The sequence below is a fragment of the Asterias amurensis genome, chromosome 2 (assembly GCF_032118995.1).
Source record: "Asterias amurensis chromosome 2, ASM3211899v1".
NCBI classification, from domain to species: domain Eukaryota; kingdom Metazoa; phylum Echinodermata; class Asteroidea; order Forcipulatida; family Asteriidae; genus Asterias; species Asterias amurensis.
The window spans coordinates 5,936,482-6,080,660 of record NC_092649.1 but is presented as its reverse complement, the minus strand read 5'-3'; the positions used below and the strand labels follow the sequence as shown (position 1 = coordinate 6,080,660).

Sequence of the window (144,179 nt, the reverse complement as noted above, 5' to 3'; positions counted from 1 at the left end):
AACGCGAAATAGATTCATGGTCCGTTGAATATAAAGTGGGTGGTTGTGGCGACAATAAAATGGTATCCTTTTGATAACCATCAGTGCATGGAGACAGTTGGTGCGTTCGTTTAGCTTCCCTGGGTCGACCCCGGTCTGCCCCGGTACGTTCGAATAGCTTTGACGGGGTTCACCTGGGTCAGCCCCCAGTGCCCTGCTTGTGGAATGGGTCACTTGGGGGTGACCTGAGGTACATGCCGTCACCGCTAGAGGGCGAGTTTGGTCGTTCGATTAGCTCTTGTCAGTGGCTCACCCGAGTGAGGACCGCGGGGTAGACCCAGGGAAGCTAAACGAACTAACCCAGAATAATGTAACTTCAACGGCTGATGGTTGCACTTTGGTATTGTCACTATTTAACTCGGATCCATTGTGTGCTGTCTGCTACCATCCAGACATAAATTTTCTCGTGAATATTTCATTTGTATAAAGACTATTATAAGTTATCACATGAGCACGAGTGGAATACGAAAAAATATAGCGCTTCTGCGTCCCATATCCAACGAGGCCGAAGCTTAGAAATAGAATATTATACAAAAATTTAGTGGCTCAGAGTGGAGTGGGAGGAATATTATCGCAAGGTAAAATTTGGACTGTTCCATTTCACGAGGTGAAGCCGAGTGAAATGGAACAGTCCAAATTTTACCGAGCGGTAATATTCCTTCCATTCCACGTATTAAAGCCACTCAATATTTGTTTTATATAACTGACATATAAATCCCTGTCATGAGATGTATTTTAAAAGTATAACATTATGAAAAATCATATAGCGCCGCGTAGCAGCAACAATGCACAAATTTAATAGCAATCGGATCACAACCTTTTGCACAGGTGCTCCTATGTTTTTAGCAGCGGCGCGGCGGCGCTGTACTGCTCAAAAACATTGGGAACAAGGATGACCCTAACTGTTGAATGGAAATGCTATTCCCCGTGGGCAAATAGGTCTTTTTGATCGCCGGTGCGGATGGGAGTAATAGTGAATGTCACGTGAAGTAAGTTCCACCAATCAAATGACAAGGATCTGTATGTCAGTTTCATAATTCCTCCATAATTCTGCGAAATAGTTGTCAAACTTTGGAAAAAGCTTCGCCTTAGTTACACGTCTGTCATTCCGTTTGCAGCGATTTCTGTTTTACCGAGAGGTTTTATACCAAACAGACTGTCACGGCTTGAGTGAAGTTGATCGTGACAAGATTTTTTCTAAATGAATGAACATTGTTGTTCATTTCCTTTTTAATTGTAAAAAATCGTGTCAAGAACTGTTGAAGAAATTGAACTGCGTGAAAAGGGCCTTCATAAAAAGGTCCAGCTAAGGAGGTTGAAGGGCGTATAGTGCCCCGGTTTTATAAGTCCGTCATTCTTTCCTATCAATTGCAGCAAGTTAAGATTTTACGGAATGTTTTGTATCAAGCAGCCTTTCAAGGATTGACCGAAGTTGACAATCTAACATTGAACGATTTGTATTTTCATTTTATCGTGTAAATCGTGGCAAACACATTTCAGTAAATTGAACTGCTTTTAAAAAGGCCATTAAAAATTCAACGCATTATAGAAGGCAGAGAGAAGGGCGCATTTAAGTGTGATCTCCGAAGAACCCTGGTTCGTCAACCTTGTTCGCCAACTGTAATGTAATTTAAGAATTTAATTTAATAATTCATTCTTAATATTACTGCCTGACACTTTTAGTTATAGCCTTGTTAACTTCGAAAGCGTACAAGTTGACATCGAGAGCGAACAAGTTTTCTCCAGAATCTATCTGGACTTTCTGGGGCGATGGTTGTTGTAAAGAACTTGTAATGAACTGGGGCTGCAATTAAAGTGTTGACGGTAAAAACAGTTGGAATTGCACGTACCCAAGTCAACTCGTACCCGAGTCAACTCGTACCTGAGTCAACTCGTACCCGAGTCAACTCGTACCCAAGTCAACTCGTATCCAAGACAACTCGTACCCAAGTCAACGCGGGGCTAAAACACCGAGCGTACGGATCAGTATCCAGGGGCCAATTTCATAGAGCTGCTTAAGCAAAAAATGTGCTTAAGCACGAAAATAGCTTGCTTATTTTTTATATGTTACTGGCAAAAATTTCATGCCATATACATTGCTTGTGACTGGTACTCAACTGTTGCTTACTTAGTATAACAATTGAGTGGAGTCTTGGCCGGTAACCTGATTTTACTGAGCAAGGATTTTTTTGCTTAAGCAAAATTTTGTGCTTAGCAGCTCTATGAAATTGGGCCCTGGGCAGCAGTAGAGGACAAGAACAGCTATGGACAGGATCTTAATGGAAGGTGACATTGGCTCAGAGAACAGGCTAAGGAGATGTGACAAGAGATGACTTGGAGAGCAACGCAAATGACCCATTGTGCGAGTGTACATGACATAACAAAGACCATCCTAAGTCAGTACATGTATAATAGGCACTCCCGTATCACTTGTTAAAGGAACACGTTGCCTTGGATCGGTAGAGTTGGTCTTTGAAAAGCGTTTGTTATAAAATGCCTTTGTGTAAAAAGATGCTGTAAAAGTAGAATACAATGACCCACACAAACATGCCTGGAAATTGCAAGGTTTTCCTTTTACCTCGTCGACTAAACAGTCGACCATTTATGGGAGTCAAATTTTTGACTCCCATAAATGGCCGATCGTGTTAGTTCGCACAGTAAAAGGAAAACCACGCAATTTCGAGGCAAACTTGTGTGGATCATTGTGTTCTACTTTTAACACATCTTTCCAACCATATACATTTAATAACAAACGGTTACAAACGCTTTTTTATAGACCAACTCGTCCGATCCAAGGCAACGTGTTCCTTTAATAATTAATTCTCGGTCATCATAGCAGGTGTCACTAAAAAGAGTTTGTGTATTGAAATTCACTCCCCTCCCCGATCTCAGTGGACAAATAATATCCGTACATAAATAGTTGTGTAAATGTAGGTAGTTATGTTAGGTTAAGGAGAATGGACGATGAAGTGTAGATTCGTGAATAGAATGTACGAGCCGAAGGCGAGTACATTGTATTCACGAATCTACACTTTTGAGTCTATTCTCTGACTTAAACTATTCCCCCCATCGGTTAAGTAACAGTGTCAATGAATTGAATTTCTCAATAGTAAGAACACGTAGTTCGTCATGTACAAATATTTTACAAAATACATAGGTTATCGAGTACAACGTCAGTTTGTTCAGCTAACAATAAATTGTCTTACTAAAGTTATTTTTTTCTCAACTGGAAAGTGTTTTTGTAAATTGAAGAACTTGTTTTTCAGCTATGTTTTGATGCATTTCATGCCATTTTTTTCAGTTTGGAAAGATAGTAATTTGCAAGTTGAACTATTTACTAATCTTTGTAATGAATCTACACTCAACTGTAGATGAAGTGTAGATTCGTGAATGAAGTAGATTCGTAAAAATAATCTACATTTTCAACAATAGAGTGACGTCACAGAAATAGTTTAAAGTATAATCATCCTCCAAATTGCCCAATGGTACGGTAATCACCAAAAGCCGCACAAATTTCACAATAAAAAAATGTCAGAATTAACTGCCCAAGTGTAAACCACCGATGATCCGAATTAGACTCACTCTATGTTCTCCACAGGCATTCCGCAACAGAGGGAGGTAAAATGAGATATCAAAGACAATCATTGAGGCAGCCGTCACTTTCGGTAAACAGTATTGTCCAAAGGCCCACACTTCGTGTACCACAACTTATAAAAAATAACAAACCTGTGAAAATAGGCTCAATCGGTCATCAGAGTCGGGAGATAACGGGAAACCCACCCTTGTTTCCGCGCGTTTCGCCGTGTTATGGCATGACTTTGTGTGTTTACTATAAATCCGTAATTCTCGATGTCTCGATAACTTTTTTAATGTTTTCTCAAAAAGTAAAGCATTTCATAAAACAAAATTTCAAGAGAAGTCTTTTACCATTACCTTCTGTAAACCCTGTAATTTATTTGTAAATCTGTGATTTTTATTTTTTTTTCTGTTCCGAAAGTGTATAATGGCTTTTAAGGCAGTGGACACTATTGGTAATTGTCAAAGACTATAGCCTTCACATTTGGCGTATCTCAGCATGTGCATAAAATAACAAACCTGTAAAAATTTGAGCTCAATCCGTCATCGAAGTTGCGAGATAACACTGAAAGAAAAAAACCCTTGCAACACGAAGTTGTGTGCGTTTGGATGGTTGATTTCGAGACCTCAAGTTCTAAACTTGAGGTCTCGAAATCAAATTCGTGGATTATTACTTCTTTCTCAAAAACTATGGCACTGCAGAGGGAGCCGTTTCTCACAATGTTTTATACGATCAACCTCTCCCCATTACTTGTCACCAAGAAAGGTTTTATGCCAATAATTATTTTGAGTAACTACCAATAGTGTCCACTGCCTTTAATAAGATCGTGGATATTGGAGACACTTCGGATCGACTCTCAGGCTATATGGTGAGACACGGCAGCATAATAAAGCTGTTGTTCAGTACGCTCCAAACTTGAACATTGCGCAATCAGCATTAACTTTTGGGAAGTCCCAAGTTCTTTCTCGGCGCTCACTAACATTCTTGCTCTATGATTGAACTGCGCAACTCGAAGTGATGACGTCAGACTAAACATTATGTGAAAGCTGTGCAGCCGTATCTCTAAGGCAATTCAATTTATTAAAACTACACTGTGATCGACAACGGAAATTAGATCAGATCTTTGATGAACAACGAAGGTCGAGGCACAACTTCAAAGAGCATAAGCATAAAATGTCGCTAAGCACAAAAAACGATGCTTACCAGAATAAGGTTACCAGAATGAGCTAAAATACCATTTTCATTAACAGAATGTAACTGGTATTCTGTTAAGTTGTGCGGAGCAGAAATTTCGTCAGCTCTATGCATTAACGAAATTGTTCTCTGACCCAGTATTTGAAATCTTAGTTAAGTATTAACACAGCTACAGACAAGCGATGCATCGTCGATCTTTAAACAAAAGACACACAAAGAAAAGATTCACAGAAACAGTTTTGTTTTCTACTAAAGCTGAGTATATTCTTGCAATGTTAAACATCCAACAAGCTTCATACAAAAAAAAAGAACCTAGGCCATTGTACGTACACATCAAGACTTTATAATTATACGCTATGGCTTTTTAATAAAGAAAGGTGACTTGTCAACCAACCCGTTATACAACATATTCCGGTGGCTAGGTACTCTTCACAAGCCACGGCCAAAATTCATGAAGTCGCTAAGCCAGACATGCAACTTTCTAATTGCACAAAAGGGGATAAAATAGCTACCGATCACACTTTTGTGTAGTGTTTGTCAGGTTTCTATGGCACTGTTTTGAAAAGAAAAAAAAGAGAGGAAATCAGCTGATCAGATGACAAGTTGCATCTTTGGGGCTTTTGGCAAACCTCGCATGTTGTAAGCTGCGACTCCAGGCTCCATCCATTTGATGTACAAGAACCGAGCAAAAAGCACACTGCTCCAAAATTCACGACGGAGCCCAAGTCGGAGCCCAAGCAAGAGACGGGTCCCAATACACTCCAAGGACACTCCAGTTGCATTCCTGATTCCTGTAAAGCACAGCAATCTCCTTAACAGCTTCATGACATTTGGCACATTGTGAAAATAACAGTCAACGGCTTGAACAGGAGACAACATTTGAATTGCATCTGGAAACCAAGCGACTATCGACATGGCTTTGGCTTAAACACCTTCAACCATCAAGCTACAATGACTGACAATGCCCAAGCAGAAGCCAAAACCATAGCCAACTGGTTTCATCACGGCCTCCACATGAGTTTGCTTATAAATAGACTGGTACCTCTTTCACTGTTTTTAAAAGCATGCATGAGATTGAGTGTTAAGACAAGAACACAAGCTGAGCTTAAAATGGTACTTAGGTCGTGTCAAAATCAGCGACTACAGCTATGGCTACGATTTCCACGTCATTGCAAGCGTTTAAGTGGGTACGTTCGTTTACATTCCCCGGGTCGACCCCGGTGTGTGGCGTTTTTTTCCCCAGGACGAACGTGTGCAGATAATTACCCACGTTTGTCCTGGAAAAAAAACCCCGCCACACACCAGGGTCGACCCAGGGAAGCTAAGACGTCCTTGGCAACAAACTTAGCAACAGACGTGACGTAGCTGTAGCTGCAAATTCGGATACGGCCCGAGTCATATCAGCAGTGCACTAGCCAAGAAATTAAAAACCTGGTAACCGACCGAACGTCTTGTTCAACCCCGACTCCATTTCGAAAACACAAACCCTTCTTATGCAATCGCCATTGCTTCTTTCTCTTCAGCTGCATAGTACAAGCTACGAAACAACAGTTAACATGTGTACACAAAGTAACTGGTTTGCAGTGGTTTCCACAGCTCAGCTGCCTTGTGGTTTTTTAAGGTATTTTTTTTTAAGCGACGCTTGTAACAACTAAACATCAACCCCCTTTAATCCGAATAGAACCTCCCGTTTACAAACATGTGAATACATTGAACGTGTGCCGCCTTATTGGTCCTATCTCTAAGCCATATATTAGAGTTCTTGCAAAAATACAAAACCGACAATTGACACATTTTTTAAAAAGAAATATTACATGCTTCCGTTCAACTTCCAAGCCCTGCCCAGATGGCACCATGAAGTGACACAATAAACCAACAACTAGGTTTGCTGCAGGACACTTCGTGCACATTACGGCAACCATGTAACAAGAGACAAACAAGCGCAATCTCAACCAAATCTGATTTTGGTTTGTTGTTCTCAGCAAAAACTGTTTTGAGTTTTAATGGCAAATGCAAATATTATCGACACATAGGTTTGGTGTATTTGTTATGGCCTTTCAATATCGGACTCCGATCCTCTCACTTTTGTTTTGTACAACCCCCCTTTTTTGTTTTAATTCACACGCCAAATAACAGAACTTGGAAATGTTGACATTTCTTTTTGCACCATCAGTAAACTGTTCATTTAAAACATAAAACAGTGGCACATGCAACCCTTAGCCTTTCATTATGGACTTTTCTTTATAAAACGATTGTGCACAGCTGTTTCCCTACATTTTCCTAGTAAAGAAACATAAACATAATGACCTGATCCATGACAGGACAAGTTTAGGGTTGGTTGGAAATTCTTCAAGTTAAATATCTTAAATTTGAAAACAAGAAATGTCTGACGTTTCCAAATTCTGCCATATCCTCCAATACCACAGGCATTGCATGCCCAACATATCCTCCTCTACTTTACATTCAGTTCACTTTCTTAAAATTCTTGAGTGGTTCAACTGTATACAGAATTAAAAATCTTACAACACTAAATACTACTTCTTGTTGTCATGCATCTCAATATCTTGCACATACATTATTATTAAGCAGACGAACAAAGTTTCAAATGCTGGAGATGCCATACTAAACCTAACAAAGCTGCCATTATATTAACTGTGGAGTAAGTAAATTACATAAAAGCAAAGCTTTTCGAAAAGTCACATTTTTAGTTTCACTTATTAAAACGAGCATCGTTTGAAATCAATCACACTCAGTGATGCCCAACTTGACAACATGAGAAAATGCAAGGCGCCTCCCCGGGGGCAATCATTATTTCCGTCAAGACGACCCTTCACGTATACAATCGTTCACTGAAAGAACTTGACAGTAAAGTATGGGTTAGGCATTTCCTTTTAGACTTACAAAAGCAAATCACTGGGTATTTGTTAGATTCTGCGACGACAATAATGTTTTTGTTTGATATGAAATGACTTTAATGAGAAACTGGGATCAATGGATGATATCTTCCATCAACGATGAGATACTTTGAAACGCTAGGTGGCAGCAGACTTACCAGATAAATTGACATTGCTTACGTGTTTCTGAGCATGCGCACAATGGATTTACCTGGTAAGTCTGCGGCCACCTATCGTTCAAAAAGTTCTCGAATGATTTCCACATAGATTTATTTTGGTATACATCTGCTACTTAGTAGGTGGTTCAAAGGGAAACTAATCAAATGATCAGAATTTCCTAATAATACTCTCAATTTAAATGTGATATGCAAAGTGAAATAAAAACTGAATTCAAAGAGCCCAATTTCTCAAATACACCTCCCAAAACATACCCCTTTCACGTTACTGATGGACTGAACCATTATCTTCAGGAGGTAAGTTATATCACTGTGTTTCTGGGAGAGGGATGATTTAATTATAATAGTAAAAACAAAAACAACCATCACATGAATGAAGCATGCAAAGCTAAAATTAGCAATGTACACAATCTATTACTGTTTGACATCCGCAGATGTCATAAAAAAAAATAATAATAATAATTAAACCAAAAAAAATAAAGGTTTCACAAAAACTTAAATGGTGGCTTAAAACAGTTATGACATTTACAAAATAATGAGCAAGCTGCACACAGTGCAGTCTGGTTGACTTAATTCCTCTCCTATTAAATAGATACAAGCAAATTATTAATATGCAAATGAACATTTACAAAAACAGTTTATATTTTGATTAATGCCGTAGTTTTTTTTCGTAGGAAGGATGGTTGTTGTGATTTAGTTTGAATTTTTGGAGGTTTTAACAGAATGGACACACCCTTACAAAGAGTTAAGTGCAGCATTTTCTGATCAGTCAACAATATAAATATTGATTAAACAAAGTCAATCTCGTTTATTACAAATCTAGCAACCTCTCTACAAAGCCAAAACTGGAATGTTACAATTGCCAAGGGTGTCGTCACAAATAGAGAACCAACATAAACATCACGGTGTTAAAAACAACACACAATTGTAATTACATTCGCAGAACTTTGTGTTATTTTAACACTCAATGGGGTAAATGTTTAATCTTTTTTGGCATCTATAATGTGATAAAGCCCATGATGTAAACTTAACACTCTAGCTTTTGTAGTGAGTGAAATAAACTTCTGCTGAAAAACCAGATTTTCACAAACCAGAATCGAGTTGACCAAGTCAAAGATCGGAAAGTGTACAGCTTTTGAAGGATTTGGTTCATTGAAATAATGGAAGATTGATAGATGACACGGATGTAGATGACATTGGTAATGATCGGGAATAACAAAATTCAACAGATTTATTTGATATGAACACTTTAACTTTTTAAAAACAGGATTCCAGTACAAAATTCCATCTGAAACACTGTAAAACCGGCAGCCGATTTTACGAAATGTAGGATTAGTTCTATCTCGAGTTAGGACGAGTAAGTAGTCCCGTAGTCCTAACTTAGGACTAATCTTAGGGTTTGCATGTTACAGTGCAGGGCTGGGACTCGTCCAAAGTCCTAAGATTAGTCTTAAGTTAGGAAGAGTTTTATGAAATCGACAGCAGGGCGTTATGCATTCATCCATACAGATACAAACATGGGCTGGTGTATGCTACCCTTTCCCTCTCAAATTTACTGTGCGCAAATTCCGATGACATTTGGTGCTGCCTGTGTACTGTGCACATTCGAAACCACATTATAGGGTATATTTTGTCTTGTAACATCAAATAATAACAAAGTATTATTAAACATAACGGGTTTAAGGACAAACTATTTTTTTGCATCCTAGCTATAAGGGAAACAATATCAATGTTTTTAAGAGTATCTTTAGAGAAAAACAAATGCTTAAAACTTACATTGGGCACGAATTTCACGATTTTTTTGTAACGTTGTGGTTATCTACTTTTTAGTATTTTTCTTTTTTAAATATGCCTACAACTATTTTCTTTTTAATTATTATACTTTACATAACTAAAGGACTGCAAAACGTGCTCTTAAGATGAGCAAAATGGAGCTATCGCTAGTTGATAATATTATTGTCCTACAAGCAAAATGTATGAAACCTAAAATGAAACAATTAACAACATTTAAACGAATAATCAAACATTTCTGATGATGATGTGCTAAACTGAAGAAACAAGTGTTCATAGTGAGGTGGCCACGGCCAAAGTGGTTTAAATTTATGGTTCTCCATTTCACAACCCAGGACTTGAGGTACCCCTAAATAAATTCCGGACCATGAAGACATTTCGAACAAAATTAGAACGCGTCCCAGTTGCAACTATAAAGCATGATAATTGCTAAACATTTAAAAAAAATTCCCATAAAACATATCAATAATTCACTCTGTGAAACAGTGTATATTTCACTAATTGACTGCTAGTTAAAGGTTTAAGGATATAGTCAAATAAAAAAACAAATAATAACAAAGAGTTTGGATATTTCACATTTGAAGGGATAGTCACATAATGGAGGTAAACAAAATACAAATAAAAATTATACCCAATAAAAATAATAATTATCTGGTGAATTCACCCTCTTTTAACTCAAAGGAAAATGAACTTTTAGACATTAACACCAAAAGCACTTTATGAAATCCTTCGCAATTCAAAGACTTTAAAGTTTACAAGAAGGCTTTAAGTGGATAATAATAAGCATGCATTCTAAACTATGGGGAACTTGGTCAAATAAAACCACTTTAATAAGTAAAAACTACTTTGTTGTTTCTCTTTCCAAAGAACACAGTTGCTAAAAATCCAACAACCAGGTTTTACAAAGGACAGAAAATATATAAGCAAAATACAGCTTGCTAGGGGAAAATAGCTACTCTGGGGGGGGGGGTAGTACTCGATTACCATTATTTGTGTCCTGAATAAATCTAAATGAAACAATTTTAAAAAGAAAAAAAGAAAAAAAAAGAGCTATTGGAGTGATACAGGGTTCTTCAAGGGACAATCTTGGTGCCTATTAGTCAAGTACATTGCATGCAATACTTCAATAACCCATAATCTATTAATGATGAATCATTTTAACACATCTTGATCTACATATCATTACTTATCACAACTTCAACTATCAGGTTTTTATTTTTCATATTTTGTTTTTCCCTCATTTTCTTTTTTAAATAGGATATTTTTGACTTGCAAACGGTGGCATCTCCCTGAAGATTCACTATGTTTTCTAGTTTTAAACATGCAATAATATGCAAATTGAACACATGAATTATTCAGTGTGTTGGGGGACAAAGTTACAATGGCTGTTTACAACAAAATGGGGGGGGGGCACTACAATTATTTGAGCAACGCATATAGCTATGCGTAGCTATGCGTTACATGAATTAAGTTTGGCATCACCAAACACAGTATGTTCAAATAAGCCAATGTACACTAATGGAATGAAATGTAGCAGCGTCTCAATCATCACAATAAATTGTTAAAAAACAGCGATTTTCACGCAAATAAATATTAAGCTTATAATTACAGCCGTGAGTAGACAAGCAATTAGTACAGCAATATCATGTGACACGGTGATCCAAATTTTAAATAATGCGCTCTGGCGACAAGTTAGATATTAATGCATAACATCCAGAATATTGAGTGAAGAGATGCGCCACAAATACACAATTTACAGACAAATATTAAACCAAGTGTCACAGTAAAAGTGTACTGCTCTACTGATTAAAACATTTCCCAAATTCAGAAAGCTGTAGATGTTCGCTTAGCAGAGAAAAATCTTGCTTACAAGTATCAGGTTACCAGCTAAACAAGCTGTGTGATATGCACCAAAGTGCAGTTGGTTCCCTGGTGGTACATAACAAAGAATTTTTTTAAGCTCCGTTTCCCTGCTGTGACAGCTCTGTGCGCCAAGTCTAGTTAAATAGAGCTGTTTGGTGGGAAAGAGTTCTCATCAAATTCATTTCATCATTGAAACAAAACAGACCAATCATTATACACTAACAGATGTTTGGCTGGTAACCTATTTCTACTTAGCGTAACTTTTGCTGTTAACCAGTTCAGTGAAACTGGTCCCAATCACACGTTTGCCAGGTTCATACGTGGAAGTAGTACAACAAATTCAAAATTGATCCAGTGAAATTTCATTTCAACATGAATAAGTTTCTCCCCGACTTCCAGACGTCACATTTTAGCATTGAGCACCAAGTTTGAACCAACAGTGTACAGTGACATTGTTCCAGACACGAGAAACGTAGTGAGTCCCGATTACAACCACAACAATCAGACGTCAATTTTGTTTCTTTTTCCTTTCTGCATTATTATAGTTGCATAAATAGAACAACACAAGTAAAAAGTGACACCACAAAAAAAAAACCAGTCACTTTCTAACCTGTTGTCTGGTGTCAATAACAAAACAAGTCAAGTCACATCTACCGTACCGGTTAAACATTTTTAAAAGCGATTTCAGAGTCGGTCGTCATGAGTTCAAATAAATATCAAAAACACCACTAGCAGTTTTGCCTCAACCATCTGATGGGGTAGTATTTTGCATAGATGCAGCACAATAACCAAACTTCAACTTTGGGTAAAATGTTTCCATTAAACTAATAATGCTTCTAGAATCCTATTTACTGCTTGAGCACGGAAGATATCTAAGCATGCAAATGACCTTGCTTACCAGAAAAAAGGGTTACCAGTTAAAATAACATGTGATGTGTAGTGCTTTTAACTGGCTCCATGCTTAATTCTTTAGTGAGTAATATCTTCTGCTTAAACCTTACTATGAAATCAGACACTGGGTTCACTATAGGCGTCTTAAGATTTCCAAAACCTTCACCCAGAAAGTTTTGATTATTTGGGAAATAAAGGTAACCTTGTTTGGAGTTTGAGAAATTGAAGGTCACAATTTCAGATTCCCCCCCCCCCAACAGAAACAGCCACTTTTCACAATCGGCTGAATATTTCACTACACAAAAGGCGAAACAAAATTGACAAGCTACTATTTTAGTTTTGAATAAAATATGGGCCTTTTCTACTCTTAACAGTTTTTTTTTTCTTGCATTTGTCACTATTTGGTCTGCATTGTTGTAACTGCTGTGTGTATCAAACTAACACAGCAGTCTCAACTTGGAAGAATATACCTGAATGTTCCGTTTAAAAATTCGGCTCAAGGCAATATTTGTTCGGTTCGATTAATGGTACAAGGGGGGCTTATGAAATTGGGGAGTGTTAATACAAAAACTGTACTGTGCTGCATAGAATATCAACCATCAAAAGATGACATCTCAGGGAAAACAAGTTCTCACCAAGATTTATGTTCAAAGGCACTGAAACACAATGTGCATAATGTTATTTAAGTGGCCTTGCTATTGGCGCCTGCATATTAGTGTTGTGTGTTTGTTTACGTCGTCGGTGCTTCCCGAATCGTAGTTACATGTCCGATACGTTCGCAAACATAAGAGGGCTCCATTTATGGCGACCATGCACAGGGAAATGAAACAAATAAAAATCAGACGGGAACAAAGAAAATTTGCAATATCTTTGTGTAAATCGGTCCCAACCAAGAAAAATGTAAGTGATGAAGACATTTCTCTTAAAAAATTAATATTTGTAAAATTTACAGCCATTGCGTGATCTTAAAAGAACTTGCTGTGTCCAAAATATATTGACAATATTGAGAGTTCCTAGGCTGTAGCAGCGGGTCTATTTTTAAACAACAGCTTTACAAAGCTTCGTAAATTCCCGCATCTTGAAACTGAGCTTAGCTTTAAACTCAGATACAGTTTAGTCAGAAAATCAGCAACGCAGCACAACAGAAAGATCCAAACATGCGTCTGGTCATGGTCGCCATAACGTATCCCCGTTATGATTTAAAAACGTCTATGAGTACTATACGGTCAAATGGGTTCATAAAAGACATTAATGGCGCATCAGATTGTATGGCACTTTCGGAAGGCAGTTTTAAAGTGGAAAGAACGGATTTACTCCGTCAAGTGTACACAGCCTACACTGCTATGATGCTTACTAGTGTATGACATTCAGGTGCTCTCCGTATCTCAGATGTTGTTCCAAAATTACCAAGTTTAAGCGTAACTGACTCTTAAAGGCACTGGACACTAACTGTTCTTTGAAAATTACCAAAGCTGTCCAGAACCTTTCATTGTTTATCTTGGGTTGTTTCATTTTTTTCTTCTCATAACTTGAAAGTAAACAGCTACCGCTACGGCTAGACCGCCTGATTGACGACTATGGACACGGCTGATGAAGCCAACAGCAGTAGCCGCAGCAAAAAGCAGCTCATTTTTGACATAGCTCAAAAAGGAACCCACAGTCATGTTACATTTTGTGACACACAGTGAAGTCTACCTCAGCAATGTTTAAACACAACTCTCATGCTTGGTGAAAACAGTCCAAAGTTAACTTACGGAGGATAAGCAAATGTAACTATGGACTCAAGCACAGAAATCAATCCTTCTTCCGAAAGATGCATAGGTGTCCAAAACAAAAAAGAGAAGGGAATTTTGAAAAAACGTTCTATCTTCCATTAATGTTAAAGGTCACAGAGGTCGCAACCCCTTGACAGAAAGCTGATGTGTGATGGATGGATATAAAGCCACTCGAAGTATTACAAACTACCTCAATTAATGCTCCTATTACAACACGCCCACCTCAAAGTTCAGACAAAAGATCTAAAGTGAGGGGAAACGATTGGTACAAAAATTGCAGTCCCTTAAACCACTCAAGAATTTTGTGCAGTTCTAACCAACAAACTTGTCCTCTCCTTTTCTTATTTCATAAGAAATCATTGCTTTTCCGTTCTTCATTTTTATTTTTTTGTTTTTTTATTATCTTCTTTTTCAAAGTTTTTTTTTTTTTATAAATTCGCCAACATCCATTCAGCACACATCAATCCAAAAAATATCAACTCTCATCCTATGTTTTAACAACCATCCATACAAAAAAAAAAAAGGAAAAAAACTGAGTCCTACGGAAGGTCTAAGGGACCTTTGGCTCGCTGTCTGAGTGCAACCCACTGTGGTCGACTCCTCCGTTATACGGGGGTCCTACATGGGTACCGGGAAGGTCGTAACCACCCTCATGGTAACTGGAGACAACATCATCGGAGGTTTCTTGAAAGTCTGTCTGACTAGGGTTGTAGTCTGTACTCGGTGACAGAGTCTCCTTGGCGTCGCTGAACGCACCAGCCACGTCTTCTTCTGAGCTGCTAGTGTCGCTGACCGAGTCAGACGTGATGAGTTTGCCCCGCCCTTGGGTGGAGTAATCCTCAACGCCAGCTCCACCATCTTCAAGATCACCGCCCCCACCAGGTGATGGGTCATCCGACCCTTCAATGGTCTGGCCTCGGCCTCTTCCCTTGCCGGGTACTATGCTGCCACCATCACCATTATTCCTTTGGGTTTTGCGAGGCTTGGGCTTGTTTTGGCGCCTGTAGGCAAGGCTAGGGTCTCCAAATTGGGGAGGTTGCTGGAAAAAGAAGTCAAGAAGAAACTTTAGTGTGCATAGCAGGCAACTTATACTTGCATGTAAATAGCCAGGCATGACATTTTAGCCCTTAAAAAAAGAAAAAAAGAGGACAATAGATTGAATACTAAGCTTGGGCGATATCGACTTATTTGATTCACGTAATAGTATGTGCAATTTTTTGTTTTATCTTATTTCATGTATTTGTTACTGGCACTAGCCAGTTTGCCCTTTTAATGTATAAAAACAGATTGTAATTCTTAATGTTTTTTTTGTAATTTTTAAACATTTCGATTTTTTATGAATCTCTGTATTTTAAACTCAATTCAGCTTGTAGCTGCGATGTTTGAATGTGTTTTAATAAACCAATAATAAGAATATCGCCGACAACATATCGCGATATTCGATATAATCGTGATTAATTAAATTTGACATCATCAGTCTTCAAACTCCCAGTGTAGAAGAGACAGTCATAGCATAAGAGAGGTGTTCTAATGACCTATTCTTCTGGTTTTACTCCAAACCTATGGGGTGCAAGATGTCTCAGCTAGGAAATACATAGCGATATTGCGATACTTAATCGATATCGCGATGATATTTCGATTAAAACCAAATTGATCTGATATCGAAATCGTTTCCAAATTAGTATATTCGATAATATCGTGATATCACCCTTGTACTCAATGAGTACAAGAGGTGACCTGCATGCTCATAATGGTATAGTAATTAAAGCCATTATACACTTTCGGAACAGAAAATAAAATAAAAGTTCACAGATTAACAAATAATTACAGAAGGTAATGGTTAAAGACTTTTCTTGAAATATTTTGATTTTATTATTTTTTTATTTATTAAATATACAGGTCTGTGAGCGGGTCATAAAAAATCCGCTTTAAAGCGGAGATTTCACAGGCCTGTATATATATCCCAGGGGATAATGGTTTATTCACAACATTTCACAAAAACGTACACCAGATCGTCAAAACAAACATACAGTATTAGTGAAAGCAAGACACAGCGAATTTAAAGAGAATTAACCCTTAGAACATTAATCCTGGAAAAGAACAGAATAGTGATCCCATTTATGATAGAAACTGGCCAACTTATTGTTACAGATGAAACAAAAAATTCCCTTTAAGCCTTTTTAAAGGCTGTTTAAAATATACAAAAAATTCAGATTCTTCTGAAGACAAAATGGAAATTGAATGGGATGAAAAAACTAAAATGATCGCGTCGTAACAAAAATCTTGATTTGAGGACTTACCCTGACATCTTGAACTCCCCACATTTGCTGCTGAGGGCCAGGAGGGAAGTAGCCGCTCATGGCGCCGTTGCCATAGTGACCGCGTCCCATTCCTCCTCGATGATTTGGTCGCCCGCCTCTCACTGCGGTGCTAGAGCCCGAGTACATTCTACAGTAGGGAACCAGACCAAAATTTAGTTAGCACAAGAATAAATTAATTCAGATAATGATGATAGGAAAGAGGAAGACGAGGTTTGTTTTTAATTGTTTCAAACAAAGGTTGGAGGAACACCTCAATGAATGAATATTCGTTGAAAAAACTTGACCAGGGGCCCGAGTTTCATAACGCTGCTTTCAGCACAAAACAGTAGCTCAGCATATTAAGCAAAGAATAACAAAATTATGCTTAGGTTAATAGAGTTTGAAAAATAAACTCAATGCCTACAGCACCATAGCTCCTATAAAAATTTGTTCCATAGAGTGAAACGGTTTGCTTACCCTCGTCCCCTGGATCCGTCACTGCCGGCCCATTCACCCACAACAACCCCAGCCACCTCCAGTCGCCCACCAGGTCCTCCTGTAGGAGGGCGCTTGCCTACAAGGACAATGGAAAAAACAGGGACAACAAGGCGTTAAATTGTTTAAGTCTAAGAATATCAAGAAGGCAATGGCTTCCACAGGCTTTTATTTTTATTAAATTGAAAAAAAAAAAAAAAAAAAAAAAAAAAATGATCATAAAGAGTAGGTCAACATTTAATATTTTAAACAACGTAATGATTTATCTTCCACTAAAACATAGCCCATGTGCAGGCTGGAAACAATTATTTTCTTGTACTAAACATAGTATTAGTTATTAAATAATGAATATAGGCCTACATGTATAAAGTAACAGATAAACTACAAAACCGATTTTCATTCATACAAACTAATTTTTAAGACTCTTAAGTTGAATGCAATAATTTTTTATAATTATATTTACATGCCTACAAAAGTCTTGTCTACTTATATTTATCAATTTGAATGTTGATAATACACAGTTTAATACAAAGCCCCTTATCCCAACCGATGGCGTCTCAAAGCGCTCATTAGTGCTTTAGCGATATCGCCTTCATACACAAAATTATTTCATAATTTGTTTAAAATTTCTCAAGGAAAAACAAAATGCACATAAGAATATGAAATTGAACACAAAAAATGGAAGGTTGAAATCATAAAAAAATAAAAAATACCAACAATGCGCATTTAAAGTTTGGCCTATCTGTCATAAATAGCACACCAACTGTGGTTGGTTCTGCATGACATTGTGAAAGCAACATCCTGTAAATAAAACATCAAAATGAATCAAGGTTCTCCCATGAACAAGCTCACGTATCGGGTCGATATGCGCAAAAGACTGGCCGATTACATATCACAAAATAAAACCATTCAAAATGCTTCTACATGTAGTAAAGCCTTTTTAAAAAAAACAATCATGAACATCAAGTAAAAACACTTTCAGGACCTCAGTTCAAATCAGGGTACTCCTGCCAAATTTGCAAAATCTGGGTCCAGAATACACCCCACCCCCTCCTCCCAACTAGTTTTGAATAATCCTGGGGGGAACCTGGAGATGTAAAAAGGTGAGAGCATACAAGTGGCTGCCAGATCCTACCAGAAACACAGAGGCAACCCTTGCCACTAGTAAAGATCAGGTTGGCTCAGTGGTTTCTTTCTCTGCCTTTCACCTCTGTGGATCCTGGTTCCAATCCTTACTCGGACCAGAGCCTTGCATGTGGATTGGGTTTTCAGGCCCTACCTGAATGTTCAGGTTTTCCCCATTTGGGGTTTTCCTTCCACATCTCAAACTGAGCATTTCTTCTCGTTTCCGATGCATCCTTTTATTGGTGCTACATGTGCTGTTGGATGTGTAGTAAATAGTTACTGGGACCTATGCCCAGAACTCCTATTTGGTCCACAAGACCATTCCGCCACGACACATCTTGGAATCACAAACCACTACTTACCAGCCATCCCTCGGCCTCGCCCCATCTGCGGAGGCATTTGAGGTACCGATGCCCCAGCCGGCCTGAAGTTGTAGTAACACTCCTGGTGCGGGAACTGATTGGGGTACCCCATAGGGGGCATGACCGGCCGGGCAAAGTCGATATGAACCCCCTCTTGGATGCATTGCCTCATACGCTCTACTTTACCAACTTGGTCCATCTGGGGAGGGCAGAGAAGGGGTCAGGGGTTAAGTGAAATAGACAGAAAAAGAACAATTTTATTTGCATACTTAACTTGCCTTTTTCAAGATGTCTGTTTTCTTTCTTGTTTTTCTTTTCTTAACTGTGCCTTAAACACTCAGCAGGGTAGATATGTGCACATTGCAGGTCTGTATTATTATTATTATTATTATTATTATTATTATTATTATTATTATTATTATTATTATTATTATTATTATTATTATTATTATTATTATTATTATTATTATTATTATTATTATTATTATTATTATTATTATTATTGTTATTGTTATTATTATTATTATTATTATTATTATTCAACTCAATTCAACTTCAATGTTCCTACCATGGAGGAAATTTACTATGCATACATGCAATACTTGAAATAATTAATTATACACAATCAAAAGTAAACTACTGGAAATAAATTAGATTAATTAATAAACAAACACACACTATAAACCACAATGGAATCATACTGAAACCAACTGAACAACATCTTATTATTACTAATATTCTTAGTATTGCTTACTTTTCCATCACAGAGATCTCTGAGGTTGCTGCCGGTCATGGCCCGGTGGAGCTTGTACTGGAAGAGTTTCCCATCAAAGTACAACCACGGACAGCAAAGCTCCCAGGGGATGGGGGCGCCAGAAGCGTCGTTGGCTAGCAACGCCGCCTCTACACCACGCATGAAGATTGCTGCCAGCTGCACACCACGTGCTGTGATACTCGGCACCTGGTCGGACATTGGGAGACAAATAATTATTGCAGAATCATTGACAGCATCATGGTTAAAAAAAAAAGATTCACAAATTCCCGGAACAGTTGATCCATCTTCGTTGGTTGTGAAAAGATCATGTTGCCTATTTTCTACGCTTAATAGCAAAGGAGTATGAGAAGTGTTTAAACAAACATGCAATCTCACGCTTGGTGCATATTTACCTGTAACACAGTCAGTACATGTCCATAATTCATTTACAATCGTTTAGTTTCTAAGTGCCCGCATAGCCATTGAGTGCGCACGAGTTTCGACAGACCCAAAGAAAATGCAACGACATCCAGGAAGATTATCGATGACGTTATTCAGAGGGAAAGATTTGCCAAAGGATCACTTCAAAATCTCTTCAAAGATAATCAACCACTTGTAAGAATCATTTTGTGGTGTCATGTCCGACCGAGTGCAATGGACAAAAAGCTCTGGGGTGGATTTCACAAAGGTAGTCCTAACTTAGGACTAGTCCTAGGCAATGCTAAGAGATAGGACCTGTCCTAAGTTAGGATGAGTTACTGGTCCTAACTTAGGACTGGTCCTATCTCTTAGCATTGCTTAGGACTAGTCCTAAGTTAGGACTACCTTTGTGAAATCGACCCCTGGTCATCAAGGTGTGACCCAGGAGAACGACCTGGGCCCAGTTTCAGAAAGCTGTTTAGCACAAAATTTTGCTTGGCATGAAATTTCTTCCTTGATAGAAACAGGATTACCAACCAAATTTCCATTTGTTGCATATTGCTTGTTACAGGTATTCAGGTGTTGTTTGCTTATCCTGAAAATCATGCGCAAATTTGGTTGGTAATCCTGTTTTTATTAAGGCAAACATTTCATGCTAAGCAGCTCTATGAAACTTGGCCCTGGTGGTTTGGAACATCCTGGTTTTAAAATATTCATACTTGATGTTACAGTCATATTTAAGCGTATTCCAGGTGAGCAATTTGAACAGCTGGAAACCATATGGAAAGGTTTGCGGTAACACCATGTAATGACTATCTCTAATGACTTAGGGTGGTTCTGAAAAAGAATCGTTGGTTTCAACTCGACGTTTCGACCATACTCTGATGCTGCATGCTGCTTCAGTACTGTGAAGGCGGATTAGCTTTCCGCCTTCATGCGGCATAGACATCAGAGTCAAGCTTTCTCCAGAAGATTATCAGAGCAAAATGATCGAAACGACCAGTTGAAACCAATGGTTCTTTTCAGAACCACTCCAACTCATTTAGAGCTTATCATTACATGGTGTTATGGCAAACCTCTCCATATCGTATTGCCACCATGCAAAGTTTCAAATCCTGCTATAGCTGGAAACCGCTTTCACCAAGGGACTGTCTGAAGGGAGTTGAGACTTACCCTGAGCTCCTGAAGCATCTGGGGTTGGTTCAAGCCTGGCGAGACGCTCTGAGCCAACAGTGCATCTAGTTCATGTCGCCTCAGGATTGGAGGACTGAAGTGTAGCATGTACCTGCAAGCCAATCATCAATGGTGAACAAAATCAATTGGGAAGAAAGGGCTGGATACAGGCATTGAGGTTGCCTCAGTGAATTCTCATAGTAATACTAACAATAACTATGGGTATATGGGTCAAAACCAAAAATTAATATTCTTTATCCCCGATGCAAAATTTATCGTTGCGGTATCCGCTGCCAAAACATAGGATTGTAACTGCCTCTAGCTACCGGGCAACCTCGGTAGTCTAGTTGGTAAATCACTACTCTAGAATTGCAAGGGTCGTGGGTTCGAATCCCACCCGAGTAACATGCCTGTGATATTTTTTCACAGGACTCAGGAAAGTACCGAGTATACAGTGCTAACACACATCGGTGTATATGGGTAAAAACCAAAATTAATATTCTTTATCCCGATGCAAAATTTAACATCTCTTATAACAATAACTAGTAAAGTGCTTGTTTAATTGTTAGTTTGGTCTTTGCACTTGTTTACCCTTTTCGTTTAGATCTTTAAAGGGAAGGTACACGTTTGGTAGTTACTCAACACAAAATTTTACTTAAAAACTGACTTGGTAACACACATTGGAGAGCTGTTGATAGTATAAAACATTGTGGAAAACACCTCCCTCTGAAGTAACGTAGTTTTTCAGAAAGAGGTAATTTATCACTAAAATAATAAAAGACTTCTAGCTAGAAGTCTTTATTCCTATCTGAAAGCACACAAATTCGTCCAACAAGGGTGTTTTTACTTTTAGCATTTTCTCGCAACTTCGATGACCGATTGAGCCCAAATTTTCACAGGCTTGTTATTTTATGCTTATGATGCGATACACCAAGTGAGAAGACTGCTGTTAGACAACTCCCAAACGTGTACCTTCCCTTCAACTGTTAATATGCATTGTTTTATTATTATATTTCATTGTTATTATTTCACGAATACTTTGTATAAGGCATCCCAGCCAGCACGCTTTTGCTTTTAATGGGTCATGCCTCCATACAGTTTCAGTCTCTGTAAAACCAACTTGTTTATTTTGATGTACTTTTGGGTACAAATGTTGATTGATTGATCCTCAGAAACGTACCTGAGCACACAGCAAAGAATGATAGCGTGTCTTGGAACGTATGTGGTCTTCAACATGGCGGGTGAGTCGCTGTACATACAGGACAAGAACGCACGCAGCCTCATCGTCTTGTCCTCGGGCTCACGCCCAAGCCACAGTCGCTGCACCGGGGGCACCAACCACTCCATGGGTGTGGCTTCAACAAGATCTGGTTTAGGGAGGGTGGATTCTCGTCGGTTCAGCCACTCCTTGATCACTACTTTGGGGACATCTGCACCACCTGGATAAAATTGTCGCATCATTCGTTTACTTATTGTTTGTTTCTTCTCGATATAATTTTCCGATTCTTATTAAGTATCCTGACATTTTTCCTAAAAAAATTGGAAGCACAAATAATCATGAAGCCTGTCCCATATCCACAAGCTCAAGAATCCTCCAAAAAGACTCTCACATCACAATCTACAATTGCTTAAAATTGCAGATAACATGTTCATTATGTTCCTTTCTCTCAGATGATAGAAGGTGATGATTATTATAACAAAATATTTCTGGTAATAAAACCAAGGATGCCTTAGTGAACTTCATTACTGTAGCTCACAAGCTGAGGGATACTGGTTAAACAAGGGTGCTTGCTATGTGAATCGGAAACCCCGGGGTTAACCCCTACTCTTCCACTTTAAGGGTTCTGGGTTCTTTTACATTCACTACCAACCCCGGTACGGGGGACCTACAGCAGCTTAACGACAAAGAACAAAGCAAATATGGTAAAGTATCTTGCTCAAGGATTCAGGTGGCACAACCGAGGACTCAAACCCACACAATGCTGATCAGAAACACCAAAGGAGTCCTGTGGCCACAACTGATGGTCCATGAACCCCTATTGTTCTTGGCATCCTACTTGCCATGATCTTTAACTTGAGGGGTTTGTGGTGATGGTAGTGGTGGTGGTAGTGGTTGGGGGGGGGGGGGGGGTAGGTTTTCTTACCATTAGCCTCCTTGAGGTGTTGGCAACTGAAGAGGATACCATAGACCTTCTGCCGGATTGGACGAAACAGGTGAGTAGAGAGCGGGAACTCACCACTCATCTCATCCTCAAGGGTTACACCTATCTTCATCTCTCCCTATCAATCAAGTATATAAATCAATCAAGTAAGCTAAAACGTCTCAGGAACACCATAAGAATAGTTGTGCAAGTTCACTGACAAAACACGTGTTTTAATAATAAGAAAAGGAATATTGAACTGAGAATGTTGGTTGAATTGTGTGATTTGACTAAAAGTAGACAATAAAAGTTGACTTAATCTTCCCAAACCAAATGATGCGATATCCCAAAGCTACATGACAATTAGGTAACCATGATTTATATGGTACGCAAGGGACAAGACGAAGGCGAGTGTCTTACCCATCTGAGAATTTGGCACACTGTGGCATCTGCTCGCCGTCTCATGACGGTGCTTGGCTATCCTCAACACCTCGGGGGCGACAAACGGAAGGGGCGGAGCCTCCACCAGCAGGCAAGGGGGCACAGGCTGCTCCATGAGGGACGGGATGGAGGAACGAGATGTATGCGTCGTGGAGGAGGTTTCTGACTGGCCGTCTGGTGGGTGCTTGCTGCTGGAGGGAGGCAGTGGCGTCTCCTGGCAAAGAAAATCATTCCACGGATTTGGATTTGGCAAGAAGTTTCTACGGGTCTATTTTGATGAGAAGTTCTGCTAACTTCATAAATTACTGCTACTTTGTTCATAATTCTACCATGTCACTCTTATATTGACACTCTTATATATGCTACAGTAAATTCCACACAATTTATTGTCTTACAAACATAACCAACACAAAAGACTCACATACCTGGGAAGTTTTGCTTGATGACTGAGCCCTGCTGCAAGGGGAAAACAAATACAAATTCAGATTCACTTTATATACAAAAAAGGTCACTGGTTGAATAATTTCCTCTATATATATTGCTTTGTTTTTTAGATGTGGGAGAAAAACACTGACAAATGTTCTAGGGAAAACACACGCAGTCAGATAGGGACTGAAAACCCATTCCACATAGTGCCCCTGGTGTGATTCTAATTGGGGTCCTAAAGGTGGGGGAATGGAGGCAATGGGATTGCCAAATAAGCCTGAGCAACTAGTGCGACTAGTGCCAAAGTCGCAAATACTGATTGCTTAGTCGAGCCGCGACTACTGTTTTTCAACTACTCAGTTAATTGTGCCACCATGACTACTACAAACATAGTCATGACTACACTATTGTGAACCAATAGAGTCGCTGACGAGTATTCACGACAACATATTTACTTTCCAAACACAATCAGACATCAGCAACACAATCCTTCCATCCTTTCAGCGTGAATACTACTAGATTGCGCTTGCGGCAAACAATATGCCGCAATGCATCTTGGGAATTTAAAACCGACTGGTATTGAAGTGGCGACTGTTTGAGGTGCCACTAGTCAAGTAGTTAATTTCACTAGCCGCCCACGCCCAACAACTTTGCTGCCCCCCAACTTTCAAGACAATGACAAAGCCCAGACGGCTGGTGGTACCTTTGCTGGGTTTCTCCTCTTGGGTCTCCCCTTCGCTCAGACTGTCCTCGATCGTCTCTAAGGTCATGTCCGCCATCCTCTTCTCAAGATCTTCCTCCATCTGGGAATGGATGTCATCGGTCAACTCCTGAAAAGAACAAACAAACAACAACGAGTTTACAATGACTCATTTTGCAGAGATTCAGTAATGATATCTGACGGGTGTGACAATCCTCAAAAATTTCCTCCGCTACTTGGGTTCTCCGTAATTTAGAACCAGGAAACACGAAGATGTTACCACTTGGGAGGTTTACAGTGCAGGGCACCACCAATGGCAAGAAAAACGCTAGTTCAAAAAGCAAAGGGGTTGAAAATAATTAAGGATAAGTAATCATATTAATTTGATTTTTTTTCAAGTTGATTTTTTATAACCTGAACAATAGCAAGTTTTTTTATGACAACATACATTGTGAACCCCCCCCCCCATACATTCCTTTCCCCTTCAGCTTCCCTCCAGCTAAGCCAGCTTGCCTGTGGTTTTGCTGTACATGTAGTGCCTTTTGCAGTGTCCAACACCAGCTCATTGTTTTGGCCTCAAAATGCCCCCTCAGCCAGTTAGCAGAGTAAAAATGTTGTGTTCCTTCATGAGTGTGGTTCAAGGTCCGCAGTGGAAAACAACATATTCTAAAGAGACTGATTTAATCTTACCTTTTCTAAGTCAGACTGAGCCTGTTGCTCGGGTGCCTGAACAACAATCTGTGGAGTGGAGGAATCCTTTAGAAGGGGTGGTGGGGGGGGGATGAGAGATAAAAGACAAGTTGTGATTATGATGGAATTATGGAATATAGACACATAATACTAAGTGAACAACAAATTTGTATAGCAGATAAAATGAACCAAAGGAAATGAGATAACCGTGCAAAACACTTAAGGTAAACACATAATTCTCTGCTCTGGTAAGCGCTGATGATTTTCTTATGTTTAAGCAGAGTACTCAAGTGGGCCCGGACAACTTATAGGGAAAGTATAGAGAGATGTCTCCCTGCAATTGAATTGGTTAACAGTCAGCGTCCACCAGGATTGTAACTAGACCAATTTTAGTAGTGGGCAATAAATCCAATTTTGTTTTAGGTCCACCAAGGGTAAGAGACCAACAAAAAAAGTGTATTGCACGGGTTAGTGGGAATTATTTCTTTTAAATTCCTTTTCATCTTCAGCGCCTCAAATTAGTTTTCTAGATAGATGGCGCTTTATAAATGCTTATTATTATTACAATTATTCATGTTGAATTATGGGGCCATAATTGCTACTAAGGCATGCTTCAGGCATGATGCCAGGTTTCGAAACTGTTCATTTCATGGGGCCATGCAATATATAGTTGACGAGTAACTCATCCTAACTTAGGATGGGTTCAATGCATCCTAATGTCTATGGATACGGAACTTAACATGTTCTAATTCCTAAGATTAATCCTAAGTCAGGAAGAGTTTGGTGAAATCGACGGCTGGGCAGGCCTGCACAGCAGCAGCACCGACCACCTTGGCTACACCGCTGGTGTCTAGCAATGCAACTGGAAGAAGACATCTCTGTATATGGACACACTGGTTGGAAAGCCGCAGCACTCACCTGTGTAGTTTGTGTGTTAGTCTGGTTCTTGTGGGACACATTGTTGTGTTGACTTTGTGACGAGTAGTGACTGAACTTGGGAACTAGACCAAACAAAAGACAAAAAAACACTGTTAAATTTAAGTTATGCTTTAAGTATAAAACTTCAAATCTTTCTCTTCAATACATATACATGTATACAGTATTTCCATTGGACTTCGTATTCCGCGGCCACGCTGAAAGGGACCGTTGGACCTTTTAGCAGCCATGTTAAGCCATGTTAAGTTACTGTGGCTGTTGAAGTCTTCTGTGACTTCTTTCGGCCTGTTAGCTTTACATCTCGGTCGCGGTAAGTTGACAGGGATGTTAGTTTACCATGCATCCCCATTGGATTTACTTCTGTCATTCTAGAGAAAAGTCGGGTACTTAAAACAAAAATCCAATGGGAACTTGGCTTCTGACTCCTAGTTAATGAATATTCAACACTGACCTTTGCCCCAAGACTTGGCCCAGGCTTCCCTGGTCCCATACCAGTAGTACTCCACACACGCCTTGAAGCGTCTGATCTTCTCCTCGGTGCGCGAGGTGGAGCTCTTGAAGACGTCTTTTGCGACGGCGTCAAGGTTGCGGGTATCAGGGAGGTTGCGGACGTACTCGCTGACGGTGTTGATGATCACGTCCAGGGGAGGCAGGATCAACTGCTGTGCCCTCAGCTACGGACGGAGGAGAAACAACAACAATCTCATGAAAAAGCAATCTTTGAATTTATTGAGAACTCACAGGTCAAACTGACATCAACCCTTAAGAATGGAGCAAAGATATGCTTCAGTAGCAAACAACAGCTATGCAAACATTGTTCTACATTTTGTAGATTTAATCATACATGTACATCAACTATCTGTTCCCCATTGGACTCCCCCCCCAAGATATCCCATCTCCCATAAACAAAGACAAAAAAAAGTTTTTTTCCTAACCGGTTTCATGAGATTTATATTCCAAATGGACACTTTGGAACACTAGTTGGCAGCAGACTGACCAGGTACAGTGTAAAACTTAATTGTTTACGCAGTTCTGATCATGCGCACAAACATGTTGGAGGAATCATATTTGTTCCCTTCACTTGTTAGAAAATGGTAGGAATATTCTATTGAGTGAAAATGTACATCAATCTAAAAATTTCACAATTTTCCAAAGAGCAAATAAAGAACTAAATACCAGACTAAAATAGGAAGAATATCATAGTTGGTGATTGTAGGCACAGATTTTTGCGCTAAGTAGAGCCATGAACTTGAGTGCTAATTTCCATTATAACACCCCTTGCAAGTATTCTGCCTGCTCATTGGTTAAGAGCGCGTCACATGACATGTCTTAGTTTTGCTAGACGACGGCCGTGTGATAGTGCGTCGGTTTACCATGCGCTAGTCCGAAGACTAGCACACGGCGTGCAGTACCCAGACATCCGTTGCGTGTACGAGGATGATAAATTAATAGTATTAAAAGTGTTTGCAATCTGTATTCGCGTCGTCCGTGGATTGTAGCATTCAGGTCTGTAACTTAATAATAATAGTACAGTATTTATAAATGTTTGGGGTGTTATAAAACAAATATTGACTGCTTTTACTCGTGCAATGGTTAAAAACTATGACTCCCTTGGTGATCCCCGTAGCGTTCTATTTTCCCTCGGATTCGCCTCGGGAAAATAGAACGCTCCGGGGATCACCTCGGGAGTCATAGGTTTGACCATAGCACTCGAAGCAGTCAATATTTGTATACTAGTATGCAAGTCAGCAGTTCAGGGACTAGAACACTTACTCTGAGTCCGTTGAGTGGATGGTCCGGACCGAGCAGAGACCAGTGAAACAGGGCTAGGTCCTCCTCCGTCAGTATGTGGTTACCTAAAGAAAAAAAACCAATGAGGATGAAGAATATAGTTACATGTACAATGTAGTTCAGTAATAGGTGAATGACTTCAACCACAATTCAGGGATAGGCGAGTGAGACACTTGAATGTCCCAGGTAAAATTATTCTTTCCTTTACGCAAAATGAAAAGTAAGGACAGTAGTAGCTCTATGTATGATGCTCTTGTTCGACTTATTTGGGCTACCTTAATTTATCATAAACAGGTTTCCCTGGCCGGGAGAGGGCAAGGCCATTTTCATTTGGTAAAGGGATCTTCAATTTGAAAATCTTAAAGTCTTATGGGAAGAGGAAAGGGGCACATAGGCCAGGACCAGGGACAACAGGGACAACAGGGACAACACCGCCTAATGACCAATGAGTGTTCGAAATGACAAATAATCTGGCTCCATTTTGTGAGTTTTTTTGTGAAGAACACACAATAACGGCACACGGGGAACAAGACCGAAAGATAATTGTCTTTCTCTCCCCCTCTGGAGGGACTTTCTTACCAAGGAGAGCAGCCAAAATGACAAATCTCTCAGGATGCAGATTGAGCAACTTGGCGACCTCATTAAGGTTGTACTGAACCGACAGGAGCTCTCCTTTCTTTGTCAGTTTCATCAGGTGGGAGGAAAACATCAGGGGCGGGTCAAAGATGGCAAACTCCGGCGTCCGCGCCAGGACGCCATGGCAACCGTACTGGCGCAGGTAGGTGATGAGTTCGCGTGGGTGGTCTCTCGAACTGCTGAGGGTCGTTATGCCGCATTGTCGCATCGCCAGGCGGATGCATGTATCTGGAAATTTTGTTTACAGACAAAAAAGACACAGTAAAGGTCAACTGAGTAGTGAGTGGAATGCAGACTAGTGAGAAGAGTGCAGAATATTGAGTCATTATAATACATCAAAAGTAGGTATCACATTTGAACAAAAGATAAGTCTTGATTCCAGGCGTTCTGTTCCTCATTATCGTCCAATTATTGACTGTAGAGGTCAACTAATACCACCTTGAACCAAAATACTGGGTAACATTACTTAATTGGAAACTGTGTCCTAAGTGTGTAAATATTATAAACGATAGACCAATGAACATTTCTCAAAATAATATTACAAATTTAAAACTCTTCTATGAAAGGAACACGTTGCCTTGGATCGGACAAGTTGGTCAATAAAAAGCGTTTAATAACCATTTTTTACAAAATGCATGGTTGGAAAGATGTTTTAAAAGTAGAATACAATGATCCACACATATTTGCCTCGAAATTGTGTGGTTTTCCTTTTACATTGCAAACTAACACTGTCGGCCATTTAAGGGAGTCAAAAAAATGAGTCCCATAAATGACCGACCGTATATGTAACAAATGCTTTGCAAAGACCAACTCGACCGATCCAAGGCAACGTGTTTCTTTAAGCTAAATACAACAAAAAGATATCTCATTTTTAAATGAATGTCATTTGTACACTGCACATATTCAATTGACCTACATGATGTAATTCAATTAATTTTATTCTCTATTATACAAAGGAAGAGAAACCTAGCATCCCTTATTCTATAACACGGAGTGAGAAAAGCCAAGCAATTCATGTACCTGGGCACAGTTGACAATACAAACGATTGCGCGACTTCAGTTTACCATCACAATAGGACCATTCTTGTCGGCAACAAAGACCCTTCTTGCGGACCATATAAGGAATGGTATCGACAAAGAGGGGCACCATACATGTAGATGGGAGAACATTATGTGGTGGCTGGGGTCATGTTCTCTTAATGAGTTAAGCAGGAACTCTGCAACTTCACATTCAAAGAATCAAATAGTGGATGTAATGAGCCCTTCGGGCCCTGCAGGACACTTCTTTTCAATGTTCAAGTCATTGTAGGCCTACCAATTATCATCTGAAGACACTTCATTCTGAAGATACACTACCCCCACCCCCACCACCAACTCGGACTCCACTGTCCACCCAAGCAAAAACACATGTTCATGTTTGTTGACCAGGGCACAGACACTGGCTAAGCACAGATGAGTATTGCTTAGCAGAAACATTACTTTAAGTTTGCATTGTTATGGCTGGTGTCCGACTCAATTTTTGCTAAGCAAAGAAATCTGTTAAAGCAGTCTTTCTGCTTTAAAACAGCTTTTTGACATTGGGCCCAGGATATCATCACAGATGAGTCTCTTTGTTCTCCCATTGTTTTTTAATTTTTTTTTTAAAACAATACTCCATGGTTTTGTGCAAGAAGGCGATACTTTTAGGTTAGAAAGTCAACACACAAAAGCTTGTAACACCTGCAACCGTTGACCTCCTATTGTCCCTCTTTTGTTTAAACCCTAACATTTTTGCAACAGCTCTCATTGGTTTTGTACACATTTTCCCACTGAGGACCGTTCCCGAAACCGGGGCCTCTCTGTCCTCTTTTGTTATAGGTCCCGGTTTGGATATGTATACCTACTAAAGCTCACACATGACACTATGATGTTACAGTGTGCGGACACACCTGCAATCGGGACCCCTTATCGCCCCTTTTGTTTGTCCAGTAAACTTTTTGGCAACAGCCCCCATTGGGTTTTTGCACTGCAAACCTTCAACCAATGGGACACCCTATTGTCCCTTTGACACGCCTATTGTCCCTTGTTTGAATGTGTATACACAAACTCAGTATTATGTTTTTTTTTATGTGGACCTACTATTAACCATCTCCCCCCCCCCCTCCCACCACTGCCCTAATTTTTTTCTTTTTCTTGGCCAAATGAGAAAGAGCGCTTCGGGATAATTTCATGACAAAGAAGTTGCCTGCTTAGATCTAAAGGTCTTTTGGGGTTTTTGTTTCAATGAAATTTTTGTTTATTTCCCCTTCTGTGGAAACTCAAATTTTAGTGCAAATTCTAATCATTTTCACATAGTGGTAACATGTATAATACCACTAGTTACCCGATTTAGTTTTTTTCGAGAAAGACAAGTATGTTTTTCAAGTATTTCTTGCTAGTCAAATGAGGATATCCGGGACTAATATTCTCGTAACCAGGTAAAATCTTTGTGGTGTTGAACAGTATTGAAACAATCCCATGAATTTGTTTCCTCAGAAACTAGAGTTTAAATTTACGGAAACCTGGGCCAAAAACAAGGCACTTCCTGCCAAAAGCTTTCAAATGACCCCAACAAATGTCAGGCCTGGAATTACCTGTAGGCCACGGCCTACATGTACATACCAAATCCATTGTCCCTGGTCTTGGCCTTGGTGCCCCATAAAAAGTTCCCCAGAGCCTTTAAGATTTTCCAATGGAAGTGCCATTTGCAAAATTATAAATGGCCTTGCCCTTTCAAAGATGAAATTCCAGGCCTGTAATTCAATTGTTTCGTCCAAAGTATTGGTCAACAAATAGGATATTTACAGTGTAATAGATCATTGTTGGTGTTTCCGATCACTATTTCTGAGAACTGGTTGATTCTCTCACGGTGGTGTTTGATCTACACTGTAACAGCCAGCGTAGTAAGGCACAGTTTTAAAAAATGTTTAATGACAGTTACACTGGAACCTGTGAACCTATCTTAAAATCTGGCGAGTTGGTCTGCATGTATGAAAAGTGTACGTTATAAAATGCTTGTTTTTAGAAAGATGTTTGAAAAAAGACACTGGACACTATTGGTAATTGTCAAAGACCAGTCTTCTCACTTGGTATATCTCAACAGACTGACATGTAGTACAGAACATGTACAGTATGCATAAAAACAAACCTATGAAAATTTGAGCTCAATTGGTCGTTGAAAGTTGCGAAAGAACAACGGAAGAAAAAATTCCCTTATTGCACAAGTTGTGTGCTTTCAGATGATTGATTTCGAGACTTCAAAATCAAATTCAAATGTTTTAGTGAGAAAATACTTCTTTCTCAGAAACTACGTTACTTCAGAGGGAGCCGTTTCTCACAATGTTTTGTACTGTATCAACAGCTCTCCATTACTCAAAACCAAGTAAGGTTTTATGCTAATTATAATTACTTTGGGTAATTACCAATAGTGTCCAGTGCCTTTAAAATTAGAATACAAGGATCCATACAAATACACCTCGAAATAGCAGGGTTTCCTTCATCTTGCAAACTAACTTGGTAGGCCATTTTGTGGAGTAAAAAATTTGACTCCACAAATTGGCGTGCAGTGATAGTTCACAATGTACAGTAAAAGGAAAACGTGCAACTTTGCGGCATGTTTAAGTGGTTAATTGTATTCTACTTTTTAATAATCTACATGTATAACCATAATTGCATTTAATAACAAACAGTTCTAAATGCTTTTCATAGACCAACTCGCCCAATCCAAGGCAACGTGTCCCTTTAAGTGAGGTGCTTACTGTTTGTTTATCTAGAAAATGAACTTCACCACTTGATTTGAACCACAGATTTGTCAGCCTTAACACAAAGATTCATGTTGTACCAACCTCAATCAATACTAAAAGTATAACTCACTTTTTGATGTTTTAACAAGAAGGGCCTAAATGGAATCTTGAATGTGCCCTCAGGCCCTTGGTGGGATTGCCTTTCATCTGGAATAGACTGGTAGCATTTATTATGGCTACGTACTCCATAACAAGCAACATCACACACAGAAACTCCCCAGAACAGTATGACCCAAATTCTTTGGGCTTAAAGTATGTACTAGTCCTGTAATCAGAAACTTGGTGACCTTTCAAAGGGAACAAAATAAAATAAAAATATGACAAAATAGGTACAACTTTAAAAGATCGCATAGCGTAATGTTCACTTTGGTCTCTAAAAAAAAAAGGAGGTCTAAACCAGAAAAACCAAACTGAATGACTTGTGAACAAAATTATTTTGATATTAAAGTACGCATTCATGATACACAAATTAAACGATGGGTTTTTGCTTATTTTGGCGCCTAACTCTTCCACACGTTTTTTTTTGTCTTGTTGTTTGGTATTGGTAGTCTCCTCATCTGAATCCACTATCCTTGTAGGTATGCTATTGTAGCTCACCCCATTGCTCCATGCCCCAACCTATTTGGGGTTCCTTGAGAAATATTGATTGGTTCTGTAATCCCTTTATGATGGATGCCTACCCCCCCCCCCACCCCACACAGCCTTCAAAGCTACCACACTGCATGACCTACATATTATGTAATCAATAAGGGACAGTTAAATGCAAATGATCAGGATAGAGGCAACTCCATTCTTCAATTCATGATGGGGGGGGGGGGGGGGGTTGCTCAAAAGATCTGGGATGGTAGAAGCATGGTAGAAGGGGGGGGGGTACATGTATGTGGTAGAAGGGGGATTGTGGTTGACATGGGATTTGACAAGTTAATTATAAGTAGCCAGTGAGAAAGTGGTATTAACCAAGTATAGTTGACTGCTATCATAACAAAGATTGGTCTGTATTATATTGGGGAAACTATTCTGACTTTTGTGACTTCTTTCTTTATGAATCTATGAAATTTTGTTTTCAAATAATGACTTGTCGCTGAGCGGTTCTTTTGGAGTTTGAAATTCAAACCCTGCCTCTGTTAACTTTTGCATCACAATGGACTAACATGCATCAATATATGGTGCACAAAGACCCATCAGAAGTGTACAGCACCACTACACATCTAAGGCCTCTCTTTTTTCTTGACTTCTTTGTGTCTTTTCACTCTCTGCATTCAAGACTGCAGCTGTCATTTGGTCTAGCACCTGGCCCCACCAAGGGGACCCCATTGTTATTTAAATAAGACCGGGCTTCAAATCTTATAATAATAATAATCGTTAGGCAACAACAGTCCCTGACTACATACATGTGTGTGTTGGTAAACCTAGCCTCATGCTGTCAATACACACACAATTTATACACAGTATACATGTAGGCCACCACACAAAGGACAATGCATAGCGTCCAGAAGAGCGCGCGTGGAAGCTGAGGGGTTACTTGGCAGAGTGCCAAGGTCAATAAAAAAACGTACATGGTGCGGTATGAGTAATTCTTGCTGGGTCTAATTTGCTATTGAGGGAGACAGGACTGAGAGAGGTTGAGGAGCGAGTGTAGAATGGGAGTTGGTTTCTGAGAGACGAGGCTGAGGCTTGTGGTATCGTGTGCCTTTCGGATTTCCTTTGTGAGTCTAAATATAAACACTGGACTGACTGGAGCTGGGTATATCAAGGGCAGCACGTTAACCATCACTCTTACACTGTTTAAAAGTATGAATGACAAGGCACTGGTGTTATTAGTGAGCTGCATGTCCAGGGTTTGGTGTGATTTCATTAAAATAAAATAAAAATCATTTATATTGGAATATAATCTTATCTTTGGTCTAGAAAAGAAACTGCCTGAATATACAGGACGTTATATTTCAGGTGTTTACAGATTTTCTGAAATGTTTCAAAAAGACATCCTGTAGGTTTGGTAAAGACAGGGGTCTCATTTTTGACCTTGATAGTGATTTTGCTTTTATTTTTATTTTAAAGGACAATCTGAAGTCGCAGGGAAATCAATAAAAAAAAACTCTAAAAATATGGACAAAAGTAACACATTCCAGCCTGCATTGGGTCCTGGTTTTGTGCAGAATTTAAAATAATAACAATTATAATAAGTACAAGTTCTTCTATAGCAAACAAAGCATATCAGTGTGCTGTACGGTTACACACCTATATTCCGACACACCTATATTTCGACACCCCTATGTTCCGACACCCCTATGTTCCGACAACTGAACCTACAATGTATATTCCGACACCCCTATGTTCCGACAACTCAGCCTTTATTCCGACATCCCTATGTTCCGACACCCCTATATTCCGACACCCCTATATTCCGACACCCCTATATTCCGACACCCCTATGTTCCGACACCCCTATATTCCGACACCCCTATATTCCGACACCCCTATATTCCGACACCCCTATGTTCCGACACCTCTATATTTCGACACCCCTATGTTCCAACACCGACAAGTTATATTCGCACATTATTACTCTGTTGACCAATAACAGAAACACAACTTGTATTACATGTTTCCCGGCGAATTTCGGCCGGTAATAAGTTTGAACATTCATAAGTTGAATTTTTTTAATTTTTTTGTTTTAAAGTGATTGAATCAAATTAATATAATTGAATCACACATGAATTTGGTGCTTTTGTTTTGTGGTTATAAACATGAGTTATGGCTCCCCGAGTAAGCTCACAAGAAAATGATCGGTACTGTACAATTTTTTTTTTTTAAGATGCGTGTCCGTGACACGAGCCTTCAATTTATAAAAATTACAACTCTTCCCTGCGTTTATTGCGCCGATGTGTAATTTCTTTCATTTGCCCCCCCCCCCCCAAATAATAATAAAAGTAATAATAATATGTTAATAATAACAAATAATCAAGTCCTACCCCCCCCCCCCCCCATTTACTCAGTCCTTCTTACTAAACCAAAGTTGCAGAATAACACTTTTCATATAAATTATACTCGCACCGTTTTCTTGAAAAATTGCTAACACAAAATGTTGGTGCAGGTTGTCGGAACATAGGGGTGTCGGAACATAGGGGTTTCTTGGTTGTTGGAATATAGGGGTGTCGGAACATAGGGGTGTCCGAATATAGGGATGTCGGAACATAGGGGTGTCGGATTATAGGTTGAGTTGTCGGAACATAGGGGTGTCGGAATATAGGGGTGTCGGAATATAGGGGTTTCTTGGTTGTTGGAATATAGGGGTGTTGGAACATAGGGGTGTCCGAATATAGGGATGTAATATAGGGATGTCGGATTATAGGTTGAGTTGTCGGAACATAGGGGTGTTGATGAACATAGGGATGTCGGAATATAGAGCAGTCACCGCGCTGTACAAAGCAAAATTTAAAACTAAAAAGAGACGAAATGTATTAAAAATTATAACAATGAGAAGCAAGTACAGAAAACAAGAAAATTAGATTATAAAATTATGTGCAAAGTACAAATGTTGATCAATCGTGACAGTGCTAAAAAGTTCAAACTTTAAATAAAACCAAACAATTTTGGGGTTTTTAAGCTTGATAAATTTTATGTCAGGAAAATTCTCCTGCACAGGGTCAAGGATTTAGTGAGACTTGAAACACTTAAAACTGACAAAAATTCCTCAAAACTATAGATAGCTCTTCCACTGTTGAAGCGTGAACCATTTGGTGTACGTAGGAACCATCGAAGAAGTCACACAGAGTAAATTTCTATTCATAAATACTGGGACAGTTTTCTCTACTCCTATTGGTGGAGAGCGCGTCACGTGGGGGTGTTTAAATGGTTGATAATGACCAGCTGGACTCTGTTTATAACCGTTGGTCTTAGTGCAAGACGTTTCTTGTTGCTGGGCAATGCGGGCGCTCTCGGTGAGTTTGGCCGTGCTTTGTGTGAAAGGAAAACGAGAACGTCTTGCACCAAGACTATTTGCGCACGGAAACTGTCGAACTAGGCGTCTCATCAGTCATAACAGTGCAACACACAGACAGACAGAGCTCAAGCACTTGGAAATGGATAAGTTTTACACAGTTTCTTACTTTATCACGCCTTTTAACCAAAAAGGCATTTATGAATGGGAATAAAAGAGTAGTGCCTCTTTCTGAAACGGCCATTTAAAACCTTGCAGGGCTGTTTTAAACGGCCATTAGAAGAACGGTTCGAGTTGGTCTTTGAAAAGCATATGAAACCGTTTATTATAGAATGCATGAATAGAAAGATATTCTAAAAGTAGAATATAATGATCCACACAAGTATCACTCGAAATTGCGTGGTTTTCCTTTTACCTTGTTGACAAACACGGTCGGTACCATTGGCGGACCGTGTTAGTTTGCAAATTAAAAGGAAAACCACGCAATTTCAAAGGCAAATGTGTGTGGATCACTGTATTCTACTTTTTAAAACATCTTTCTAACCATATGATATGGGACGCAGACGCGCTAAATTTGTTCGTATTCCACGAGCGCCCGTATTAATAACAAATTTAGTTTAAATGGCAATGGACACTATGGTAATTATTCAAAATAATTATTAGCATAAAACCTTTTTTGGTGATGAGTAATGATGAGGGGAGAGGTTGATGGTATAAACATTGTGAGAAACGGCTCCCTCTGAAGTGCCATAGTTTTCGAGAAAGAAGTAATTTTTCCACGAATTTGATTTTGAGACCTCAGATTTAGAACTTGAGGCCTCAAAATCAACCATCTAAATGCACACAACTTCGTGTGACAAGGGTGTGTTTTTCTTGTTATTATCTCGCAAGTTCGATGACCGCTGAGCTCAAATTTTCACAGGTTTGTTATGTTATGCATTTGTTGAGATACACCAACTGTGAAGGCTAGTCTAGCTTTGACAATTACCAATAGTGTCCACTGCCTTTAAATTTTAGAACAATATTTCCAGACGAACAGCATGCACAGGCAACAAGTATAAAATGTAACTTTTGCACTTTCCGTATACGGAGCGTGACGCATTGACACTCACAATACGCAGTGTGCAATAAAAACACTGGAAGTAGTATAGGTTTTTATACCACCCTCCAGTTCGAGCATCTGATTGGTGGATTAGCGCGTACTGGAAGATGAAGGAAACTAATAGGCCCTACCTCAGCGTCAGTTACCTGTTCCATTTGCGGAATCCATACCGGACAAGCCACATAGTAAATCAACACACAAATTCAGTGTTGCAAAGCACATAATAAACGTTGTTCAAAAATCTCCCCCACCGCCCCCTCCCCCATTCCACTTCAGTCAGTCAGTCAGTCAGAAAGGCCCTTTAAAAGACAAATCCGTTACAGTAATAAAAGAGTTCAACGACCAAAAATAGCAAACTAGAATCAGCCGGAAGTAAACAAGAGAGGGGCAAAGGGTATTTATGATGACAGTGACAGGTGCAAGCTGTGACTTCACAATAATAGTAGATAAACACAGGTTCCCTAATGATGAAGATGATTGTGTGTGTGTTTCATACGTGTAAAAGAACAATTTCTGGCGGTTTGCATCTCATTCCAAAATATCAAAATTAAAGCGTTCTCCCTTAAAGACACTGGACACTATTGGAAATTGTCAAAGACTAGTCTTCTCATTTAGTGTAATACATGTATGCATAAAATAACAAACCTGTGAAAACTTGAGCTCAATTGGTCGTCGAAGTTGCGAGATAAAAATGAAAGAAAAAACACCCTTGTCACAACGAAGTTGTGTGCGTTTAGATGGTTGATTTTGAGACCTCAAATTCACAAAATCTGAGGTCTTGAGATCAAATTCCTGGAAAATTACTTCTTTCTCAAAACTATGGCACTTCAGAGGGAGCTGTTTCTCACAATGTTTTAGACCATCAACCTCTCCCCATTACTCGTCACCAAGTAAGGTTTTATGCTAATAATTATTTTGAGTAATTACCAATAGTGTCCACTGCCTTTAACAGGGTCCGATGGCCAAGGGCACCAGAACCCAGACCACTAACCACCACCCCCCTTCCCCCAATCCATACAAGAAGACAGAACCAAGAAAAGTTGTTTTTCTTTGATGAAAAAATAAATAACAATATGAACATTCTCATTAGTTTCATTGATGAAATGAAACATTGTTCCAATGGTTGTCATCAGCTTAATTATTATTTTCTTTAACTGTGTATCCTTAACATGTGGAAATATTTTAACTCTGTTTGTAATTTGATAATCTCACTCCAAAATTGGCAACAATAACGCAATTGTTACAAATTATTATGTTGTGTAATGCAACCATGATGACAATATTGACTCTCTGACAAGTAAAACAATATAAATCAACGCACAAACACAGTGAGCAATTGTTCAATTTCCGTACAATTACCCTCCTACTGACTCCTTTGTACACCAACGCATACTACCCCATAGCAAATCATTAAAGACTAGGTATGAGCAAACACAGCTTCCCAAAATGGACACCGCATAAGAATCTAAACCTCTAAATAACCGTTTATATCTTCCACCAAATCTGTAACAGTCCCTCATCTTCATGCTATCTCTGATGACCAATCGGGTTAACAACTAACGATGTTTGGATCCTCCAATTACAACCATCAAACATGCATTAATTCACATCCTGATAAAGTGTGCAACACGACTGGGCCGTAGCCCTTTCGCACTTGGCTTCCAGCACTACGATGGCCGCCCATGCAGCAGCAGCAGCACCACCATTGGGTCCGATCCTGCCAGTGACTCATATCATACAGATCATCATCCAATCTTTCTTCACCATCTTCCCTCCCAACGGGCCATCACCGTTAGCGGGACTGAACACTCTCAATACTACCTAAAATAGCCATCCCTACTGAGATATGATTCACTCACTGCAGTCATCCACACTCCCAAACTCTCTCTCCCTCTCTCTGTGTTTCGAGCCGAGAAGTGACTCATAGAAAGGGAGGATGTGCTGTCAAGATATCCAGGAGAGGGTACCCTCCTCTTTATTTATCTCCCTGGACTCATTCAGCCTCCGGGACTAATACCCCAACTCTTTTAGCTAGAATACTGTGTTGGTAAATCTAGGGCAACAACTTTGCCCTTAAATCTAGAGCAACAACTTTGCCCTTGAAATTCCTTCACATAAGGGAAGTCTTTCAAGGAGACTTAAAAAAAAGGATGCAAGTTTAGGACTGGAATTATCCATTTTCTGTGGTGGCTCAACCATTTTGAAAAATGCACTTAAATAAAAGATCTTGTACAGCCCATCAGAATATTTTGAAGGTGCACCAAGACCAAGACCAGAGTTGTCAGATATTGCAACCTCAGTGTTAATTTCACGTCTGCCACTTAATCAATCATACAGCTATTTCACCTTCTTCTCCAGCTCAAAATAATCCAATGTACGAAAGTCGCGAGTAAAATGATATTGCACCAAGACATCACACAGCTTTGAGCAAAATCTACTTCAAGGTCATTAACCCATCTTCAAAGAGCACTGACTGATGTTGAGGTCAAAGGTTAAATGTTGTTTGATCTCTCTGAACCCAGCCAAGGTGAGTGGGACCACATATAATACTTGTAACACAGACTCACTTCTTGTATTCATTTCTTGTTAAATATACTGGGAAACTTTTCTGTCAAACACAAACACTGAAAGTGTCCACAATTTCATCTTGTTTGCTTAAGACTGAAGGATTCTTTAAGATACACAAAAGATGTCAACATTTTCCGAAAAGTAAAACAATCCCAGAGTGAGTTTAGGCCTGAAAACAGACAGACCTCTTCACAAACTTATCACAGATAAGCAAATTTTCAAGCCGATATGCAAACAAAATGTCCTAAACCAAACAAAGAAAAAAAAAACACAGACCCACTTCAAAAAATAATGCTAAAAGAAATCGGTCGTGTGTCAATACATACAGCAAGACCAGACGATGAATACTAGGCCTACCAAGCCTCAGAAATGATTTTGTGGCTTTAAACCTACGAATAGTTTCTGAAATAAGTAATAAAAGAACAAGAGTACAACATTGATAATAAAGAAGTATACTGTACACAGTTATAAAAGGCTGGCAACACTGGGAGACTCTATGAAGACATTCCTGGTAGTTTTCACCACAAGGTTGGGGGGGGGGGGGGGGTGGGGGGGATAAGTCAACTTATCTCTAAGGTCAGACTTGAAGGTTATTAAGGAACTATTTGTTTGATTTATTAAAAAATACTTATTGCTATAAAATTAAGACATCTGGGAATTAATCTGATAATCAACTCATCCACTTAGTTTTCTTTTTGCGTAGCTTTAATTTAAACATCAGTTGACGTGCATGGCTGAAATAATACCGAGGCCACAAAGGCCAATTGCTTCTTTTGCCCCTTGTCTTGAACTTTGTGCCATTTAAAATATTTCCCAATTGAAGATTTTTCGTTTGAAGTACACAACTTTGCAAATTAAAACTGATCCTGCTCTCTCTAATTTGACATTCCAGGCCAAACAACAATGTATCCACTGAGCTTTCGTAATTTACTTGTATGTGTTTTTCTAACAAGTAAACTTTTTTTCAAAAGTGTACTTTGACCTAATTTCAGTGTCCTGGGGCCAATTTCATAGAGCTGTTAAGCACAAAAGTTTGCTTAGCATGGAATTTTCAGCTTGATAAAAACAGGATTTTCAACCAAATTTCCATGTGATTTTCAGGACAAGCAAACAACAGCCGAATACCTGTAACAAGCAATTGTGCAACAAATGAAAACCTGGTTGAAAATCCTGTTTTATCAAGGAAGAAATTTCATGCTAAAGCAAATTTTTGTGCTAAGTAGCTAAAGGGCCCTGGCGCTAGGACCTGAGGCACATTTACAATGTAATATTGTTCAAAGCTACTCCTTAAAACTCGAACAGTGCTTGCAATGTTCGAGTATTAAGCATGAGAGGGGATGAGCACACAGTGTAAACTGGACCAGCTAAATCTTGATTTACGGGACCGCAACCAAAGCCTGTTTACCGTGAAAGACAGGTACCCACTATATAATACAGGGGACCAGTTTAAGAACCACGTCACAATCACACGTCCCTTATGAGGTTTCACTTCTTGACAAAAGGAAACCGCCCAAGAAAATTCACAATGCCAACTCTTTTAGTTGAGGGAGGGGGGTACACCCACCATGAATAATTTCTGTTTAGGTACGCTTTTATCGATCATCGACTGAAAGCTTGTTAATATTGCCCGGAAGCCTTTTTTATAACGGCACGACTATTGTAGTGAGGCTTTTTTCATTTATAGATGAGCTTTTGTTGTGAGATTATAAACCAAGTTTGCAATGGAGGGGGGTGGAACATATTCATGAAAAATGTACGAGCATTCTTGGCATTATTCAACCTTTGAGTGTTTGTTATCTTTCAACGGTTTTTAGTTGAGTTGAATGATTATTGTAAGTAAAATGTGTTTGACTCTATTTAAAAACTTTGAACTTTTATTCTGAAACCTACTCACGGGCTTTAAAGTTATTCCCTATATTTACTGTTCTTTCGTGTAGTTGTACTGTATTCATCTTTTATTTCACAACCAGTTCTGTCGAAGCTAACTCACACTTTACACTTGTTAGTTTTTGGTCTGTCTGAGCATTACAATTCACATTATTGCTTTTCTGGCTATGGTCTCGAATTTTCAATTATCCTTCCATTGCACATTTTGATGGTTATGATGTTTTTTTTTCTGACGCAATGGAAACAAAAATGTTCTGAAATGAAACTAAATGCCTAGCAATCATTCCATGAATTCCAAGGCTGCAATGTCAAGAAGACCATGGACTATTTCTTAAACCTTTATCACGTTGTCACGTTCCCTGTTTCCAATAACAGTCATTGAACATGGCACCAGACTATTGTCCAGCCTCAGTTTGGTTACAATCCGATGGAATGGTGTAAAAATCAAGATGACCACACCGTGATAAAGGTCTCTTGGTGGCAGCAGACTTACCAGGTAAAATCCCATTGTTCTCTGTCATGTGCGCTACTGCTTCGGAACTGCGTAAACAATGGGAGTTTACCTGGTAAGTCTGCTGCCACCTAGCGTCCCAAAGTCTCCCATCGTCTTAGCCTTGGTCTCCCCATGAAGTTTCCTATGTTAATAGGATTTTCGAATGGAAACTTGTGCCCTTTGCAAAATTATACCAGCCTCGACCCGCACCCATCGTTTTGAAGTTTTTTTTTTTTTTTTTGTATATTATTATTATTTATCATTATTAATTTATTTTTATATTGTTATTTTTTTTGGTGGGGGGGGGGGGGTCGATGTAAAACAAAACCTGATAAAAAAATGCAGTAACTTAAGCTTTTAGACCACCGAGCATTGTGCGGCTTCAATATCAGAGTATTCCTACAGAACCAAGATCCCCACAGCAGGGTGCCAGAGTTAGAGGCAATTCCTTTCTCTGACAATGCATCCAAGGTTTCGTACTGCATGCTGTACACTGTAACGTGCCACCAACATTAGCTTTCACTTTCGGAACAAGTTTTTCCTTCCTTTATAATCTCAAATAATAAAAGCTCAGAAAAATCGTTGCTCTAGAACTACAAATCTAGTTAAAAAACATGTTCGCTAGCATTTAGTGCCAATTTTTAACTGCCATCAAAAAGTTTTTTTCAATTTATGTCTCTAGACACTGTGTTAAGCTCGGTTCATACTTCCTGCGAGAGAGAATGCGATCAATGAATGTTGACATCACTAATTTTCGCAATCAACAAGCCGGAGATAAGAGGTTATGCTGAACTCCCGAGAAACATTTGTAACGTATGGAAAACAGAGCTGTGACGTCAAATTTGCTTTCGCACCAAATATTTGTAGGAAGTTAGTATTCTCCAGACTTTAGTGTATTTCTTTGTCATAATTAGTATACTGTGAATGAATTGTGAATGGATCTGTTAAAAACAGGAGAGAAATTACATTTGCCCTACAATGGATTTTAAAGCTTGCTTTTTATGTAGCTTGGTTTTCCCCTCTTCGTAGCTGGTGACTAGCGTCTTTGTTCTGTCTTGTTTTCCTTCTGACTCTAAACGCCTTGTATCCTTGGCAATATGGCGCTTTATAAATACAGTTATTATCATTCTTGGTATTCAAAGAAAATGTGGGGTGAAGCTGCCAGCAAACGTTTTGTCTTACAAATGTCAAAGTGTGTGACCAAAATGCTTCAGGACAATCCAATTTTGTATTTGCTTATTTCTTTTGCACCGAATGAAAGAGGTTATTAAGTTAAGACAAGAGATGATGAGGTTTAAAGGAACACGTTGCCTTGGATCGGTCGAGTTGGTCTTTGAAAAGCGTTTGTAACCGTTTGTTATAAAATGCACATGGGTAGAAAGATGTTGTAAAAGTAGAATACAATGATCCACACAAACATGCCTCAAAATTGCGTGGTTTTCCTTTTACCTCGTCGACTAACACGTCGGCCATTTATGGGGGTCAAAATTTTGACTCCCATAAATGGCCGACCATGTTAGTTCGCACAGTAGAAGGAAAACCACGCAATTTCGAGGCAAACTTGTGTGGATCATTGTATTCTACTTTTAAAACATCTTTCCAACCATATGCATTTTATAAAAAACGGTTACAAACGCTTTTGTTTTGACCAACTCGTCCGATTCAAGGCAACGTGTTCCTTTAAGGCAAGTTATGGAGAACAATATTGAAAATCAGTTACATATTTTCCCCTCAAAAATTTAATATCTAATCTTAAACGTCTAAAAAGCCAAATCATACTTAAAAGTCCAAACAGCTGAATACCTTTTTTAGAAGAATAAATTTGAACATGCATTTTTTCCCAAATGTAATGAAACAAAAATTGTTTCTTGAGATGAAACAATGTTTTACAATAATATTTATAAAACATATAAAATTATAAACAATAAAAATTACATTTACATTTCCAACAATGACATTTCTCATAATGAATTGGTTTCAGGTAATTTAACACCTCCTTACAGTTTAAGGATAAATGAGATTTGTATAATAAGGTCAGACCACTCGGGAATTATTTCACCCCAGTCCCTTCAGACAAAACCCAACACAACTGTCAAAAACCACAGGCCATGGTTTCCACGAGGCGATTGCGGTCAGCCAATTTAGGAAGCGCCAAATTGCTCTCTCCAAAACCGCAAGAATTCCTGCACACCGCTCTGCTAAATTCGCGGCAACTGGTTACCTGAGTTCTATTTGCACCTAATCAAGGTTTGTTTATAAACAAGGAAAGTCAATATCTGTTGTTTTTCCCGCGAGTTTTGATCGGACATGATTGTTGTCGAGTATGAAAACAAAACGAAAAAGGAGCAGCAGAAAACACGTGCACACTGGACGTAGCGATCAACATTACACAGTGACTGCTGGGTAGTGTTATGGAAAAAGGCACATACACACACAGCAAACAAAAGCAACGTACAAGTAAATGGCCGAAGCACAAAGCATGTGCGTAGCTTTGCTTCATGTGTGCACTATACACACACACCATACCACAAATCAAAACAAAGCAAGGGACGCGTAGTAAACCGCGGCATTTTCACGTCCCTAGTCTCTCGAAACATGTTCGTAATGACGCTAATAACAGCCTCTAAAATGTACTAAAACCTATAAGGTACTCACCGATAGCTACTGGAGGCGTGAACCATGCTTTAGGTGGAGGTGTTCCTTTATTATGGATGTGAGACAGAACTTGGTAGGCTGTATTCCGGGCTTGGTTTTGTGACTTAATCCAATCTTGTATGCGTCCTTTTTCTAAACTCCCGCAAAAATACACGATTAATTTGATGTTGTTGCTTCGGCATGCACGGGCGAGATTGTCCACAAAGTGAAACATGTTATTCCATTCTCCACCGCATACCCAGTCCGTGAAACTACCGCCATAAAGACGGTGAAGACAGCTTTCTGCATCCACCAGGAGAAACAGGGGGTTTTGACCCACCAGGGCCCGACCGCGTCGGCCGGGGCCAGCGCTCTGTTGCAGACGCTTTCTCGCAAGTTGTCCGAGATCGACTCTTTCGCATGCCTGCGGGCAAATCCGCTCAATATACTCCAAAAATCCCGTAAAACCCATCGTCCCGGGTCATGAGAAAGCAATCGTGGATCAAGAAGACATGGGAGAGGAAAAATTCCCTTCCAAAAATGACAGTTGTGCAAAATAATTGCACTATCAAATCCGAGGAATGTTTGGGTCTTTCAGATCCCCGCCATGTGCTCTGAACCTCTAACAAAAGCACCAGTACGCATGCCTACATCCATTAAACACAGTATTATGGGTAGCGTCGCTTTAGTGGGCTCTTTTATAGCCCAAGTGGGAGTGCTATAGCGCAAAATTTTGCTTTTCTCGGCCATTTTTGGGCTATCTACCGTGAATTTTGACGCAGTTTTTTTGAATCATTTTTAGTGTGCTTGCCATCGATGTCAAAGCATAGCCACTACTTCCACAATGCATTTCTAGGTTCTCTGTTTTGTTGGTGCATTAGCTCATCGTTGCTTGTAGTATGTGCAGGTTGTTTTGACTGCAATATTCACATGAGTCAGAGTTTGTCACGAGTATGACATTCTTAGTTATGTTTGTTTTCCCCCCTTCGATATTGTGTGTGTGTGATGGCTAAAGAACAAAATTTAGGAGGTCTGTACGTAATTTTATATTGACCAATAGATATACAAACATGAGCGAGTCAACTTCAGAGTGTAGGATGGCCGCGGCGGTGGGGGTCCTACGAAAAAATGGAAGCTTAGGTCGGGCGGGGCTTCGATATGTGGGGGTGCATGGAGGAAAATCACCCCACCCCCCCCTCCATGGCTGGGACAGGGATCTTAAAAGTGTTGTAGACAAAGAAAAAACGTTGAAACAAAAAGGAATTACTTATGCAGTGAGAGCCCAAATATAGTTAGTGATACATAATTTAATCCTGTGTTTTGGGGCAAAGTTTTTTTGCAGACTTTTTTTTTTTTGGGGGGGGGGTGGGGGAGGAGGTTGCTTTTGATATATAAATGTTTAATATTTAATTCTTGTTCTTGTTCTCATATCTTGGGGGAATAGGGGGCAAGGGTCTCGACTGCGATCTGAGGAGAGCAGGGCTACTCAAAAAGTCGCCACCACTAGAACTTTTATTCCCAAAATATTGTTTGTAAGGCGGGGGGGGGGGCAGATCCTAATAAAAACATGTCAATTTTACAAACTGCGTTTTGAGTTTCGTTTTTCTATTCGGGTTTATTTTGAATGTATTTGTTTTCTTTTTACATGCTACAGCTGCTGCACAATCGCCATCGAGATCATTAACCCGTCCAATCTGACTGAAGGGCGCCACCGTACGTCTTTGGCGCAGTTAGTTTTTACGCTAATGTAGCCGGTGGCTGACTTTTTGGGGGATGGGGATTTGGGAGCCGTTGTTCTACCATCGCTATCTTCAGACCGTGTAAGTACAAAAGTGCAATTGGGATGGTGGATTTAATTGCCCCCCCCCCCCCAAAAAAAAAACCCAGTTCTTTTCAAGGAAAGCCAATTAATAAAATCATTAATTTATTTGGTAAAACTGGGCTTGTGAGTGAAACGTGGGTCAGATGCACTGTAAAGTTATCTTTTTGCTCAGAAAATTTCCTAGAATTATTGATAAAAAAAGGCAGTAGACGGGTAGTTACTCAACATAATTATTAGCATTAAACCTTACTTGGTAATGAGTAATGGGGAGAGGTGGACAGTATAAAACATTGTGAGGAACGGCTCCCTCTGAATTAACGTAGTTTTTGTGAAATAAGTAATTTTCCACGAATTTGATTTCGAGACATTAGAATTAGATTTGGAGGTCTCGAAATCAAGCACACACCTTCGAGTGAAAATGATGTTTTTGTTTTCTTTCATTATTATATCTCGCAACTTCGACGACCAATTGAGCTCAAATTTTCACAGTTGTTTTTGTTTATGCATATTAATTTTTTTATGTTGAGATACACCAAGTGAGAAGACTGGTCTTTGACATGAACAACAAATAAAATTATTTATACTACTAAACTTTTTCTGGGTTGAATGCTGATTGTCGCTTGGGGAAGTTTCCGATCGTAGCATAGGTCAGAACTCAGAATTCAGAATTGCATAAAGTCACCATCGTTTCTGTGTACATTACCGAAGACAAATGATTGTATAATGACAACTTTTAAGTTTTATTAAAATAAACTATAACAAACTGAACAAATACATTTAAATTGTAATATTTATTGTACACATTACATATTTTCTATAGTCCATCAGTTGGCAATTATTTCACATTAATTATAACATAAATAGCTTAATCATAATTTGTAAGGTAAAGATTACAGGAATGAAAACAGTTACTGAACGCTCGCTGTTTAACAATACAGGTCCCTAAAAGATGTGTTTCTGCCGTCACCATCAACATTACACTAATTTGAAGACCCATACTTAAAGCCATTGGACACTTTCGGTAAACAGTGTTATATAAGTCCCACACTTCGTGTATCACAACTTATATATAAAACAACAAACCTGTGAAAATTTAGGCTCAATCGGTTATCGGAGTCGGGAGAAAATATAAACGGGAAAACCCACTCTTGTTTCTGCGCGTTTCGCCGTGTCATGACATGGGGGATTGTGTTTAAAATAAATCCGCAATTCTCGCTAACGAGAATTTATATGGCTTTACCGTTTTCTCAAAAAGTAAAGCATTTCATGGACTAATATTTCAAGAGAAGTCTTTCACCATTACCTTCTGTAAACCCTGTAAATTGTTTGTAAATCTGTGAACTTTTTTTTCTGTACCGAAAGGGTCCAATGGCTTTAATTTATTTCGATTGCCATATAATAACCGAAACTTTCAACAAAATCCATGACAAAACATTATTTTGTTCCCCCACTGAAACACTTATAGTTGTTTTCACAGGTTGTCAATATAAAAACTATAACAGATGATGAAAAAAAAAACCCACTAATCATTTTAGAATTTCTTCATTGACGTCAATTACACAATCTTTTACATCTTAAAGTCCAATTCAATGAGATATTTTGTAGAGTAACAAGACGTTAAATAAAAACAATTATTTGTTGATGTCTGAGTACGTACCAGAGCTTGGGTCTGGTGAACTAGCTATATACCTTTCTTTTGTTACATTGTTATAAAAAATAACAATCGTTTCTTGATTAATTTGCACTTTGGGCTTTCCATATTATTGTTTCCAATCTGGGTTGGCAAAAACTCGGGCTGTGACGTTGCAAACGAAAGGTTTAAGACCTTTATCATGCTGTCTCCATCTTGGTTATGTTCCTCGTAAGTCATTTTTGAAAATAGGAACCAGACTATTTAATTTTTCGGATTAGTAATAAGGCCGTGTCCGAAACGACGACTTCGGCTACAGCTACGTCTAGATCAGCGCGTCTAACCAGTGTTGAAGAATAGGCAGACGCGCGCGATCTAGCCGTAGCTGTAGCCGAAGTCGCCGTTTCGGACACGGCCTTACATTGATATTAATGGGAGAAATATAAAAGATGATGGCCACACCGTGATGAAGGTCCCTAGACCACTCGGCCACGACACGATTATTTAGTTATTTCAGAGTGTTTGAATTTCAGAATTTTAATTTAAAGACAATGGACACTATTGGTAATTGTCAAAGACTAGCCTCCACAGTTGATGTATCTCAACATACGCATAAAGTAACAAACCTGTGAAAATTTGAGCTCAATTGGTCATCGAACTTGCGAGATAATAATGAAAGAAAAAACACCCTTGTCACACGAAGTTGTGTGCGTTTAGATGGTTGATTTCGAGACCTCAAGTTCTAAGTCTGAGGTTTCGAAATCAAATTTGTGGAAAATTACTTCTTTCTCGAAAGCTATGGCACTTCAGAGGGAGCTGTTTCTCACAATGTTTTATACTACCAACAGCTCTCCCCATTACTCGTCTCCAAGAAAGGTTTTATCTAATAATTATTTTGAGTAATTACCAATAGTATCCACTGCATTTAAAAATAATTTTAAAAGCAATATCAAGTTATCATATTGTTTGTATACCAAACTGTTGTGATTGTTTTTGATGTCGTCTTGTTATTGAATTATTGTACGAAATATAAATATTGTTCATGTTTTGTGTTCTAATAAAAAAAAACTAAAACAATCATGTTTTTTTTTATTAACTAACCATCCTCACTCGGTTACGTCTTTTCCAGTTGCCATAGCAAAAACAAGAAAGAGAAAAAATGCCTGACCTACGATTTTTAAAATGATTTGTTTTCTTCAGAATTTTAATTAATGCACTGCTGTACTTTAAAAATAAAATGTAAAAAAAAACGTTAATAATTTTAAAAGGTATTATGACACAACAAAGGATTAGTTATATTATTATGTGTATTTCAGACTTTATCCGATATTTCTTCCGTTATCTTTATTTTTTAAAAGTTAAGATTAGTTCATTTTTAAAAGCCCGTGATCACATTAAAAAAGCCAACTGTGATTATTTCCATTTTTATTTGAAAGCAGTCAAAAAGCTCGTCATCTTATGCTCTGGTCGAGAATTTTGAGATCCATATGGGAAAAACATAGAACAACGAACATTTGTTAAGCACTGTGTCTCCATTTAGTAGTCCGCGTAACATAAAAAACTAAATTACATGTACATTAAATAAATAGATTTTGTTCTTACTGTACATATCTATAATAACTTGCGCATCTTCAACAACAGAGAAAGCATAAAGGCCGGTTTATAGTCGGTCGCGCGACGGTCGCGCGATGGAAATCGTCGGACGCTGAGGATCGCTGGACGCTGGCATTTTTTGCACAGTTTATAGTCATCGCGCGATGGGATGCAGTTTGTACAGTATACACATACCCAATTAATTATGTTAAAAAGAAAACCATCTTTCTCAAATTGTTATCAGCGTTATGAACAACCAAAAACGAAGAATTTTAGTTTATTTGATATGAATTTTCCTTTAGACTGGACTCACTCGGGGATAAACAAAAACACATCATTTTCACTTTGTTTTCTATGTTTTTACATTCAACCAATTTAATAAAATTAAAAAAACAACTGAAAAAACCCCGTTGCAGCCACGTCCTTTAAAAAAAATCATTAAGTTAAGTTTGTGAAAAAAATCTCAATAATGTCACTTAACCAGATCAGATATCAAATGATTAAGTCTGCGAGCATACAAAGAGTTGTTTTCGAAGTTGTATCAATGAATTTTGAAATTAAGTGTTTACTTAATATTCTGGAAACAGCAAAGTATTATTTGAAAAACATGTTTGGGTTTCTTTTCTCTGAAAGGGAACATCGATGGGAAGCGTTATATATTGTAAAGCAACAATTCCGTTAGTTTTTCTCAACCATTGCTGTTCTGAAGTGTACGAAACATATGACAGGCATTAAATCGTTCGGTTTTACAAATACAATTCCCACACTTCGAATCAGCGGTGCAGTCAGCAGGGAGGGGGGGGGGGTGGCTACCCCAAACAAATAAAATACCCCCCTCCTCTGAAAAAAGGGGAAAATGGACACGCAGCCACAAAATGCCATAAGCACCCCCCTCCGCACAGCATACTCCTTCCCGACTAACAAAGCAACCCCTGCCCACATGTTAAAACTACTAACCCCTAGCCCTCCCCATGAAAAGTCATAGCCATACCACTGCTTCCGAATCACTTTGTGTCAATATTGGTATGAAAAAGATACAAGCCACACAAATCAATAAAGTGTCCAGAATTTAACTAGTTTGAACTTTGTGAACTCAACAAGAGAAAAGAAACAGACTACTGTTTTTTGACTTGTTCATTTATTTATTTCAAATCAACTTATAATGAAATTAAATGTACAATTTACTTATTAAACATAGCGAGCAAGAGAGTGATCAGTATGTACAGAAGAGGACAACGAACATTAAGCAATAATTTTGCATAATTAATGCAGCGGCAAATTTATAAATTTTTACCGATTATATTTTAAATAATGTTTTTTTTTATAGAAAAGCAAGTGCACAAATCATCAGGAATGACTTGAGTAGCTGTAGAATGTTTGTAGTAAATACAATGCAAAGGAAATTTAAATTGATGGGCTATCATTGTTAAAGTAAAGTTTTAAAGTTAAGGATTTCATCGCAGCTTTTCTTCAACAATATTATCATTGATGTATCAGATGTCTGTGTCAAAGGATGTCCTTCTTGTGTCCATTTGTTTTTATCACAGATGCTGCAAGTGTGGCTGGCAAACTGGAGGTTTTGTTTTGTGTAGAAAGTATGCCCACTGTTCTAATACAGGGAGACAAAAAAACAAACAAAAACATTGTAACAAAATCCTTCAATTGTTAACATAATACTCTTTTTCAATTTGACCTAAGATTGGGACTTTAACAAAATACAAACTTCACCTGCAAACTTGCAAAAAAACAAATTCATTATGTTACATAGCCCTATCTTCATGAAGAGTTTCCCAACAGTTTGTTTACATGGTTAATACAACCAGGGCTCGATTTGGGGGAAAAAATCACAAGACTTTTACTGGACCAGAGAATTTGACAAGACTGGGATCGATATGAGGAGCACACTTTCTACACACTACATTGAAACTGCTGTTGGAACAAGCACTAAAAGAAGATATATTGGCATTCAATAGATATGTGTACTAAAATGCAATGAGGTGTTACTATTCAAATTAAAAAAAAAACAATACCACTGGACTTGTACGGTTGTAAGTTTACTGGCCCAACGCTATAACCACTGGACTTGGCCTGTGGTCCAGTGTTGATTTCGAGCCCTGAAAACCGACACAATCAATTATTGTATGATTTGGAATTGTTTTATGCATATTCTACTAATTGTGTGTCAAGAATACATCAAGCAATGCCATTGTCCCTGGATGTAACCATCATACCTGTTTCTATATGATGCTGATCAGTTGGCAACTCAATACTTGTTGGTTTTCCCTGAACCTCTGATGGCCTGCTCCTTTTCACAAAGGGATGTGTACATCAATCTCCCATAGCATTTGCCACTTTATGCTGTTCAAAATACAAAAGTTAACAATTGAACATGTAAAATTTAGCTTTATATTAATTTGAAAAATACAAGTATCCATAATACCTAACAATCTGCAAACGAACTAGAATCGGTAAACATGAGATCCAAGTTATATTCAGTATAAAATTTATAAAAACAGCCCACTGTTTTTTGTTCCACTGTTGGGGACCTTTTAACTTTTTAAAAACACTAGTTGTTCCTCACTAAACTGAGAAAACAAAAATAATAATAATGTGCAATTTCACTCCAAAAAGGGCTCTAGTCTTGGTATGGGCAACAAGAAGAAAACAGTTCAAGAGTCAGACGAAAGTTATTCGGGGGAGTTGCACTCAGGAATTAAATTAGTAAAATTACTTCATACAATCAAACTGGGTACTACTCTAAGTAGACCAATGGACCAAAAAATCAGTATATCAAATGTATGTAGCACTTTTAATAAATATTTACCTGTTTACCAAAATACTACTACTACTAAGCAGTAAAGTACCAAGAGTTGTTTTGACTTGGGTAGGAACGGAACAATTTTTTTTATGTAACATAACATTTTGCAGCATATGTATTTGTCTTCGTCTGCTTACACTTCTACAGGAAATAAAATGGTGCACCGATTGTAAAGATAACAACTTGCCGTTAGCCTCTCTATCCTTTACGACTCTTAGTATTTGAGAGGGTCACATATATATATATATAAATGTTTCAAAATACCGTCCGACCGTCTGTGTGTTCAATTGTAAATTTGGATTACATGACTGTTTCTGCTATGTTAAAAAACAAGCTACTCGTGTTTATTATCAAAAAACTAAGTTGTACTGCTGTTGCTAAGTTAAAGTAATGTCAAGTGATGAGTCGTGAGATCAGTCAAATCAACTCGACCCAAGAAAGTTTAATTAAGCTGAGAAGGGTAAAACAAGAACATGCAGCATGCAGCTGTCGTATGACATACAGTAAAACCCAGTTTTGTTCGATGAAAAACAAAGTATTACAATACATTTTAATAGTAGTAGTGGGGGTACGTGTGTGTTTGTATCAAGGTATTTTGTTTTTAGTGTGATCTGTATTCTTTGTGCATACGGCTACGCATACATAAAAAACTGCCCCACTCGGTAGACGTTTTTTGGTTAATTTTACTGTTTAAAATACTCACACATTGACTGCAATGTTACTGTAATGATTGCCCATGCAGTTTCCTTCCTGTCGACATGTTCGTAACTTTTACCAGCTCCAAAAATCGAACGTTAACAAGAAAAAACTAACTTTTTAGGACACCGCTCAGCGAACAAAGTTACGGTCGTCCATTTTGTTTTATTTGTAAGCGGCCTCTTGATAAATTTGCATATTCATCGTTTCTCGGTAATCCAACGATTCTATTGGTTCACGGATGAAAAGTGAGGTCAGCGATCGTGTCAAAGTTCAATTAGTTGAACTCTGTAGCGACGTCGCCAGCGCCTTTCAGCGACGCATCGCTGAGCATCGCTGAGGTCTCGACGATGACTATAAACTGTGTTTTTAGGATCGCGCGTCAAGATTTCCATCGCGCGACCGTCGCGCGACCGACTATAAACCGGCCTTAAGTTTACAGTTCCACGAAGTCCACTATTCACAACCGACGCAACTCTCAGCTCCCCATAGCGATGCGTCCAAAGAATAGTATTGTAAACAAAGTCAGTCCAATCACATAATTATTTCGAAATTCAGCAATACCCTAGACTTGATGACAAGTCGTTAGCGCTGCAGGTTACTAACACATTCTGCCGTTCATGCAGAAGTCACAGTGCGATCATACATTCAAACAACGGTAATATTGTTAATTGCAACTGACTCATACATACTGGGATCGATGGTGTGTGTATCCATCCCCGTAACTACTTAACAATTACCGACTTGATTTGAAAACTAGCGATAAGTGAACTTAATCACTGTACTAGCCAAGAACCAACTCCTTTGTTTGAAGCTGCTTATTTCGTAACTATTTTGCTTATTTTGTAATTGCAGTATAGTATCTTTCTATCTTTTGTATACATTATTTTCTTGTTCTCTTTAATGCGCTGGGATGCTTTTTACATTGGGCGCGTTACAATATTAATGTCTTTATTGTTTTATTATTAAGACAATAAAAGAAGTATCAGTTTGAAATTTTGGAGGAAAACCCAGATAGTTATTTCAGATAAAACCCACTCATTCTATGGACCGAAATCCCAATCGACTTTTAGTGGGATTCGAACCGGGGTCCAAGTGGTGGAGGATGAGGAGACACACCACAGCGTCAATTGCAACCATTCCAACCCAAAACATAATTATGAATTTGAACACGCCTTGAACACCCAGCAGGGTGGATATGTGCGCATTACAAGTCTTATTATTATTATTTATTTATTATTTACCCACCCCTTTTTGTAAACTGCAAGACCCGCCCTCTTACACTGCAGAAACCTGGGTGTTAAAATTGACACCTGTGGTGTTGTCATGACAGAGAATCAACATCATAGGCTGTTACCAAAAAACACCAATACAGTTATTTTTTAAAGAAATTTGTGTAATTTCACCATCCTATTTTGTATTAATGTTGATTCATTCGTTGTTATCTCTTATCTGACAACACTTAAAGTGTTAATTAAACACCTCATTTTTTACAGTGTAGGGAAGCACTATTTTGACGAGCGTGTCAATTCAAGAGTCTCTATTATTTTTCATTGTATTTCGAATGTCTGTGCAATGTTTTTAATTCTTTCACAAAAGTCGGCATGATGAACACAGTGCCAATCACAATCTGAAGAATAAAAACATATAAGAGAAAAAAATGATATGTTTTTACTCAATATTATTGTAGGCCTTAAATTTGAGGTAATCGTGAGCACAATCAAATAAGCACAAGGGAAATTGATTTGGTAACTTTTTAATCTTTAATTATTTGGGGTTGGTAATTAAAAGGTTATCTAGAAATGTTTTGGGGTACAATCTACCAACCCCAAATCATTCATCATTACCCAGTCAGTTTCACTTGTGCCCATCCGAAAAAGTAAAAAACAAACGTCGCTCACAAAATAAAAGTACTAAAATAATAACAATTATTAATAATAAACTGATTGTACTGGAAGGAAAGATAACTGAGCATCTTACTTTTTAAGTCGTTAATAAGGACAAGTCAACATGGCAAAAATTAAGGAAAAGTCGATTTATTCCATAAGACAAGTCGACATGATAAGAATAAAAAGGACAGGTAGTTTATAGTTATTCCAAGTGGAAATGGAAATATTTAAATAAATAAAAAATTGTTAACCCCTAGAGCTGCGTACTTGATTTTGTTCTTATTTGACGTTTTACGACCAACAAGTGTGGATGGACATTTTATTAATACTATTTATTATACATCCCCAAAACGTAAATTTTTTTTTCAAGAAAAGACCTTTCCAAAAGAGACGATTTCTTTTCAACTCTTGTAGCTGTCGCTTGCTTCTCTTGAGGTTTTAATACATACTCGGCCAAGAAAAAGTTGTACTCTTTCTGAAACGATATACTCACCATGACAACGAAGAAATAGAACACTGGTGGCCAGCCATACTTCATTTCCAAGACAGGAACGACAATCTAAGGGCGAGAAAAAAATGTAACAATCATCTATAACAAATCAAAAATAATTTAATAATGGCTTTGTGACACGGACCGTAGTCCAGGGACCAAGTTCCAGGGACCAAGTTCCAGAAACCCAGAAACCAAATCCAGGGTTCAAGATCCAGCGTGCCAGGGACCAAGATCCAGGGACCAAGATCCAGGGACCAAGATCAAGGGACTAATGTCAGGGCCCAAGATTCAGGGATCAAGTCCGGTGCCAAGATCCAGAAACCAAATCCAGGTTTCAAGATCCAGCGTGCCAGGGACCAAGATCCAGGGACCAAGATCAAGGGACTAATGTCAGGGCCCAAGATTCAGGGACCAAATGATATCCAGCGGGTCCAGTGACCTAGGAACCGCAGGGACCAAGTCCAGGGACTGAGATTCAGGGACCAATATCCACTAATATAGATGATAGTTCATAGTAATTATACGGCCACAGGTCTTACCTGTCCGAGTGCAGCGCCCATGGTGCCTGTTCCATCGATGATACCAGTCACCGTTGCAAGAGCCTCTTTACTACCTCGGATGACGTCTTGTTGACCCAGGTCAGCTGACACTACTGAACTGACCACGTGGGATGCCCCATTCACAAATATCCCCACTATCGTTAGGATAATTGCGTTCAGTAGCAAATCATTGGGACAAACTGTGGAAGGTCGGAATCAAAATTGAAATGTCATTAAGTGCGACATTCAAGAGCTAATAAATTTAAATTTTATTTTAGGATATCTGAACGTTTTACACAACACACAGATTCTGAGCGGGGCCCAATTTCATGGCCCTGCTTACCGCCGAATTCCGCGCTTACGATCACGATTCCCCGCTTACGTGCAAGCGCCGAATTTCTGCGCTAGCCTTGTAAGCGTAGAATGCCTAGTAACGGGGAGTACACACGCGCTGAAGCCCAAATTCGCCGCTAACCCGTGAAATACGCTTGCCGTAAGCACAGAATTCCCTGCTTCTGTAAGCGCCAATTCTGTGCTTACGGTAAGCAGAGCCATGAAATTGGGCCCAGATCTAATCATTTTTCAAGCAATATCTTAAGAAGGTGTTTATTTGCTTACAACTGTATCCGAAGACCACACTGTACGATAAGACCATCATGACGACAACCACGGGTGAGCGGACACCCAGACAATCAGAAATGACACCACCTAGTATTCCACCTGAGAGACGACCGGGGGGGGGGGAATAAAAAATATAAACAAATGTAAAAATGAAAAAGATTACAAGACAAAGCAAATACAATTAAACGAGTTTACTCAACATAAAATTATATAAAATCATTAAATAAGTAATTACTTTAGTAGATGTATTAATAAAAAATTAAATTACGAAAGAATAAAAAAAGGACTAAACAGCCAACATAATTTGATTATAAAAATAAAAATAAAGCAAAATAACAATTAAATTTCACCCATTGTTTTGTACAACGAGCCCCAAGATCTTCTTCTTACATCTAATAAATTAACTTGTAGGGTCTTGCATAATATTTCGTTTTAACTGAATAACTTTTAGGATTTGCGACTCCCTCGGGACGAAGTCTGCTGAGAGCTAGTTCCCTGCCAAAACACGCACACACTACTAAAAGTTAACTTTTAAATAAACATAAACTAAGTTTGTATTATGTATTACACCCATCCAATTACATGTAATTATTTTATTTTATTTTTATAAACAAGTTTCCAATAAACAAAATAACCTAAAAATAATGATATCGTGTGTTATTGATAACACTTGAGGATTTGATAATTAAAGTATTACTAATCGATTATCGATAATCGTACCAATAAGACCTCCAATGTCGTAGAACATTGACATTTGATCCGCTTCAACCTCCGACCATAAAAAGTTATCGCTCAAGTAGTAAGGGAGCCAGAAGAAAAAGGCGTAGTTTACCATTTTCAGGCAAGCATAGCTCAACGCAAACTAGAACAGTAAAAGTAAAAGACAAACTTCGTTAAGTTATATAAAGATACAACATATTTGCCATTTTACTTCTTCTCTCTTTATAGGCAACCCTGTCGAGGAAAAAACAACAATAGCTCTTCTAACTTGGAACGCTGAACCCCTGACAGGAGCCTTTGCATTTGGACTTGGTTTTCAAGCGTCCCTTTCTGATTGCGTGTGTTTTCCCCTTATTTGGGGTTTTCCTCCAACATCTATATAGCAGTTGAACATTTCGTGTTTCATCCGGTTATTGGCGCTAATTAAGCCGTTGGTTGTGTAATCTTATAATTAATAAACAAAACCGATAAATTAATGGTTGTAGTTTTAAGGCACTGTACACATTTGGTAAATTATTACTAAGTTTGCATAGCAACGTTTGTGGTATAAAGCGCAACGGAGAGCTGTGCATAGTATACGAAATTGTGAGAAACGACTCCCTCAAAGTAACGTAGATGTTTAGAAAAAGGTAGCTTCACACTAAATATTTTAATATGAGGAAGCCTAGTTTTATTATGCATCTGAACGCACACAAATTTTGTGCAACACGGGTGTTTTTTCTTTCATTATTTTCTTGCTACTTCGATGACCAATGGAGCCCAAACTTTCACAGTTGTTATTTATGCATACAATTATGTGAGGAAACACCAAGTGATAATATCGGTTATAATGGCAATAATTACCAAAGGTGTCCAGGGGTCGATTTCACATAGAGTTAGGAATAGTCATAAAACTTAGGAGAAGTCCTTGGATATATTCATAACTTAAGGCTAGTGATATTACATAAGTTTTGACGAGTAACTCGTCTCAACTCGAGATAAGACTAGTCTTAACTCTTTGTGAAAGATCCACCCCTGGAAATCTGAGTTTTGTTTTACTCACAGCTGCCACACCGGGTAACAACAATGCCTGTGTAAAGCTGATAGCTTGAGGTCTTTTAGATTTTGGAAGAATTGGTGACGTGTCATCTTCATCTGCAGAAATATCTCCATCTATGGAAGAACAGTGAGAAGTTGTCAAACCAAAGACCATAAGCCCTTTTTTTTATGGCTGACACTTTTCTACGACACACTAGGTTTGGGTACATTCGTCTGTGTACACCTGTCTGTTTATTTTATTGGTGTTTGGGGGCGGGGTGGGTGCATATCTTGCTCCAACAGGCTGTAAATAATTCTATACCAATAGGACATGCATGAAATTATCTTAAATATCATATATAAATTCGGTATAAAAGACAATAAGTTCTTTTCGCCTTGATTTTTACCTAAATTTTGAGTTATAAAAGCTTTGATGCATGTTTTACCTTTCTTCAATGCGACTTGCACATCACTCTTGCCTTCCACTGTGTCAGAAAGACCTGTGTGTATAATAACACGGTATTTCATTGGGAAACGATAAATTCCAAAAGCAAGAGCTCAGTTTACCAAGTTTATGACCAGCTTGCAAATTTTGTTAATTCAGAGAAACTTGTCGCCGCTGTTTTTTTGTCTGTGATGATGTTGTAGGTTTGTTGTTGTTGTTGTTGCTATTGTTGTGGTTGTTGTTGTTGTTGCTGTTGTTATGGTTGTTGTTTTTGTTGATGTTGTCGTTGTCGTGGTTCGTTGTCGTTGTTGTTGCGGTGTCATTTTTGTCGTCTTCGTCGTCGTCGTCGTCGTGTGGTTGTTGTGCCGTCGTCGTCGCCGTCACCGCCGCGGTCGCAGCCGCCACCGCCGTCGTCGTCGTTGTTGTTGTTGTCGGTGTTGCATGAACTCAACAATAAGTAAGCTTTCATACTAAGATTAGACTAAGAGTTTTTGTTATGGTATAGGTTGTCTTTAGAGATAAAGCTATACTTGTAGAAACCCTTACCTATATCGCTGGGTGACGGAATGAGGAAAATTAATATCACAACACCACCAATGAAGAGAATACTGGCCGTCGTTAGAAACGCAAACTGCGGAAACACGAAGAAAATAGATCGGAAGTTATCGTGGTTTTTTTTCTGTGTGGATCACGCCATAAATAATTGTCTCAGAATCAATGGCCTTTTAAATTGCATTTTCAGTGCATTATTCAGAAATGTTCTATTGTGTTTAAAATCATAACCATAATTTTGTATAAAAAAAAACCACCAAAACAATTTTTGAGAAGTCCCCATTTACGAATTGTTACCAAGCATATCACCGAAAAGGAATGACCCAGTGAGTAATGCCAAAACGAAAACCCAGACTAAGTAAGTTTTGTTTAGTGATATTCCAAAGAATTCAGTCAACCGAGTTTATGAAGAGTGAGTTTACCTAGTTAGATTGGTCAGATTTGTCAAGTTTGTTGAGAGAGTTTTATGGAGTGAGTAGTGTCGAGGAAGTTTTGTTAAGCTAGTTATAAATATGCTGAGATTAGCTGAGACCATTAGTCGACCTATGACTGCATGAGTTTACCTGATATCCTTGGTTTAACACCAGTGCAGCAAGAACAGACCCCAAAATGTTTCCAACAGACTGGCAAGATGTCCATAAGCCGAATACTAGTCCTCTATAATAATTGTATAACAAAACAATGAATCTATCATTGAAATACTCAAATTGGCCCTTCTAAAATTCACGCACGAGTACAAGCACTATTGGTTGGTAAACGCTACAGAGAGTTGAAGCCATTGATCTCCATTTCACTGCCAAATTAATAGACCTTATCGCAAATACCAATGCGCAAGCGCAGACTGTTGAATGAGGTGCATTGTGGGATATATATGAATCAAATTTGTAATCAGCTAGACCACAATGCACCTAATTCCAAGCTTTACGCGCGCGCCCCAGTATTTGCGAAAAGGTCTATGGTATCAATGTTATCACGCCATCATTGGCCATCAAAATACAAACAAAGGCGCGACGTACATTCAATCACTAAGCACGCGCGTGTTGCAACTTACATATTATTCCACTGGAAGATGTCTATAACCCTGTAATGCCAACAGATATTACCAGGCAAATTCATTCTCGGAAATGTGCTCATGCTCAGAACTACAAATAGAATTATTAACTTAACTGTCTGCTGCCACCTAGCGTACCAAAGTCTGCCAAACTGTCCGCCATGATGGAAAATCACGCCAAACCAAAAAGCAAACGGCTGTACATTATACAATTTTTACTTTAGATACTAACTCACATTTTACCTTCAATTCGATTAACTCGAAGCTATAAATGGGAATAAAACGAGGCTAAACCGGATTAAACTTACAAAGGAAACTGGCCATCTCAAAACCGGGTTACTCTTTTACGCCCCCCCCCCCCCCCCAAAAAAAAGAGAGAGTTGGGGTTGGGGACCGTAAGTGTGTGTAGATTCTTGTGCACATAACAATAGAACAGACGTAGGACCTTTTCGAAACCACGGCTTGGCTTTGGATTCGGCTTCAGACTCCGTCCTTTCGTCTGAAGCAATGAGGACGCACGCAAAGCACGCGCAAATTAATTGTCGTAACAGCCGCCAAACTATCATGAGCCGAATCAGGAGCCGAGGCCGTGGTTTCGAAAAGGGTCACAGACACCAACAAAACAATTGATAATGAGAGTGAATAATATACAAATTGGACAATACGTATATCAAATGAGCCATCTGGTGAACTTCACATCCACGGCTATCTTTCGTTCCATTTAATTATCGTTCGTGTATGAGAGCATGTGTCTAGTGTGTCTGCCACTCTTATCATACAACTATTTGCCAACAATATTGTTCATAAAACTACAAGTTAACAAATATATTTGTATTTTTGTGTGTGAACTGTTTTCAATATCGCGGTATGAATGCAAACGAGTAATCACTCACTTTCCAGTTTCGTTGAAAATATTTTTTTTCCCCTGGTGACCTTTAAAATGAACGCTTTTATCAACAACATGCATTGATCGCTCTCTGTTTCGCCAAAACGGGCCGAGAATGACTTCGAATTCAGATTGAATGACTTTGAATTTGGGAAAACAAGACGATTAAAATATGTACATGAAAACACAAACAAATAAACAGGTGAAGCCTTATAATTTGTTGTGTCTCTACAAGGTGCAAAAGTGGTTAAGCACAACAACATGGTGCTAACCAGAACAAGGCTACCAGTCAAACTGCCATGTCATTTTACGCAGTTTGTGACTGTATCCTGCTCATTTCTGCTATGCAGAAAATGTTTAAGCGCTTTTACTGCTCAAGCAGCTCTATCATTCTATGATATTGGGCACTGGCTTCCTTGACCTTCATCAAAAAAGAGCGACATCTTGATTTTATTCCCCATCCATATAAATTCAATCACTCCGAGGGTGGTAGGACCAAAATAGTCAGGTCACTTGTTTGTATTGTGAAATTGCGAATGTCCAGCATGCTGGTAAATTCTGGGAATAAAGTATGACCAAAATGGTGGTTGCATGGTAAAGCGGTCTGTTACCTGGACTCCGTGAACCAGTTTCCCATGACGGCGATCAGTGCGGGCCAGCCGGTGCCTTGCAGGAGCCCGTTCAGAATCCAGAAAATAATGTAATATGCTTTGTTGTATAAACTTATCCACTCACTAAGAGAACCAAACATGAAAATCTGACGAGAGAAATATCAGAAGAAAAAATTAAAACATAAGAAAGATTAGCAAAAATTACAGTAACCTTTACAAACTATATAAAATACGTCATAATAAAAAATAATATAAAAAAATGCTCGTCGATGCAAAACGTTACAAAGCAAACAATATAAAATAACGGACAAGTGAAAGAAGATAAAACAAAACAATGAGGGAAAAATCAACACAAACACTAATGTAAAGAGAACAAGTTTATAAGTTCTTCCAAACACTTGAAGATACATTAGAGAATATCATAATTTTTCAGGGCATTCGACTTGGTTCTTCGAATAGTAAATTTTTACATCCTTGTTGTCGCTGTTGTTGTTGTTGTTGTTGTTGTTTTTGTTGTTGTTGTTGCTGCTGCTGTTTGTCTTCGTCGTTGTTGTTAATGATTCGCTGTTGGTATTGTTGTCCTAGACTTGTTTGTCTTCATCGTTGTTGTTGTTTTTGTTTTCGTTGTTGTTGTTTGTCTGAATTTGGGATTAAACTTACCGTGACAGCGGAGAGGCACATTCCGCCCCCTAGGACCTTTCTCAGGTCTAACCTGTGTAAGATAAGAAAAATGAAGACATGGAATGTGTACTTATTATAAAGTCTTTGAACGAAAAAGGGTCATTTATGCGGATATCGACACCTGCAAACATGAAACTTTATATTCTGCAGAAGAAAAAACATCTAGGAACGTTTTTTTCAGGTCGAACATGACATGACCTTGTACCTTGTAAGTGTTAATCTGATAAAAATTTCCTAGTAGGGGGCCTTCAAAATATATTCGTCAAGCTAAATTCAAAATGCTTGTTTTTTCAAGTAACTATACAGAATTAGACTACACTCTTAAATTAATTTGTGTTCACCTCAGAGTGAGGAACATACATATTATATTTAAAGTTCTCTCAAAACTACCACCAACCAACCCCAACCCTCCCCGTGTTTAAGACTTTATTTACCTATCTCCGAGCATACCACTGATGAAAAGCCCGACCGCGTATGCGACCAGAAAAACGGTATCCAAAACGCCAAAGAACACCTCCACTTCGTCGGCGCTTTCCAAGAATGGGTGGACATAACTCTGCATCTATTTGGACAACATAGCATACATTAAGGCTGCACAAAAACGAAAGTGATGGAGTAAATCGTGACAAACAATTACTAAAAAAATGTTTTATTGTTCGTAAGCATATACTCTTATGTTTGAAAGAAAACAAATTCTATTTTATGCTTGTGAATGAAAATATTGTTTTGGATGCCAAAAATATAAGCAGGCTTTTTTGGGGGGTCCTGACTCAGGCTAAATGCTGATGATTTCACCGATATGACAATCAGAGAGAGTGTCCTTCGTCTTTCCTTAAAAACAACTGTATTTTGTCGCAGCTGCAGAATACGGTAAAATGCATGTGCCAGCTGAGTTATGACTCACAATAATGTAATAAAATCACCCCCATTATTTCATTTTTATAAGCATCTATCTGTTGGGTGTTTTTTTTTTAATATTTTTTTTATAACGTGTATTCCAACCCGATCTTCATTGGCGAGTGCGGCAGCTGCCATAGAGCGGTAATCGATATGCAAATTTCATTGTATCCAGTTTGTATTGGGATCAGATTAAATTGATTTTAAAATACCGTTGACAAAGCAAAAACAAACAAAAAAGGAAGGAACAAAAAGAGAAAAGAAAGTGAAAAATAATTGCTATTAAAAACGTTATTCTTGTTAACATACGTCGGTGTATGGGTAAAAACCAAAATTAATATTGTAGAATTTTTGTGTGTGTAAATATCGCCCCCGAAAAATAAAAAATTAAAAGTGTGTGGGGGGGGGGGGGGGGGGTGTCACTCAATTGTTAAAACACCATTAAGATAAAACGGCATTTTCCCCACTAAAATCCTTCAGACTTTAGTATTTAATACCACACTCAACAAAGAAGTAAAGTTTTTTAAATAAAATTTTGTGAGATTTCAATTGAAGGACAAACACGAAAGGTGTATTTTGGTCTCCTAGAGTTATGTCCTATTATTTAGTTCAAAAAGTGTTCATCTAAAGTGTTTATTTCAATCGCTGCAGTCGAAATAACCATAATATAGGCCTAGGAGATTGGGGGCATGAAGAATCACAAACTGGGGATAGGGGTCGGAAAATTAAAGTAGGTCACCAACCTTTGTCAGAGACACTAAAATGTATCATGATCCTGTTGGACCATGAATCACTCAATCACCAGAAAGATTTCTTCACGATTGATCTATCACCCCCAAACAATGTTTGTTCTTTTCAACTTTTGTTTGTAATTTCAAAGAAATATCTCTTAAAAATATAAAATAAAAATTAACTGCTTCAAATAATCGACAATTTAGATTAGACATAGATAAGATTAGACAGTAATATTTATGTGGGATTATGGAACAAAATGTTACAGGCCAACCCCGAGTATGTGTTACTATTATTAGCTTCCACTGGTACGTAACCGTTTAATAGGTATACAAATTTAATTGGCTTTTTGAGATATTGGTGGACACTATTGGAGTGCACTGTTTGGTTTGAGTTTACACAGACAAATTTACCAAAATGCAACAGTGTGTCTACCCTGATATCTGGAAATTGTTATTATTCGATAAATTAAATATTCTAATACCTGTTTCTTGGTGTATCCTTCGGGTAGGGTTTCATTTTCAGCGACAGGAGCCCAACTAAGACGAACTGACGTCTTCACATTACTGAACGTCTTACGGGCGGCATTATAAAAGCAATATCTGTCGGGTTCAAATCAATTAAATCATTTTAGATTTACATCTTGGATAATTTGTTTTTATAATTATTAATTGTTTATGTAAAAAAAAAAATGCAATACAGCGGCTAAAATCAGAGGTTTACAGTTGACTGAAACAGTCATTTAAAATGTATTAAAATCAACTACAATATAATTTTTTTTTAATTTTTATTATATTAAAATTCATCCATTGCTCATGATTCAAAGAGTCTTTCCACAAGACAACTTAAAATAAATTGATTTTACCCTAAAACACATGTGTATAAAGCACTGTATATACTTCCAAGATATGCTGTGAAAATTGTTTCGTGTTAAAATAATCCACATGCAAAATCGGGTAGCATTAAAAAAAAAAAACGAATTCGCCTAAACATAGACTTTTCGTAACTTTCAAAAATGTAAAGTATGCAATGGATAAATAAATAAAAAAAATAGTAAAAGTATAAGCTTTATATCAGTACAAATAATCGTGTGTTCCCTTTCTATTTCACTGTTCTTGGTACATGCATCAAAACACAGTGCTCATTCTGTTTCCTCTAAATTACATTATCTTATGTGCATTTACAAATTTCATCTCCGGTAATAAATTCTTCTCAATTATTTTCAAAAAAATGTACTTACGATAAATAAGTGAGGAAAAACGTAGCCGCATGATATTTGGTGTATGAGCCACAACACGGTGTTCCCTGTGTCTTCATGGTAAAACAAAGTCCAGTTACATTCAAACAAAGTCCGGTCTCATCACTGTTTTACAGAATGTATCCACAAAATGTTCTTACCGCTATCGTGTGCTTTTTCACATCCATCCATTAGAACCAATGTTTAACTAAAGCAATGACCTTAGAATCTGGCCTTACACCGCCCGTGAACTTTCACGGCACACCTGTTGCACTATCTACAATAGGTTGTTTATTTATTAACCATTCCTATATTTATTTTGTCATTCTTTAGCCCAGAAAAATCAATATTCACACAGACAGGAAACCGTGTTAGTGGTTTGCATTCAAAAATTAGTCTGATTGTTATACCTTTATAATGTGTAAAGGTGCAGAGAGTGATTCAGGGGGCGGATTGGGGGCGGATCGGTGGGGGGGGGGGGGGCTAACTAGAAAAGGAATTACTGGATTACAGTCGACTCAGCTTTTTAGATTTCTAAATGAAAAGTAAGTTTAACGTTGTTTTCCTGAGGTGTTTTATCCATAAGAAAGGTATACATTTGGTAATTACCAACAAATAAATAAAAAAAACCGACAAAAACAATAAACGTGGACCAGAAACAGTGTGTTATTTTCTCACTAGTGGAAGTCGTTTATTTTTATCCGTAGATTCAAAAATCATTTTCAGTAAACGTATCTTTTGAAAATGATTTTTCCGTAATAATAAATACAGGTGTAGATATAAAAAAAATTAAAAAAATCTTCAATGAACCCAACTTACAAAAATAATTAATAGATTTTTTCACTTGATGTATACTCTACTTATAAAACAAAAAAATAAAGAAATTATGTTGTCTCACAAGTTTTCCAAAGGTTACTGTAAAAAGTCCCTTTCCCTGTTATTTTCAAAACATTGCCCAATAGTAAGCATTGCGTCTGCCCGCCTAGCCTTGATAATAAAGAACATCCCACCCAAGCCTCACAGATATGGGCCCTGTTTCATAGAGCTGCTAAGCACACAAATTTGCTCAGCATGAAATTTTTGCCTTGATTAAAACAGGATTACCAACCGATATTTCCACATGATTTTCAGGATAAGCAAACAGCTGATTACCAGTCCCAAAAATATTTGCAACAAATGGGAATTTGGTTGTTAATCCTCTTTTTATCAAGGAAGGTGTTTCTTGATCTGCAAATTGTTGTGCTTAGCAGGTTTATAAATTGGGCCTTTGGCTGTAACTGTATATAACAATACATGGAAGACCTAGAGTAGAAGGCTTATGTCTCCCCTTGATAAAGCAGACAAAGCTCTCAAATTATTTGGGTGTTACATTTCATTTGCTCTAATTGATGAAGTAGTTTATCTTTATTAACGGAGGAGTTGGTACTCCACATTCACAAAAATATAAGACCTGGGTCTCCCCTTGGTCTAGGGGCAAAGCCCCCTAAAACCTCCAGTTATAATCACAGGAAATGGTGCTTTACATCAACACAAGTATAGGACCTGGCCCTCCTCTTGGTCTAGATGATAACCCCTCAAAAATCTCTAGTTATATATCAAAGGAGTTGGTACCCCAACCCGTGCCTCCCTTGGTCTACAGGATGAAACCCCGTTAAAATCTCATAATATACAGAGAGGAGTTTCTCCACATCCACCAAAATATAGGACCTGGGCCTCCCTTAGGAGGAAGCCCTCTAAAACCTCATGTTATATATCAGTGGATTTGCAAGTACTCCACGTCCACCAAAATATAGGACCTGGGCCTCCCTTAGGAGGAAGCCCTCTAAAACCTCATGTTATATATCAGTGGATTTGCAAGTACTCCACGTCCACCAAAATATAGGACCTGGGCCTCCCTTAGGAGGAAGCCCTCTAAAACCTCATGTTATATATCAGTGGATTTGCAAGTACTCCACGTCCACCAAAATATAGGACCTGGGCCTCCCTTAGGAGGAAGCCCTCTAAAACCTCATGTTATATATCAGTGGATTTGCAAGTACTCCACGTCCACCAAAATATAGGACCTGGGCCTCCCTTAGGAGGAAGCCCTCTAAAACCTCATGTTATATATCAGTGGATTTGCAAGTACTCCACGTCCACCAAAATATAGGACCTGGGCCACCCTTAGGAGGAAGCCCTCTAAAACCTCATGTTATATATCAGTGGATTTGCAAGTACTCCACGTCCACCAAAATATAGGACCTGGGCCTCCCTTAGGAGGAAGCCCTCTAAAACCTCATGTTATATATCAGTGGATTTGCAAGTACTCCACGTCCACCAAAATATAAGACCTGGGCCACCCTTAGGAGGAAGCCCTCTAAAACCTCATGTTATATATCAGTGGATTTGCAAGTACTCCACGTCCACCAAAATAAAGGACCTGGGCCTCCCTTAGGAGGAAGCCCTCTAAAACCTCATGCTATATATCAGTGGCTTACTCCACTTCCACCAAAATATAGGACCTGGGCCTCCCTTAGGAGGAAGCCCTCTAAAACCTCATGTTATATATCAGTGTATTTGCAAGTACTCCACGTCCACCAAAATAAAGGACCTGGGCCTCCCTTAGGAGGAAGCCCTCTAAAACTTCATGCTATATATCAGTGGCTTACTCCACGTCCACCAAAATATAGGACCTGGGCCTCCCTTAGGAGGAAGCCCTCTAAAACCTCATGCTATATATCAGTGGCTTACTCCACGTCCACCAAAATATAGGACCTGGGCCTCCCTTAGGAGGAAGCCCTCTAAAACCTCATGCTATATATCAGTGGCTTACTCCACGTCCACCAAAATATAGGACCTTGGCCTCCCTTAGGAGGAAGCCCTCTAAAACCTCATGTTATATATCAGAGGATTTGCAAGTACTCCACATCCACACAAATATAGGACATGGGTCTCCCCTTGGTCTACAGGATTAAGTCCTTTAAACCTCCTGGGTCAAATTTCTTAGAGCTGCTTAAGCACTAAGCACACAACTATAATTATGCTTACCAGAATAAAGTAACCAGCCAAACTACCATGTCACAAGTACAATGGGAAACTTTAGACTATCTGCCAATCACCAAGAGAGGGCGCTCTTCACCAGGTAATGTCAACAACTTAGGAACAGGAAAAGCATGAGCGATGGTGACTGACAGCAAATACCTTGTGTTTTGCGTGTTTTTGATTTTGTATTTTAGATTTAGCCAAACTGTATTTTGTTTTTCATAGCACATTGCCAGCATAAACCAAACTGTTCTGGAATAGGACCCACTGGACACGAGTTCCCCAAGGATAACAAGCGGTGTGCATGAGTTTTGGGGAGTGTTTCTTGTTGGGTAATTAGCGAAAATTCCAAAATGCTGACCTACCAAAACTTGAGAAGAACTCTGAAGTTAAGTTGTATGACAATGTATCTCATTTAATCTCAAGAGGCTGAGAGACTCCTAAATATTTTTTGATTATTTTTTGAATTTTTGGCATTTACCATTGTTTGCTATAGGAGTTGTGCACCCTTACCTGGTAGGTCTGCTGCCCTCTAGTGGCAGAGCTTTCAAAAAGTCTCCCATTTGAAACTGGTATTTTGGTAAGCGATGTTTTCTGCTTTAGCAGCTTATGAAATTGGGCCCAGTTATGTACTCACTGCTAGCACGCACTTCACACGCGGCACCTGTGCCACGCTCAACATTTTGGTGGTCAATAGGTTTGCATGTAACACTGCAGCGCATAAAAATGGGCACTTCACTGAATAATGTGCAGTGACATTGATCACCAATGTGGCGCATCCAATATTATTCTGATGATGACGTCAGGTGAATTGGGTCAACAAGGGGAGCTGCAGATACTCAAGATCCACACAAATGGAAGACTTACTGTAGTGTATCAAGCATGTATCTCCCATGGGTCTAGCGGATGAACCTTCATGATGTTACATAACAAGGAATGAATAGACCATACATCACTCGTTGTTTGGACACAACACTCCACAGGCTATTCCTTTACTTCTGCAGTTGAAGCGAGTCGAACCACGATTGGACGGAAAGTGTGATGCTACCTTGAGGTGAACTGGCTGTCAGTGACGAAGCACCCCCTTCATTCAAACGCCCTAAAGGGAAATTAATTGAAGGACTTAAGTGCATTTAATTTAGTTAATAAAATGGGATTCAAACTGCTTCTAGGAACCCGCAAGCTTGGTGGTCTAGAGGTAAGACATCTGCTCTAGCAATGCCTGCCAAGTTTTTTTTTCAACATTACTCAGGAAAATCATGGAGCAATAACTGGGCAAGCACTACATACCAGATCTAGAGAACAAAATAATGAGGTCCATACAAGGCAGGGTTTTGAAACTTAACTTAAAGGCAGTGGACACTATTGGTAATCACTCAAAATAGTTATTAGCATAAAACCTTTCTTGGTGACCAGTAATGGGGAGAGGTTGATGGTATAAAACATTGTGAATAACAGCTCCCTCTGAAGTGACCTAGTTTTCGAGAACAAAGTAGTTTTCCACAAAATTGATTTTGAGACCTCAGATTCAGAATTTGAGTTCTCAAAATCAAGCATCAAAAAGCACACAACTTCGTGTGAAAAGGACGTTTTCGTCGAAGTTCTTTCATTTTTATCTCGCAACTTCAATGATCGATTGAGCTCAAATTTCCACAGGTTTATTATTTCATGCATATGTTGAGATACAGCAAGTGAGACGACTGGTCTTTAACAATTACCAATAGTGTCCACTGTCTTTAACTTAACTTAAATGCATTTATAAAGCGCTTTAACACTGTTTCAAAGCACTGTACAATACTCCTTTTCACATTACTCTGTTCCTTTGGGGCAACCCCTGGGAATAACGGCCAGCCCTTTCACACTAAAGCCCTTTTCACACTACAGGTATTTCCCGGGAAATTCCCGGGAAATGTTAGTCGATCTGTTCACACTACAAAAAAATTCCCGGGAAATAACATTTTCCCGGGAAATAATTTACCCAGTTAAGGGGTAGGGTTAAAGGCGTTAACCCCGGGGAAAAACGTTTTTCCCGGGAAAAGCATCTAGTGAGAACGAAAGCGGGTCTAACTTACCCCACCTTTTGCTTCCACTGTGTTGAGACGTCATTAATCTCGAAAGGTCACAGACGTCAAAAATAGCGCGCCAAATAATTCGCGTGGTAACAATAGCCCTTTTTTGTTTTCTCCTTCTGAAAGTGTTTACGTTTAGGTACGAAAATAAAAGTGAATAACATCTGTAATTTACAAATAAATATATGAATAAAAAAAATTGACCACGTGAATGGAATAGGAATAGAATAAATAGTTGGCGTGAACAAGCTTCCTTCTCGTACACACGCCACGTGTGTATGGTATTTCGTATTTTTACATGTACTTGGCCGTTGGTGGACTTGTGTTGTTCAGAGTCAGATTTGAGTTCATCAATCGACATTGCTGTCTACAACCTGACAGTAAATATTTTAGCTTAATTTGTTGCTCAATTTCTTACGATGGGTAGAAGTGACCGATGGAGTGAAACTAGTTGCATTTTGGGCCGACGATGCAGTCCAAAAACAGCTAGATGGGCATAGGCCTACAAGACACGGGAAAGTTTTCTCAAAATTGGCTGACTGCCTGCGTGGTGCTGGGTATGAACGGACCCCTGCCCATTGCAAAAAAACTGAAAACCTTGGGTAAAAAAGACTTTAGGTCGGTAGGATACTAGTTTTGTTTTTCAAGGCCTAAATATTTTCTATTGCATAAGTGTACTCTTGCAAACATTTCTTTTTAGAAGAAACATACATTTAAAAGTCGTTATGAAGCCATGAAAAAATGCTGGCCAATATAGGGTTAAAGCCTATTCAGTGTTCTTTCTTTGCACAATGGGAAAACAGCACTGTTGATGTTGGAAGGGAAGATTGCTTCTTCTGCTTTCTACTGCTATTGTCAGATTGTGCAAAATCGACCATGCAGTGTTTTTTCTATAAAACCTTTAATTATCTTGGCCCTAACATCATGGACATTATTATGCAATCCTTCGAAAATGCCATTCAGAAAATTTCTAGGCCTTACCCCAGGGTTGATTCCCTTAACCCTGCCCCTGAGCAGGGTGAATTTTTTCCTGGGAAAACATCATTTCCCGGGAAATTCCCGGGAGTATTTTTGTAGTGTGAACAGATCAACCAAAAGTTCCCGGGAATTTCCCGGGAAATAACTATAGTGTGAACAGGCAAAATTTGAGATGAACGCCAACACAAAACCTCTGGGTAAAACACGGACACAAAAGTCCATTCAATTACAGTTCTCAAAAGAAAGAAAAAAATTGTCGCAGAGTAAAAAGCTCCCTTTCGCTTTTTCTAATAGCAACTTGCTCCCACCACCAGTGGCCGCTCTTCATGGTAGACCAGATTGACCTTTGACCAATACTTTAGCAAGTGCCATGAAACCCGTCAATCGCACGACAAATTCCATCCGATTGTTATACCGCATGTCTTTAAAACACTGTCACAGCAATCGTCTTCTCCTGACAAGACGTCAGCGACGTCTTCCCCGAACTGCAAGACTTCTTCTCCGCCGTAATCACACAATATATTGGTATAACAACACGCAAATACACAATTTATGTGCAGCCATTTTGGGTCGCATGTGGCAAGGGTTTTGCAGCCGGCCGCGTGGCATTATGGGAATGGACTTCCGTCCACAAACATTGTAACTTCCGCATGGGCTGACCTGTTTACCACATTTCCTGGGTTTGATCGTAAGTGTGAAACGACCGTGCATATTCCTGGGAAATAGCACTCCCGGGAGTTACCAAATTGGGATAGTGAGAACGGTTGCTGGGGTGGCGGTGGGGTTAAAAACTCCCGGGATTTTCCCGGGAGTTTATTTCCCGGGAAATGGCTCTGTAGTGTGAAAAGGGCTTTAGATGGCTTTACCCCTGATCTACCCCAGCGAATGGGCATTCCCTAGGGATAAGCCACTCCTGCTCTCTGGAGTAAGGGTAAGCGGTAAAACTCCTAGGTATACTTGAAATGTGCAGCAGGAGCCCTGAAGAAAAGGGGCCTAGGTCGGGACAGTGAAAAAGTGCGCCAGGGGAAACAGTGGAGTACATGTTAGTGCGTACAAAATAAACAGGCTGCTGTCTCCAAAAAGCTCAGTTACAAACAACGAGGGCAAAAGGATGTCCCCAATTGCAGGTGGGGTGGGAAAGGAGTCTCAAATATAACTATTTGAAGGAAAAAGGCAACCAATCTCCCCATAACACACCCACAGCGAGTATCTCTACATGTAACCCTTCTAACCTTACCCAGTTTTGTATTCTCTTGTACAACGTCCTTCTCTTCCACTTCCGATGTAAACTTGGAAGCCAATTCTTCAGCCGTGTGAATTCCTTGAGAGGCTTGAAGATGAAGATTTGTCTGTACTTCCAGGGGTGTCTGGATGGCAATATCTCCTGTGGGTGAAGGAAAAAGAAGGGCAGGGCCGGTCAATGGCCAAAATGACGAGGGATGATTTCAGTTCAAGGTTTTGTTTTCACACACAGTTCATAATGAGCGCTGCAAATGCAATTTAAGTCGCAGAAATATAATAGTGGCTTCTCACAGCTGGACAAGTTTTGAGATGTGCCCCCTTTTATAATATCAAAAGTTGATAAAAATTGGACAGTGCATTAAGATTTTTATATTTGCTTCCCTTTGGTTGTGTACAAATCGTGCCTGCAGGAAGTCCAGGCTCTGTGGCTCTTTTGTAAACATGTGATGTCACAGGTCACATCGTCAATTTATCACTAAAAACTTCAGTACCTTGTTTACACGTGATGTTTACATCGGTGTGTTTGACGATATAAGCGCTGAGATTTCCCTGATCAATGTCTGCTTTCAGAGATCCGTCCAGACTCACTGCAATTTAAAAATAATACAAAGAACACTCACAGGCTTTAATAGATATTAAATTTGCATGGATAAAGCATTTGAGGATAAAGCATATTAATTTTTGTTTTATCTATAAAATACACCTACGTGTGTAAGCACTGTATACTCAGTACTTTCCCGAGTTCTGTAAAAATAAAAGAAATTAATATGCTTGATTGCCAGTGCAAACTTATCATCTATTAACTCGTGGCAGAACATACTGCTAAAACTTGGGCTCCGAACTGCCTCTACATGTAGCTATCGGGCAATCCCGATGGTCTAGTTGGTATGACACTGCTCTAGAATTGCAAGGGTCTTGGGTTTGTATTCCACCCAAGTGATATGCCTATGATATTTTTCCACAGAGCTCTGGAAAGTACTGAGTATACAGTGCTAACACACATCGGTGTATAATAAGGTTACCAAAAAAACTACCATGTCACATGTACCTGTGCTAATGAAACCGTTAAGCAATGTATTTCTGCTCAAGCAAATTTATGAAACTTGGTGTGGGAGAATACTGATCACCATGCCGTACCCTGTTTACAATAACAATATGTTATACTGATTTTTAAAACACCAAAACAGGATCAGACTATTTTGCCTTTCGACCTCACTTTAATTTTGATGGAAATTAAACAAGATGGCTGCTCACCAATTCCAACGTTTCCTTGACCACAAGAAACCTGGACGTCCCCATGTAGATTCCCGAGTTGGATGTCCCCTTTTCTTGATTTGAAGGCAGCCTGTCTGGCATAGATGTCTTTGACTACAACAACCCCAGAGTCAGCAGAAACAGAGATGTCCTGGCCCTGCAGTCTGTCAGTTGTAACAGTCTGTGTGGATTGCAAAATTAGTTGATGTGTTGTGATTCAATGTTAGACCAGGGTACAATTTGGCAAAATATAGAAAATCTCAATCACACAGGGTTCTAAAACACCTGGATCTCAAACACTTGGGTCTCAAATACAGGGTTCTTAAATACTGGGTTCTTAAAACAGGGTTCTCAGCCACTGTTCTCAAAACAGGGTTCTCAAACACAGGGTTCTTAAACACAGGGTTCTTAAACACTAGTTTCTCAAATACAAGGTGCTCAAACACTAGGTTCCCAAACACTGGGTACCCAAACACTGGGTTCTCAAACACAGGGTTCTTAAACACTATGTTCTCAAATACTAGGTTCTCAAACACTAGGTTCCCAAACACTGGGTTCCAAAACACTGGGTTCTTAAACACAGGGTTCTTAAACTCTGGGTTCTCAAACACTTGGTTCCCAAACACTGGGTACCCAAACACTGGGTTCTCAAACACAGGGTTCTTAAACACTAGGTTCTCAAATACTAGGTTCTCAAACACTAGGTTCCCAAACACTGGGTTCCAAAACACTGGGTTCTCAAACACAGGATTCTTAAACTCTGGGTTCTCAAACTCTGGGTTCTCCAACACAGGGTTCTCAAACTCTAGGTTCTCAAACTCAGGATTCTTAAACACTAGGTCCTCAAACTGTGGGTTCTCAAACACAGAGTTCTCAAATCTCAAACACAGGGTTCTCAAACACAGGGTTTTCAGGGTTCTCAAACAATGAGTTCTCAAACACTGGGTTCTCAAACACTGGGTTCTCAAACACAGGGTTCTCAAACAGTGGGTTCTCAGGGTTCTCAAACAATGGGTTCTCAGGGTTCTCAAACAATGAGTTCTCAAACACTGGGTTCTCAAACACAGGGTTCTCAAACACTGGGTTCTCAGGGTTCTCAAACAATGAGTTCTCAAACACTGGGTTCTCAAACACTGGGTTCTCAAACACAGGGTTCTCAAACAGTGGGTTCTCAAACACTTGGTTCTCAAACACTTGGTTCTCAAACAATGAGTTCTCAAACATTGGGTTCTCAAACACAGGGTTCTCAAACAGTGGGTTCTCAAACACTGGGTTCTCAAACAGTGGGTTCTCAAACACTGGGTTCTCAAACACTTGGTTCTCAAACACTTGGTACTCAAACACTTGGTTCTCAAACACTTGGTTCTCAAACACTGGGTTCTCAAACACTGGGTTCTCAAACACAGGGTTCTCAAACTCTGGGTTCTCCAACACAGGGTTCTCATACGCTAGGTTCTCAAACACAGGGTTTTCAAACAATGAGTTCTCAAACACTGGGTTCTCAAACACAGGGTTCTCAAACAATGAGTTCTCAAACACAGGGTTCTCAAACACTGGGTTCCCAGACACTTTTCTTACTCACATAGTGGGTTTAAGATAGCTCTAGTCCAGAACTGAGTTTACCAGAAATAACTAAAGAAAAATTACAGTTGGATTCTGATTTTCATTAAAACTTACTCCTTGGTTTCCTGTTGCTATGGTGATATTACCCTGTAATACTTTCACACAGTTGATGTCGCCGGATGCACTCTTCAAGGTCACTTTATCCGACTGGGGAAAAAAAATCACTATATTACTAATTCTACTTTTCAGATAAAGAACACGCTGACTTTTTTTAACCAAGAAACTGGGCAATAATTAAAAACAGTTCCAAAGTGAGTCAGTGTGTGAGTAACAAAATGGCAGAAGTCCGAATATACTAGATTTACCACACCTTTAGTTTGTTGGTGACAATGTTTCCTGTTTCAGTTTGCAGCTTGCATATTTGATTTTCAAGTTGATTGACAGCTATAGCTCCGCCCCCTGATGATTCAGCATCAACATCTGCAAGTGGAAATTTTACAAAACATTAAATCTAACGAATGACAATGCACAGGGTGAAATGCTTTCATGTGGTAGGCCTGCAAGGGGCTGTGATTTTCTTTTTTTTGGTGAGCACTATGGGTTTATTCGTGGGCAGCTAGGGGCACTGGCAAATGGGGGGGGGGGTGAATGCCCCCCATAAGGACCCTCACCCCCCGCGCATATAGGCTATGTCATTGTAACCAGGCTGCTAGTGTACATCACATATTACAAAAGAGCCAGAGAGCCTTCTATTCCAGCAATTTTTTTTACACAGCTCCATTGAAGAAAAACGTCTTACATTTTCGTTGAGATTGTGCAAACAGTACATGTACATCATTTGTTTGAATTTTTAATGTGAAGAAAGGGGCTCAAAAGCTCAAAAGCGTTGCCAGCAGCAGAGTGTGGGTTCGAATCCCGGTCATGACACTTGTGACCTTGAGCAAGGTACTTATTTTCACCATGCACCTGTGCACAGAAATGTACAAGGTCAATCTTTTTATACACAACTTACAAGGTAACACATGAAATAATGAATGGTCTACATGGTCTACTTATCATGCTTATTGGTGTGGATGTGGTTCATAATAGAGGATTATTTTTTAAAGGAACACGTTGCCTGGGATCGGACGAGTTGGTCAAAACAAAAGCGTTTGTAACCGTTTTTTATAAAATGCATATGGTTGGAAAGGTGTTTTAAAAGTAGAATACAATGATCCACACAAGTTTGCCTCGAAATTGCGTAGTTTTCCTTCTACTGTGCGAACTAACATGGTCGGCCATTTATGGGAGTCAAAATTTTGACCCCCATCAATGGCCGACGTGTTAGTCGACGAGGTAAAAGGAAAACCACGCAATTTCGAGGCATGTTTGTGTGGATCATTGTATTCTACTTTTACATCTTTCTACCCATATGCATTTTATAAAAAACGGTTACAAACGCTTTCAAAGACCAACTCGACCGATCCAAGGCAACGTGTTCCTTTAAACATTCAAATATTTTCATAACTATAGTACACAATGTACAGTACATCATACACTTAGTTAAGAAAGTTTCTCAAGTTGGTTGTCATGTAACATTACATTGAGTTCATAAGTCATACTCATCTAGGCACTCTTGGAAGCCACGGCTTTGGCTCCGTCGGCACTTATTTAATAATCAAGCATGCAGAATGAGCCTAAGCCAGAGCCCAAGTGCAAAGCTGAAGCCGTGATTTGGGCCAACATTGATTAGATGGAAATTATTAGTAAAATTTACATCCCAATTAGAACTAGAAATTGAGAGTTTGTGTACAAACTCAGGGTGTTCGGGTGAATGGTCAAATGAGGTCACGTTGTGTACAACATTTGTAGAACATTACAAGAGGTTTCATGTAGTGAAAGAATCTTGTACGTAGCGTTTGTGGTTCTCAAGATATGAATTTTTCAATTATTTACCGTTTATTTAACTTAATGACGTCATCGATGATGTCATCATTCCAAAAAAAGTTTTGGTTTCGTCTGCACACTAAGGTTTATGTTCATGGTAAGTTTCAAGTTCATACAAGCGTTAGTTTTGTTCAACAAGTTCATAGTAGTTTAACATTTTGTTCAAAATCGCACGAAGAAAGATGAGGCGAATCCCAGCGTAGTGGAATTTGAATTACGCGCGCCTTCAACGGAGTCTGCATGTGTATACACAACCCGTAATGCCCACAGCCACGCAGTGCTGTTTTGTCGTAGAGCATGGATACAATGTAGGCCTACATGAACTACACGCACACACACCCACACACCCACAATACAATAGTAGCATTCACATACATGAATGGCGATACTATCTGGTTTCTACGCGTAATGAATGGAGGTCAACACAAACGCGCGCTTTTACGACCAGAAGGCAAAATTCAACTGGCATTATGTTTGTGCAAAAGTTTGAGCAGGATAACTGATCTTCAAACTGATATTCAAATTTTGCGAATATGATATATAGTTCTTGAGATATGAACTTTTGAAATTTTGAACTTCCTGTTTCAACCGGAAGTAAAAGTCACATGAGGTCACGTTGTGCACGACTTTTGTAGCTAATTACAAGACCTTTTATATGCACCAAATATCTTGTGTGTGGCATTTGTAGTTCTCAAGATATGAACTCTCCAATTTTTAGCGTTTTTTTGAACGTAATGACGTCATCAATGACGTCATCATTCCAAAAATGTTGCTGTTTCGTCTACTCATTAAGATCAATATGGTAAGTTTCAGGTTCATACAAGCTTTAGTTTTTGCGAAAATCGCGCGAGAACGTTCGAGGAGAAGAACACGCAGAAAAAAAAAAAAAAAAAAAAAAAAAAAAAAACAGAACAATAACAATAGTTGTTCGGCTGGTGGCCGAACACCTAAAAAAAAAAAAAACAGAACAATAACAATAGTTGTTCGGCTGGTGGCCGAACACCTAAAAAAAAAAAAACAGAACAATAACACTAGAAATTGAGAGTTTGTGTACAAACTCAGGGTGTTCGGGTGAATGGTCAAATGAGGTCACGTTGTGTACAACATTTGTAGAACATTACAAGAGGTTTCATGTAGTGAAAGAATCTTGTACGTAGCCTTTGTGGTTCTCAAGATATGAATTTTTCAATTATTTACCGTTTATTTAACGTAATGACGTCATCGATGATGTCATCATTCCAAAAAAGTTGCGGGTTCATCTACTCATGAAGGTTCATGTTTATGATAAGTTTCAAGTTCATAGTAGTTTAACATTTTGTTCAAAATCGCACGAAGAAAGATGAGGCGAATACCAGCGTAGTGGAATTTGAATTACGCGCGCCTTCAACGGAGTCTGCATGTGTATACACAACCCGTAATGCCCACAGCCACGCAGTGCTGTTTTGTCGTAGAGCATGGATACAATGTAGGCCTACATGAACTACACGCACACACACCCACACACCCACAATACAATAGTAGCATTCACATACATGAATGGCGATACTATCTGGTTTCTACGCGTAATGAATGGAGGTCAACACAAACGCGCGCTTTTACGACCAGAAGGCAAAATTCAACTGGCATTATGTTTGTGCAAAAGTTTGAGCAGGATAACTGATCTTCAAACTGATATTCAAATTTTGCGAATATGATATATAGTTCTTGAGATATGAACTTTTGAAATTTTGAACTTCCGGTTTCAACCGGAAGTAATAGTCACATGAGGTCACGTTGTGCACGACTTTTGTAGCTAATTACAAGACCTTTTATATGCACCAAATATCTTGTGTGTGGCATTTGTAGTTCTCAAGATATGAACTCTCCAATTTTTAGCGTTTTTTTGAACGTAATGACGTCATCAATGACGTCATCATTCCAAAAATGTTGCTGTTTCGTCTACTCATTAAGATCAATATATATGGTAAGTTTCAGGTTCATACAAGCTTTAGTTTTTGCGAAAATCGCGCGAGAACGTTCGAGGAGAAGAACACGCAGAAAAAAAAAAAAAAAAAACAGAACAATAACAATAGTTGTTCGGCTTGTGGCCGAACACCTAATAACTGGCCCAACTGCAAAAATGTACACACTTTAGCCCTTCCAAAACATGAGTCCACTGCCCAAGAAGTGTGGACTGAACCAACTTGGACTGACCCAACTTGTTTGTTTTGCAATCGATGACGGTCTGTTTTACAGGATCACATTGATAACTCTGAGGTTTTTGACGCTATCATATATATCTACTCCTAGAACTATGACTATGAGGTTCGTTCCGCTAGCGTCTCCAAGATAGCGGAACGAACCTCTAGTTCTAGGTAGAAGTACATGATAGCCAAACAAATCTCATGAGTCCGTTCGATATAAGTACTAGTGTACAACAATTTATGTACAGTAGTAGAAAAGTTCAGTAGACACTATCTAGTCTACTCTTCTTAGGAGTACACACCGATTTCTCCCACCCCTACCTAGAACTACAGGTATCAGGTTCGTTCCGCTATCGCCTCTGTAGCGGAACGAATCTCAGTTCTACTACTAGAAGTACACATCAATGAGTCTCCCGCAACTTGCCGACTCTCAGACCCTCACCATAGGACATTGGGACTTCAATAAGCCACAGTAGCTCCGCATCCTCCAAAGATGTCATCTCTTCCTCAACCACATCTCCTGATACATCAATCGTAGCGTCCTGGTGTAGAACATCGCCTCTTACAAATCGCTGCCACAAGCCGACCTCGTCTTCTTGAAGATAGTCCTTCAACCCGCTCTTCGTTTCAGCCGCTCGGCTTTTCAGCATGAGGTGGATGAATGCTCTATCAGCAGCAGGGTATTCATGTGGATTGATGGGTGTGACTCGAACTGACAAGGAGGTCCGAATGATGAGGTTGCCAAACAATTCAACGGAAAAGGCCCACGAGCGTAATTTTATAATGTTTAGATCGTTTGGTGGTTGGACAGAGTTTGTGTCTGGTTTCTGACTGAGAATCTGAGAAGTGCTTGAAGATGAACTCTGCCATCTTCTAAGACTTTGTAGTGGTGGTACACTTGCTTCTCTTTTGGAACTGCTCTTCAACAAGGTAATAACACTGCTGGTTGATGTTGCATAACAGCCACGACGAAGATTATTATTAAAAACATTCACAAAAGTCTTTTGGTAATTTCGGTGTAAAAAGTCTCGCAAGAACACATTTTCGCAGCTTTTTCTGATGAAATGTGGTCTGCAACACAGCTTGACAAAATGTGACATCATGAAATCCTCTTAGAGTCTGAAAAGGTGAAACCATTCGAAAAATACCGCGGACAGCCAAAGCAAAGGTTTCTTCTTGTGTCAGCCAGCGCAGCAGACAGCATAGACCTTTTCGCAAATACTGGGGCGCGCGCGTAAAGCTTGGAATTAGGTGCATTGTGGTCTAGCTGATTACAAATTTGATTCATATATATCCCACAATGCACCTCATTCAACAGTCTGCGCTTGCGCATTGGTATTTGCGATAAGGTCTATACTAGTTGCAATACCGCCCTCTAGTGATGACATAATATGGTGTCTGCTGGGAATCACATGATTAACAGGAACTCGATACCATGATCTTTTATGGAACAAAATTTGGTATCGATCATGCTACATGTTGTCTGTTTACTACACTAAACAGCCACAAGCGTTGACAAACGATTAATAGTTTGGTATTTATTGATGTATTCGATACTGCTGACAGACTTTTAGATGGGGGAGTGAACCGAACACAGGTAATCTTACTCCTAGAACTATTTCGGTTTCGTCCGGCTATCGTCTCCCGTAACCTCATAGGTTTACATCTCTCACGCGTACAACGACCCATGGTTCAATGAATTTCGGCATCAGGAATCTCTCTTTTTTTTTTTTTTAATCTCGCCAAAATTAGGCTCTATGTGTCCTTTGATGTATCAATGTGTATTCTTTTGACCAGAGAATCCACTCCACAATCTCAAAAATTGTTAAAAATGATAAATTCTTACCGTAATTCCAGATTCCCTATCTACTGTACGTGTTACTCCTCTGCCAACAATAATTGAAAATTACCCGACCTCGTTTTGCGAAAATGCGTCACGAGAGGGCGGGTACGATCCGTGATTTGTGTACAAAACATACACGGAACCACGAAGCTCGCACAGGGTACCAGTATGTAAACGGCTGTGTGCAAAAAGTGTACATACTGGTACCCTGTGCGAGCTTCGTGGTTCCGTGTATGTTTTGTACACAAATCACGGATCGTACCCGCCCTCTCGTGACGCATTTTCGCAAAACGAGGTCGGGTAATTTTCAATTATTGTTGGCAGAGGAGTAACACGTACAGTAGATAGGGAATCTGGAATTACGGTAAGAATTTATCATTTTTAACAATTTTTGAGATTGTGGAGTGGATTCTCTGGTCAAAAGAATACACATTGATACATCAAAGGACACATAGAGCCTAATTTTGGCGAGATTAAAAAAAAAAAAAAGAGAGATTCCTGATGCCGAAATTCATTGAACCATGGGTCGTTGTACGCGTGAGAGATATAAACCTATGAGGTTACGGGAGACGATAGCCGGACGAAACCGAAATAGTTCTAGGAGTAAGGTAATCTTATCTATCCGCACAATAATGTGATGTTTTCACCGTTATTTTCAGCAAATTAAACTGTAGAAAGGTAAGAAAACGTGTGAATTACAACTGAGGTAGGATGTTGGGCTGACCATGGGGTATACATGTAGAAGGTAACCTTGCAATCGTTGTGATGTGTAGAGGTCAGTCACTGAATGAACACACAACTCAGTTCACATGATGTTTCATTCTAGACCCAGTAACTGGGGCGCTGTACTCCTTTTCAACAATTTTTGACTTTATCTGTCGTACTAGCGCCCCAGGGAATGGCACAGAATTTTAACGAATACCCAGTTTTTCGCGACACCCAGCCACAAAAAATGCCTCAAAATGACAAAAAGACCAAACAAACTAGCTCAAAAATCGCCTACTCTATTCTCGATACGTCTAGGATGTAACATCAGGCATTTAATTGTACTCACGATCATTTTTTAAACTCCAAATCGATGATTTTTAACTCCGCATCGTGGAGCGATTGACAAGTCTGCGATTTTCGCCCATCAACGGCTGTTTAATGCTACACTTGTTAGAGGCGTTGCAGCGAATGCTATACATTGTACACGGGGATGGGTACAGGCGCTGCAGCTAGCGAGTGCCCACGTGCGTTCAATCATGGGCAACGTATTACACGGTGCCGGGTTGTTGGAAAATTATCAGAAAGGGGGTGAAAGGTTCCCAGAAAGGGAATATTGTCTGAAAGAGGGGATTTTTCTGGTCTGAAGTCTGCTGGATGAAGCTGGATGGTTCTGGATGAAGTCTGCTGGTCTGGATTTTTCTGGTCATCGCCCCCCCCCCCCCCAAAAAAAAAAAAAGAAGGAAAAAACGAAAAAAAGGGGAAAAAAGATTATAAGAAGCAATTTAACCATGCACAAAAATCGTAGGCCTAGATGAAGTACAGCGGTTTTTATTTATTTATCATATTTTTCCCCCTTTTTTTTTTTTTTCTTTTTTTTGGGGGGGCGATGACCAGAAAAATCCCCTCTTTCAGACAATATTCCCTTTCTGAGAACCTTTCACCCCCTTTCTGATAATTTTCCAACAACCCGGCACCGTGTAATACGTTGCCCATGATTGAACGCACGTGGGCACTCGCTAGCTGCAGCGCCTGTACCCATCCCCGTGTACAATGTATAGCATTCGCTGCAACGCCTCTAACAAGTGTAGCATTAAACAGCCGTTGATGGACATCCACCCACAACGCGACGCCATGTTTCGTTACCATACACATCCGAAAATCGCAGACTTGTCAATCGCTCTACGATGCGGAGTTAAAAATCATCGATTTGGAGTTTAAAAAATGATCGTGAGTACAATTAAATGCCTGATGTTACATCCTAGACGTATCGAGAATAGAGTAGGCGATTTTTGAGCTAGTTTGTTTGGTCTTTTTGTCATTTTGAGGCATTTTTTGTGGCTGGGTGTCGCGAAAAACTGGGTATTCGTTAAAATTCTGTGCCATTCCCTGGGGCGCTAGTACGACAGATAAAGTCAAAAATTGTTGAAAAGGAGTACAGCGCCCCAGTTACTGGGTCTAGTTTCATTCATGATTTCAATTTCAATTGAAAACTGCAAACTGCAATATTATTGTTTTATTTTTAGGCCTAATAATATGGCAGAATGAAGGATATCATTCTAATCTATCTATCTTTTTCTATCCAGTATCAGTATCATCAGTCTATTTGTTTTTGTACATGTTCTGATCTGCTGAATTTAGAACTCGTATTTATAGTCAAAACAGTACTCAAAGTTCAAACTCAAACTTCATTCAAAATCAAAGCTCAAAGCAACAATCAACGATAATCCAACCAAGGGGGGAAAAGTTTCCGTAACCTGCCTGCTACCACTTCTTCACTTTTGATTGAAAATGAAATAGGTCTACATTATATTACATTTGTAATTTGCTAATTACTATTTGTTACAATTGATTATTCCATTTTTTAAGAGTAAAAATGAGTGAAGTACCGTGTAGTAGTGGCAGGTAGGTTGCGGAAAGTTTTCAACAATTGCTATAGATTATTTACTTTTTTAAAGAGAAACATTCATTCAAGGCAAACATACATTCCACCATGCACACCCTCCTCTAGCTAGCTCTACGACCTTCAGGAGGATTGCAGATTACGGTTATCTTCACTTATAAACAAGTATTAGCGAGTAGCGTCGTAATATTGTAAAGACCCAGAAGTTATTCCAAAATGACTTATTATTTCAACACTTATGGCAGTCGGTATTGCGTTTTTACTGCAGTAGGTGTTGGAAGGGAATTGAGCCCTTCTTCAAGAGCAGAGAAAGAGCCACAATTTATTGTTTTCCCAACATCAGATGGTTTGTTGTAGTGTCCTGTTTGGGAACAAATCTTCGGAGTAACTGTATATCGGTCCGTTCAGCCCTGACAATCCACATAAACGTCCCACTGTGTTTTGTTGATTTAAAAGGTTTTATTTCCCCTTTCTTACATGTAGGAATTATTTAAGAAGATACACATCACTTGGAATTGAGGAGCAGTTTGAAGTTTCCGTTATCAAGCTGCCCCCTAGGACACCATGCCGGGTCAAGTCTACAACATCCCGGTCATCCAGCCGGACCTCCGACGAGAGGAGACAATCCAACAAATAGCTGACGCCCTGGACTACATGGAAAAAGTTGCCAATGATGTCTTTGACCGCATCACTGCCCGAGTCACGGACAACCACACCCGTCTTGAAGGGATCAACAAGAGACTGGATGTCGCCCAGGCCAAAGTCGACAAAATCAAAGACACACGGAAAGCCATCAAGGTGTTCTCGAGTGCCAAGTACCCTGCACCGGACAGTCACCTGACCTACAAGTCGGTGTTTGAAGGGACGAAAGATTTGAACCAGATTAAGCGACCTGTAAGGAAACTGATCAGTAAACATCAGAATTTAGACAGTCGAGCCTTGAGGGAGAAACTGCAGTTTTATAATGTTCAGTTGAACATCCGGAAAGATCGGGATTCAGAGAGCTCGTGGGAAGGTCTTGGTGGTTTACCGAAACATGTGGAATCAATCAACTCACTGCTGCTGTTCAATACTAGTGAGAATCCGTAAGTGGTGCTATGATAAATAACCAACTTTGTAGGCCCCTATTCATTAATTTTAGGTCACCAGGGGTCGATTTCACAAACTGTCAGAACTAGTCCTAACTTAGAACTATTAAGTCCTCTAGGAGATATTAAAAAACTTAAGGCTTAGGTTAGGTCGAGTAACTCTTCCTTACTCGACATCTGACATCCACCCCACGTATTCGTACTTCTGTAACAAATAAAAACAATTCAACATCAACTCAATCGATGGTTTCAAATGTTTGTAAAGATTGATCCTACTCCAGGCCTTTAAATATTGGTTCAATGCACCCACAGGATATTGCCAAGGTGCACTGAGCTATTGCTGTGGTGCCCTTTGCAAAGTTCAGATACAAGTTTGTCATACAAATGCTCTTTACCAGACATGCCAGAGGAAAATTGCTGTGCCCCTTCAAGAACGAAATTCAAGGCGTGCTTTTTTTTCTCTCTTTATAGTAAGTTACAAGATGCTGCACTTCTGGTCCAAGTTGGTTTTAAGATACGGTTTTAAATACGCCCCCTCACCCCCCCTTTGAAAAAATCTTACAAGTTAACCTTGCAAAATGAAAGTACTTAAACAGCCAGTAAAGGATGATCTGAAATATATAGATGTTACTGTTTTTTAATAGCTGCAGTCCATCCAGGAAACATAACAAATTTAACGAGTCTCTTACCTCACGCTAAATCATGGTAAAAATGTTTTTTTTTCCAGAACGCTCCAAACCAAATTTCTGATAAAAGGCGGGGTCAAACAAACCCGCGCGACAAAGGAATCGTGGCGTCAGTCGCTGCTATTTGATGTGGAAAATAGCGCCCTCAGTTTGCCAAAGCTGGAGAACTGTGTTCAAATCCAATTAGCGGAAAATTGTCACTGGAGTCAAGGGGTCATTATAATAAATAAGCCGGTTTTGACTCTCAGCTGAAAAAGCCGCACGGCCGGGTGCATTTTTGACTCGAGTTATTTATTATTAAATGCAAATTTTGAGAGTAAAATGGTTGTTAACTGGCATATACGATGTCTATTTGGCCATTAAAAGGTAATAGTTGAAATATTGAGATCATCCTTTATTGGCTGTTAAACATCAAATACAAACATTTCAATTCACTGCAAGCTACCTGTATACCCTTCAGAGTATAACATAACAAATGTCTGGGAAACTTGTTGTCAAGTCCACTTTAAAAGAAACTGCATTGACGGTTTTTAATTGCGCACATCTTTATTAAACAGCAGAAAAGAAAAGACGTAATAGTTGAACTTTATTTTGATCCTTATTTTCACTCCCATGTTTTTAATTTTCAGGTACAAAAAATATGTGATGATCGATCCGCTTGGAGCGGTGACCAAAACGAGGAAGACAATCGAGGAGGAGCAGGAGGAAGGCATTGGAGCAGCCCCGATGTCCATCACACAGAGAGAGCAGATGGAGAGGCAGGGGTTGGAGAATTACTTCTATGTCCCTGACCTCGGGGATGTACCCGAGATCGACGTGCCGAACTACCTCCCAGATTTACCCGGTAAGAGTGTAGCAGGGTTGATAATTGTTTTAAATCAAGATTGTTCAAGTTTTCAAAACACTTGCTGGGCTCGATGTGGGTGAAAATGCCACAAGACCCCAAGGCTCGTGGCTCAAAACATTTTAATTGGACCAGAATTGATTTTTGAATAAGTGTTCTAAAGTTTTAAAAACTACAAGGCTCGATGTGGGGGTGAAAACAAGACCGGTGTGCTTTTGTCTTGAAGCTTAAAATGTTTACCGGAATTTATTTCACGAGACCAGGGGTGGATTTCACAAAGAGTTAGGACTAGTCTTATCTCGAGTTAGGACCAGTTACTGGTCCTAACTTGGGACTACATGTATCCATGCAATATGTATATCTCCTAGGACTAGTCCTAAGTTAGGACTGTTGTTTGATCAGCAGAGTGTGGGTTTGAATCCCGGTCGTGACACTTTCCTACATAAAATTGGGGAGGTAGTGCTTTCTGCTCTACCGGCCAGGTTTCGGACTGATAATACTCAAGCCTACATCCGTATTATGGAGTTAAAAAGGGGGTACGCTGTTTCAGCCCTAGGAGTAGGTGGCAACGGCCTCTGGACAAACAATTGTAGCCCACACCTTGAAGTGGCCTTCAGGACTTGTGTGTTTGATGACTTGCATAAAAATAAATTCTTTTGTTCAATTGAAACACAGAACACTGCTGAACATGTCAGTTCCCAAGTTTTCTGGCTCAAGGCTAAAATCGCTGGCCTCGAGCCGGTGGTCAGTAATTAAATTCAAGCCCTACATTGGTTTTCTAAAACTTGTGGGAGTTAACTGAAAAAACTAATTTGTGCAAAGCATTGTTGAATTTAACTGTCTGTAGTCCATCACTTAATTTTATTTTTTTAAACTGATCCATCATCAGTTGGGATTGACTTTTGTTCTGATATTCTTTGTTTTGTTCAGGAGTTGCTGATGACCTGAGCTACAGTGCAGACCTGGGGCCCTCAATCGCACCTTCGTTACCCGGGAGTAATGTCCCAGAGTTGCCAAGTGTCCTCCCTGAAATGGGAGGCTTACCAAGTACCCCAGCAACCAATCTCCCGGCCCTGCCTGCTCCGGAGAGTAGTTTTGCCCCACCTCCGCCTGGCGGGTCAGTTGCTCCTCCACCACCCCCACCCCCACCTCCGCCTCCCCCTCCAGGCCCGCTGGGGGAAGCAGGTGGGGCGCCACCCCCACCACCACCACCTCCTCCAACCTCTGCTCCTCAAGCAGCTCCCGCTGAGAAGACAGCACCTGCCGACGGCCGCGCCAACCTGATGGAATCCATCCGTATGGCCGGTGGCAAGGGCCTTCTTAGGAACGTCAAGGAACGCAAGATGGAGAAGAAACAGAAGAAGCAGAGTCAGGCAGTTACAGGAATGAGTCTGATGGATGATCTTTCCTCTAAGCTGTCACTCCGACGTAAAGGCATCTCAGGCTCACGCCAGGCAGGAGGAGGAGGAGGGGGAGGAGGTGGAGCGGATGATAGTAGAATGAATGGGAATTCAGGCTCTACAATGGACAAGCTCTCAGCTATGATTCCACCACCACCAAAACCAAACAGGAGTCGATCAAACACGACAAACTCTTTTGAAGAGGATTGGGACTAAACATCAGGAAGGAATACTCCTTTGATCATGATCAGAGAAATTCTCTTATAAAACATTCCATTCCTGCCAAATCTATTTGTCTACCTAACAACTCTTTTTCCTTAAGGTTGGGAAGGAACTACATACTGCTCTACCAGTGAGGTTCCTAGTGAATGATACCCATGCTTAAACGTCATTACACACTGTGAAGGGGGTAACCCTGTTTCAGCCCCAGAAGTAGGTGGCAACGGCCCCTTGTGGCAGTTGATCTTGGTCGATAGCCCAAAGCAGTGTAGCACTCACCTTGAAGTGGCCGTCCTTGGCCTTGTGGTGTTAGGTGATATCTCATAAAAAAATATAAACCAATATTGAAGGTAGTGGAAACTATTGGTAATTACTCAAAATACATGTAATTTTTATCATAAAACCTTTCTTGATTGCAAGTAATGGGGAGAGGTTGATAGTATAAAACATTGTGAGAAACAGCTCCCTCTGAAGTGACAAGTTTAAGAATGAAGTAATTTTCCACGAATTTGATTTAGATCAAGCATCTGAAAGCACACAACTGTGTGTGACAACGGTGTTTTTTTCTTTCATTAATATCTCGCAACTTCGAGGACCGATTGAGCTCAAATTTTCACAGGTTTGTTATTTTATGCATATGTTGAAATACAGCAACTGTGAAGACCAGTCTTTGACAATTACCAATAGTGTCCAGTGTCTTAGACCATTTGCTTTAGTGTAACTGAACTATGTGTGTTTATCCCTTGTTAACCCTCCTACTGTTGGTCCCATTTTTCAGCGTGTTGACCAACCGCTAGAAACCTTTCAACTGCATGGTTTGTGTAAAGTGAGAAACTTTGCGCAGAACTGCACTTAAGTTTCTGTATGCAGGTTTGTGTATAGATCCTTTGACCACATGATTAGGTATCATACGCATGCTGCTCTTGAGGTATCACACATGCTCTCGTGGAACAAAGTTAAATGTACGCTATATTTTTCTGTAACCCACAAGCGCACATTTTATTGCAAATTTGTCTTCAAGCAATCGACCAATCAGAATCGAGGATTCAACAATCAGAATCGAGGATTCAAGTTTGGTGGAAGATTAGATATTATCTTCCAGTACGCGCTAATCCACCAATCAGTGCTCGAACTGGAGTGTGGTATAAAAACCTAAGCTAATCCACCAATCAGTGCTCGAACTGGAGTGTGGTATAAAAACCTAATACTATTTCCAGTTTTGTTATTGCACACAGTGCGTATAGTGAGTGTCAATGTGTTACGCTTGTATACGGACAGTGCAAAATTGCATGCTCGACTTTGTGCGCGTGCATGCTGTTCATCGCACAAGAAAAACGTTCTGAAATTTAAACTTTGCACGTTGCACATAAGACTGGAAGATAAATTTGTTAGCCTCGTTTGATATGGGGTACAGAAGCGCTATATTTGTCTGTATTCCACGAGCACTTGTGTGATAACTTATAATATTGCAGGTTTGTACACACTGTACCTGTAGTTTTTTTTTCTTCATTCAAAACAATAATGGACGATAATGAAGAGTCGAACAGTAAGAGAGTTGACTGTATATTGCATAGATGCACTCATGTTGCGAGGGGGAGTAGCGATATTAAATATTCAGACAGTAGGAGGGTTAATTATATATACACCAAACAATAAGGTTGATCTTGAAATTGTTTTGCACACTAAAAGAACATAACAATGGTTTATTATCAATGCTATGTAATCCATTTGTGGGTTTTTTCACAAAAGAAAAAATGCCCAAACAATTGTTGGTTTTATCATTCAAAAGAACTTGAAATACAAACCATGCTCACAAAGAAAAAAGTACATGAAAACATTGTTAACTTACAAAGATTTTTGATTTTAACAATAACAAAACTCTCTAGAACAGACATGCAACAAACTATTTCAAAACTTGCCGATAGATTTTTATCGTACACGGCTGGTTCAGGTATTGACAAATATGTGTAATTACGTTTCAGCCAACACACTACTCGTTTATTAAATGCGAAGTTGCATGTATTATATACTGCATGTAAATTCATTATATTTAATGTAAATTAATTTGAAAACAAATCTTCATTTTATGCTAAAAAAAATCTGATCGGAATTTTGCTATGAAGACAATAAAGATAGCATGTCTTATTTGTATACTGTAAACAAACAAAAGCCATTACCCTGTTCCTCGTTATTGTAGTGTTGTTGACTTCTTTATCTCATACAAATGGAATTTTCTTTGGCTATATAAAGTTCATTATAAGAGAGGGAAGTGAGTTTCTTAAGGCGGGTTATTCCTGTCAAACATGTCAAACGATGAAAGAAAAGTACACCCTTGTTGCATAAAAATAAGGTCCTTGTGCAGATTCAAATTTTTGACTGCCTCAAAAAGGGTAATTTTTATAACAATCATGTTTTAAACGGCCCTTAATTTTTGAAGTTATTACCAAAGGTGTTTACACGTACCTCCCCTTAAAGGCAGCAGACACTTGATAATTACTCAAAATAATTTTTAGCATAAAACATTTCCTTGTGCCGAGAAATGGGGAGAGGCTGGTGTTATAAAACATTGTGAGAAACGGCTCCCTCTGAAGTAATGTAGTTTTTGAGAAAGAAGTAATTTTCCACGAATTTGATTTCGAGACCCCAGATTAAGAATTTGAGGTCTCAAAATCAAGCATCTGAAGCACACAACTTTGTGTGACAAGGGTGTTTTTTCTTTCATTATTATCTCGCAACTTCGTTGACCAATTGAGCTCAAATACTCACAGGCTTGTTTTATTCATAAAAATGTTAATATACACCAAGTGAGAAGACTGGTCTTTGACAATTACCAATAGTGTCCAGTGTCTTCAAAGGCACTGGACCCTATTGGTAATTACTAAAAATAATTGTTAGCAGAAAAACCTACTTGGTAGAGCTGATGATAGTATAAAACATTTTCAGAAACGGCTCCCACTGTAGAAAGAAGTAATTTCTCACTTAAATATTTGAATTTAATTTTGAGACCTCTGAATTAGTTTTTGAGGTTCCCAAATCAAGCATCTGGGGGGTGTTTCATAAAGAACACAATACAATTAATCTTAACTATCAATCTTAAGTCTGAATCAATCTTAGTCTACAATTAATTGTAAAAATCTGTTTCATAAAATCAATCTTAGCGTAAGATCAATCGAGCGTACGAAAAGATTGATATCAATTGTATCTTAAGACTTCAATTTTATTGGCGCGACCTTTGACCCAAAACACACTTTTGGGCTCTCAAAACTTTTTTGAAGTCGGCCATCTTGTTTTCACTGTGAGTGGTGGAACCGTGGTAAGTAGAAAATAAATTCGATTCTGTTATGATTTGTTGTTGGATTAGAACGTTGATAATTTGCTATTTTATAGTTTATGTTCACAGGGCTTACTAAGTGTTCTTGAATGAAATAAACCAAGCACATGTGTTGTTTTTACCGACTTAAAAACTGCTGTTTTTCAGCGTGAATCGCCAGTGACGGCGTGGGGGCTAGCGGTGCATAGTGACCCATCAAAACACACTGCTATTTACGGTGCACACAATGGAGGGGGATGTGTCTATAGTTTTATTAGCTATGAAGTTTGTTAAGTTGGTTTGACTTCATTATATTGATTTTCAGGCAGTAATAGAACATTAATGAGGTTGATTGTTGTTGTATGTAGTTGTTAAAATGAATTGGTATATTTTATTCTATTTGTTTTGGAGAAAAAAATAAGTATTTATTGTGGATGTCTGACAAACGATACTTTTGATAATGATGGGATAATGATCAATTGATGTGTCTCCTTTTTGATTTTTTTTTTTATATAAAAGGTGTTATTTTGAGGACTTGTGACAAGTGGGTTAACTTAATTAATATTTTTATATTATTTTATTATCTAGTAGTAGTACTCTAGTCTAGCTAGGCCCTATATATAAAATAATGAAAGCCAGTCAACTCATAATTAATTTCAAAATGCCAATATATTGGAATTTTCAGTGATCAGAATTGTCTGTATGTGTGAATTAATTATACAGGGATATTTCAAAGATACTTGCAAGTAATGACTATTTTTTTTAAGTACTAAAACTAAAGCCTTAAATAATAACAAATATTTTGTTTCATTCAGCAGGGAAAGATATGTGAAAACCAGGAAATAACAATTGTTCAGCTGAAAAACGTGTTCTTGCTGGGTTTGTATTAAACGGGAAATAACCAGATACTCTTTGAAAAGTCAGCATACTGTGCACACAAGGTAAATTTGTTTTTAATTAATTTGTTAATTATATTTTGGTCGTAAGCAAGTAAGTCTGCCACTAATTCTGTTGTACACTGTAGGCTGGGCGACTAGTTAATTGTACTACTGTACTCGACAAGTCGCAAGTTGCGATTACGACACTAGTTGAGACTAATTTTTAATTTTCAAGATGTGTTGATTGTGGCAATGTTTGCCGCAGGCGTAATATAGTAAAGTTCAAGTTGAAAGGATTGAAGGATTGTGCCACTTATGTCTGATTGTATTTCGTAAGTAAATTATGTTGTCGTGAGTAGTCGTAAACGACACAATTGGTTCAGGTAGTCACAGACTATAATTATTTGAAGTAGTCACGACTATGTTTTTAGTAGTCGTAGCGGCACGATTAACCTGGAAGTTGAAAAACAGTAGTCCCTACAAGTGCATTGCTTACAATTTTTTCCTTATACTCAAATGTTACAGCCATACTGGCAAGCAAAAGATGTACGTATGCCTACTATGTGAGGCATATTATGTGCACAGTTCAGTGTATGCCTGTTATTATAGTAGGCAAACCATAATACTATGATGTTGCTTCCAAATTTAAATTCCCTCCATAAGTTTGTTTTACTATTTGAATTTATAAACATATGAACGTTCTTTATATTTTTAGAAGGAGGTTCAAGCCCTGTTGATGACACTCTTCTTGAACATTTCCTAGATGCCCTGTCTCCTCAAACCAAATTTGGAATCTATTGGCATGAGTCAGACACAGACCCCGTGCCATCTGAAAGTGCAGCAGGTAAGACCCAGTTACTTCAAGTCAAGTTTACACTGGTGATATTAGGTGAAAATGTTTAAGTGTCAGTTTCACTGTCCAACTAAATCCAACTTGTGTTTACTCTCACAAAGGAGGAAGCATTTTATTTTGTTAACTTTTCATTACAATAACAATAATAATAATAATAATAATAATAATAATAATAATAATAATAATAATAATAATAATAATAATAACAGGTATTTAGAGACGTTCCCCATAGAAAACTATATCACAGCGCTTCCAAAACTTAAATGCACAATAAACAACAAAATCTTATCGGAAAAGCTACATACACAATGTTTGAAAAGAATGAGAAAAAGAGAAAAGCTCAAAAAGGGAAAAATGTGTTTTCAGAAGTTTTTTAAATTGGTCTGTGGATTTAGCGGCTTTAATGAAAGAAGGGATGTTGTTCCATGCTGTGGATGTATCAATTTTTAGCACATTTTGAGTGTAGATATCAAGAACCAATTACTAAAGATGGAGGAGTTTAAAAAGGGTTCAACTTCAGTTGAAATTCTGGATTTAAAAATTATATACATGTATATAATTATCAATCACCATTGTATCATTTTATAATAAGTTTCAGAACCATTATGATTTTTTTTTTTTATTATATTTTTTTTTTAGGATTCGGAATCTCAAATTTCTCAAGAGTTGCAAGCCAAGTGAACAGTTGAATAGCAGCAGCAGCAACATCAACAAACAGAGGAAGCTTGAGCTTATGTAAGAGACTTTGGATGTCCAGAGAGGCATGATAGTATGTCTGTAACTCTTTGCATTAGTAAACTTGTATTCTGTTTGGTCTAGAAATTGTCGTGTTAAAATACTTTGACAATATCTTAAACAGTACATTCAATGTATTTATCTGAATTACTATTTATTAAGAGTGTCTTCATTTTAAGTATGGACAAATAAGTTTATCTATTTAAGCATAAATTATGAACTTCACAATAATATGCCTTTTGTGAGCCTTTCCATGTGTTCACCTAATTCAAGTAAACGAGAATAAATTTATACAAATGTAAACTGATCATCTAAAAAGAATTACTCAAACTGCATCTGCAAATTTTCTTAAACTTAACCTAAAGCTTTTACAAAGTGGAGCAACAATATTGTTTGTTTTGCAATGGTTGCATTTTATTTTATGCACACCATGCAAAGCCTTAAATACTAATGTGTACAACATAAATTATCTCTTCAAAAAAGCATTTGTAACATTAAATTCTTTTTATAAATAAACATCTGAAAAAGAGTTGCTTCTTCAGAGAAAATAAATCGCTAATAAAATGGTTTGTTGATCTTAACTTTATAAAACGGAGATAAGATTAGTTGTAAATTTGAGTAGTTTAAGATTAATTGTTGGGAGATAAGATTGATTATTGGGAGATAAGATTAATTGTAAAGCTTTATGAAACACCCCCGTGATCACACAACTTGTGCGATAAGGGTGTTTTTTCTTACATTATTCTCTAGCAACTTTATGATGACCATTGGTCATTGACCAATTGAGCTCAAATTTTCACAAGTTTGTTATTTTATGCATATTATGTTGAGATGTACCAAGTGAGAAGACTGGTCTTTAAAAATATTACAACAGGTGTCCAGTGCCTTAAAAAAAGATACAAATTCCTTTTTCCATTAAGTTGTTTTTGTTTTTGTGTACAGTATCGCCCCACCCCCATCCCACAACGAGAAAGAAAAAACAACAAACAGCAACAGAAAAAACAACAAACAGCAACAGCAGCAGAAGCAGCAGCAGCAACAGCAGCAACAGGAGCCGCAGGAGAAATAGCATGGCAACAGCGGCCTACTGTAATGTACATACATGTGTAGTACAAGCGTGGACACTGCATGCAGCAGACGTCCGAAAGTAAGCTTTCCATTCTGTGTTTTTATTGGTCCGAGGTGATAATTGTCAGCTGCACCAAAATCACCTCGGACCAATCAAAACTTGGCTATGTAAGTAAAGCTACGTCACCGCACATTTATTTAATGTGATCACTGTATCCATTGAAATCACTGGTTCTGAAAAGCAAGTAGGACTTTTAAGAGCGCCCTACCAAAATGATGTCATGAGTGTTTTCCTTGTTCAAAGCTGATAAGCATAACGTGTAGTCTAAAGTTCGAGAGCTTTTTCGATTGCTCTTGCAACTGCGATCAGACGCCTATCGTTGCCGGTGAGACCTTCGATTTGCATCCCAAAGAGGGCCCGAGTCCCCTTGGCGAACCCTCCAGGAATTACAAGAGATGGGTTGTTGCAAATATTACCAAAGTCATCATTTTCAGGGATGGTAAATTCCATACTGGGCTCGTAGGCGCTGATCATTGGAGGAGTTGCCTTATTGGCAGGCATGAGGATACAGTCCAGTTGATGATCATCAAAGTACTTCTTCATGTCCTCTCTGAGCTTGTCTCTGGCTGTCATCGCTGCCTGGTAAAGCTCAGGACTGACAGGGTCCTGAACCACAGACTGGAATATTTCTTTGACATCAGACGATGCTATCTTGTTGATGACTTCTTCAACTGATACTTCGTGACCGTGGTAATCCATGTACTCCTTAAGGCGAGGAATCAGCTCATAATTGACGGATGGAATGAAGTGTTTTTCAAACATCTCAGTCACTCCTGGAACTTCGCCTTCGTCTATGACTATAAAACCTTTGTCTTTGAGCTCTGCCAAGAATTTCTCTGCGTAATCTTGGACCGCAGAGTCTAAACCTTCCCAGAAGTGAGGTCTTGCCACTCCAATTCTAATCTCTGCTGGCAAGGGGACATCTAGAGGTTCCTCCCCTGTCATTACGTGATCTAGGATCGCGATATCATTGGCGCTCCTTGTTAGGGGGCCGACGGAGTCTCTAACATGCGACATCTTGACGCCGAAGTCAGCCGGCCAACGCCCACTTGAGGGACGCAGACCAAATACCCCATTGAAGGAAGCGGGAATTCGGATTGATCCTCCAGTGTCAGTGCCGAGGGCGGCGGGGACGATATCGGCGGCGACTGCCCCTCCACTTCCACCGCTACTCCCCCCACACGTGTAGTCAAAGTTGTGAAAGTTGTGGCAGGATCCCGTGTACGTATTAATAGTTGACGCTCCAGCAGCCAGCTCGTGCATGTTGGTCCTACCAGCGTGGATTGCCCCTGCATCAAAAAGCCTCTTAGCAACCTCAGCTGTGTGCTTGGGTTTGAGACCAGCTAGACCCGGAGTACAAGCTCCAGTCGCCTCTCCCTCTACGTCGATGTTATCCTTTATGGCGATTAAGATTCCTTCAAGAGGTCGATTGCTCTTGCTCTGATACCTGGCATCTGCCTCCTTGGCTTTTTGCAACATTCGCTCTGTATCCATGGAGATGAAGTAATTGAACATCTTCAGGTCCACAGCCCGCTGGATCATCCGCTTAGTATATGCTTCACAGGTCAGGGTACCTTTCTTGAAGTGGTCTAGAAGATCTCCAATTGTAAGATGATACATCTTGAAACTTTGTCAGCAAAACCTGCAAAGAATAATTTGGTCAAGATGTTTGACACCATACAGACTCTTCACTGGTAAGGATAGCACATACACTCATATTCCTTGTCAGTTTTTACGACTGCTTCAATTCAACATCTTCTTTAATAGTACAAATGATATAGTGCAGCGGTGGTAGAGTGCAATGTATTCTTTTGTCAATTGTTTACGCAGATGACATTCAGAATAACTATGTTTATCTTTGCTCTTCACTCATGAGGGCAGGGACATTTTTATGACTAATTTAGCTTAGTACTCTCAAGGAGAGATTAGGAATGAACATGATCCAGGTAAATGTTCGAATCGCAATGATCATTCTGTAACTTACTGCCAACGAGTCCTTTAAATTGTTTGCAATCAAGCCAACCAAACCTAATCTTTCAATTATCCCATCAAGCAAACAACTAATAAAAAACAACAGTATATTTGACTTTAAACTAATTTGGACCAACTGCTAACCCTCAACATTTTGGAGTAACATGGTGGCTCGGTCATCAGTGCACATTCCTGTCAGCGTAAGTTCGCAAATAATTATGCATTTTTAGTTTTATAACTGTGTTATTTAATTTTTGGATTTGTATTTTACTGAACAGGCTCTTTTTATGGCTGATAAGGAACCACCTAGGAAAGAATCGACGCAAAAGACAGCAGCATGACTATCGGCAACTCCACATCGGACCAGCAGTGCCAACCGTAGTTGCGATAACAAAACCCCGTACCAGTCGGCGAAGCCAGAGGGTTAATACGAACAATTGGTCGGGTCCAACACGTACAATTTTGACAGCTAGTCAACAGATTTGCCCCATTTTTACCACCTTCGAAAATGTTTACACAATTTTTAAGGACACGAGCGAGCTTGATCCTCAATGTCTTATGCATCAGTTCATAACATTCAAAACACCAGTGACAAAATATTTTAAAGAAAAGGGACAACTTACCAGCTTACCTTATATACATGTATTTTGAACATGTTATTATTTTGTTTTCGATTATACTATTTAGTCATTTGTGTTCATGAAAGTGTACCAGACTTTTGGAGACAACGGCGTGAACTCAGGAACCATTTTTCAAATTGGCTAAGATACATTAGATGAACTATAGTGATTATTTCACAAGTAGCTAACTTTATGTGCTTCATTCATGTTTGTCGGTTAATGTTACTGGATCATAGAGTATTTTTGTGAAATAATTTTAACTGTTCTTAAATGCCAAAATAAAACAAGTTGATCAATTCGTGTGCTTTTTTTTGTCACATTTGCCATTACATGACATCTCATTCATGCAAAGTATTGTTGTTACTTGTACCGCTATATTTTTGTCAATTTTTACTATTTTTTTATCATCATTCCTATCTAAACTAAACTGGAGTTTGGAGTCAGTAATACTAAGCATGAACAGTTTATTTTCAACCATTCCTGTAAGGTCAAACCCCCACGCTACACACACACACACACACACACACACAAAGGAAATGGGATTTGTTGCACAAGGTTGTTCATATAATATGAGAAAAAAATTCTGACTGACGGCGACGGTGACAGTGAGTTGTGACAGACAGTGCCCCGCCGTGACTTGTTCCTACACTACTAGCACTACTACTATACCATGGAGGCATTCATGACTATGTTGGGCGCGATCGGTCAATCTGCGCGATCAACCGATCGCGCTGCGCTATTGAACGATCAAATTATGATCAATATTGGTCGCGCAGCAATCGGTCGTCGCGCAACAATCGGTCGATCGCGCAACAATCGGTCGATCGCGCAATGACATTTTTGCGCGATTGACCGATTGCGCTACGAGTATTTTTTCCCGTTATCAGCGGATCGCGCAGGAAAGGCTTTGCACGATCTACCGATCGTGCAGGAATGGGTTTGTGCGATCGACCGATAGTGCAGGAAAAGTTTTGCGCGATCAACCGATCGTGCAGGAAAAGTTTTGCGCGATCTACCGATCGTGCAGGAATGGGTTTGCGCGTTCGACCGATCGTGCAGGTAAACTATTCCTTGGGGCAATTTCTCAAAGCAATAAAATTCGTAGCAGGACAAATTTTTAGTATCACCATAGTGATTTATATAGTGACGTCATACTACGATTGATTTGCAGTTACAAACAATGTTACATCTTTGTGAATTCGGCCCCTGAACATCAGCCGATCGCGCCAAACAATTCCTGCACAATCGGCCGATCGCGCCGAGCCATTCCCGCACGATCGGTTGATCGCGCATGTTCGTTGCCGAATGTTGCGCGATCGACCGATTGTTGCGCGATCGACCGATTGCTGCGTACTGTCTAATTCTCACAATTGTTTTGTTTTTTTCAACAAGAGTACGAAATAAACGTGTATTGAAAAAAAAAAAGGAAAAAAAATGTTGATGACCTTTCAGAACCTGACGTCTAGTCTAGGTCGTCTGGTCGTTCCAATTAATTTTGTCACTGCACACAGATGCACCTGCCATGCGCAGCCGTGAGCCGGGCACCTACATACACCAAACTGACACATACCAAAAGTACAAGATAATTATACATTAAATCACGCTTCCTAAAATTTCCTGGCTCTATGATTAAACAAACCAACAAATACACACATACCAAATTCACACAAACAAAATAATAGCCCCCTCCAATAGTCCAATCTGGATCTGGATATACTCCGTTCTAAACGGATACCTGCATCGCATCAGAGTTTTATGACCTGACCAATGACCTTGTGGAAATGTCGAAAGTGAGCTTAGTTTGCTGTATTGAATTTGAAGGCTTTGTGGTCTTTCCTAAATCCATGAGAGAACCTTTGACGGGTCGAGCAAAGGTTAGCGACCGTGTTTGTGACATAGCGCCCTCTATCAGTGACAAATACTCATAGTGAGGTGCGTGCTGGTCTGGTTATTAGATTAAATCCAATGAGACGAGAGAGAGATTTTCACAATGTTTAATTGCACATTTTCCTTTCACTTATATCAATTGAAAATTCACAAAATGTCTCCCGCCCGCCCTGACCTTCTCTTATAATTATTTCCGTGTCCGGGGGGCATAGCCTACTATAGCCTTATGTTGCAGCTGCTTATTTTATCCCAGCTTTCAGCAAACTAAGAAGTCTGAACAGACACACTCTGCTATGATTTTAGGATCCAGAACACAATAATTAATTCAGATGATTTTAAATGAAATAGTGGATTTTTGGGGGCTATTGTTTTGTATTCCATATTTTGTATTGATAAACAATCATGATTTGTTTTTAATCATAAAGTATAGTAATTTAGGTATTGTGTCTGATTTTGGATTCAATTAGGTCTACTTCAGTTTTGAAAGACAATGCGGGACGAATAGGCTTATTCGTCGGGGAAAACTAAAAGTTGAATATCGAAAGCTCATCCTGATTATCATGAAGGAAGGAAGAGAAGGAGCTCGAACAAAGGGACTTGTTCGCACTTGGTTCTTCACTCAACTATGGTGTTTTATGTCGTATGGGTATAATACAGAAAAAACAAACTTTTTTGAGACCTGATAAAAATTGTGTACACTTGTGCCCACACCGAATCGAAAAACACAATTGAATACCAACCACCCTCGTGTGCTAATACCCAAATTTTAAAACACCGCTATGTGACCTGAAAGTCAAAAAAAAAAAAGTAAAAATATGCCATGATGTTTCCGTGAAACACAACAAATGGTAAATGAAAACGTGTATATTCACTGTCAGGGTATTCTTTTGTTACTGTGCGGTTTTGCGGCTCGTTCGAGCTCCTTCTCTTTCTTCCTCCATTATATGAAATCGTCAGGTAGTCTGATATCATGTTATCACCGCCCCCTCCTCCTGCATCTCATGCAATCGTAACATGACAACCTTACACTTTACAAACTACCTCCCGGGCAATGTTGCTCATTTGAAAAGGTCTGAAATCACATCGACCTTTTTCTTCAAAAAAGAAGAAGAAAGAAAAAGAAAAAAGCAGACACACACCCAAACAATCATTAAACAAACAGTTTGCCACACGGAATGAAAACAAAAATCTCTGGAAAAGAAAACTTGATGAGCATCTTGACGTCCCAATAGAGTGATTTGCGACGTCTGATCCAATGATGGGGCTTACTAAACATGAGAACATTCTAGACCCAGCTGCGGCACTGTATTCCTTTTTCGAAATTTTGACATTTTTCTGCCATACTTTTTCTAGCTAGGTACGACCGATAATGTCAAAATTCGAAAAGGAGGTACATCGCCCCTGGGTCTTAGAACATTCCCAGCTATTGGTTTCACTTGGACCTCTCTACAGTTTTTTGGTTTTTGCTCATAGAAGCCCAAATTCTTTTAGACAAGAAAGCTTGTACAGTTCATGTACAATGTTTTAAAGAGTGTTAATTTATTTTCATAATCTCTGCTGGTTCCTATGCCTCGTGTGTGGAGTCGGCCAGTGCAAAACAATCGCCGATTGGTAACCAAAGGCACTGTCGTTTAGGCTAGGATAATTTCAGCATCATTGCACAGACAAACTCGATCATGCTTGAAATTCTCGCAGGAACCATGGACGAGGGAAATACACTCTTTCAATTTCCGTTTTTTTTTCACGTTCGGCTTCTGGCTTTTTTAATATAAACCTAATGTTTTGGTTTCTTGGGGGGTATTTGTCGAAAACATTGGAGAGGAAACAGCTCACAGTGCCGAGTGTTGTCTTAATGAAAAAGTGATAAATTAATAATACACATACACCGTGCTTTGACTCCATTGTGGTTTTACTCAACCTTCAGTGAATCATACGCTAAATATTATTGAAAAAGACTCCCATCTAATATTGTACGTTGGCTCCGCATAAGTGAACCACAACAAGCAGCGATGAGGTGCGAAGCTGTTGTGGCGGTACGGTTTTCGAGACTGGAGGCAAAATACATGAGTATTCACGTTTGTTTCAATATTTGCATAGTTCACTTTAATACCCCCTTTGGCGTGTATCTCACTAACCCCACCCCTTTATATACATTATGCTGTAAAACAAAAATAATATCAGTCCGACAATCGACAGTTTGTGTCTCATTTAGGTTTAACAAGATTTTACTTCTGGTTTCATTTGCTTCTCTAAAAGTATATTTATTTTCAGACACATTTCTCGGTCGACCAGGATGCCGTTTCCAGCCTCAGATTTGGTTGCACTTGTTACAGTGACAGACAAGCAAGATGACTCACTCTGCAATGACAACATTCTATAGCAATGTTGTCCAAAGTCATACTCCACTGTTCTTGACTAATGAACATCTTCAAATCCCATCTCCTATCAAATTATTTAGACAGTGATGGATTTTCAAGTCCAACGTCTCATCACTCTCCAGATGATGAAGTTGCAAGGTCGGGTAACAGATGTTTGCTATCGTTTTAGTCTCGAGGAGGAACTGCACTTATGGACGCAAAGAAAATAATCATGGATTTAAACTTTGGTATTCCGCTATGCAGATCTCAGCAAAAATAGTAATGGGCGTAATTTCTTCGTGGGTCGGTGACTCAGTCATTATGAGATAGCCATAACATATTGTCAAAGACCAGCATTCCCACTTGGTATAATGTTTTATTCCTGTTCCATCATGATGCATAACAAAGTAAGCCTGTGGAAGTCTGGGTTTATAGGCCATCGAAGTTCAGCAATACAATTTTTCAAAATGCCAACTTTTGTCAATGTCGCAAAAATGCACACGGACCCCAACAATATCGGTCATTAACAGTCCAGACTGGACAGATTTTGCATGGTGGTACAACAGTGCACCAACTATCTGGACTAAAGGGGTCTCACCCAAGACCACATTGGACGATATTGAATGGTCAAACAGTAGATAGGGTTGACTGTGGATTACAAGATGTAGCGAAAAGCATTCACAATTTGGGTTTAAAATTGCAGGCTGGCATATCATCCAAAACCCAAGGTGGTTGCATGATATTGAATGGTTAGACAGTAGGAGGGTTGACCATGTACTATTCATATGCACTCACATAATGGAGTTTAACATTGCAGGCTGGCAGTGCATGATTCCAAACAACAGTTGATGATATTGAATGGTCAGAAAGTAGGAGGGTTGACTGTGTATTGTGCAGAGGCATTCACCACATGCTATATATAAAAGTGCATCATTCAAAACCAGTGGATGATATTGACGGGTTATACAGTAGGCAGGTCGACCGTGAACTGAGACAATGCATCCACATGACATGAATACTAGATTCATTCACCACATGATTTTATAATGTAAGCTGGAAAAAAATACACCCGTCATTAAAAACCACATTGGATTATATTGAGTGGTCAGACAGTAGGAGGGTTGACCATGTTCTATGTAAATGCATTCACCACATGATATAGTGCAGGCTGGCCTACACTACCGCAACATTCAAAACCACAGTGGATAATAATGAATGGTCAAACAGTAGGAGGATTGACCGTTCCCTGCTTAAGTATAAAGTGCAGCATCCTTATTTGGAAAAAGAACTTATCAAACTGACATTAGATGTTAATTTTCTTCTGAATAGGCCTTTAATATTTTAATTACACTCTTTACACAATCCATACTGTATATTAAAACTGTAGTAACAACATCTTTAAACACTCAACTCAAACCACACATTATCTGTTAATTCACATCTCAACATGTCTTAAAATCTATAAAATTTTGCACTTGTGCGACATTTATACTTGTACTATTAAAAATGAGTCGTACAAAATGGAAAAAAGGACAGCTTTTTCAAACTGCTAACCAAACAAAATGACCTGTGGAATAAATGTGAAATTGTTTCATGGCCTCATGTTTCCGCCCAAGCAGAGTCTTTCTCAGAGGGTATGCTTGGGTCACAATGACCTTTCATCACCAGTTTGTGCAAAGAATTATAAATAAAATAGCAGTACACAACCAATTTTCCATAGGTGGAACCTGTTATAGTAATTTGCCTCAACTGAATGTCTTAACTCGTACATGATTTTTAAACTCACGAGGCCTGAAAATGTTCCATTCACATTACCTCCGCTCATTTTGATAAAACCTGTAAACCACACAAAAAGTGCTAAGCACATACAAATCTTGCTTAACCAATACTGGGTTCCAGTCCAAATTCCACAAAGTTTACATTGTTGCAACTGGGGCTCCACTTGTCTTGTGCTTAGCAAAGAAATTTGCTAAGCAGTATTTTCTGCTTAACACCGTCATAAGATTTTGCCCTGGTCTTTCGAATGGTAAGCAGTTTTTCGCAAGCTTGTCCATTCCTCAGTCAACCATTTATTAGTTATTTTTCAAATATTCTTTACTTTTACAGGGGTGGGGGCTGTTCCACTTTCCCCATACTGAGTTCTCTTACAGACTTCTGTCACATTCAATTTGGAAAATTAAACAAATTCTGGAAGGTTATAAACATTTTTTTAACAACAAGTAATGCTTGAAGTACAATGTAGACCACAGGTCTTGTCCTGTTACGCCAAGGTTCTTTTGGAAGGATAAAAGCTAATTTTCATGAAATGAACACTAAATCATTCAGAGGGATGCTTGGTCCCTTGGTATACCTTGCCAAATAGATTTATTTGCTTTCACATCTGACATAACTAGCGTCAATACAGGATAAATAGGAAATAAGATGAAACATTAAAGTTTAAGATGTGGGAGGGTAGGGACTGGAAACCTAATCCAATCCATACAAGGCAATGGTCTCAGGTGGGAATCGCACCAGGGTTGACAGAATTCTGACTGGCACCCCTGAAAAAAAATTTAAAGAAAAAAAAAATAACAAAAAAAGGAAGACCACCAACAGAGGTCTATATATAGCTCAGATGGTAATGCGTAATACCAAAATCCAGAGGTCAGTGTTTCAAATCCCATTCTAGTGTATTTCTCTTTTTTTCAACCCCAAAGTATTTTAAATTTATCCAGCCAGTTTCCCTTGTGGTTCACTACTTCATGAATTGAAACTAAATACTCGTCACCAAAAATCCCTCCCATGACAATCATTTATCATGTCTTTAAGACAGTTTGTGGTTTATTACTTGATATAATTTTATGTATATCTTGAAGATAATAGTTGGGAGACAGTGAAGCGAGCGACCCATCCTTGAACCCATTTATCAATTGATGGTTGGTTTATCTTCGTCCGTGTTGAAATCATTACCATCCAACTCTGAAATTGCTGAGACATTGCCAAACTCCCCAAGTACAACTCACATTCCATCCTGACTTATCGACCTCTAACTGACCCCATAACGTGGGAGACTACTTCTATATTGATTAAGACTGATAAAATATTAATCAAGTGTCAATGTTTAAGTGCATTCTTTCGTGTGTAATCGCATTCTTAAGACATTTTGCTACTTACACGGTCACTTCAAACTTCCGGTGTGACCGTCCCCCGCTCATCAAACTTAAGGGCAATCAATTTATGACTCTTGAATACACTTTAAGAAGACTTAATTGTTTTTCAACCGATGGGTTCCAACTTCATGAAACCTGTAAGCTAAACAGCCTACAGGGTGGCCATTCATTCTGATTAAAAAAGCACTGCTTAACGTAATCAAAACAAAACTGCTTACTCGATGGCAGTTCTTGTAAGCAGATTCCATTTCATTTAAATTATTAACTGTACTAGCCAAGAACCCAATGGATAGAAACCAAGGAAGGAGGTTTCAGTTTGATAGCTTAGAGGAAACCCTAGAGAATTATTCCAAGGAAAACTCATGCAATCTGATAGGGATTGACAACCCAATCCAAAAAGTGCCTCCGGCAGGATGCGAACAAGAGCCGCAGAGGTTGAAGGCAAGGAGAGATATATCACTACGCCAACCTGACCACCCGTTGAAGTAAGAGATGCAGCAATGCATATTTTCATTGCTAAATCAAAACTCACCATTAAATATTCACAAAATCCACTTGTACTCGTACACATCTGTCTCAATAGGCACAAAAAAGCTTACAATGAACAGCTTTATATTAAATTGGACTTGGGGCATTTTGTGATGCAATCTGTGAGAAAAACCTGCACATTGCAAAACTGGTAAGAGCTGTGGGTACCATTACACAATGAAACAAAGGTCCCAACAACATTATTCTTCATTGAACTGGGTCCCCACAAGTGGATTCTTTAGAAAAGAGAATAATAGCACAACAATAGCAAGTCCCTACAACTCTATGTATAAAAGTATGTTTGTGTTTGTGAAAGAGAAAACAGAATAAGCTGTTGCAAGCTGCTTACCAACCAAATGGACCTACACATTCAATGTATGCCATACAACTTGTGTAAATAAATAAAAAATAGTTAATGGCCTGATGTTTTGACCCTAGCAGAGTCTCTCTTGAAGGCTAGATGACACAACACAACCATCATTTAGCCTTTGAGAAAGACTTTGCTGGCGTGGAAAACGTCAGGCCATTAACTAGTTTTTGCACTTGTTAAGTGTTTGTGAAAGTTACCACTTTACATGCATCGACTCAGTCTCGGACCAAGTAATGTCAAAAAACTACTTCCCACCTCTAGAAACATTTTGAGCTCTGAGGCCAGTGTCAATAACAAGCCAAGTCCAAATTGGCAGCAATGGCTACCGCTACGGCTTTGGCTAGATTTCCAAATCATCATCATCATCATCATCATCATGCGTTAAAGTATAGGACATCCTGGACATCCTTACCGACACCCTTAGCAACAGTGGTAACCATAGCAGTACATGTACACGTGTACATGTAGCACCAATTTGGATACGGCCACAGTTTTTAGTGTGTAAAACACAAAATGACAACATTCACTTTGTGAAGGGTCCCAGTACACATCTCCTGTTCGTACTGTGTCCCTATCACAAACTACAAGAAACATATCAGTAAGAAAACTTTACAGTTATGAATTAGTTCTTATGGTATAACACTCAAGATAAGCAGAAGAACATTATGAGACAATTTAAACAGAACCTGCATTCAAATTTTAAGAAATATCTTACACACATGAATTATTACACTCAAGACAATGCAATGCATACAATCATTCTGCTTATCATCAAATCCGCTTAGCATAGATAAATCTCACTTAGCAAAAGCAGTTTACTAACCATCCATATACATTGTGGAAGGTACATGTACCCCTTCAACTTCTTGCATATTGCTTCCCTTTAAACCTAATTTCCACTTCCTTTCCCTCGACGGTTCTGATTATCTCCGCATAGTATCACAGAAGAATTTTAATGTCTTAATTTTTTTTCTTCTTCATCTTCTCTCCATTTTCTTGTTGCATCTTAACATTCATCCCGTCTGCATCTTGAGTGGGATCGCTGACCCTAATACGACTGCATAATTTTTGTGCACCGCGGAAGAGAGACGTCACCTACACCAGTACACCGGCAATCACATTCTCTCCCCAAGCCGGCCTCTCCGTATAACTCTCCATAAATGTTTCACGATGATTTCCGTAAAGTTCATTCTCGATTTCCAGACTCCATAAATAATCTTGTTTATTTACATACAGACATTGATGAACCTAAACAGACTTTGCCTGAGAGTACACTCAATGTTGATTCATATAGAACTTGAGTACCTGTCTCAATAAGTTATGTACTAAAGCTGTATCGACCCTCTAAATCACAGAAAGACCGCAACATTTTCATTTTTTTTTTCTCTGAAAGATCGTTGACAGATGAAAGTTGAAAGCCATATAATACTCTTTTTTTGCCACACACAATAAACAAAATACATTTGACAAATGCAAATGCATGTGCTGGCAACAATGGTGGGTCCGGATGGTAACTCATTTATATCTTTTAACTTAGTATTTATTACTAATCCCTGACAGGTTTCTTTCACTCAGTGAAATGAAAGTCTATTTTTATATTATGATATATAGCTATGTAGCTATATGATATTTGTATCAATTTTGTACCCTCAACATTTCAAATATCGAGTGATGCATCTTGAATGATAGACTTTGGCACTAATATTAATTGACAACACAACAATTCGGCACCACCAAAGCTTCTGGAAGTGTTGGATATGGTAAAACCATAACGCCTTTTAAAATGAGGAGTTAGTTCAGTGATAAATACAGACTCTCAGCAGTTCCAAAATGGATCCCTTGATTTTTGGATAGTCAGCGTATTCAGAGATTGTTTGAAACTACCTGCCATATGTTGTGAATCTTTCGAAGGGCAATTTCAAGAAACCCTTGATGAAAGATTTGATTTCATGTGTGTTTATTTGGAAGGTGCCACATTCAAGCGTAGATTGATGAAACATGGCAATGCACACATGGCACAGAAGCTACCCAATGTCACTGGCTTTCATCCATACTATCCAAAATACAAAAACCTCCTCGAGAAGGAGTCTACATTCTGTCTTTTGAGCAATCAGCACATGGGGTCTATTCTCAGGCAAAGCTGTTTAATAAAACTGACCTGTGACCTGGGTCAAACCTAGGTCATGACCTCTGTCATACTTGGCACAAGATTATTGGCAGTTCGGGTCGAAGTCTAGGTGGATCAAGGGTGATCTCTCCCTGTTTAGGGAAAAACAAACAAATAAACAATATCAAGACAAAAACTTATTACTACCAGTGGTGTAGCAACTCAACATTGCGATCAGTATGCGTTGACCGTCTTCAGAAGAAAAGCTTTTCTCCTAAAACAACCGTAGCACAGCAAGAAGAGGTAAGAGGTAAGAGGAAAAGATAATATTAATAACAATATTCCTACACTTTTGTACATAAGAAAGTGTAGACAAATAAAGAGGAAAATCAAAACTAAAGAAGATGAAATCAGCTTAAAGGCAGTGGACAATATTGGTAATTACTCAAAATAATTATCAGCATAAAACCTTACTTGGTAATGAGTTATGGGGAGAGGTTGATAGTATAAAACATTGTGAGAAATGGCTCCCTCTGAAGTGACGTAGTTTACGAGAAAGAATTAATTTTCCAAGAATTTGATTTCGAGACCTCAAGTTTAGAATTTGAGGTCTCGAAATCAAGCATCTAAAAGCACACAACTTCGTGTGACAAGGTTTTTTTTTTCATCGTTATCTTGCACTTTCGATGACCAATTGAACTCAAATTTTCACAGGTTTGTTATTTTATGCATATGTTGAGATACACCAAGTGAGAAGACTTGTCTTTGACAATTACCAATAGTGTCCATTGTCTTTAAAAGGGAATCTCACATGCCTGACGTTGGCTGTATTTAGAACCACCAAACTTCATAACTTGAGCATTTTCTAAACCTCGGCTTTGGTTCCAGCCTGGCTCTGGGCTTTGTTTGACATGTTTGATGTTGGAGCATGGTGCAAATGCATACTGATCCAACATCAATAGCGAACCCGGCAACCAAGCCAGTGATAGAGCCGGGAAGCCAAAGCTGCAGCCGAAGCCACATTTTGGAAGAAGCCCATGAAATATTTTCCCATTCTGGTTACAAACATGACCAACAGAGAAATCACATCCCTCCCCTGAACTACATGTGTTACAGGAAAGACAAATTAAGTTGCTTCAGAGTGATTCCCAACTTTATACCTTCCCTTTAAAGGAACACGTTGCCTTGGATCGGTCGAGTTGGTCTTTGAAAAGCGTTCTGTAACCGTTTGTTGTAAAATGTATATGGTTAGAAAGATATTGTAAAAGTAGAATACAATGATCTACACAAATATGCCTCGAAATTGCGTGGTTTTCTTTTTACCTCGTCGACTAACACGGTCGGCCATTTATGGGAGTCAAAATTTTGACTCCCATAAATGGCCGACCGTGATAGTTCGCGACGTAAAAAGAAAACCGTGCAATTTTGAGTGATACTTGTGTGGATCATTATATTCTACTTTTAAAACATCTTTCTAACCATACACATTTCATAACAAACGGTTTCAAACGCTTTTTATAGACCAACTCGTCCGATCCAAGGCAACGTGTTCCTTTAAGTACATGTGCATGAACATGTAGGAAGAATATCAAGCCTGGTTTTCTTGAGTCCATTGAGGCAGAAATTCCCTAGGTACCAGAGAGGGGTTCGAACCCACAGGCCACAACCTTCCACATTTAAGATAACCAGACGTAGAAAAACTGTACAGCGTAAGTAAAACCTTGGAACAGTTTTGGGTTTACCTGTGGTTTAAGATTTGTATAAATTCTCATCATTCCAGCTTTCATCTTCCGTCTCTTTGATCCAGGAATCTCAATATAGAACTCGTGAGCTACATGTCCGTCTTCATCATAGAACTCGGAACTGTTTCAGAAAAAGAAGAAGAAAAAACACCAATCAGAATCATTGTTCGAAATGTCATTTCCTAAAATTAACATTGAAATCCCTTAAAACCATAATTACACTGGACTTTTTGCCTTCAGGTGACCTTCGTCACAGCCCAAGTTTTTGTCACCCCAGATTGGAAAACTTTAGAAAGCCATAAGTGCAAATCAAGAATAGATCGCTATGTTTGGTAACAATGTCACAAAATTTGTTAATTTTTTTTAAAACAAAGCAACTTATCATGAGAGGTATTTTATTTAATTGAAAATTTGCAGAAAATGTTGAATTTTGTTGAATCATCTGTTTTTACGATTGAGTGCTTTACTAACATTCGGCCGACCAAGGCAACCAAGGCGGTTTGTTCATCAACAAAAGAAAGGTCTATAAACCATATTGAACATGACGCCGCGCGGCTCAAATATCTGACCTACAAGATGGCATCTATGCGTGTGTGTGTGTGGTGCGTGCATGTGCCGTAGAAATCAAACCGGGAGTGTTGGGTGCTGCGTGCTGTGATGATGTACGGGTTTAGACGCGCATACGGTTTGCCCTACAAGATGGCGACTTTTCATAGCAAAAAGGGCTTTCAATACGATCTATATCCTACTTAGATTTAAGATTAATAATAATAATTACACAGCATTTACAAAGGCGCACTAAATCTGGTGTAAAACCATTCAAAGGCGCCGGTCAAGATGGAAAAGAGGGAATTCTCAAGTGTTAGGGAAAGCAAGTGTGAACAGGTGTGTCTTGAGTTGCTGCTAAAAGATGGAGATGTTATGTATTTCCCTGAGGTTTTCAGGGAGTGAATTCCAGAGCCTGGGTGCTGTAATGGAAAAACCCCTGATTGGAATGCTTGACCTTGTGACTCGTTCTGGGTGAGCTGACAACAGCAACTGAGTCCAGCTCTGGTGTTTCTGTTCAGAGAGTGTGGGTTCGAGTCCCAGTGACACTTGTGTCCTACAAGCAACATATTGTGCTCAGTTTTTTGGATGGGACGTACTGTCGTACATGTACATGTTACATGTTACAAAGCCATTGGTCCTGTGTGTTTTGTATGCATAAAGAACCACAGCCACAGCCACAGCACCTTGTAAACGATTACACGGTGCAACATGTACATTTTCGCTTACTCTCATACTTCAAAATGTACACTACAATACTGTAGTAGGAAAAAACTGAATGTTAAAGCGCCTTGAGCGTCACTGAGTGATGGATATGAGCACTATAAAGAAGCCACTATTATTATTATGAACACATGCTTTTTGGGTCTACATTTGTACCCCTTACAGATATTTGTACCCCTGTACATACAGATATTTGTACCCCTGTACATACAAACATTTGTACCCCTGTACATACAGACATTTGTACCCCAGTACATACAGACATTTGTAGCCCTGTACATACAGACATTTGTAGCCCTGTACATACAGACATTTGTAGCCCTGTACATACATACATTTGTACCCCTGTACATACAGACATTTGTACCCCTGTACATACAGACATTTGTAGCCCTGTACATACAGACATTTGTAGCCCTGTACATACAGACATTTGTACCCCTGTACATACAGACATTTGTACCCCTGTACATACATACATTTGTACCCCTGTACATACAGACATTTGTACCCCTGTACATACAGACATTTGTACCCCTGTACATACAGACATTTGTACCCCTGTACATACAGACATTTGTACCCCTGTACATACAGACATTTGTACCCCTGTACATACAGACATTTGTACCCCTGTACATACAGACATTTGTACCCCTGTACATACAGACATTTGTACCCCTGTACATACAGACCTTCTAAATCCTTCATTTAGGCAGAGAGGACATTGGGTCACTTTCTCATTCTCAAAAAACCTACATGTACATGTACATGTACCTCCCAGCGTTCTGTAAACAGTGGTTCGCTGGCCAAATTCAAGTTAAACATTGGAGGACTTCACTCCAAGTTTTGAAAAGCATCTTAATTTGAATGTATGGACAAGAGCAAAAGCATAGGGAGTAGGGACTAGTGAATGGACAAGCTAACTGGTCCTGTTGCCTAGTCCATGTAGTCACTGAAAACTGAACAAGTGAAGGGCAAACCCTCATTATGGTCACTTCAGACCTGCCTCCATGCCCCTGGTCATTTATTGCCTTGGTGCCATTGAAATGGACAGTAGAAATTTACAAAATCCTCATACATTAGGGTGCCCTTTACCTAAGAGAAAAGGGCTCTTGCCCTTTCCAAACGAAGCATACAGGCCTAGTAACTCAAACCCAAAACTGTTGCACTCTGATTATGATGGTATGAAGTCAGACTTTGATGTGTCCAGAATGGTTATAGGGCTAATTAGTGACCAAAGGGAGATGGCAATAAATCGTCCTTTAATCACTTCCCTTTTGACTAATCACAGCTGCTATAACAATACAATCTAACTTTAGTGATCAGAATATCACCTGCCATTCTTTAGTTTTATTCCAGGCAGATACTATACTAGACTTGTGGACAAGTCGTTATTGGTATGTTGTGATGAGATAGTTCAGTCAAGGTGATGGCATCATGGTTCAGGTTTCCCCGTTAAAATACTGCCATTGCTAATGTAGATCACTGCTCACTCGCGTGAAGCTGCTGGCTGAAGATTGGACCGTAGTCGTGATAGGCGAAAAAATCGCCAGTGTAACGGGATTAATGGTGGAATCCCGGCGAGAGTTGGAACGCTATCACCTGCGACAGACATTTAACGACTTGTTCACAAGTCTAGGCAGATAAGGAGAGATTACAACCGCTAAAGTTATTTGTATATAACAACGGAGTCTTGTGTTGCCAATGCTGCAATAAGGAACTCAAGTTGCTGAAAAAAATATAAAGATCAATAAAAGATAAAAGAATGATAATTTGTTTACCTGACACAATAAAAACAAATGGAATCAGAAACTAAATTACAAATCATACAGGAAAGAGCCACATACGTTGGTTTTATAGGTAACTCTAGAAAGTCTCTTGAATTTTAATCACACAAAAAGAGCCACAAGGGAGCAATTAGATTGATAGATAAACTAAATAACTGATGTCGAAAGACAACGTTCACATTTCACATCGCACAATTTCAGTTCAATTACAGAAATAATACCTATGATTGAAATTCAATAAATGAAAGATAGGAAACAAAAGTAAATTCTCATTTCATTATCTCGATAGTCTGCGCATTCTGCACTCTTTGATGCAGTACAGTCCCATTCCAGCAAAAGGACAAGTACACATGAACGCAGCTGTATATACACAAGGTTCCGCCTAGGAGTAGGAGTTCTTTAAAGGCTAAAGGGAGGGGGGGGGGGGGTTGTAGCGGCAAAGGCAGCAGCAGGCAAAGGGGGGGGGGGGGTTGTAGCGGCAAAGGCAGCAGCAGGCAAAGTCAAAGGTTACTACAGATTTTTTTTTTCATTTGATCAGTTATATGGAAACTGAAAAGCGAACACAAAAGGTCTCCATAGAGGAATTTGAAAAACAGGGGTGCTACATGTACACAAGGACATTTCTGTACATCTACAGATGAGAGGTTCTTAGCTACACATACAGGAACAAAGGAGAGACGTTTTCTTCTCCATCTCAGCCAGCAATTCACAGCCTTCAAGATCATGATTTTTAAGATTCCGTTAACATGTTTTAAAAAAGCTTTTCTGACAGATTGATTTTTCTCCACATTATCGCCTTTAAATTTCCAGGCAAACAATGCATGAAGTCCACTGAATAATTTGTATCACTGTTGGATTTTCATTCAAATAAATCTACAATATCAGAATTACAATACAATCTACAATATCAAAAAGTGCACCACTCACAGTAAGGCACTCAGACAAAGTCGCTGTCTTCAATCTAACATTGTTGCATTTGAATTTCCAAGCATACATTGCATGAAATCCACTGAATAACTTTTATTACAGAATGGATTTTCATTAAAATCAAGAGTATCAAGATTACAAAGAAATTAAAAAAGCATCACCAGACGCACTCAGACAAAGTCTTCTTAATCTAACATTGTTGCATTTTAATTTCCAAGCATGCATGAAATTCACTGAATAATTTAACCTGTATACATAAATTACAATCGGATTTTCATCCACTGAATAACAAGTACAGAATGGATTCATTAAAATCAAGAATATCGAGATTACAAAGAAATTAAAAAAGCGTCACCCGACGCATTCAGACAAAGTCTTTTTAATCTAACATTGTTGCATTTTAATTTCCAAGCATGCATGAAATTCACTGAATAATTTAACCTAGGTACACATTTAAATTACAGTTGGATTTTCATTCAAATCAAGAACACCCTATTAGGCCTACCGAGAAATGAAAAAAAGTGTCACCACAGGAAAAGTACATGTAGAAAGGCATTCGGACAAAGTCGCAGTTTTCTTTCTTCAATCAAAATTATGACCTACTGTACATTGGTACACGTCAACAGAAATCCGATCTAATCCAACCATTTAATCCATGACGACTTCTCTCCCATCAGTCACCCATATTAACCTAATTCTTTTTCCTTGAATCCCAACAGACCATAAAGCTTATTTTTGCTGCTAACTTTCTGGCATCGCTTTCCAACTCACTTGAGTATTGGCAATCTTGATTGGTTTGTGGTAAATGTGTCATTGTGGATTGAGTCAGAGTGCTTGTATTGCTTTGGCTGAGCGGGTTAACGCCAATACTGGTTAATGCTCTAGACATGCTAGATGGTTTTAGCGGCAATTCCCTTACCATCAAGTACTGCTGTACTTGGGAAAGGGTCGAGGTAAACAAATTCATAATATTACTATTACACAGTGCTTTGCAGACCTACATGTAAAGGGCGTCCCAAAGCACCCATTTTAAATATTTTTTTCTACAGGTATGAAGACCTATATTTGGAATTATAAGACCCTATTTAGTACATTGTACTTTCACCTTGCAAAAATGATACATGTGCTGTGGGCTGTGATGATGCAAACTTTATGCAGCCAACCATGCCAGAAACACTGGGGCATACCTCCTTCTCTTTTAAACGATTAATGACGAGGTTCTTTTACATTTATTCCAAAAAACACAGGACCTACATACTGTACTATGTATGTACTGTTTTCAACTCATCTGAAGGACGAAGCAGTAATGGTGAGAAGTCTTACTTGGTGCCAAGACGGGATTAGAACCTACACTCTGTTGATCAGAAACACCAGTGCATCTAGGAACTGGTCGCCCAGCCACAACACACCAAGTTGGCTTGAGCCTCCATGTAGGAACAAAAGCTATTCATAAACATTACAGGGCTGGTGCAGGCCTGTGTGCCTCATTTTTTAAAAGGGCGAGGGCACCAAGGCATTCTCTCCTTGGTAAAGGGCACCCTATAAGGAACTTGTAAATTTCTACTGGAGCATTTCAAGAGAAGGGCACCAAGGCAATGACCAGAGGACATGTAGAGGCAATCGCCTTTGTTGCCTCCTTGAAGTGTCAGGCCTGCTTGTGATACGGATTGGTATTGATAGCAGGCTTTGAATTAAAAACAGAGGCCTCTGTTTCCCCCGTCTTGGCCTCGGTGTTCAATCAACAGACTCCCATAGACTTTAAGAATTGTTGTTAGATGTGCCCTTTGCAAAAAGAAAATGGACTTGCCCTCACAAAGATGACATTTCAAGCCTGTTGTAAATGTACAACCTGTACTAACATGACTAAGGAAAATGGACTTGTCCTCTAATCAAAGATGTCATTATAAGCCCATGTACAATGTGTGTAGACTGAACACTGTAGTGGTGGTAGTATGGGCAAAACTCTGGTAGAGTTATAAAATATCCAGTACAGTGTTCATCCTTAGCAGTTTTGGAAGAATTCAGTGGCCATCATACACGCTGCCAACTGCCAACGCTGCCAACACCCCCCCCCCCCCAAACCTTCTAATCCACTTTTTTTTCAACTCGAGTAAAGCTCGGCAACGTCAAGCCAAGGCAGACCAGAAAGCTATTAATTGGATCTGCATAAAATTGCCCAAGGCAACTTTCTCGACGAACCTGACCTGACGAACATCACGCATACAGATGTTTCATCTGCACCCCCACAGGTATACCGTGTACATGAACCCAAATGCCCCTTAAAGGCGAGTCAATATTGACATGAATGAGAGCCAATGACATGAATGAGAGCCAAACCGAGGCTAAGAGGGAATTTGCTAGACCCAACAAGCATGACACCTGTATATGGTATACATGGTATAGATTTGACATGCACTACAATTCTTCCTACATTGTAACTCTTACCATGTCAAAATTAGGCCCCAAATAAAAAAGCACTAGAGTTGGGACAAGTGTTGTACAATGTAATAATGTACAGTGTAGGTTGTATTTATTTAGGCTTGGAATTACACATAAGCTACAGGGGCCATGGCCTGCACTGTGGCCCCTCCTGGCCTTGATGCCCCTTCAAATGTTTTTCATAGACTTTTCAGATGGAAAATGAAAATGGCCTTGCCCTCTTAAAAAGTAACATTCTAGGCATCATGTTTAATGTTAAAAATATAAAATGTGTCAGTCAGTGTGGCAGTCATTGCAAATCCGATGTAGTACTCTCTTTCACTGTGTTGCATTTGCCAAGTGTACATGTGCACCCCCCCCCCCCCCTTTGTAAGGTTAAATCCCCAGTGCCGGAGCCTCGAGCCCCGAAATTTACAAAACAATCCTAGATTTGGAATGTAGCCTATAGACATGATAATAGTGTGAAGTACATCTCTGGTTTTTAAAAAGAGTAAATTTATAATAAATGTAGTAGTTCTACATAGTTTTCAAGAGACATTGAAAATAGGATGCAGTACACACTACCTAATCGAACAATGTTATTGCATAGTACATTGGTAGTTTTTGTAGTGGGGTACTAGTATTTCATTGCTTCTTCTACTCCTACATGTAAGTTAGTTGGGTTTCACAGTTTCGTTTCAGCGTACGCAATGTCAAAATCTACAGTGTAAAAAGCCTTCAATGAATGTGAACGGAACTCCTTCGTGCCCTTTGTCAATAATTTAAGTCACGGCTTGGATTGCGGTCACGGCTTGGGTAGAAGCGGTCACGGCTGGTGATATTAATGAACACATCCAAGAAACTGACACAATCTTAATTGGCACGCACATTACCATGTACTTGCACATCACACACGATTTATGCAATATCAGTTTTTGGGTGGAAATTTGATAATTTCATAACATCAAAAATGATGTTTGTTACTGGCAGCGGTGTCCTGTGTCAGTAATAAAGGCCCCTGAGGTGCAATAATGATTAGCTGCGTTCGAGGTGATGTTTAATTAAGAATTGACCTTCAACCATGTTCACACGAGGTACAACATGATCTTGGGTGGGTTACTTCATAAGTAAAACACTACTGAGATACCAAGTAATACCGTATTACACAACTCACACACACACACACATACAGACAAAGTCACAGAGGCCAACTGGTTAGACTGCAAGACTTGCAATCACAAGGTTGTGGGTTCGAATCCCCCAGCTAAGTAATTAGTATTTTACACAACTCACATGACATGACAGACAAAGTCACCATGGCAAAGTGGTTCGAATCCCCCAGCTATCGCTGATTTCACAATGACTAGAAAAAATATTGTCATCTAGCATGTCTTAGTTACTGAATCACAATTTCTTGATTTGTGCAGTTCATAATCATAGACGTTAAACCAATGCTTGTACAGTATGAGAGAGATTGGCTGTTGCCAGCTTCGCCTTTACTGTGGGAGTTTACTGAGTTCTCTTGATGGGAAGATCATCTAATCAAACAAACAAATAGACAATGAAAAGTCATGGTTTAGAGCATCAAACTCAGTGGGGGGGGGGGGGAGTTTGAATGGGTTCGATTCCCGATCTTGTAATTTTTGTTTATTAGGAAAGACGTACATGTTCTCATCACAAAGGCTGAGAGTGCATCATTGTTGATGTGAATGATGTAAGCCTCAGGCTCAACACATGTGCACCAACTTGGCTACTGGTGCCATTTTATTTTATTATTTGGCAGCCATTTCAAAAGTGTAGTTTTTTTTTGAGATACCCATCACATCATTTAAAAACCCAAAGTGTACGAATATTGAATTGTCAAGCAGATGGGTGGGGGCGGGGGTGATACAAAATGTATCCACATAGTTGTAAACTCATGAACTGTACAGTACAGTAATGCACTTTTCCTTTCAGAATTAATCCCAAAACTAAAGAGAGACTGTTCAAATGACTCACAAATGATGCATTCTCCACCTGTCCACACAAGCCTGGCTTTACACAATGTAGACATCTGTACAAAAGTGGGGTAACTGTGCACTACCTGCCAACTGAAAACCTCCTGGTGAACTTTAATGAAAGGGAAGGCACACGTTTGGTAATTACTCAAAACAAATATTACCTTAAAAACTGACTTGGTAACAAGCATTGGAGAGCTGTTGATAGTATACAACATTGTGGGAAATGACTCCCTCTGAAGTAACTATTTTTTGAGAAAGAGGTAATTTCTCACTAAAATAATAAACGAATTCTAGCTAGAAGTCTTTTATTCTTATCTGAAAGCACACAAATTCGTCCAAGAGGGGTGTTTTTTTCTTTCATCATTTCCTCAGCCTTGATGACCATTGGAGCCCAAATTTTCAAAGGCTTGTTATTACATGTACGTGGTTCTGATGGGATACACCAAGTGAGAAGACTGGTCTTTGACAATTACCAAACGTGTACCCTCCCTTGAAAGTCAAGTGTAACCTGTAGAAATTTACTTTCAAAAGGCGGTAGCGTTTTTGAGATTGCCAAAAGGTTGTCTTAGCATGAAACATAAAAATCTGTGTTTGGAATACTACACAATCTGAGCAAGGTAAAATTCTTTTTTTTTAATTCCTCTTTTTAGAACTACATTCTTTTGTCAACTCATAAAGATTTGTTTCTCAAAATGTCAATTTTTTTTTATTATTAAGAACTGGAGTGCACTTTCCTAAGTACACTTGTAATGGTAATTACTTTCAACATTTGAGTAAATTACCAGAAGGCGTATGAGTACCCTCCTTTTAAACTCTAGTTTTTCAAGGCTTTTGCCTCACAACTGTACAACAACCCAGAATTTATTGAAGGCAGCCACAGACGCAAGTCTTTGCCGAATGATGATGATGACAGGCTTCATCATCACAGTCCCATCCCCAAACAGACCATCGGTGAATTTCACAAAGAGTTAGGACTAGCCTTATAGCTCATCCTTACTTAGGATTAGCTTTAAGTTTATAATACCTCCTACCGACTATTTCTAAGTTCTTTGAGAAATCGACCCCGCATCCTTTAGAATCCAGGCATGATACTTCACGAAGGCAACGAAGGCGATTGCCTCCGTGTCCCCTGGTCATTGCCGTGGTGCCCTTGAAATGCTCCAATACAAATTTGCAATTTCATCATAGGGTGCCCTTTACCAAGACGAAAATGCCTTGGTGCCCTTGCCCTTTCAAAAACAAAACATACAGCCCTGAGAATCCCATTTAAGCCAAACTGTAAACATCAACTCTTTCTATTTCCTCAAGTGTAAATTATAACCTGTGCCGTGGTAGCCCAAAAACAATTCTGCTATTTAGATATCAACATAAACTTAATGTAATTATAGCAGGCCTCCAAATAACCCTTGGCACCCACAGCAAATGCCATGGTGCCCTAGCATTTGTTGTGGTGCCCTTAATGGCAAAGTACCAATAGAAATTTACATTTTCCTCACAGAGTGCCCGTTACCAGGGGGAAGTTGCTGTGCCCATTCAGGAGCAAACAGCGAAGTTCAACACAAGGCTGATAAGAAAAGATTTAATAGCCCTATTTATAATGATTCTGGACTGACATAAATTTTTAAACATGGGATGATAGTAATGACTGATCATTGAGCGCCTGAAACTTTATCTTTAAGTCTCTGGCTGTGTGGGGAATTTTTGGAGGGGCACCAAGGCCGCGGCAAGAGAAGGCCATGGTATCTGTAGACTATGCATGTAATTCCAGATCTGGTAGATATTCTTCAAAGGAAACAACAGGCCTGTATGCTTTGTTTTTGAAAGGGCAAGGGCACCAAGGCGTTTTCTCATTAGAAAAGGTTTAATGCATAATTTTAGATTAATTACAAACATTGGATCCCAGCCTGATGAACTGTACAGTGTACTTCTAGCACTGTATCATTTTATAATTATTGCTGTATTGAAAAAGAGTCTGGCATTGGGAAGACTTTGCTAGAGGGGACACTGCTACATTGTGGGCGAGGTGACTTGCATCAGAGTTGTCGAGTTGAGAAATCATTTTTCGTGCACGGAAACATTTGTTATTAACTTTAAAGAAGACAATGAAGAGATTTTCAGGTTTCGACGTGGGAGGAAAACCCTAGAAGCCCTTGGGATAATACATGCAGAACAACTCCCACAGTTAACAGTCGTGACCTGAAGAGAAAAAACATTCAATGCAAGGCTCCGGTTTGAGTTTGAACAGGGATCCCCCACAGAGATGAAACCTGGCAGGGAAGAAGACACCACAGAGGAAACCTGAATGCCAGAGAGGTCCATTGTCAAAAAGAGTCAATTAAGACTTTTTAAAGTCTTAATTGAAATTCATACAAAATTGGAAAACAATCATGACAAAACCTAGACCATGTAACTCTGGCCACCCATGGTAGCCTTAGCCTACATACATGTACTACTTTTTTTACAAATGCAACGGGACCGCAAGGGGACATCAAGCCCTTTATAAGTTTGTTGTATGCACGTTGAATAAAGTTGGTGTGTGTTTTATGTAATGCTGTGCAATGCCGCTTTGTCAACTTAGAAAATAGCCGCACACCGGTGTCTATATAGCCTTGCTCAAGGCAGTCGAATTATTCACTCCGAAAAAAGACCGCCGTTGTATAAAACCCACCCGTATTCACTCTGCGTAACATCGCACGACACGGTGCCCCCGTACACTATCCGCATGCGGAGGCCGTCAGCCCGACAGCCTTGTAGGGTCTGTGTTGAAGCCACTGACCTCATTACTTTAATAAGCGAAGAGTTCCAACGGTCAGCTCATTACCATAATGCCTGCGAAAGACGAGACATGTCTACATCATCACACACCACCACCACGGACGCTCAGCGAGCATGATAGGCGTGCATGATTGGACGTCAAAATGAATAATTCATTTGCCTCACATCCTGTGTTGTCTGATAGGTCTGACGAATGATATACATGTACACTGTACATATTCATGAGCTGCATACTAGCACATCCGAGAGCCCCCCCAATTTTTTCCACTAGTGGAATTTTTTCAATACAACACATTAAACCCGGAAGATACAGACCCGACAAGGCTGACGGCCTCTGCATGCGGTTACGATGTGACAGTGTGTATACGGGTGGGTCATGCAGTGTGATCGCACGCACCATGAACAGGGTATACGGGTGGGTTTACAGCGGCGTCTTTTCGGAGCGAATAATGCGACTGCCTTGAGCAAGACTAGTGTCTATATTATTACACTTTTTATGTTTCCATAAATAACAATATCCATGATTGACATTTACTTTGGCAAACATTTATAATCAACAACTACACTATTCATCGTGCACTGTGTACCAATTGACCTTTGTATGCTCATGTACAAGCGTAGGCCTACAGCTACATGAATAACTTCCCACAAGCACAAGTCACCACCAAAAAGGAAACATGATGCATGAGCGAGTTGAACCATGGAGGAATAAATTGGTTGAATCCAGGACGCTACATGTGCACTGTGTACCAATTGACCTTTGTATGCTCATATACAAGCGCAATTATGCATTGCTGTAGGCCTACAGCTACATGAATAACTTCCCACAAGCACAAGTCACCACCAAAAAGGAAACGTGATGCATGAGCGAGTTAAACCCAAGACGCTACATACATGTACCTTCCCAAAGCCCTGTTGCTATGCATCTACATCACAAATTAGTTGAGTACCCACATGGCACATGCGGGATGTGAAAGTCTTCACAAGAAAGTCAATCCAGGAAGTTATAACGGGGGCGTCAATTTCTATATTTTTAGAAATGATGCATGCCTCGAAATAAACCACAGCACCTACATACATGTATGTACGGCTACAGCAACAAATTAACATTTTCCCCATAATACATAGAGAGGTGCCCCTTACCAGAGGAAAAATGCAGTGCCCCTTCAAAAATTCAACATGTTCAACAGCGTACTTCGAGACCTGATAATAATATAGTGATCACCAATGTCACTCAGATCCACAGATAAAATGAACAATTCTGAACCCATATCACTTGTTTCATTGTCAGACACACAATGAAACTTCGCAGCTACTTAAACTTGGGTATAATTTCTTTTTGCAATAAATGGTACTAGTTCCTCCTGCCGACGCTGTCGGCAGGAGGGTTACAATAATAATATAGTGATCACCAATGTCACCCAGATCCACAGATAAAATGAACAATTCTGAACCCATATCACTTGTTTCATTGTCAGACACACAATGAAACTTTGAAGCTTCTTAAATTAAACTTGGGTAGGCCTATAATTTCTTTTTGCAATAAATTTTGCAATAAACGTAACCCTCCCGCCGACGCTGTCGGCGGGAGGGTTACGTTATCGCAACTATTATAATGGTACAGACCTTTACATACCATGTACTCTGTTTTTGCATTGTATTTCATGTATTTGTAGGCAAATTTTGATTGATGGATGAGTCCTGTGTGTGATGTGATGTCCAACTGAACCTGCTGGGCTAACATTTAACAAAAAAACATGCGAAAATCAACTTCACTTTTCACATAATTTTCTGTCAGACAGATGTATCACTCAGTCACTTTACCATTATTAGCGTGAAATTACCTTTTCCTCGTGCGCACAAAGGGGTTGGCTTTGAGCTTCCTGCCAACGAGCACACCTTCGCCGTCTGCACCCTCCCCCAAGTCACCCCCGTTGCTCCCGTAAAAATAGTTCGATATCGGTGAAGTAATCGAGTTCACGATTGTCGAACTCTTGTTGCCCATTATTACGGAAGCTCTTCCAGCAGAATTTCTCTGACAACGATTCTACAATGACTGGAGACTATAGTTGGCAGGTCCCTTCGGACACTATCATGAATTTAAGACGCTTTTCTTGTCTCTGTTTGTGTTGCTTTTACCGTTGTTGGTGAGACGGGTGTACTACGACGTAAGTGACTGTATGTCAGCGGCCATTTTGGAATTGTTTAGGTGTTCGTGCTATTTGCATTTCATTACTATTATCATGGAGGTAGGATTACCTACCTCCATGCTATTATTAATAATTTGCTCCGATAAAGAGTGCCGTATGATGCATGATGAAGTTATTTCTGTTTTTGCAATCAAAATAAAATTAATAAGCAGGGTGTGAATATGGAAACAATTCATGAAAAGCTTAAATTATTGTTTGTTCTTTATTTGTTTGTGTATTTTAATGTTTTGTTTAAATATACCTGTCACATTTTCACAGATTCATCGGCTAAAGCTATTAAAGATGCTATGTCAGATTTTTTGCCGATTAGACCCACAAATTCTGGTTTAAAATTCAATAGGTATTTTGATGGGGGTCGAGAAAGTTACAAGCTCTCATTTGTGCCATTGTTCGAAAAAGTCCGCCAATTATTAGTAGCAGTAAAATGAAGTGCTCAAAATTGTATATCACGTGACTAATTCTTATGTGTTTTATAAGAAACGTTTTTAAAACGTAATTTTTTTTTCATGGTTCCTGGCCATTTAAAGTAAAAGTTAAACTTTTTTTCGTTAGAGCGGGTGATACTCTTTGAAATACCATTCACTCAAAAAATCTATTTTTTAATGTTTGGGGGCCAAAAATCACAGCATCTTTAAGCAGGACATAGCATCTTTAAGCAGGACGGAGAATTTGTGACTGCTACTAGAAACTAGCAGTCACAAATACAGCATGGGCTGCTGGCGCTTAGCTAGTTTTCTGATAAGTTCACTGATCAAAGCCTTTGATCGTATGCCACATCATATCTTGTTCGTAAACTTTCAATAGTAACTTTAAGTGCCAGTACAACATTGGGCCTCATTAAGACCGTTGCTTTCAATCCTTCTGGGAAAGTTTCCGTATGGCGCCACCACTTTTTCATTCGATGTGAAATAATATACTAGTATGTAATTTATCTCAATGAGATATCCTTTTTGTGAAAATTAGTGAAAAAGTGGTGGCGCCATATGGAATGTTATCCATTCTTCTGTTTTGACTAAGTTCTGTCTTTATAAATCTCTAGTTCTCCATATTTTAGAACAATTATGGCATGTAAGACGCCCCCTCGTGGTGATATCCGGTCAGGCTTGCACCTCTGCGCCGACTCCGGAGTTTCCAGCTTTTTCCCAGAAGCCTATGGCCTACTGTGACATTCATGTATGTTGTGTGTGGGTTGGGAATTCATGACACTCGAGAGTAACGCTCAAGATAGATGTGTTATGGTCATGAATTGCGCACGACCCTCCCACACACTCTTCAAACAGGCACTTGAGAGAAATGAACTTTTCCGTGATAAGGATTGGATTAAGGTCAAACTTGAAACTCTATTAACTTTTATGAGGACATACGATATGCTATTTCCCTCGAAAACATAAGGATCCTTAAAGACAGTGGACTCTATTGGTAAATGTTAAAGACCAGTCTTCTCACTAGGTGTATCTCAACATATGCATAAAATAACAAACCTGTGAAAATTTGAGCTCAATCGGTCATCGAACTTGCGAGATAATAATGAAAGAAAAAAACACCCGTGTCACACGAAGTTGTGTGCGTTTACATGGTTGATTTCGAGACCTTAAGTTCTAAATTTGAGGTCTCGAAATCAAATTCGTGGAAAATTACTTCTTTCTCGAAAACTATATGGCACTTCAGAGGGAGCCGTTTCTCATAAAGTTTTATACCACCAACCTCTACCAATTACTCGTCACCAAGAAAGGTTTTATGATAATAATTATTTTGAGTAATTACCAATAGTGTCCACTGCCTTTATAAACGGGGGGGCTTGTGTATAGATCTAGCAAAAAAAAAGAAAAGAAAAAAAAGAAAAAAAAGCCACTCACGCTCACGAAAAAATAAAATAAAGAAATCTTACCCCCCCCCCCGCAAATCTCCCGAAAACGGTTTGCAAACTCTCAATCAAAAAAATGTGTACCTTGTGGAACTTTATAGGAGTGGTTGAAAATGATCCGTTGTTGTGCCCCGGGGTTTTTACTTTCAATCTGGTCGGTTCGAATCCCACTTAGAACCGGGAGTCTTGCATGTTGAGGATTCTCGGTTCCTATTCGTGGGACTCAAATCTATCAGTTGGGCTTTTCCCTAACATCTACATGTATACCAGCGATATCCGCTCATAATCTTGATGTGCACTCAAAGTGCCACTTTGGGGGTTCTGTGCACTACCAGAAAGATAGTGTGTCAAGGTGACAATTTCATTTCAGAGGGTGGTCTCGTTTTTGTCCACACAAGAAGAAGAACCCGTAACAGTGGAATACACATTAGTTAAGGGCGTTACATTATCAGTAACATCTCCCCATCTTGTTGTTTTGTTGTTGTTTTTATTTTGTATAACTGTTGCATGGATGCAGGCTGGTCCCGAAAGGAAGGATAAACTTTGGCAACATCTGTAAAATTGTTGGCCGCAGATGTAACTTTTATGAATGGAATATAGTGATGAAACATTTGCCGTAACAAAAGCCGCCAACGAGGCCTTCTATATTGAATGTCACCATTCTGTTTATAAAGTAAAGGCTTCCTGAAATGAAAAACCACTTAAGTTGGTTCGAAAGTAAACTGTATAGCACTTAAAGATCTACAATGTTGACAATGGGGTACTTTTGGGACGCTTGGTGGCAGCAGACTTACCAGGTAAAATCCATTGTTCTCGGTCATGTGCGCACGCTCAGAACTACGTCAACAATGGAAATTTACCTGATAAGTCTGCTGCCACCTAGCGCCTCAAAGTCTCCCATTGTCAATATCGGTACACTACACAATTCTAACACAGATACAAAGAGACAATCAAAATATTAAACTCTTTGAAGTCCATGTTTGTTCATGAGCATACGTCAATAGGTGTAAAATAACCCCTTGGGCAAGGGGAAGAGAATAATAGGTCGTCCAGTAACACCTGAATGAACGACATTGGGAATTGGACAGGACAGGGAATGGCATCGGCATCCAGATCAGCAGCAGGTTAAGACGGTTGGCGTAGACTTGTAATGACCACCGCATCGTAATTTGCGCTGCACCGGACTAAAGAGAGGTGTTGCCAGACTTGTAATGACCACCGCATCGTAATTTGCGCTGCACCGGACTAAAGAGAGGTGTTGCCATAAATAAGTGTTGTTTTAACACCACGGTGTAAACAAAAGTATTATTTTCCGGTATTTATGTTATGACAACACCCATGGCGTCAATTTTAACACTCACGTGTATGCAGTGTTTGTCCGCGACTTTTTGTGACTCGTGCCTAGAAAAATCTGTCATTGTGTCAGTTCGAGAATAACTTATTAATAAATAAACTCTGCGTTTCACTCTTTAGTTCTAATTGGGTTTTAGACTTACGGGATTGCAACTAATTCAAGTCGGCAAAAATATTTAGGGACATTTTCTACCACGACCCAAGGTGTTAGTAATCGGTGATCATTATTATTTCAAAACCAGTTCCAATTTGTCCCGGGAAATTTTCCATCTGAAATGTCAACCGTTTGTCCAAAATTTGATTTTTTATTTTAAATTTATTACCAAATCGATATGTAAACCAGATAATTAAACGTAATCCCTGGCACAATTCAAACCGTTTTTTCGGTCAATGCTTTGCTTCCTCATAACTTTATGGATTGTTTTCACCAATGTCTTTTTACTGTACACATGGTTATTAAAACGATTGAATTTAGCTTGTTTCACTCGTCCACAACCAACATTGTTTTGGCGATAAATTATTTTTGGTAACCAAGCAAATGCAAACAATATTAATATGAAAGATTGGATTTTAGGCTACTTTTTTATGCTTTTATTCTTTTAGTTATGTTTTTAAAAAACAGTTTGACCCGGCGCCCCCCCCCCAAAAAAAAACCGGTTCAAATTCCGCCTAATACCGTAGCCATGCATGTTTACGGGATTTCCTCCCACATCTAAAACGTACTGTTCTTTTAAATCACCTTGTTATTGGCGCTATATTAATTGTGTTCTTGGATGTGTAATTGAGGAAGTTAAAATATATTTAAAAAAATGCTATGTTTATTTCGTCATTGTATTGAAGAATAAAAGAAAACATAATTAGGCACTCTCCACTTTTCGAATTTCAATTTCAAACCGGACAATGTTGCGCTCACTGTCAAACATAACAACAAATAAACAGCGCATGAGAGAACACTCGTTTCAAAGGAGTCGGATATTGGCATTCTTACGGTGAATGGCATCCGCATCAGTGAGTTAGACATGTTAGTGTAATTTCACACGATGCTCTTTAATACTGTTATGTCGATAACCTGATATTGAATTTTATCGTCGAGGCTTCATCATACACATCGAGGCTGTGCATAGCGGAGTCTCGACATAGAGAGCTGTGACACCGGGGGAAGATAGAGCAGTGCGCACGGCACGGATCAAGTCGACGCTAGCATCACACAATAAACACCGTAACATCGCTGCATAAAATAATATAAAACGTGTCTGGGTGTACATGCTGTCAACGAACATGCCTAGGATTCCTCGTTGATCATCAACGGCCAAGCCCCGAACGTGTGTACAGCTAGATACTACATCACAAGGTTTCATGTTGGCCTTATCATCATCAAGTAAAAGGAGAAGACTATTATAGAGACATTGTGGATTATTACACTTCTGTTGGTGTGTATTTTATATTATATCAGCTCTTCAAAATATCTTTCAAAATATCTAGAATGGAAGTTGTTTATCCGCGTTATTGGAATTATTGAAAATCTACGACGCACATCATTATGAACTATTACTTTAAACGTGGTCACCCCGGCAGTCGGAGACTGTGATTATACCTGGATCCTGAATCATCTGGGGGTAAACACAAAGGAGTTGACTTGTCACTAATGAGTGGACTTGGGGTTCTCATTGCAAGGTGAGTGGATTTTTAAAGTTGTACATAATTATACAGTTGTAAGTGAAGCGACAGAAATTATGTCGGAAATTAAAGTGCAGTAACTTCGAACACGTGCATGCGTACAGGACACATGCAGTATAATACAAGGCTACCCGAGTAAATGTCTTGATGGGACATAAAAATACCAAGAAAGAGAATTTTGAAGACAATTTTTACGGCTTATCTTAAAGGACTTGGGTTGAGCATTGTCTTAGTTATTCGAGATTGAGAATGGCTGGTGTGTCTTCATTTTTAATGAACTATTTTTATCCATCCTTTAATTGGCGCTTTAAATAAGAATGACTGAATAAAAATATTGTTTTTTTTAATCATGACCTGATAACGGTAACGTCATAATCATATTAAAAAATATACATTAATAAAATAACAATCCTTAACCATGGTTTTATTCGACTCTGGATAACCATTCTGCTTCATGGTCTTACAAATAATACAGTGAATAAATAATTAAAAAAATAAACAAATTAATTAATAGGTAATTAAATATAAAAACATATATATTTTAAATAAATAAACATCAAATCATGAGGGACCTACTGCCAAAACTCTAGTGTCGAAACCAAAATGTGTTGAAATCCAAACACCAAAACTTTGTGTAAATTAATTATTGAACAACAGTGTTCGTAATGTGAATTAACACCATCTTTCATGTAGCTCAAACACCAACAACTTTAATATGTTTTTTTCAAAGGGTTTGGGTACTTTTTGTAACGCAAAACACAATGTTCACAGACTTACATTAAACTTACACCGTTTGGGGATAATGGTATTAGAACGCTTCCCTGAAAATATTACTTGCTGAGGTGCTGTAGTTTTTGAGAAATGAGTAAAACAATGTAATAAAAATACGTTTTTACATGCTAAAATAATTATCGTCTCATGATCACTAAGACGAACATTATTTTCATGACAATGTTTTAATAATTTCCTAAAAACTACAGCACCTCAGCAAGTAATATTTTCAGGGAAGCTTTCTACTATAATCATTATCTTCGAACTGTGTAAGTTTAATGTAAATCTGTGGCAGTGTGTTTATTGTTAGTACAAACAAATAGCCTGACAGTCAACTGCTGATATTATAAGCTTGGCTAAAACTTTATAATAACAACACTGACTTGCCAGTCTTTTGGGTATTTTTTTCTCCTTTCTTTGTTTTGAGAGATTGCCTAAAATAGCAAGGCCTAAAACGGCATATATATTTTGGTGAGGGCTATACACTTTAACTGATTTTGGCTATCCCAAATCAACTGCCACCAGGGGCATATTGCGACGCGACTTACTTCCGTGTCTCAAACATCCTCTTCACAATCCAATAGGATGAAGGCATGGGTGTCATGCATCCACTAGGAGCCTGGCTGACGGAGTTGTTTACATGTAAACATGTAAAATTGTCACAACATTTTGTATATCAATTTAATCATGTGACTTGAGTCCTAAAAATAGTGAATCAAAGATTAGACGTAGCTGCTTTGCTTAGTATAGTTCCGTCAAGGACAAATCTGCCCGCTCCTTCTTAGGTTGAATTGAAATTATCTCTTTGTGGGGGAAGGGAGTATTGGGGGGGGGGGGGAGGGGGGGGTGATCTCTGAAGAGAAGTCGCGAGCAATGAAGTAGTAGCTTTTGTGTCACTCATGTTTGTGTTTTGTATCACTGTGGCAAACTGAATTAGTCAATAAATCCACAGGGTATGAATTCATAATGGTGGGAATGATCGGATAGCGGAAAATATTAAAAAAAATTAGGAACTGCAGCATTGAACACTATGGTGTAGGTTGTGGTATACGTTATGAGTAACGTATATTTCTAAAAATGTAATTATATTACTAATTTTTCAATCCTTGCAAATGTGATAAAAACAACAACAAATTGAATCAGATGTTACTGACTGATGGGTAACTTAAAAGCTGCTTTATTTGCAGGTATATGTAGCTTGACATTGTCAAAAACTACACCGAATGGCAGCTTTTGAGTTTGATATTCTACCTGACATAATCTGATGAATAATCATCAATGACAAAGTCTTCTTTCTTGAAATTAATCTTGTTTATCCCTTTTTGTCAAAATAACAGTAGGCCGCTGAATTTGTCGTCATATTTTTGGTTTCGGTCTTTTAAAAGTCTTTTTTGAATCCGGTCTTGTCAATAAACAAATTCTTGTCCACTCCAAATTACACATTACAATGCATAATTATTTCCCGTCATTTAGAATCTATATATGCCTTTGTAATAACATGTAGCGTAAGTTGCGCACGCGTCTCTCTTGATCAACCGATAGTTTCTTATAATTTATATGTATATTTATTTCATATATCGGATAAGATAACAAGTACAATAATGCACAGTGATTTGGTAAAAAAAAAAAACATTTAAAAAATACAGCAATTCACAATTTAAATACAGGAAGGAAAAAGAAACAGCTGATGGAGCCCGTAGTATTGCCTAAAAGAAACAAGGCTCCCATCGAAAGCTGATCCCAAAGAAAAATTTTGATACCAATTTCGTTGTTACCAATATGATTAGATGTGTGATAGGTTCAAATCCCGCTCTAGTCGATTTGTGTTTGTTCAACATCAAAATCAATTCATTGTGACATCGAATTAAATATCCAAAGAGTAAAATAAAGAGGACCCAATTTCATAAAGCTTTTTAAAGCAGAACCAATGCTGAATCGTCTACCAAGCAGAAATAAACAGGATACCAGTGTTACATTGTAGGCCCCCTATAATACATTGTTGTCTTATTGAAGCCTTATTTTGAAACGATGTTGTGCTTTACCACTTTTCTTTTTAATTGGGCCCTGGATTCGAAAAATTAACAAAATAAATGAAAAATAATTAACACAAATTAGACAAATTAAAGCACAATAAATATAATAAAAATTAATAGAAAATAGGGTCTTTACTTCATAAGCCTTACGTCATGTTTCGCAGTGCCAAAAAAGAAATGAATATTGAACACAAAATGGAAAACACTTAAACGTATTTCGCAATGGCAAAAAGCAATTATTGAGATTTCTCATTAAGTAATTCATTAGAAGCGAACCTTTAATAAGTTAAAAGGCAAGGTACAAAGATTCATTCTCCACAAGCAATACATATTATTTGAAGGGGATTGATAATAATTAAGTTAAAAAAACCTCTCTATAGTACTCAGGTCTCTTTCGACCGTCGTGTGTGGTAAAAACAAGAAAATTAAGACGAAATCCACAGTAAAGGGAAAACCATTCGAGTCGGCTCAAGCCATTTCTTTGGAGACCACTTACGGGGACATGGGAAGTATATATTTTTTATTAAGAAGAAAATAGGCCAGGAAACACGTATAAAGCCCTGTGTTGCACTCACTGTGTGGGAACTCCTTTGTTCTGTAAACACTTCCTTTGTTTTGTACACTTAAAGGAACTCTTATTCGTCACTGTAAATAACGCTGTGTGGGTGTGTGTAAGTCCACATGGTTTTTCAAGTCCCTTTTTATTTTGACCTCTTTTGTTCTCTGGTCCACACTTTGTATGTAGCGCTAAAACACACACAAACCTTAAGGATTCGGTTGGTGGGATCCACTGTCTTTTATTTCCTTTTCGAAAAATTCTTTGTGGGGTCCAGGTTAAAATAAAGAACACCCTTGTGGGGTCCATTCTTTTTTTGACCCCCCCCAACAAAAAAGCATAAGGGCGCTCCCATTATTTTTCACGCACATACACACAATCCAAAAATGCATCCTAAAATCTTTGGTTCTCTCACGTTGTCCCTTCACTTAACAGTTTCCCATAAGTTTTGTACACAAATGTGTATAGCACCCCATCTTTAGAATTCCTTACGGGGACCTTTTGTTTTCCCTGTTTTGTTTTGTCCTTGTTCCCCATAAGGTACCGGAAGTGAGAGCTGTACTGCAGTTCTCGCTACAGAAGACCTTGTTAATATGAAACAAGTTTTTTTAAACCTGGAACTTCATACAAAACTTGCTCATTTTGCTCCGCAAACCTACACACAGAAGCCCCCCAGGGTCTCTGACTATTAAATGCAAATACAAAAAGTGTCAAATAAATATTTACCCTATCTAGGGCTTGATTGATATTGAAGCTATATAAATACCTTATAAAAATTATGTATGTATATGAATCACTTTAATATAAAATTTCAATATTATGTCATTTTCAACCAATGATAACCGAAATATTATTTCAAATAAAAATCGTTCGTCACAGATGGGCTACAAGGACGCAAACACGGATGTATAAAACAAAACGCAATATAGGTCTGTCGTTTTCTATAAATAATGAATACATCTCGAACGTCAATACTTTCTCCTTCATTAATCTTAAACAATAAATTATTGTGTCAATCAAACTCCTCTGGCAGCCCAGGGATATTAATCATTTTTATATCATTCATGGTCCATATATTACAATAAGTACTTCCGTAGAGGTATGTTATTAAATACTCATATCCCAGTTCCTATGTCTGCTCTTTCACAAGTAGATTATATCTTCCTTAAAGGCAGTGGACACTATTGGTCATAACTCAAAATAATTGATAGCATAAAAACTTACTTGGTAAACGAGCAACTGAAACCGGTTGACGGTATAAAGCATTCTGAGAAATAACTCCACTGAAGTAACATAGCTTTTGACCAAGAGGTCAGCTCCTTTCAAATACCCAAAATACTTCAGCTGAAGCCCTTTGTTATATGCATCTGAAAACACAAAAAGTTGCGAAACAAGGATGTTTTTCTGTCATTATTCTCTTGCAACTTCGATGACCAATATAGTTTGTTGATGTATGATATGTTGGGATACACCAAGTGAGATGACTGGTCCTTAACATTTACCACACGGGTAAGTCCAGTGCCTTTAAAAGGGGAAGACATCATTGGAAGTTTGAAGAGTAGTTTTATTCTTGTTCCAAACCTTAATTAACGAATGTTTGTAGTTTGCCGAATTCCCTCGATGGGAAGATCAGCTAAACAAACAAACAAACAAACAAACAAACAGACAGACAGACAGACAGACAGACAGACAGACAGACAGACAGACAGACAGACAGACAGACAGACAGACAGACAGACAGACAGACAGACAGACAGACATACATACATACAGACATAACAAATATAAGCGCTGATCCTACCTTTAAATGCATGGACACGTATGCATAAAATATGCATAAAATAGCAAAACAAATTGTGACAATTTCTGCACAAATTCGTCATCGAATTGCGAGAGCATAATTAAAGAAAAACCACCCTTGTTGCATTAGTTTGTGTGCTTTCAGATGCATTATAAAATGCTTCAGCCAAAGTTGTTTATGCTTATCATCCGTACTACGTTACTTCAGAGGGAGCCCTTTCTCACCATGATTTATATTTACAACAGCTCTCCATTGCTCGTTACCAAGTAAATTTTTATGCTAGCAATTATTTTGAATTAGTACCAATAGTATCCAGTGCCTTTAAATGTCCACCGGGCGCACATGGCACATCCAGTGCTTTGTACAGACAGAATGAGCTGTTATAATTGTCGGTCGAACAAGGTTATGCGCCATTTTATGTCACACTAGTCTGTCAGACGTGTCATATTGGAATCAATACACCGGTTATAGTCCATGTATAAGCCGAGTAGAGCAAACCGTATCATACCGTCTAAATCAACACGCGTCCACAAACACGTTCAGAAAGTCCTATAATATAGAGGACTGTCACATTAAAGGAAATTTATTTTTACCGTGTAGCGACAAAAATTATGCGACCTACCACTTTATAAATAATGTATACATTGTTGTGGTTTCAGAAAAATCCGAAAATATACTCAGTTCTCCAGAGTTCTCTATTAAAGAACAAACTCTACCTGGCAAGTAGACATCACACACACACACATGATGCATGATGTTACCGATTACAAAATAATAAAATATTGATACCTCACCATGCAATGCCTTAAATCCCATACAGTTGTGGTTGTTAAGTTTTGAATACATTTTGACACCCCAGTCGTTTTTCCAAATTCGAGACCCCAAATTCAAATATTATTTTCAAATACTTTTCTTTGCTTCTATCCATACACAAATGTGTGTTAAGGGAAACGTGTACCTTCCCTTTTTGTAAAGGGAAGGTACACGTTTGGGAGTTGTCAAAGACCAGTTTTCTCACTTGGTGTATCCCATCATAAGCATAAAATAACAAGCCTGTGAAAATTTGGGCTCAATCGGTCATCGAAGTTGCGAGAAAATGATGAAAGAAAAAACACCCTAATTGTTGGACGAATTTGTGTGCTTTCAGATAGGAATAAAAGACTTATAGCTAGACTGTCTTTTATTATTTTAATTGAGAAATTACCTCTTCCTCAAAAGCTACGTTACTTCAGAGGGAGTTGTTTCTCACAATGTTTTATACTATCAACAGCTCTCCAATGCTAGTTACAAAGTCAGTCTTTAAGTTAATATTTGTTAGTATAAAACATTGTGAGAAACGGCTCCCTCTGAAGTAACGTAGTTTTCTATAAAGAAGTAATTTTCCACGAATTTGATTTCGAGACCTCAGATTTAGAATTATTTTATCTGAAAGCACACAACTTCGTGTGACATGGGTGTTTTAACTTTTATAGTTATCTCGCAACTCCGACGACCAATCGAGCTCAAATTTCAGAGTTTTTGTTTATGCATATGCTGAGATTTACCAAGTGAGAAGACTGGTCTTTGACAATTACCAATAGTGTCCAGTGTCTTTAAACACTGTTTTGTAATGAAAAGCCTTCATACAACATTGAAGGGATTCGGTTCAAGTAGGTAGAGGAAATAAGAAAAGACATCATCTGCTAACAAACCTGCACTTTTTGTGATAATTACTAATAATATGTTTTTCCTGTTCTCTCTTGTGTGAAAACCCAGAGAAAAGGCTTGATAGTTTCCTACTTCGCCGAAAGAAATTCTTTCGAAAAAAAATAAAAATAATAATCACCAAGAAATAAAATGCAATTAAAGGAAGTTCCATCAGGAAGTATTTGTACACAACTTGCCTTCAATATTGAAAACATATGACGTTGGAACAGCTTTAGGACAAATTGAACGTGGCATTTGAGCAAAAGGACAATAGTACTATCTAGTCTTAAAATAGCAAGAAGCAAAATATGACAACAGCGACTTCTGAACGATATTTATTGAAACTGACGATGACAGCCGAATAGAAAACAAAATCAATTTGTTACGTTGAACGAGACAAATTAATTTATGTATACACACGGGATGTATACTGGACCTGAAGCATTTGAGGAGCATTAGGTTATGATGTACATGTATATCTTATAATGCATCATGCATGAAAGCAAAACACAATCTCGGTTTAAATAAAAAAGGAACGGAGATGTTAAAGACACTGGACACTATTGTTAATATTGTCAAAGACCACTCTCCTTACTTGGTGTATCTCAACCTATATGCATAAAATAACAAACCTGTGAAAATTTGAGCTCGATTGGTCTTCGGAGTTACGAGATAACTATGAAAGAAAAAAACACCCTTGTCACACGAAATTGTGTGCTTTCAGATGCTTGATTTCGGGACCTCAAATTCTAAACTTGAGGTTTCGAAATCAAATTCGTTGAAAATTACTTCTTTCTCGAAAACTACTCCACTTCAGAGGGAGCAGTTTCTCACAATGTTTTATCTACCAACCTCTCCCCATACCAAGTAAGGTTTTATGCTAATAACTGTTTTGAGTAATTACCAATAGTGTCCACTGCCTTTAATGAAATATTAATTTAACTTTGATTAATTATTTTTTGTGTGGGAGGTTTTTAGTTTTACCATCGTGTAACTTTGTTATGTATTATAGTTCATGTTGTACATGGTGCGTGCCCATGTTTTGTTTTATTGTTGGGATCGCCTGAACTATTAAATATTTCGCTTTTTTTTATCCTCGGACCTGTTCTGTGTAGTCCTATTTGTATTGTTATTTTTTGTGTACGTACCAACAGTACTTTATGTTTGCTTCATGGGCCCAATTTTATAAAGCCTGTAAGCACAAAAATTTGCTCAGCATGAAATTTATTCCTTGATAAAAACAGGATTACCAACCAAATTTCCACTTGTTGCATATTGCTTGATACTGGTATTCAGCTGGTGTTTTCTAAATCCTGAAAATCAGGTGGAAATTTCATGCTAGCAAATTTTTGTGCTTACAGGCTTTATTGGGCCCAGGAAATAGATAACAAAGTTAAAATAAAGATGCTTACCCCGTATAAAATAATGTGAAATTCACTCTTTCATGGATACGACATCTCGTTTGTACCATGTGAATTGGATCACCAAACTGAGGCTCGGAGGACACACTACAATCCCAGCCATATCCCGTTGTGCCCCCTCTTACCCCTTTCAGTGTTTGTTCCAATTGGCGGTGTTCGTCTTCGTTAAAGTCAACAATAGGGACTTTTCGTTTTCGACGACGGATGGTTCTGCGACGGTAAATGTGACATTTGGCGTCATCTGCGCATGCGTCGTCTTTGAGGACGGTCGTCCCTCAATTTCTACGATAGTACTTGGGATGAATCTTCGTTGTGCTGAAAACGACAACATTCAGCTGAACAACCGTCGCAGAACCATCCGTCGTCGAAAACGAAAAGTCCCTATTGAGCGGGGGACGTCGGGGGCGATAAACAAACTGTTTGTTGCCAATGGCAAATGGACAGGGAATGGTTTTATAAAACGTTGGGAATGGTTGGCCCAAGCATTATAGCCGGGAATGTAGTCTGAACCCCATTTTGGGTGTAATGAGGAAGTATTTAGTTACTGTGATCAGACACAAGAAACCCGACCAAGGGTTGCGATTTTTTGTTCTTAATCGATTAAAAAAGGGTATTCTTAAACAAAACCGTCAGGAAAATGTTTGAGGATGGAAAAAGGGGTTTCGTCTGTCGACTCAATTATGATCTTCCATGACATAATCGAGTTAGGGTATTGTAAAAAATGATAAATTGTTATAACTGCATATTGCCTTGGGCCACTTTGCAGGTGACTGCTTCATTTAGGAATGGCAGATCTGCTAGCCTTGACTCAAGGCTCTTGACGCAAGCCGCAGCTGTTTCGGCTTCGTTGTACCCCACGGTATATACTGTGTATCAAGTACTGCATGCAGTACCGTGCAGTTCGTTGTCCAACGTGGGTGCGGCACCTAAATGTAGCCCGAGCCCTAAATGTAGCCTGACCTAAATGTAGCCCCAAATATGTACCTGCATTTAGGTCCGGGCTACACCTAGGTACATGTTTGGGGCTACATTTAGGTCAGGCTACATTTAGGGCTCAGGCTACATTTAGGTGCCGCACAAACGTGTGATTCAAGCTTCGTGGTGATTTAACAGCAGAGAGCCTTGAGACAAGGCTACGGGTTGTGTCGATTTCACGCGGTGTATCGCAACCTTCCATAAAAACGGTCAAGTTCAACAAAATGTTCAAGTTAAAGGACATCTCAACACTAGTCAGTAATCCATGGCCATAGCGTGGGTTAGCGTATAGGAGGTCAATTTGACATTTTGATTATATACATCTTTCAGCTCAATTTCCCAATAAAATAGGGCAGACATAAAAGAACAATGGTCAGCTGCATCTTCAGTGTAGCGAATCTGCATCTGAAGTGCAGCTTATTTTTAAAAAATTTCCATGTACAAATCTAAACTTAAATTCGAAAAGTGCTGCTGTAGGATTAATTTGGCATGGTGTAACATCGATGAAAACTAAATTCGAACATCTCATGTTCTCTAATATTATGTATAATATATATATATATATATATATGTTTTTTTTAGCGACAGTTTCGTTGGTTTTCGTGAAAGCGAAAGGGACGCATCCCTTTGTCAAAACTGATCCCTCTTTATTAAGTCCTCGATGTCGACAGATAGTCACGCCCACACGAATACCCTCTTAGCATACGATTTAAAGACACTGGACACTAATGGTAATTGTTGTTATTCTCATTAGGTGTATCCCAACATAATGCATGAAATAACAAACCTGTCAACGATTTTGCAAGAGAATAACACAACAAAAATCACCTTTGTTTCACTATTTTGTGTGCTTTCAGATGCATGATAAAACGCCCAGCCTATAGTCTTTTATTATTTGAGTGAGAAAGTACCTCTTTCTTAAAAACTATGCTACTTCAGAGGGAATCGTTTCTCATAATGTTTATACTATCAACAGCTCTTCATCGCTCGTCACACCAAGTATATTAACAATTATCTAAAGTAACTACAAAAGGGGTGTCCATCGTTCATTGGAAGAGTCTGCTGCTATTTGCATACGTTGACTATGCAAGTTTCGCGCGTATTCGAACATTTTCAGACCACTCGTGTGCACTGAAACAAACTCACGCACTCTACGGGTCACAATATTCAAATTCGCGTGAGACTTGAACGTTCGGGTTACGATACAAACGTTTTCTTCCAAAGTGCTTGAAAGGATCATAAAGATTCGGTTTTTGCCCCCCCCCCCCCAAATAAAAAATAAATAAAAAAAAAATGCTGGTGTAAACACTTTACGTGATTCACCAAATACATAAAGCGACAAACCTGGTGAGATCAATCGGCCATCTGGGTCACGAGAAAATGTCATCAATGCAACAAAAAATGAATACAACGCTACTGAGCGATAAAATCCCAACGCGAAATTAATATTTCTCATCAGACATGACGTCACATTACAGACAGAAATATTTCAAGGGATTATTTCTACTATCATCATCATTATACTGTCTAAGTTTGAAACATCCTGTGAAAAAATGTCATTACAGAATTGGTGTGAGTAATCATCATGTATGAGATGAATTATCTCGTGTTACACCACCCAGCATAAAGTACGGTGTTAAAAAAACACCGGGCGTGTTAGTTATGTTTTATACAGTGGTTTTGGCTGTCCTGTGCCATCTGCTAACGTACCCAGTGTAATAATATTATGTGAACCACTAAACCTAAAGGGGAAGCACAAACAACATGTCGTGTTTATTTATTTTGGGCGAGTGTTTTTATAGTATAAAAAAACAACATAGAGCTGTTTGTTCAAACAAAACACAACTGTTTTGTTTATGTTTTCTTTAGTTTTAATTTGTCAATACTCAGGTTGTATTTTGTCTTATAGTTGCAAACTGGACGACGGAAACTTTTGGTTAAAGCAGTAAACACCTAGTGGCAAGGTGGGGGCCTGATGCCCCTTCGCTTCCCAAAAAGAGATTGAAACAGTTATCATTCCAGAATACTCGTGTTGTGAGGAGGAAGCTATATGCCCTACTATGTGTTTCAGTCATGAATACCAGTAAATACCTACTTACCGCCAGCCAATCACCACCTTTTCCACCTCAGAAGACACCCCAACCATCCACAACCGAACCATCACACAACCCTCCCAAAGAACACTACTCCTCCAACCATCCACTACCCAACTACCACCCAGCCCATCCCCCAAGACGCACTCTCCACCCAACCACAACCCAACCCAACCCAGCCCAGAAGACACCCAAACCAACCACAGCCCAACAACCACCAACCAGAAAACACTGCTCCTCCAACCATCCACTACCAAACTACCACCCAGCCCACCCCAAGACGCACTCGCCACCCAATCACAAACCAACCTAACCCAACCCAGAAGACACCCCAACCATCCACAGCCCAACCACCACCAACCAGAAAACACTGCTCCTCCAACCATCCACTACCAAAGTACCACCAGCCCACCCCAAGACGCACTCGCCACCCAACCACAACCCAACCCAACCCAACCCAGAAGACACCTGAACCATCCACCTACCACCCAACAACAACCCCACCCAACCAAACCCAGAAGACACCCAAACCTTCCACAGCCCAACCACCACCAACCAGAAAACATTGCTCCTCCAACCATCCACTACCCAACTACCACCAGCCCACCCCAAGACGCACTCTCAACCCAACCACAACCCAACCCAACCCAACCCAACCCAGAAGACACCTGAACCATCCACCTACCACCCAACCACCACCCCTAAAAGAACGATAAGTGCACCAACCATCCGTCCAAGCAGTGCACCGCCCAAACCCATCACCTCGCTAAACCCGATCTCCGTATTAAGATTTACAGGCCCTGCAACATTCATCCCCAACAACCTTCAGAATACAACGTTGCAAATCAAGTTTCTGGAAAGTGTCTCTGAAAAAAAATACATGGATATTTCTAAAAGCCCCCAGCAGGTGAAAAAACATCCCTAATGAAAAAAAATGAAGGTTTGCTGCATTGACAGCGAGTATCGCATTCGACCGGTTATTCATCAGTCAGTCCAAGCCATAGAGCTCTGGAGCCCATGTCAAAGGGATTCTCTGATTCTGGATATCAATGGCAGTGTGCCATTTAATTCTAAAATTAACCATCGGGGGGAAATGCCACCTGACTACGGACCTTGTTTCCTTTTCAACAAACCTGTATAGAAAATAAGCTTAGACCGCGTCAGAGATGCAACAAAGTAGTATCCAATTCAAAGTATACACTACCCCCAAGAAATTGTCAAATGTAGTTATATTATGAAAAACACCATATATTATTAGGGAGGTTAGTGAACGTGAGCGTGAACGTCAAAATCGTGGGGTTTTGTTTACAGGTGACGTTACTTCATGCCGACGTATGACGTCTGCGCGTCCGTACGTAACTGACGTGCAAACAACACATTTTGTGTACGTTCGCGTTCCTCGCGTAACGTTCAGCTAAACCTCCCCGTAGCGTCATTAAAGTATTTTGTTATAGAAGGCAATGTATTCCTTTGTTTTTTGAACCGTTCGATTGTTTTGAATCCTATATAAATGTAGATGTATACAATAACATGAACCATTCAAATGGTGGTCGCGTTATTGTGAGTAGACAATCTGGGAAGCGTTACCGCAGTAGCGCTTCTAATATATTCAAATTTAAGGGGATAACAAGTGATATGTTTTTATACAGACGTAGTATATCGAAGTGAAATAATTTAGTTATCAAAACGTATTATACTATCCAAAAGCTGTTGTCCTTTATACTACGTAAGTTTGTACTGCTTTTAATTTTCCAGGATCATTACCAAACGACAGACCCTTTATATTGCAGTATTAAAGCATGGTTATGTTATTATTATTATTATTATTATTATTATTATTATTATTATTATTATTATTATTATTATTATTATTATTATTATTATTATTATTATTATTATTATTATTATTATTATTATTATTATTATTATTATTATTATTATTATTATTATTATTATTATTATTATTATTATTATTATTATTATTATTATTATTATTATTATTATTATACTGTATTATTATTTTAATGGAGTTTTTTAGTTTTGTAAAATGTCCCGGATCATTCTCTCCCATAGCTTTTTTGTGTTATGTGTTATTCTTATAAGCATAACAAATTATGCTTACCAAACAAGGTTTACCAGCCAATCTGCTATGTCAAAAGTACAAATTTGTGACAGGTATCCTGCTCATAATTCTGCTGAGCAGAACATTCTTAAGCATTGATTTCTGAAGCACCTCCATGAAATTGGGCCCTGAACACGAAGCTCGACATCCGCACCTTTACGGATCATACGCGGATGACTTCGAATATACATCTGTTTTGCAGAGCAGACATTGTAGCACAAAGAAAATACATCGAGTCAATAGGTTGTAGCTATGTACGTGGGACAGCAAAAAAGCATTCACCTAAAATCACGTGGGCACTATGTTAATTTGTGTATAGGACTGGATTTCTTTTAGCTCTTGCATCCGAGTGCTCTTAACTTGTTATTTCGTACCGTGAGCTGCATTATTTATGCATGTAAAGGTGGAGTTTAACAGTTTCAGTTTAAGGGCACAGGACACCTTTGGTAATATTGCCGTAGACCAGTATTCTCACTTACATTATGCACACAAAATAACTTTCTGTGATTTGTTTTAATAAAATTGGTCATCGAGGTTGCAAGAGAAAAATGAACGAGAAAAAAAGCTAACATTGTTGCACAAAATGTGCTTCAGGCCTAAAGTCTTTTAAAGGGAAGGTACACGTTTGGTAATTGTCAAAGACCGGTCTTCTCACTTGGTGTATCCCAACATAAGCATAAAATAACAAAGCCTGTGAAAAGTTGAGCTAAATTGGTCATCGAAGTTGCGAGAAAATGATGAGAGAAAAACATCCTTGTTGGACGAATGTGTGCTTTCAGATAGAAATAAAAGACTTCAGGCTAGAAGCCTTTTATTATTTTAGTGAGAAATTACCTCTTTCTCAAAATCTATGCTACTTCAGAGAAAGCCGTTTCTCACAATGTTTTATACTATCAACAGCCCTCCAATGCTCCTTCCCAAGTCAGTTTTAAGTTAATATTTTGTTTTGAGTAATTACCAAACGTGTACCTTACCTCTTCCTCAAACTACGTTACTTCAGAGGGAGCAGTTTCTCACAAAATGTGTTATACTTGTTTAAAAAACCCTCTCCTTTGCTCGTTATCAAGTAAGTTTTTACGCCAACAACTATCTTGATTAATTGCCAATAGCGTGCAGTGCCTTTAAACTTTTGTGAAATCATACAACACAACATCCCTGTAGTGTTAAAGTTTATTCTTATCATTCACACCATGCAAAGTTTAAAACACCACTTTATATCAAAAGCACATGTTGTGTCGTGTTACCTGTGGTCAACTACATATCATAATACTGATACTTTTTTATGAAAAGTTATCAGACTATTTTCGACCTTCTATAGCCCCGATTGATTGTATTGATAACGAAACGCAAAAAACAAGATGGCTCAGCTTTTTTGACACCCCCACCCCACATACGCTGATTTCTCACAAACTATTTAAAGACACTGGACACTATTGGTTATTGTTAAAGACCAGTCTGCTCATGTGATGTATCTCAACATTATGCATAAAATAACAAACCTGTGAATATTTGAGTAGTCGAAGTTGCGAGATAATAATGAAAGTTAAAACACCCATGTCACAAGGAGTTGTGCGCTTTCAGATGCTTGATATCGAGACCTCAAATTCTAACTCAAAGAAAAATTACTTCTTTCTCGAAAACTACCTCACTTCAGATGGAGCCGCTTCTCACAATGTTTTATACTATCAACCTCTCCCCATTACTCGTTTCCAAGTAAGGTTTATGCTAATAGTTATTTTGAGGAATTACCAATGGTGTCCACTGTCTTTAAATAGATTTTCAACGTTGCCTCATTTAATTTGATAGGTTAGATGGCCAGAGGGGTACATTTTTGCTTCTTCCCGTAGTAGGCCTAATATATTCCTTCCACCAGGATCGTGGCGGGGCACTGTAACATATCTGTTTTTAATGAT

General features: G+C 38.9%; 6 protein-coding genes and 1 long non-coding RNA gene across 14 annotated transcripts; 1 reads left to right on the top strand and 6 right to left on the bottom strand.

Moving 5' to 3' along the window:
- Positions 1-5,065: 5,065 nt before the first annotated feature.
- Positions 5,066-45,660, bottom strand: LOC139950532 (constitutive coactivator of PPAR-gamma-like protein 1 homolog). Its single transcript, XM_071949272.1, is given in 18 exon segments — positions 5,066-15,239; positions 16,501-16,648; positions 16,978-17,074; positions 18,483-18,681; positions 19,237-19,443; positions 20,830-20,941; positions 22,010-22,268; positions 22,974-23,109; positions 23,391-23,418; positions 23,420-23,625; positions 23,837-23,869; positions 24,542-24,667; positions 25,228-25,293; positions 26,146-26,228; positions 26,615-26,837; positions 27,937-28,019; positions 28,534-28,818; positions 45,057-45,660. Coding segments are annotated over 18 exon segments (3,231 nt in total). The 5' UTR covers positions 45,508-45,660; the 3' UTR covers positions 5,066-14,750.
- A 5,155-nt stretch (positions 45,661-50,815) lies between these two features.
- On the bottom strand, positions 50,816-53,939 carry LOC139934054 (uncharacterized). The gene is made up of 3 exons (XR_011785689.1): positions 53,602-53,939; positions 52,312-52,438; positions 50,816-51,689 (listed from the first exon to the last, which is right to left on the bottom strand). It is a non-coding gene; the product is annotated as an uncharacterized lncRNA (long non-coding RNA).
- A 92-nt stretch (positions 53,940-54,031) lies between these two features.
- LOC139954352 (sugar phosphate exchanger 3-like) lies at positions 54,032-66,141 on the bottom strand. The gene is made up of 14 exons (XM_071954109.1): positions 65,969-66,141; positions 65,213-65,330; positions 63,534-63,661; positions 63,079-63,130; positions 62,419-62,564; positions 60,434-60,527; positions 59,865-59,949; positions 59,320-59,373; positions 58,899-59,008; positions 57,857-57,998; positions 57,134-57,235; positions 56,516-56,715; positions 55,977-56,042; positions 54,032-55,224 (listed from the first exon to the last, which is right to left on the bottom strand). Exons 1-14 carry the CDS (start codon positions 66,043-66,045, stop codon positions 55,138-55,140), a joined length of 1,461 nt encoding a protein of 486 aa, XP_071810210.1. The 5' UTR covers positions 66,046-66,141; the 3' UTR covers positions 54,032-55,137.
- A 566-nt stretch (positions 66,142-66,707) lies between these two features.
- Positions 66,708-81,547, bottom strand: LOC139954355 (protein FAM185A-like). The gene is made up of 7 exons (XM_071954119.1): positions 80,644-81,547; positions 76,463-76,572; positions 76,207-76,299; positions 74,530-74,710; positions 73,767-73,862; positions 73,271-73,417; positions 66,708-70,085 (listed from the first exon to the last, which is right to left on the bottom strand). The coding sequence occupies exons 1-7, from the start codon at positions 81,302-81,304 to the stop codon at positions 69,979-69,981; spliced, it is 1,395 nt and encodes a 464-aa protein (XP_071810220.1). The 5' UTR covers positions 81,305-81,547; the 3' UTR covers positions 66,708-69,978.
- Positions 81,548-81,672: 125 nt separating this feature from the next.
- LOC139954353 (WASH complex subunit 1-like) lies at positions 81,673-98,702 on the top strand. 8 transcript variants are annotated; one of them, XM_071954110.1, is made up of 10 exons: positions 81,720-81,798; positions 82,653-82,722; positions 85,136-85,737; positions 87,056-87,270; positions 88,201-92,202; positions 93,015-93,140; positions 93,793-93,921; positions 94,570-94,665; positions 95,608-95,812; positions 98,044-98,702. In XM_071954110.1, the coding sequence occupies exons 3-5, from the start codon at positions 85,217-85,219 to the stop codon at positions 88,884-88,886; spliced, it is 1,422 nt and encodes a 473-aa protein (XP_071810211.1). In that variant the 5' UTR covers positions 81,720-81,798; positions 82,653-82,722; positions 85,136-85,216; the 3' UTR covers positions 88,887-92,202; positions 93,015-93,140; positions 93,793-93,921; positions 94,570-94,665; positions 95,608-95,812; positions 98,044-98,702. The 8 variants fall into 8 exon arrangements, with proteins under 8 accessions (XP_071810212.1, XP_071810211.1, XP_071810213.1 ...); XM_071954112.1 differs by having other exon boundaries at positions 95,608-95,901; XM_071954116.1 differs by lacking the exon at positions 98,044-98,702 and having other exon boundaries at positions 93,018-93,140; positions 93,796-93,921; positions 95,608-95,649.
- Positions 96,059-100,265, bottom strand: LOC139954356 (mandelamide hydrolase-like). Its single transcript, XM_071954120.1, has 2 exons — positions 100,043-100,265; positions 96,059-97,436 (listed from the first exon to the last, which is right to left on the bottom strand). The coding sequence occupies exon 2, from the start codon at positions 97,412-97,414 to the stop codon at positions 96,059-96,061; it is 1,356 nt and encodes a 451-aa protein (XP_071810221.1). The 5' UTR covers positions 97,415-97,436; positions 100,043-100,265.
- A 3,688-nt stretch (positions 100,266-103,953) lies between these two features.
- LOC139954410 (tumor suppressor candidate 2-like) lies at positions 103,954-123,897 on the bottom strand. The gene is made up of 3 exons (XM_071954202.1): positions 123,549-123,897; positions 110,526-110,646; positions 103,954-108,935 (listed from the first exon to the last, which is right to left on the bottom strand). Exons 1-3 carry the CDS (start codon positions 123,707-123,709, stop codon positions 108,870-108,872), a joined length of 348 nt encoding a protein of 115 aa, XP_071810303.1. The 5' UTR covers positions 123,710-123,897; the 3' UTR covers positions 103,954-108,869.
- Positions 123,898-144,179: the final 20,282 nt, after the last annotated feature.

What these genes read in the sequence shown, in the direction of transcription:
- LOC139954352 (XM_071954109.1), bottom strand. Translation starts at nt 66,045, where the DNA reads ATGAAGACACAGGGAACACCGTGTTGTGGCTCATACACCAAATATCAT. An exon ending in TGTTAAACCAAGGATATCAG is followed by an intron (nt 59,950 to 60,433) that starts GTAAACTCATGC and finishes GTGTTTCCGCAG; the next exon opens with TTTGCGTTTCTAACGACGGC. An exon ending in TCTATTTCTTCGTTGTCATG is followed by an intron (nt 55,225 to 55,976) that starts GTGAGTATATCG and finishes TTTATTCTTCAG; the next exon opens with ATTGTGATTGGCACTGTGTT.
- LOC139954355 (XM_071954119.1), bottom strand. Translation starts at nt 81,304, where the DNA reads ATGATGTCACATTTTGTCAAGCTGTGTTGCAGACCACATTTCATCAGA. An exon ending in TGAAGTCCCAATGTCCTATG is followed by an intron (nt 76,573 to 80,643) that starts GTGAGGGTCTGA and finishes TTCCACTTGCAG; the next exon opens with ATGTTGATGCTGAATCATCA. An exon ending in TCAAGGAAACGTTGGAATTG is followed by an intron (nt 73,863 to 74,529) that starts GTGAGCAGCCAT and finishes TTTAAATTGCAG; the next exon opens with TGAGTCTGGACGGATCTCTG.
- LOC139954353 (XM_071954110.1), top strand. Translation starts at nt 85,217, where the DNA reads ATGCCGGGTCAAGTCTACAACATCCCGGTCATCCAGCCGGACCTCCGA. An exon ending in TTCAATACTAGTGAGAATCC is followed by an intron (nt 85,738 to 87,055) that starts GTAAGTGGTGCT and finishes TTTAATTTTCAG; the next exon opens with GTACAAAAAATATGTGATGA. An exon ending in CTACCTCCCAGATTTACCCG is followed by an intron (nt 87,271 to 88,200) that starts GTAAGAGTGTAG and finishes TGTTTTGTTCAG; the next exon opens with GAGTTGCTGATGACCTGAGC.
- LOC139954356 (XM_071954120.1), bottom strand. Translation starts at nt 97,414, where the DNA reads ATGTATCATCTTACAATTGGAGATCTTCTAGACCACTTCAAGAAAGGT.
- LOC139954410 (XM_071954202.1), bottom strand. Translation starts at nt 123,709, where the DNA reads ATGGGCAACAAGAGTTCGACAATCGTGAACTCGATTACTTCACCGATA. An exon ending in TTTGTGCGCACGAGGAAAAG is followed by an intron (nt 110,647 to 123,548) that starts GTAATTTCACGC and finishes TTTCTGAAACAG; the next exon opens with TTCCGAGTTCTATGATGAAG. An exon ending in ATACAAATCTTAAACCACAG is followed by an intron (nt 108,936 to 110,525) that starts GTAAACCCAAAA and finishes TTCCCTAAACAG; the next exon opens with GGAGAGATCACCCTTGATCC.